This window comes from Heterodontus francisci, chromosome 1 (genome assembly GCF_036365525.1).
Source record: "Heterodontus francisci isolate sHetFra1 chromosome 1, sHetFra1.hap1, whole genome shotgun sequence".
Lineage (NCBI taxonomy): Eukaryota > Metazoa > Chordata > Chondrichthyes > Heterodontiformes > Heterodontidae > Heterodontus > Heterodontus francisci.
In genome coordinates, this window is record NC_090371.1 from 26,443,997 (window position 1) to 26,588,175 (window position 144,179).

Consider the following 144,179-nt stretch of genomic DNA (forward strand, 5'->3'; position numbering starts at 1 on the left):
TATTATATTAGAGTATGAGGGGTCTCGGATTATTATATTAGATTACGAGGGGTCTGAGTGTTATATTAGAGTATGAGGGGTCTCGTATTATTATATTAGATTACGAGGGGTCTGGGTATTATATTAGAGTATGAGGGGTCTCGGATTATTATATTAGATTACGAGGGGTCTGGGTATTATATTAGAGTATGAGGGGTCTCGGATTATTATATTAGATTACGAGGGGTCTGGGTATTATATTAGAGTATGAGGGGTCTCGTATTATTATATTAGATTACGAGGGGTCTGGGTATTATATTAGAGTATGAGGGGTCTCGTATTATTATATTAGATTACGAGGGGTCTGGGTATTATATTAGATTACGAGGAGTCTCGTATTATTATATTAGATTACGAGGGGTCTGGGTATTATATTAGAGTATGAGGGGTCTCGTATTATTATATTAGATTACGAGGGGTCTGGGTGTTATATTAGAGTATGAGGGGTCTCGTATTATTATATTAGATTACGAGGGGTCTGGGTGTTATATTAGAGTATGAGGGGTCTCGTATTATTATATTAGATTACGAGGAGTCTCGTATTATTATATTAGATTACGAGGGGTCTGGGTATTATATTAGAGTATGAGGGGTCTCGTATTATTATATTAGATTACGAGGAGTCTCGTATTATTATATTAGATTACGAGGGGTCCGGGTATTATATTAGAGTATGAGGAGTCTCGTATTATTATATTAGATTACGAGGGGTCTGGGTATTATATTAGAGTATGAGGGGTCTCGTATTATTATATTAGATTACGAGGGGTCTGGGTGTTATATTAGAGTATGAGGGGTCTCGTATTATTATATTAGATTACGAGGGGTCTGGGTGTTATATTAGAGTATGAGGGGTCTCGTATTATTATATTAGATTACGAGGAGTCTCGTATTATTATATTAGATTACGAGGGGTCTGGGTATTATATTAGAGTATGAGGGGTCTGGGTATTATATTAGAGTATGAGGGGTCTCGGATTATTATATTAGATTACGAGGGGTCTGGGTGTTATATTAGAGTATGAGGGGTCTCGGATTATTATATTAGAGTATGAGGGGTCTGGGTATTATATTAGAGTATGAGGGGTCTCGTATTATTATATTAGATTACGAGGGGTCTGGGTATTATATTAGAGTATGAGGGGTCTGGGTATTATATTAGAGTATGAGGGGTCTCGTATTATTATATTAGATTACGAGGGGTCTGGGTATTATATTAGAGTATGAGGGGTCTCGTATTATTATATTAGATTACGAGGAGTCTTGTATTATTATATTAGATTACGAGGAGTCTCGTATTATTATATTAGATTACGAGGGGTCTGGGTGTTATATTAGAGTATGAGGGGTCTCGTATTATTATATTAGATTATGAGGGGTCTGGGTATTATATTAGAGTATGAGGGGTCTCGGATTATTATATTAGATTACGAGGGGTCTGGGTATTATATTAGAGTATGAGGGGTCTCGTATTATTATATTAGATTATGAGGGGTCTGGGTATTATATTAGAGTATGAGGGGTCTCGTATTATTATATTAGATTACGAGGGGTCTGGATGTTATATTAGATTACGAGGGGTCTCGTATTATTATAATAGATTACGAGGGGTCTCGTATTATTATATCAGAGTATGAGGGGTCTCGTATTATTATATTCGATTACGAGGGGTCTGGGTATTATATTAGAGTATGAGGGGTCTCGTATTATTATATTAGATTACGAGGGGTCTGGATGTTATATTAGAGTATGAGGGGTCTGGGTATTATAATAGAGTATGAGGGGTCTCGTATTATTATATTAGAGTATAAGGGGTCTGGGTATTATATTAGAGTATGAGGGGTCTCGGATTATTATATTAGATTATGAGGGGTCTGGGTATTATATTAGAGTATGAGGGTTCTGGGTATTATATTAGAGTATGAGGGGTCTCGTATTATTATATTAGAGTATAAGGGGTCTGGGTATTATATTAGAGTATGAGGGGTCTCGGATTATTATATTAGAGTATGAGGGGTCTGGGTATTGTATTAGAGTATGAGGGGTCTCGGATTATTATATTAGAGTATGAGGGGTCTGGGTATTATATTAGAGTATGAGGGGTCTCGGATTATTATATTAGATTATGAGGGGTCTGGGTATTATATTAGAGTATGAGGGGTCTCGTATTATTATATTAGATTATGAGGGGTCTGGGTATTATATTAGAGTATGAGGGGTCTGGATATTATATTAGAGTATGAGGGGTCTCGTATTATTATATTAGATTACGAGGAGTCTCGTATTATTATATTAGATTACGAGGGGTCTGGGTATTATATTAGATTACGAGGAGTCTCGTATTATTATATTAGATTACGAGGAGTCTCGTATTATTATATTAGATTACGAGGGGTCTGGGTATTATATTAGAGTATGAGGGGTCTCGGATTATTATATTAGATTACGAGGGGTCTGGGTATTATATTAGATTACGAGGAGTCTCGTATTATTATATTAGATTACGAGGAGTCTCGTATTATTATATTAGATTACGAGGGGTCTGGGTGTTATATTAGAGTATGAGGGGTCTCGTATTATTATATTAGATTACGAGGGGTCTGGGTATTATATTAGAGTATGAGGGGTCTCGGATTATTATATTAGATTACGAGGGGTCTGGGTATTATATTAGAGTATGAGGGGTCTCGGATTATTATATTAGATTACGAGGGGTCTGGGTATTATATTAGAGTATGAGGGGTCTCGTATTATTATATTAGATTACGAGGGGTCTGGGTATTATATTAGAGTATGAGGGGTCTCGTATTATTATATTAGAATACGAGGGGTCTGGGTGTTATATTAGAGTATGAGGGGTCTCGTATTATTATATTAGATTACGAGGAGTCTCGTATTATTATATTAGATTACGAGGGGTCTGGGTATTATATTAGAGTATGAGGGGTCTGGGTATTATATTAGAGTATGAGGGGTCTCGGATTATTATATTAGATTACGAGGGGTCTGGGTGTTATATTAGAGTATGAGGGGTCTCGGATTATTATATTAGAGTATGAGGGGTCTGGGTATTATATTAGAGTATGAGGGGTCTCGTATTATTATATTAGATTACGAGGGGTCTGGGTATTATATTCGAGTATGAGGGGTCTGGGTATTATATTAGAGTATGAGGGGTCTCGTATTATTATATTAGATTACGAGGGGTCTTGGTATTATATTAGAGTATGAGGGGTCTCGTATTATTATATTAGATTACGAGGAGTCTCGTATTATTATATTAGATTACGAGGAGTCTCGTATTATTATATTAGAGTATGAGGGGTCTGGGTATTATATTAGAGTATGAGGGGTCTCGGATTATTATATTAGAGTATGAGGGGTCTGGGTATTATATTAGAGTATGAGGGGTCTCGGATTATTATATTAGATTACGAGGGGTCTGGGTATTATATTAGAGTATGAGGGGTCTCGTATTATTATATTAGATTATGAGGGGTCTGGGTATTATATTAGAGTATGAGGGGTCTCGTATTATTATATTAGATTATGAGGGGTCTGGGTATTATATTAGAGTATGAGGGGTCTCGTATTATTATATTAGATTACGAGGGGTCTGGATGTTATATTAGATTACGAGGGGTCTCGTATTATTATAATAGATTACGAGGGGTCTCGTATTATTATATCAGAGTATGAGGGGTCTCGTATTATTATATTAGAGTATGAGGCGTCTGGGTATTATATTAGAGTATGAGGGGTCTCGTATTATTATATTAGATTACGAGGGGTCTGGGTATTATAATAGAGTATGAGGGGTCTCGTATTATTATATTAGAGTATAAGGGGTCTGGGTATTATATTAGATTATGAGGGGTCTGGGTATTATATTAGAGTATGAGGGGTCTCGGATTATTATATTAGATTATGAGGGGTCTGGGTATTATATTAGAGTATGAGGGGTCTGGGTATTATATTAGAGTATGAGGGGTCTCGTATTATTATATTATAGTATAAGGGGTCTGGGTATTATATTAGAGTATGAGGGGTCTCGTATTATTATATTAGAGTATGAGGGGTCTGGGTATTATATTAGAGTATGAGGGGTCTCGGATTATTATATTAGAGTATGAGGGGTCTGGGTATTATATTAGAGTATGAGGGGTCTCGGATTATTATATTAGATTATGAGGGGTCTGGGTATTATATTAGAGTATGAGGGGTCTCGTATTATTATATTAGATTATGAGGGGTCTGGGTATTATATTAGAGTATGAGGGGTCTGGATATTATATTAGAGTATGAGGGGTCTCGTAATATTATATTAGATTATGAGGGGTCTGGGTATTATATTAGAGTATGAGGGGTCTGGATATTATATTAGAGTATGAGGGGTCTCGTATTATTATATTAGATTACGAGGAGTCTCGTATTATTATATTAGATTATGAGGGGTCTGGGTATTATATTAGATTACGAGGAGTCTCGTATTATTATATTAGATTACGAGGAGTCTCGTATTATTATATTAGATTACGAGGGGTCTGGGTATTATATTAGAGTATGAGGGGTCTCGGATTATTATATTAGATTACGAGGGGTCTGGGTATTATATTAGATTACGAGGAGTCTCGTATTATTATATTAGATTACGAGGAGTCTCGTATTATTATATTAGATTACGAGGGGTCTGGGTATTATATTAGAGTATGAGGGGTCTCGGATTATTATATTAGATTACGAGGGGTCTGGGTATTATATTAGATTACGAGGAGTCTCGTATTATTATATTAGATTACGAGGAGTCTCGTATTATTATATTAGATTACGAGGGGTCTGGGTATTATATTAGAGTATGAGGGGTCTCGTATTATTATATTAGATTACGAGGGGTCTGGGTATTATATTAGAGTATGAGGGGTCTCGGATTATTATATTAGATTACGAGGGGTCTGGGTATTATATTAGAGTATGAGGGGTCTCGGATTATTATATTAGATTACGAGGGGTCTGGGTATTATATTAGAGTATGAGGGGTCTCGTATTATTATATTAGATTACGAGGGGTCTGGGTATTACATTAGATTACGAGGAGTCTCGTATTATTATATTAGATTACGAGGGGTCTGGGTATTATATTAGAGTATGAGGGGTCTCGTATTATTATATTAGAGTATGAGGGGTCTGGGTATTATATTAGAGTATGAGGGGTCTCGGATTATTATATTAGATTACGAGGGGTCTGGGTATTATATTAGAGTATGAGGGGTCTCGTATTATTATATTAGATTACGAGGGGTCTGGGTATTATATTAGAGTATGAGGGGTCTCGTATTATTATATTAGATTACGAGGGGTCTGGGTATTACATTAGATTACGAGGAGTCTCGTATTATTATATTAGATTACGAGGGGTCTGGGTATTATATTAGAGTATGAGGGGTCTCGTATTATTATATTAGATTACGAGGGGGCTGGGTGTTATATTAGAGTATGAGGGGTCTCGTATTATTATATTAGATTACGAGGGGTCTGGGTGTTACATTAGAGTATGAGGGGTCTCGTATTATTATATTAGATTACGAGGGGTCTGGGTGTTATATTAGAGTATGAGGGGTCTCGTATTATTATATTAGATTACGAGGAGTCTCGTATTATTATATTAGATTACGAGGGGTCTGGGTATTATATTAGAGTATGAGGGGTCTGGGTATTATATTAGAGTATGAGGGGTCTCGGATTATTATATTAGATTACGAGGGGTCTGGGTGTTATATTAGAGTATGAGGGGTCTCGGATTATTATATTAGAGTATGAGGGGTCTGGGTATTATATTAGAGTATGAGGGGTCTCGTATTATTATATTAGATTACGAGGGGTCTGGGTATTATATTAGAGTATGAGGGGTCTGGGTATTATATTAGAGTATGAGGGGTCTCGGATTATTATATTAGATTACGAGGGGTCTGGGTGTTATATTAGAGTATGAGGGGTCTCGGATTATTATATTAGAGTATGAGGGGTCTGGGTATTATATTAGAGTATGAGGGGTCTCGTATTATTATATTAGATAACGAGGGGTCTGGGTATTATATTAGAGTATGAGGGGTCTCGTATTATTATATTAGATTACGAGGGGTCTGGGTATTATATTAGAGTATGAGGGGTCTCGTATTATTATATTAGATTACGAGGAGTCTCGTATTATTATATTAGATTACGAGGGGTCTGGGTATTATATTAGAGTACGAGGGGTCTCGTATTATTATATTAGATTACGAGGAGTCTCGTATTATTATATTAGATTACGAGGAGTCTCGTATTATTATATTAGAGTATGAGGGATCTGGGTATTATATTAGAGTATGAGGGGTCTCGGATTATTATATTAGAGTATGAGGGGTCTGGGTATTATATTAGAGTATGAGGGGTCTCGTATTATTATATTAGATTACGAGGGGTCTGGGTATTATATTAGAGTATGAGGGGTCTCGGATTATTATATTAGATTACGAGGGGTCTGGGTGTTATATTAGAGTATGAGGGGTCTCGTATTATTATATTAGATTACGAGTGGTCTGGGTATTATATTAGATTATGAGGTGTCTCGTATTATTATATTAGATTACAAGGGGTCTGGGTATTATATTAGATTATGAGGAGTCTCGTATTATTATATTAGAGTAAGAGGGGTCTCGTATTATTATATTAGATTACGAGGGGTCTGGGTATTATATTAGATTATGAGGGGTCTCGGATTATTATATTAGATTACGAGGGGTCTGGGTATTATATTAGAGTATGAGGGGTCTCGGATTATTATATTAGATTACGAGGGGTCTGGGTGTTATATTAGATTACGAGGGGTCTGGGTATTATATTAGAGTATGAGGGGTCTCGGATTATTGTATTAGATTACGAGGGGTCTCGGATTATTATATTAGATTACGAGGGGTCTGGGTGTTATATTAGAGTATGAGGGGTCTCGTATTATTATATTAGATTACGAGGGGTCTGGGTATTATATTAGAGTATGAGGGGTCTCGGATTATTATATTAGATTACGAGGGGTCTGGGTGTTATATTAGAGTATGAGGGGTCTCGTATTATTATATTAGATTACGAGGGGTCTGGGTATTATATTAGAGTGTGAGGGGTCTCGGATTATTATATTAGAGTATGAGGGGTCTGGGTATTATATTAGAGTATGAGGGGTCTCGGATTATTATATTAGAGTATGAGGGGTCTGGGTATTATATTAGAGTATGAGGGGTCTCGGATTATTATATTAGATTATGAGGGGTCTGGGTATTATATTAGAGTATGAGGGGTCTCGTATTATTATATTAGATTATGAGGGGTCTGGGTATTATATTAGAGTATGAGTGGTCTGGATATTATATTAGAGTATGAGGGGTCTCGTATTATTATATTAGATTATGAGGGGTCTGGGTATTATATTAGAGTATGAGGGGTCTCGTATTATTATATTAGAGTATGAGGGGTCTGGGTATTATATTAGAGTATGAGGGGTCTCGTGTTATTATATTAGATTGCGAGGGGTCTGGGTGTTATATTAGAGTATGAGGGGTCTGGGTATTATATTAGAGTATGAGGGGTCTCGTATTATTATATTAGATTATGAGGGGTCTGGGTATTATATTAGATTACGAGGGGTCTGGGTATTATATTAGATTACGAGGGGTCTCGTATTATTATATTAGAGTATGAGGGGTCTCGTATTATTATATTAGATTACGAGGGGTCTGGATGTTATATTAGATTACGAGGGGTCTCGTATTATTATATTAGATTACGAGGGGTCTGGGTATTATATTAGAGTATGAGGGGTCTCGTATTATTATATTAGATTACGAGGGGTCTGGATGTTATATTAGATTACGAGGGGTCTCGTATTATTATAGTAGATTACGAGGGGTCTGGGTATTATATTAGAGTATGAGGGGTCTCGTATTATTATATTAGATTATGTGGGGTCTGGGTATTATATTAGAGTATGAGGGGTCTCGGATTATTACATTAGATTACGAGGGGTCTGGGTATTATATTAGAGTATGAGGGGTCTCGTATTATTATATTAGATTACGAGGGGTCTGGGTATTATATTAGAGTATGAGGGGTCTCGGATTATTATATTAGATTACGAGGGGTCTACGTATTATATTAGAGTATGAGGGGTCTCGTATTATTATATTAGATTACGAGGTGTCTGGGTATTATATTAGAGTATGAGGGGTCTCGGATTATTATATTAGATTACGAGGGGTCTGGGTATTATATTAGAGTATGAGGGGTCTCGGATTATTATATTAGATTACGAGGGGTCTGGGTATTATATTAGAGTATGAGGGGTCTCGTATTATTATATTAGATTACGAGGGGTCTGGGTATTATATTAGAGAATGAAGGGTCTCGGATTATTATATTAGATTACGAGGGGTCTGGGTATTATATTAGAGTATGAGGGGTCTCGGATTATTATATTAGATTACGAGGGGTCTGGGTATTATATGAGAGTATGAGGGGTCTCGGATTATTATATTAGATTACGAGGGGTCTGGGTATTATATTAGAGTATGAGGGGTCTCGTATTATTATATTAGATTACGAGGGGTCTGGGTATTATATTAGAGAATGAAGGGTCTCGGATTATTATATTAGATTACGAGGGGTCTGGGTATTATATTAGAGTATGAGGGGTCTCGTATTATTATATTAGATTACGAGGGGTCTGGGTATTATATTAGAGTATGAGGGGTCTCGTATTATTATATTAGATTATGAGGGGTCTGGGTATTATATTAGAGTATGAGGGGTCTGGATATTATATTAGAGTATGAGGGGTCTCGGATTCTTATATTAGATTACGAGGGGTCTGGATATTATATTAGAGTATGAGGGGTCTGGGTATTATATTAGAGTATGAGTGGTCTCGTATTATTATATTAGATTGCGAGGGGTCTGGGTGTTATATTAGAGTATGAGGGGTCTGGGTATTATATTAGAGTATGAGGGGTCTCGTATTATTATATTAGATTATGAGGGGTCTGGATGTTATATTAGATTACGAGGGGTCTCGTATTATTATATTAGATTACGAGGGGTCTGGGTATTATATTAGAGTATGAGGGGTCTCGTATTATTATATTAGATTACGAGGGTTCTGGATGTTATATTAGATTACGAGGGGTCTCGTATTATTATAGTAGATTACGAGGGGTCTGGGTATTATATTAGAGTATGAGGGGTCTCGGATTATTATATTAGATTACGAGGGGTCTGGGTATGATATTAGAGTATGAGGGGTCTCGTATTATTATATTAGATTACGAGGGGTCTGGGTATTATATTAGAGTATGAGGGGTCTCGGATTATTATATTAGATTACGAGGGGTCTGGGTATTATATTAGAGTATGAGGGGTCTCGTATTATTATATTAGATTATGAGGGGTCTGGGTATTATATTAGAGTATGAGGGGTCTCGGATTATTATATTAGAGTATGAGGGGTCTGGGTATTATATTAGAGTATGAGGGGTCTCGGATTATTATATTAGAGTATGAGGGGTCTGGGTATTATATTAGAGTATGAGGGGTCTCGGATTATTATATTAGAGTATGAGGGGTCTGGGTATTATATTAGAGTATGAGGGGTCTCGGATTATTATATTAGATTACGAGGGGTCTGGGTATTATATTAGAGTATGAGGGGTCTCGTATTATTATATTAGATTATGAGGGGTCTGGGTATTATATTAGAGTATGAGGGGTCTCGTATTATTATATTAGATTATGAGGGGTCTGGGTATTATATTAGAGTATGAGGGGTCTCGTATTATTATATTAGATTACGAGGGGTCTGGATGTTATATTAGATTACGAGGGGTCTCGTATTATTATAATAGATTACGAGGGGTCTCGTATTATTATATCAGAGTATGAGGGGTCTCGTATTATTATATTAGAGTATGAGGCGTCTGGGTATTATATTAGAGTATGAGGGGTCTCGTAATATTATATTAGATTACGAGGGGTCTGGGTATTATAATAGAGTATGAGGGGTCTCGTATTATTATATTAGAGTATAAGGGGTCTGGGTATTATATTAGAGTATGAGGGGTCTCGGATTATTATATTAGATTATGAGGGGTCTGGGTATTATATTAGAGTATGAGGGGTCTGGGTATTATATTAGAGTATGAGGGGTCTCGTATTATTATATTATAGTATAAGGGGTCTGGGTATTATATTAGAGTATGAGGGGTCTCGGATTATTATATTAGAGTATGAGGGGTCTGGGTATTATATTAGAGTATGAGGGGTCTCGGATTATTATATTAGAGTATGAGGGGTCTGGGTATTATATTAGAGTATGAGGGGTCTCGGATTATTATATTAGATTATGAGGGGTCTGGGTATTATATTAGAGTATGAGGGGTCTCGTATTATTATATTAGATTATGAGGGGTCTGGGTATTATATTAGAGTATGAGGGGTCTGGATATTATATTAGAGTATGAGGGGTCTCGTATTATTATATTAGATTATGAGGGGTCTGGGTATTATATTAGAGTATGAGGGGTCTGGATATTATATTAGATTACGAGGAGTCTCGTATTATTATATTAGATTATGAGGGGTCTGGGTATTATATTAGATTACGAGGAGTCTCGTATTATTATATTAGATTACGAGGAGTCTCGTATTATTATATTAGATTACGAGGGGTCTGGGTATTATATTAGAGTATGAGGGGTCTCGGATTATTATATTAGATTACGAGGGGTCTGGGTATTATATTAGATTACGAGGAGTCTCGTATTATTATATTAGATTACGAGGAGTCTCGTATTATTATATTAGATTACGAGGGGTCTGGGTATTATATTAGAGTATGAGGGGTCTCGGATTATTATATTAGATTACGAGGGGTCTGGGTATTATATTAGATTACGAGGAGTCTCGTATTATTATATTAGATTACGAGGAGTCTCGTATTATTATATTAGATTACGAGGGGTCTGGGTATTATATTAGAGTATGAGGGGTCTCGTATTATTATATTAGATTACGAGGGGTCTGGGTATTATATTAGAGTATGAGGGGTCTCGGATTATTATATTAGATTACGAGGGGTCTGGGTATTATATTAGAGTATGAGGGGTCTCGGATTATTATATTAGATTACGAGGGGTCTGGGTATTATATTAGAGTATGAGGGGTCTCGTATTATTATATTAGATTACGAGGGGTCTGGGTATTACATTAGATTACGAGGAGTCTCGTATTATTATATTAGATTACGAGGGGTCTGGGTATTATATTAGAGTATGAGGGGTCTCGTATTATTATATTAGAGTATGAGGGGTCTGGGTATTATATTAGAGTATGAGGGGTCTCGGATTATTATATTAGATTACGAGGGGTCTGGGTATTATATTAGAGTATGAGGGGTCTCGTATTATTATATTAGATTACGAGGGGTCTGGGTATTATATTAGAGTATGAGGGGTCTCGTATTATTATATTAGATTACGAGGGGTCTGGGTATTACATTAGATTACGAGGAGTCTCGTATTATTATATTAGATTACGAGGGGTCTGGGTATTATATTAGAGTATGAGGGGTCTCGTATTATTATATTAGATTACGAGGGGGCTGGGTGTTATATTAGAGTATGAGGGGTCTCGTATTATTATATTAGATTACGAGGGGTCTGGGTGTTACATTAGAGTATGAGGGGTCTCGTATTATTATATTAGATTACGAGGGGTCTGGGTGTTATATTAGAGTATGAGGGGTCTCGTATTATTATATTAGATTACGAGGAGTCTCGTATTATTATATTAGATTACGAGGGGTCTGGGTATTATATTAGAGTATGAGGGGTCTGGGTATTATATTAGAGTATGAGGGGTCTCGGATTATTATATTAGATTACGAGGGGTCTGGGTGTTATATTAGAGTATGAGGGGTCTCGGATTATTATATTAGAGTATGAGGGGTCTGGGTATTATATTAGAGTATGAGGGGTCTCGTATTATTATATTAGATTAAGAGGGGTCTGGGTGTTATATTAGAGTATGAGGGGTCTCGTATTATTATATTAGATAACGAGGGGTCTGGGTATTATATTAGAGTATGAGGGGTCTCGTATTATTATATTAGATTACGAGGGGTCTGGGTATTATATTAGAGTATGAGGGGTCTCGTATTATTATATTAGATTACGAGGAGTCTCGTATTATTATATTAGATTACGAGGGGTCTGGGTATTATATTAGAGTACGAGGGGTCTCGTATTATTATATTAGATTACGAGGAGTCTCGTATTATTATATTAGATTACGAGGAGTCTCGTATTATTATATTAGAGTATGAGGGGTCTGGGTATTATATTAGAGTATGAGGGGTCTCGGATTATTATATTAGAGTATGAGGGGTCTGGGTATTATATTAGAGTATGAGGGGTCTCGTATTATTATATTAGATTACGAGGGGTCTGGGTATTATATTAGAGTATGAGGGGTCTCGGATTATTATATTAGATTACGAGGGGTCTGGGTGTTATATTAGAGTATGAGGGGTCTCGTATTATTATATTAGATTACGAGTGGTCTGGGTATTATATTAGATTATGAGGTGTCTCGTATTATTATATTAGATTACAAGGGGTCTGGGTATTATATTAGATTATGAGGAGTCTCGTATTATTATATTAGAGTAAGAGGGGTCTCGTATTATTATATTAGATTACGAGGGGTCTGGGTATTATATTAGATTATGAGGGGTCTCGGATTATTATATTAGATTACGAGGGGTCTGGGTATTATATTAGAGTATGAGGGGTCTCGGATTATTATATTAGATTACGAGGGGTCTGGGTGTTATATTAGATTACGAGGGGTCTGGGTATTATATTAGAGTATGAGGGGTCTCGGATTATTGTATTAGATTACGAGGGGTCTCGGATTATTATATTAGATTACGAGGGGTCTGGGTGTTATATTAGAGTATGAGGGGTCTCGTATTATTATATTAGATTACGAGGGGTCTGGGTATTATATTAGAGTATGAGGGGTCTCGGATTATTATATTAGATTACGAGGGGTCTTTGCGTTATATTAGAGTATGAGGGGTCTGGGTATTATATTAGATTATGAGGGGTCTCGTATTATTATATTAGATTACGAGGGGTCTGGGTATTATATTAGAGTATGAGGGGTCTCGGATTATTATATTAGATTACGAGGGCTCTGGGTATTATATTAGAGTATGAGGGGTCTCGTATTATTATATTAGATTGCGAGGGGTCTGGGTGTTATATTAGAGTATGAGGGGTCTGGGTATTATATTAGAGTATGAGAGGTCTCGTATTATTCTATTAGATTATGAGGGGTCTGGGTATTATATTAGAGTATGAGGGGTCTCGTATTATTATATTAGATTACGAGGGGTCTGCATGTTATATTAGATTACGAGGGGTCTCGTATTATTATAATAGATTACGAGGGGTCTCGTATTATTATATTAGATTACGAGGGGTCTGGGTATTATATTAGAGTATGAGGGATCTCGTATTATTATATTAGATTACGAGGGGTCTGGGTATTATATTAGAGTATGACGGGTCTCGTATTATTATATTAGATTACGAGGGGTCTGGGTGTTATATTAGATTACGAGGGGTCTGGGTATTATATTAGATTACGAGGGGTCTCGTATTATTATAATAGATTACGAGGGGTCTCGTATTATTATATTAGAGTATGAGGGGTCTCGTATTATTATATTAGATTACGAGGGGTCTGGGTATTATATTAGAGTATGAGGGGTCTCGTATTATTATATTAGATTACGAGGGGTCTGGATGTATATTAGAGTATGAGGGGTCTGGGTATTATATTAGAGTATGAGGGGTCTCGTATTATTATATTAGAGTATAAGGGGTCTGGGTATTATATTAGAGTATGAGGGGTCTCGGATTATTATATTAGAATATGAGGGGTCTGGGTATTATATTAGAGTATGAGGGGTCTGGGTATTATATTAGAGTATGAGGGGTCTCGTATTATTATATTCGAGTATAAGGGGTCTGGGTATTATATTAGAGTATGAGGGGTCTCGGATTATTATATTAGATTATGACGGGTCTGGGTATTATATTAGAGTGTGAGGGGTCTCGGATTATTATATTAGAGTATGAGGGGTCTGGGTATTATATTAGAGTATGAGGGGTCTCGGATTATTATATTAGAGTATGAGGGGTCTCGGATTATTATATTAGATTATGAGGGGTCTGGGTATTATATTAGAGTATGAGGGGTCTCGTATTATTATATTAGATTATGAGGGGTCTGGGTATTATATTAGAGTATGAGTGGTCTGGATATTATATTAGAGTATGAGGGGTCTCGTATTATTATATTAGATTATGAGGGGTCTGGGTATTATATTAGATTACGAGGGGTCTGGGTATTATATTAGAGTATGAGGGGTCTCGTATTATTATATTAGATTACGAGGGGTCTGGGTATTATATTAGAGTATGAGGGGTCTCGTATTATTATATTAGAGTATGAGGGGTCTGGGTATTATATTAGAGTATGAGGGGTCTCGTGTTATTATATTAGATTGCGAGGGGTCTGGGTGTTATATTAGAGTATGAGGGGTCTGGGTATTATATTAGAGTATGAGGGGTCTCGTATTATTATATTAGATTATGAGGGGTCTGGGTATTATATTAGATTACGAGGGGTCTGGGTATTATATTAGAGTATGAGGGGTCTCGTATTATTATATTAGATTACGAGGGGTCTCGTATTATTATATTAGAGTATGAGGGGTCTCGTATTATTATATTAGATTACGAGGGGTCTGGATGTTATATTAGATTACGAGGGGTCTCGTATTATTATATTAGATTACGAGGGGTCTGGGTATTATATTAGAGTATGAGGGGTCTCGTATTATTATATTAGATTACGAGGGGTCTGGATGTTATATTAGATTACGAGGGGTCTCGTATTATTATAGTAGATTACGAGGGGTCTGGGTATTATATTAGAGTATGAGGGGTCTCGTATTATTATATTAGATTATGTGGGGTCTGGGTATTATATTAGAGTATGAGGGGTCTCGGATTATTACATTAGATTACGAGGGGTCTGGGTATTATATTAGAGTATGAGGGGTCTCGTATTATTATATTAGATTACGAGGGGTCTGGGTATTATATTAGAGAATGAAGGGTCTCGGATTATTATATTAGATTACGAGGGGTCTGGGTATTATATTAGAGTATGAGGGGTCTCGTATTATTATATTAGATTACGAGGGGTCTGGGTATTATATTAGAGTATGAGGGGTCTCGTATTATTATATTAGATTATGAGGGGTCTGGGTATTATATTAGAGTATGAGGGGTCTGGATATTATATTAGAGTATGAGGGGTCTCGGATTCTTATATTAGATTACGAGGGGTCTGGATATTATATTAGAGTATGAGGGGTCTGGGTATTATATTAGAGTATGAGTGGTCTGGATATTATATGAGAGTATGAGGGGTCTCGTATTATTATATTAGAGTATGAGGGGTCTCGTATTATTATATTAGATTGCGAGGGGTCTGGGTGTTATATTAGAGTATGAGGGGTCTGGGTATTATATTAGAGTATGAGGGGTCTCGTATTATTATATTAGATTATGAGGGGTCTGGATGTTATATTAGATTACGAGGGGTCTCGTATTATTATATTAGATTACGAGGGGTCTGGGTATTATATTAGAGTATGAGGGGTCTCGTATTATTATATTAGATTACGAGGGTTCTGGATGTTATATTAGATTACGAGGGGTCTCGTATTATTATAGTAGATTACGAGGGGCCTGGGTATTATATTAGAGTATGAGGGGTCTCGGATTATTATATTAGATTACGAGGGGTCTGGGTATGATATTAGAGTATGAGGGGTCTCGTATTATTATATTAGATTACGAGGGGTCTGGGTATTATATTAGAGTATGAGGGGTCTCGGATTATTATATTAGATTACGAGGGGTCTGGGTATTATATTAGAGTATGAGGGGTCTCGTATTATTATATTAGATTACGAGGGGTCTGGGTATTATATTAGAGTATGAGGGGTCTCGGATTATTATATTAGATTACGAGGGGTCTGGGTATTATATTAGATTATGAGGGGTCTCGTATTATTATATTAGATTACGAGGGGTCTGGGTATTATATTAGAGTATGAGGGGTCTCGGATTATTATATTAGATTACGAGGGGTCTGGGTATTATATTAGAGTATGAGGGGTCTCGTATTATTATATTAGATTACGAGGGGTCTGGGTATTATATTAGAGTATGAGGGGTCTCGTATTATTATATTAGATTACGAGGGGTCTGGGTATTATATTAGAGTATGAGGGGTCTCGTATTATTATATTAGATTACGAGGGGTCTGGGTATTATATTAGAGTATGAGGGGTCTCGGATTATTATATTAGATTACGAGGGGTCTGGGTATTATATTAGAGTATGAGGGGTCTCGTATTATTATATTAGATTACGAGGGGTCTGGGTATTATATTTGAGTATGAGGGGTCTCGGATTATTATATTAGATTACGAGGGGTCTGGGTATTATATTAGAGTATGAGGGGTCTCGTATTATTATATTAGATTGCGAGGGGTCTGGGTGTTATATTAGAGTATGAGGGGTCTGGGTATTATATTAGAGTATGAGGGGTCTCGTATTATTATATTAGATTATGAGTGGTCTGGGTATTATATTAGAGTATGAGAGGTCTCGTATTATTATATTAGATTATGAGGGGTCTGGGTATTATATTAGAGTATGAGGGGTCTCGTATTATTATATTAGATTACGAGGGGTCTGCATGTTATATTAGATTACGAGGGGTCTCGTATTATTATAATAGATTACGAGGGGTCTCGTATTATTACATTAGATTACGAGGGGTCTGGGTATTATATTAGAGTATGAGGGGTCTCGTATTATTATATTAGATTACGAGGGGTCTGGGTATTATATTAGAGTATGAGGGGTCTCGTATTATTATATTAGATTACGAGGGGTCTGGGTGTTATATTAGATTACGAGGGGTCTGGGTATTATATTAGATTACGAGGGGTCTCGTATTATTATAATAGATTACGAGGGGTCTCGTATTATTATATTAGAGTATGAGGGGTCTCGTATTATTATATTAGATTACGAGGGGTCTGGGTATTATATTAGAGTATGAGGGGTCTCGTATTATTATATTAGATTACGAGGGGTCTGGATGTTATATTAGAGTATGAGGGGTCTGGGTATTATATTAGAGTATGAGGGGTCTCGTATTATTATATTAGAGTATAAGGGGTCTGGGTATTATATTAGAGTATGAGGGGTCTCGGATTATTATATTAGATTATGAGGGGTCTGGGTATTATATTAGAGTATGAGGGGTCTGGGTATTATATTAGAGTATGAGGGGTCTCGTATTATTATATTAGAGTATAAGGGGTCTGGGTTTTATATTAGAGTATGAGGGGTCTCGGATTATTATCTTAGATTATGAGGGGTCTGGGTATTATATTAGAGTATGAGGGGTCTGGGTATTATATTAGAGTATGAGGGGTCTCGGATTATTATATTAGAGTATGAGGGGTCTGGGTATTATATTAGAGTATGAGGGGTCTCGGATTATTATATTAGAGTATGAGGGGTCTGGGTATTATATTAGAGTATGAGGGGTCTCGGATTATTATATTAGATTATGAGGGGTCTGGGTATTATATTAGAGTGTGAGGGGTCTCGGATTATTATATTAGATTATGAGGGGTCTGGGTATTATATTAGAGTATGAGGGGTCTCGGATTATTATATTAGATTATGAGGGGTCTGGGTATTATATTAGAGTATGAGGGGTCTGGATATTATATTAGAGTATGAGGGGTCTCTTATTATTATATTAGAGTATGAGGGGTCTGGGTATTATATTAGAGTATGAGGGGTCTCGTATTATTATATTAGAGTATGAGGGGTCTGGGTATTATATTAGAGTATGAGGGGTCTCGTATTATTATATTAGATTGCGAGGGGTCTGTGTGTTATATTAGAGTATGAGGGGTCTGGGTATTATATTAGAGTATGAGGGGTCTCGTATTATTATATTAGATTATGAGGGGTCTGGGTATTATATTAGATTACGAGGGGTCTGGGTATTATATTAGAGTATGAGGGGTCTCGTATTATTATATTAGATTACGAGGGGTCTCGTATTATTATATTAGAGTATGAGGGGTCTCGTATTATTATATTAGATTACGAGGGGTCTGGATGTTATATTAGATTACGAGGGGTCTCGTATTATTATAGTAGATTACGAGGGGTCTGGGTATTATATTAGAGCATGAGGGGTCTCGTATTATTATATTAGATTATGTGGGGTCTGGGTATTATATTAGAGTATGAGGGGTCTCGTATTATTATATTAGATTATGAGGGGTCTGGGTATTATATTAGATTACGAGGGGTCTGGGTATTATATTAGAGTATGAGGGGTCTCGTATTATTATATTAGATTACGAGGGGTCTCGTATTATTATATTAGAGTATGAGGGGTCTCGTATTATTATATTAGATTACGAGGGGTCTGGATGTTATATTAGATTACGAGGGGTCTCGTATTATTATAGTAGATTACGAGGGGTCTGGGTATTATATTAGAGTATGAGGGGTCTGGATGTTATATTAGATTACGAGCGGTCTCGTATTATTATAGTAGATTACGAGGGGTCTGGGTATTATATTAGAGCATGAGGGGTCTCGTATTATTATATTAGATTATGTGGGGTCTGGGTATTATATTAGAGTATGAGGGGTCTCGGATTATTATATTAGATTACGAGGGGTCTGGGTATTATATTAGAGTATGAGGGGTCTCGTATTATTATATTAGATTACGAGGGGTCTGGGTATTATATTAGAGTATGAGGGGTCTCGGATTATTATATTAGATTACGAGGGGTCTGGGTATTATATTAGAGTATGAGGCGTCTCGGATTATTATATTAGATTACGAGGGGTCTGGGTATTATATTAGAGTATGAGGGGTCTCGGATTATTATATTAGATTACGAGGGGTCTGGGTATTATATTAGAGTATGAGGGGTCTCGTATTATTATATTAGATTACGAGGGGTCTGGGTATTATATTAGAGTATGAGGGGTCTCGGATTATTATATTAGAGTATGAGGGGTCTGGGTATTATATTAGAGTATGAGGGGTCTCGTATTATTATATTAGAGTATGAGGGGTCTGGGTATTATATTAGAGTATGAGGTGTCTCGTATTATTATATTAGAGTATGAGGGGTCTGGGTATTATATTAGAGTATGAGGGGTCTCGTATTATTATATTAGATTACGAGGGGTCTGGGTGTTATATTAGAGTATGAGGGGTCTGGGTATTATATTGGATTATGAGGGGTCTGGGTATTATATTAGAGTATGAGGGGTCTTGGATTATTATATTAGATTATGAGGGGTCTGGGTATTATATTAGAGTATGAGGGGTCTCGGATTATGATATTAGAGTATGAGGGGTCTCGGATTATTATATTAGATTATGAGGGGTCTGGGTATTATATTAGAGTATGAGGGGTCTCGGATTATTATATTAGATTATGAGGGGTCTGGGTGTTATATTGGAGTATGAGGGGTCTCGGATTATTATATTAGATTATGAGGGGTCTGGGTATTATATTAGAGTATGAGGGGTCTCGGATTATTATATTAGATTATGAGGGGTCTGGGTGTTATATTGGAGTATGAGGGGTCTCGGATTATTATATTAGATTATGAGGGGTCTGGGTATTATATTAGAGTATGAGGGGTCTCGGATTATTATATTAGAGTATGAGGGGTCTGGGTATTATATTAGAGTATGAGGGGTCTCGGATTATTATATTAGATTATGAGGGGTCTGGGTATTATATTAGAGTATGAGGGGTCTCGGATTATTATATTAGAGTATGAGGGGTCTGGGTATTATATTAGAGTATGAGGGGTCTCGGATTATTATATTAGAGTATGAGGGGTCTCGGATTATTATATTAGAGTATGAGGGGTCCGGGTATTATATTAGAGTATGAGGGGTCTCGGATTATTATATTAGATTATGAGGGGTCTGGGTATTATATTAGAGTATGAGGGGTCTCGGATTATTATATTAGAGTATGAGGGGTCTGGGTATTATATTAGAGTATGAGGGGTCTCGGATTATTATGTTAGATTATGAGGGGTCTGGGTATTATATTAGAGTATGAGGGGTCTCGGATTATTATATTAGAGTATGAGGGGTCTGGGTATTATATTAGAGTATGAGGGGTCTGGGTATTATATTAGAGTATGAGGCGTCTCGGATTATTATATTAGATTACGAGGGGTCTGGGTATTATATTAGAGTATGAGGGGTCTCGGATTATTATATTAGATTACGAGGGGTCTGGGTATTATATTAGAGTATGAGGGGTCTCGTATTATTATATTAGATTACGAGGGGTCTGGGTATTATATTAGAGTATGAGGGGTCTCGGATTATTATATTAGAGTATGAGGGGTCTGGGTATTATATTAGAGTATGAGGGGTCTCGTATTATTATATTAGATTATGAGGGGTCTGGGTATTATATTAGAGTATGAGGGGTCTCGGATTATTATATTAGATTATGAGGGGTCTGGGTGTTATATTGGAGTATGAGGGGTCTCGGATTATTATATTAGATTATGAGGGGTCTGGGTATTATATTAGAGTATGAGGGGTCTCGGATTATTATATTAGAGTATGAGGGGTCTGGGTATTATATTAGAGTATGAGGGGTCTCGGATTATTATATTAGATTATGAGGGGTCTGGGTATTATATTAGAGTATGAGGGGTCTCGGATTATTATATTAGAGTATGAGGGGTCTGGGTATTATATTAGAGTATGAGGGGTCTCGGATTATTATATTAGAGTATGAGGGGTCTCGGATTATTATATTAGAGTATGAGGGGTCCGGGTATTATATTAGAGTATGAGGGGTCTCGGATTATTATATTAGATTATGAGGGGTCTGGGTATTATATTAGAGTATGAGGGGTCTCGGATTATTATATTAGAGTATGAGGGGTCTGGGTATTATATTAGAGTATGAGGGGTCTCGGATTATTATGTTAGATTATGAGGGGTCTGGGTATTATATTAGAGTATGAGGGGTCTCGGATTATTATATTAGAGTATGAGGGGTCTGGGTATTATATTAGAGTATGAGGGGTCTGGGTATTATATTAGAGTATGAGGCGTCTCGGATTATTATATTAGATTACGAGGGGTCTGGGTATTATATTAGAGTATGAGGGGTCTCGGATTATTATATTAGATTACGAGGGGTCTGGGTATTATATTAGAGTATGAGGGGTCTCGTATTATTATATTAGATTACGAGGGGTCTGGGTATTATATTAGAGTATGAGGGGTCTCGGATTATTATATTAGAGTATGAGGGGTCTGGGTATTATATTAGAGTATGAGGGGTCTCGTATTATTATATTAGAGTATGAGGGGTCTGGGTATTATATTAGAGTATGAGGTGTCTCGTATTATTATATTAGAGTATGAGGGGTCTGGGTATTATATTAGAGTATGAGGGGTCTCGGATTATTATATTAGATTACGAGGGGTCTGGGTATTATATTAGAGTATGAGGCGTCTCGGATTATTATATTAGATTACGAGGGGTCTGGGTATTATATTAGAGTATGAGGGGTCTCGGATTATTATATTAGATTACGAGGGGTCTGGGTATTATATTAGAGTATGAGGGGTCTCGTATTATTATATTAGATTACGAGGGGTCTGGGTATTATATTAGAGTATGAGGGGTCTCGGATTATTATATTAGAGTATGAGGGGTCTGGGTATTATATTAGAGTATGAGGGGTCTCGTATTATTATATTAGAGTATGAGGGGTCTGGGTATTATATTAGAGTATGAGGTGTCTCGTATTATTATATTAGAGTATGAGGGGTCTGGGTATTATATTAGAGTATGAGGGGTCTCGTATTATTATATTAGATTACGAGGGGTCTGGGTGTTATATTAGAGTATGAGGGGTCTGGGTATTATATTGGATTATGAGGGGTCTGGGTATTATATTAGAGTATGAGGGGTCTCGGATTATTATATTAGATTACGAGGGGTCTGGGTATTATATTAGAGTATGAGGGGTCTCGTATTATTATATTAGATTACGAGGGGTCTGGGTATTATATTAGAGTATGAGGGGTCTCGGATTATTATATTAGAGTATGAGGGGTCTGGGTATTATATTAGAGTATGAGGGGTCTCGTATTATTATATTAGAGTATGAGGGGTCTGGGTATTATATTAGAGTATGAGGTGTCTCGTATTATTATATTAGAGTATGAGGGGTCTGGGTATTATATTAGAGTATGAGGGGTCTCGGATTATTATATTAGATTACGAGGGGTCTGGGTATTATATTAGAGTATGAGGCGTCTCGGATTATTATATTAGATTACGAGGGGTCTGGGTATTATATTAGAGTATGAGGGGTCTCGGATTATTATATTAGATTACGAGGGGTCTGGGTATTATATTAGAGTATGAGGGGTCTCGTATTATTATATTAGATTACGAGGGGTCTGGGTATTATATTAGAGTATGAGGGGTCTCGGATTATTATATTAGAGTATGAGGGGTCTGGGTATTATATTAGAGTATGAGGGGTCTCGTATTATTATATTAGAGTATGAGGGGTCTGGGTATTATATTAGAGTATGAGGTGTCTCGTATTATTATATTAGAGTATGAGGGGTCTGGGTATTATATTAGAGTATGAGGGGTCTCGTATTATTATATTAGATTACGAGGGGTCTGGGTGTTATATTAGAGTATGAGGGGTCTGGGTATTATATTGGATTATGAGGGGTCTGGGTATTATATTAGAGTATGAGGGGTCTTGGATTATTATATTAGATTATGAGGGGTCTGGGTATTATATTAGAGTATGAGGGGTCTCGGATTATGATATTAGAGTATGAGGGGTCTCGGATTATTATATTAGATTATGAGGGGTCTGGGTATTATATTAGAGTATGAGGGGTCTCGGATTATTATATTAGATTATGAGGGGTCTGGGTGTTATATTGGAGTATGAGGGGTCTCGGATTATTATATTAGATTATGAGGGGTCTGGGTATTATATTAGAGTATGAGGGGTCTCGGATTATTATATTAGATTATGAGGGGTCTGGGTGTTATATTGGAGTATGAGGGGTCTCGGATTATTATATTAGATTATGAGGGGTCTGGGTATTATATTAGAGTATGAGGGGTCTCGGATTATTATATTAGAGTATGAGGGGTCTGGGTATTATATTAGAGTATGAGGGGTCTCGGATTATTATATTAGATTATGAGGGGTCTGGGTATTATATTAGAGTATGAGGGGTCTCGGATTATTATATTAGAGTATGAGGGGTCTGGGTATTATATTAGAGTATGAGGGGTCTCGGATTATTATATTAGAGTATGAGGGGTCTCGGATTATTATATTAGAGTATGAGGGGTCCGGGTATTATATTAGAGTATGAGGGGTCTCGGATTATTATATTAGATTATGAGGGGTCTGGGTATTATATTAGAGTATGAGGGGTCTCGGATTATTATATTAGAGTATGAGGGGTCTGGGTATTATATTAGAGTATGAGGGGTCTCGGATTATTATGTTAGATTATGAGGGGTCTGGGTATTATATTAGAGTATGAGGGGTCTCGGATTATTATATTAGAGTATGAGGGGTCTGGGTATTATATTAGAGTATGAGGGGTCTCGTATTATTATATTCGAGTATGAGGGGTCTGGGTATTATATTAGAGTATGAGGGGTCTCGTATTATTATATTAGAGTATGAGGGGTCTGGGTATTATATTAGAGTATGAGGGGTCTCGGATTATTATATTAGATTACGAGGTGTCTGGGTATTATATTAGAGTATGAGGGGTCTCGGATTATTATATTAGATTACGAGGTGTCTGGGTGTTATATTAGAGTATAAGGGGTCTGGGTATTATATTAGAGTATGAGGGGTCTTGGATTATTATATTAGATTATGAGGGGTCTGGGTATTATATTAGAGTATGAGGGGTCTCGGATTATTATATTAGAGTATGAGGGGTCTCGGATTATTATATTAGATTATGAGGGGTCTGGGTATTATATTAGAGTATGAGGGGTCTCGGATTATTATATTAGAGTATGAGGGGTCTCGTATTATTATATTAGATTACGAGGTGTCTGGGTGTTATATTAGAGTATGAGGGGTCTGGGTATTATATTAGAGTATGAGGGGTCTCGGATTATTATATTAGAGTATGAGGGGTCTCGTATTATTATATTAGATTACGAGGTGTCTGGGTGTTATATTAGAGTATGAGGGGTCTGGGTATTATATTGGATTATGAGGGGTCTGGGTATTATATTAGAGTATGAGGGGTCTTGGATTATTATATTAGATTATGAGGGGTCTGGGTATTATATTAGAGTATGAGGGGTCTCGGATTATTATATTAGAGTATGAGGGGTCTCGGATTATTATATTAGATTACGAGGTGTCTGGGTGTTATATTAGAGTATGAGGGGTCTGGGTATTATATTGGATTATGAGGGGTCTGGGTATTATATTAAAGTATGAGGGGTCTCGGATTATTATATTAGATTATGAGGGGTCTGGGTATTATATTAGATTATGAGGGGTCTGGGTGTTATATTGGAGTATGAGGGGTCTCGGATTATTACAGAAGTGGAGAAGGGCTCTGGAATTATTTTTTTAGATCAGGTGGGAACTGGAATTATTATATTAGAGTAGGTGGGGCCTGCGATTATTATATTAGAGTTCATAGGAACTGGGATTATTAAATTTGAGTATGTGTGCCCTGGATTATTATATTGTATCAAGTATGCTCGCTTGCAATATATCACTGCACCAAAAGTGAATGAAACAAATGGTTTTCTCCTCCTCTTCAAAGCTGTTGGAAAGAAACACTTTCATTGATATCTTGGTCCACTCAGTACACCAGAGTGTTACAAAATGGGTGAGTTCACATTGTCAGAATGAGGTATGGGGTCCGTCAGTCACATAATACCAGCCTGTATTAATTTCAGTAATAACTTGTCATGGAGTGAGAAATAGATTCCCCAAGTAATGACAAAGGCAGAAAACTGTACCTTTGGGGAAGGGAATAGTGCGGAATAAATGGTCAGCAATCGCGGATGTTTCCCCACAGATAAATGGTATGAAAAATATCATCCATTATATCTTTGTGTCCAGAGGCATTTCAAAATAAATTTAACAACCTGAAGATGATGACAAAAAATAAGGGAAAGCTTGAGGGCAATAGAAAGCAAACAGTTTGGCAGATACAAATGTGACATTCAGTGGGATTTGACAGATGAAGAATGCAGGCTTTTTATTCTTATTTAGGATCTTTTATTTCTCTCTTTCTCTCATTCAATTCCCTTCTTGCTCTGATGACTGCCCGTTGGCACTGTAAGTGAAACTAGCTTCTGTATTCCAACTGACCCAAGAAAATATGGGTCTGTGGTTCAGTTCTTGGAATAAGGGAGCTGTTCTTTTTAGACCTGAAAACACAAGACGGTCCAGTCCCACATGTTAACTGTCTGAGGACTCCATATGAAAGTGAAATCCAAGGTGTCCACAGAACCCAACTTCCTATTTTCAATCAAATCGAGGCTGTAAAATGAGGAAGGTATTTGATAGGGTAGGTCCAGGGAAATGATATCCTCTGTTGGGGGAAAGCTAAAACGAGAACAAGAGATCTTAAAATCACAGCCAGGTCATTCAGCAGGAAAATCAGGAAGCTCTTCTTCCCAAAAAGGAATTGGAAATCTGGAACTCTTGCCCCCTCAAAAGGGAGTGGATTCTGGGGTCAATTCAAGACAGAGATTGATAGATTGATTGGTAAGGCTATTGAAGGATATGGAGCAAAGTTGGGTAAATAGAGTTGAGCTGCAGATCAGGCATGATCTAGTTGAATGACGGAGCAGGCTCGAGGGGCTGAATAGACTGTTCCTGTTCCGATGAATGTACAGAGCATTCATACATCTACAACTGTGCCTGTGTGTTTATATCAATGTGATTTTCAAGTAATGCCCAAAAGGGGCAGGAAGTGGGTGGAGCAGCTGCTTTGCCTGTCCATGCAGGCGGTTGGGCCTGAGGTGCGACCCATTTTGAGTTCCAAACTTTGATGGGATACTGCCTGTGCATTGAGGGCACCCATAGGAGGCCCACACTGCCGACTGGTTCTGGGAGAGCCAGGAATTAGTCAACTCCCACAGTGAGCTAGCCAGAAAGTCGGCTCTGGGAGATGTGCGTGGTGGGGAAGGGGTGAAAGCGATACCGGCTGGAGTGGGGTGGATAGATTGAACTATAGGCTGGCAGAAGGCCAGCATTTTATTTAGTTCCCAGGAAGGAGAACTCTGGCTCCTCATGGGCCCACCAGGACATATTTTGAGCAGTCATTATCTTCACTGTGCAGCAAATCCTAGAAAAATGCAGGAGCAACGCCAACCCCTCTACATGGCCTTTGTGGTCTCATAAAAGCCTTTGACTCTGCCAACTGCGAAGGCTTATGGAGCATTCTGCTCAAATTTAGCTGTTGTCAGAAGTTCATCACCATCTTCTGTCTACTCCACGATGACATGTAAGCCATGATCCTCACCAACGGAACCACCACAGACAAAGGCTCCTTAGACAGCACCTTCCAAACCCGCGACCTCTACCACCTCGAAGGAGAAGAGCAGCAGATGCATGGGATCACCACCACCTGCAAGTTCACGTCCAAGTCACACACCATCCTGACTTGGAACTATATCACCGTTCCTTCACTGTCGCTGGGTCAAAATCCTGGAACTCCCTTCCTAACAGCACTGTGGGTGTGCCTACCTCACATGGACTGCAGTGGTTCAAGAAGGCAGCTCACCACCACCTTCTCAAGGGCAATTAGGGATGGGCAATAAATGCTGGAATAGCCAGTGACACCCACATCCCATGAATGAATTAAAAAAAAAGACCCTACCTCAATCAAGACCGGGGTCAAGTAAGGCTGTGTCATTGCACCAACCCTCTTCTCCATTTTCCTCGCTCAATGCTACACCTCACCTCCAACAAACTACCCACAAATGTGGAGATAATCTACAGAAACACGGAAGCTGTTCAACCAACGCCTCCTTCAATGCAAAACCAAAATCACTCCAAGCTTCAGCTTCAGTGTGCAGATGACTCTTGCATCTGCACTCACTCTGAAACTGATCTCCAGATCATTGTCAACTCCTTCTCTGAAGCATATGAGTAAATAGATCTTTCACTAAACACTCAGAAAACAAAGATCTTCTACCAAGCAGCTCTTACAGCACAACATCTCCCCCTTCTATCAAGATCAATGGCGTGATCCTGAAAAATGTGAACCATTTTCCATATCTTGGGAGCCTCCTCTCGGCAAAACCAGACACAGACAACAAGGTTCATCATCACCTCCAATGTGCCAACTCAGCCTTCAGCTGACTGAGGAAGTGAGTATTTGAGGATCAGGATCTCATACTCAAGCCTAAGATCATGGTTTACTGGACAACAGTTATTCCTGCGCTGCTATGTGCTTCAGAGACTGGGATAACCTATAGTAGGCACCTCAAAGCACTGGAGATGTACCACCAGAGTTCCCTCCTCAAGATCCTCCAAATCCAGTGGCAATAAAGGTGGTCCAACAGCAGTGTCCTCTCTCAAGCCAACCTGCCAGGCATCGGGGTGCTAATCATCCAAAACAGCTCCACTGGGTGGGACGTGTCATTCGCATGCCTGACACCAGACTCCCGAAGCAGCTGTTCTACTCAGAACTTGGTGGCGATAGGAGACTCCCAGGAGAACGGTGGAAACTGTGCAAAGACCTGAAGAGATCCATGTCGACTCGTGGGTGTCCCTGGCTCGTGACCGTCCTAGGTGGAGAAAGCTCATTCGGGAAGGCATCATACATCTCGAGGAACGTAGTTGGGAACATGTGGATGCAAAGTCAAAGCATCGGAGGGAGTGCACAAACCTCCAAGCTACCCATCTACCTGCCCCGTCAAGCAACAGCTGCCCCTCATGTGACAAAGTCTGAAGATCGCGCATTGGACTTATCAACCATCTCAAAACCCAAGGAACCAGAGCAGAAGCAAGTCATCCCGGATTCCGAGAGACTGCCTAAGAAGATTTTGAGCAGTCCCTGGAAGGCAGCTGGTTGGGCTGCTCAATGGCTGGTATGAATGGGTGAATAGTGTACATTTGATCATTTGTACCTGGCAATTGCAGTTGGGTGTAGGACCCCAATTCATATATTTAAGTAGCCTCCCTTCTCACCCACCCCCATCCCCACCCCCTTTTTCAGGCGGGCAGCTTTCATGTCCATTTTTAGGCCTGATTGAAAATTCTATTCTATCAAATATGCTTTAGGTGGTAACGATGCAGTAAAGGTGCCCAACCCCCATTTTCTGCCGCTGGTCACTCATTTTTCAGGTGAGAAACAGGGAAGTGGGCATCTGGCAGTTGAAAGCACCCCTGCCCTGCCTCACCCTGCCCTTCTTCCCCCGAATCTTCTCCTCTCCATGAGAATTGATTTATATTCCTCCGTCGCTAGTGCTTGTGCTGTCATTCTGAAGATATTCAGATATGCTTCATTGCTTTTGGTCTGGGTTACAATGAGTGACACTCGAGACAAAAAACAATGTTTATCACTGTCATGAATCTGCAACTCGATCTCACTGTTGCTGTTCTTTAATTCTCCTTTAAATTTTCCTTCATGCTCCCACAGTGAAACAATCTAAATGCCGGAACCCCCGCTGTATGAAATTATTGTTCTATCTACAGGAGAGCAGATTATTTCTCTCACATAGAAAGCTACATTACCAATCCCGCCAGTTTCACCCCAAAATAATATACAAGTAAATTAAAAGGATACTACAATTTAAATTCAGCACTGAAGAAGAAATAACAATTGAAAACAGAAAATGAACCAAACGTTATTAGTAATGACTCCTATCTAATGTGGAATCAGCATCTGAAAGATCAGCATCAGTTGAGACCCTACAGAATCATCAGGCTTTCTTGTCTGACTGAGCAAAGATAGAAAGACTTGCATTTCACAACCTCAGGTCCCAAAGCACTTTACAACCAATGAAGAACTTTTGAAGTATAATCACTGTTGTAATATAGGAAATACAGCAGCTAATTTGCACCAAGCAAGGTCCCACAAACAGAAATCTGAAAAATAATCACAGCACAGAAAGGCCACAGAGGTGGCCCCTTTGTAAGGGGATTAGCAGGGAATGGGTGCAGTTGGGGGAGGTAGTGATAATTAATATTTTTTTTTAAATGCCTTCAAACTTCCAGATGTGACTCAAATCTGCCATTTGGCTGGCTGATTTTTCTGAGGGAGTTTCACAATCACGTAGAAACACAAAGAAGTAAGAGCAAAGAACAGGCCATACAGCCCAACCAGTCAGTCTTGCTGTTTGTCCTTCATGTGAGCAAAGAGTTCCAGTCACATTGACCCCTCCTGCTCCCCGTATTAAGCAATTAGGGATGGACAACAAATGCTGGCCTTGCTATGTCCACATTCCTTGAAAGAAAAACATCCCTTCCATCACTCTTTCCTCCATCCAGCTATACGATCTAATCTTGAATGTTGATATAGTTTCTGGCCCAACAACTAACCCTGCAAATTGTTGATGATGGAAGTCTGTATCTATAGCGTGTTTCATGGTTTTATAGTTTTCTGATTATACATTTGAAAAATGCCTTGGGATGTTTTATCTGCAAACTACATTGTTGTACTGCATTTGCTATGAAGTGCTTTGAGACATCCTCGGATCGTGAAAGACGCTATATAAATCCAAGTTTTTCTTTTATGATGACAATGAAGAATGTTTTATGATGATGAAGAAAATGAAAGTGCCACATAAAAAACTAATACAGAAGCAAAATACTGTGGATATTGAAATCGGAAATAAAAACAGAAAATGCTGAAAATAATCAGCAGGTCAGGCAGTGTCTTTTATTAAAATTCGTTCATGGGATGTGAGCGTCACTGGCTGGGCTAGCATTTATTGCCCATTGTAACTGCCTTTGAGAAGGTGTTGTGAGCCATCTACTTGAACTGTTGCAGTCCATGTGGTGTAGGTACACTCATAGTGCTGTTCAGAATGGCTGCTCTACTTGGTTAAAGAACTATCACATCTCTAATTTTTTGCAGTTCTGATGAAAGGTCACAGACCTGAAAGGTTAACACTGTATCTCTCTCCACAGATTCTGTCGGACCTGCTGAGTGTTTCTAGAATCATCGAACAGTACAGCATAGAAGAAAGCCATTCAGCCTATTGAGTCTGTGCCAGCTCTTTGAAGATCATTCCAATTAGTCCCATTCCCACCCTCTTTCCCCATATCCCTGCAATTCTTTCTCCTTCAAGTATTTATTCAATTCTCTTTTGAAGGCTACTATTGAATCTGTTTCACCACCCTATCAGGCAGTGTATTCCAAATGCTAACCACTCATTGTGTAAAGAAGATTTTCCCCATGTCACTTCTTGTTCTTTTGAGCGGGGAGTTCTCCCCAGTGAACTAACCAATATTTATCCCTCAACCAACATCATAAAAAACAGGTTATCTGGTCATTATCACATTGTTGTTTGTGGGAGCTTGCTGTGCGCAATTGGCTCTTGCATTTCCTACATTACAACAGTGACTACACTTCAAAAAAGCATTTCATTAGCTGTAAAGCACTTTGAGACATCTGGGGATCGTGACAGGCACTATATAAATGCAAGTCTTTCTTTTCTTAAATCTGTGTCCTTTGACCCTTCAGCCATTGGAAAAGTTTCTTTTTAATTACTCTATCTAAACCATTCAAGGATTTAAACACCTCTATCAAATCTCTTCCCTGCTCGATCAACATCACCAAAACAGATTATCTAGTCAATATCCCATTTCTCTTTGTGGGAGCTTGCTGTGCTTAAATTGGCTGCCATGTTTCCTACATTACAACAGTGAGTACACAAGTACTTCATTGGCTGTAAAGCACATTGTTATGTCCTGAGTTCATGAAAGTACTCTTCTGTGACGGTTCCATACCCTCTCCAAAGCCATCACATCCTTCCTAAAGTGTGGTGCCCAGAATTGAACACAATACTCCAGCTGGGGCCCAACTAATGTTTTATGTACGTTTCGCAGAGATTCCTGGCTTTTGTACTCTATGCCTCTATTTGTAAAGTTGAGGATCCCACATACTTCATGAACTGCTTTATTAACCTGTCCTCCACCTTCAAAGATTTTTGCACAAACACCCCCAGTTCTTGCAACCCCTTTAAAATTGTGAAGATCCGACATTTTCTGTTTTAATTTTATGTAAATAATAAGGTAATTTAGTTGAATCCTGTGTGATTTGAACGGATGAGGAATTGGTTGCATTCTCATAGATAGAGGGTAATTACTAAGTAGAGGTTTTGTGTGGGGGCCAGTCCCTAACAGAGTCCCATAGAAATTTTTGTTAGGGCCAGTGTTTTTCACATCCTTATTAACAATCCAGATGATGTTTGTGGGTGTCACGAGGTAATGTGCGGATGTAAAGATCTTAGATGATCAAACAGATTGCAGGTAGACTTAATTGCAATTGGGGAATGAGCTTGTTCCAGCAGATTTTTTTTTTCAATGCAAGCAAATGTGACATATCAGGCTGAATTTTGTTCTTTTGTCAGAGGCGGGTTCGGTGGCAGGGGGGGAGGGGGTGGGAGAATCTCCGCGGAGCTGTTCACCATGAAATCCGGTGCCATAACGTAGTGTGCCAATGATGTCAGAGGCGGGGAAGTACTGTGATAGTTTTGACACCCAACGTGACAGCATCATCATTTAAATGTGAGGTAAGGTGAGAGTGACTGCCTTTGACATCAAGGTAGCATTTGATGGAGTATGGCATCAAGGAGCCCTAGCAAAACTGGTGTCAATGGAAATCAGGGGGAAAGCTCTCTACTGGTTGGAGTCATACCTAGCGCAAAGGAAGATGATTGCAGTTGTTGGAGGTCAATCAGCTCAGCTCCAGGACATCACTGCAGGAGTTCCTCAGGATAGTGTCCTAGGCCCAACCATCTTCAGCTACTTCCTTCCTTCAAACATAAGGTCAGAAGTGGGGATGTTCGCTGATGATTGCACAATGTTCAGCACCATTTGCGACTCCTCAGAAACTGAAGCAGTCTTTGTAGAAATGCAGCAAGACCTGGACAATATCCAGGCTTGGGCTGATAAGTGGCAAGTTACATTCACGCCACACAAGTGCCAGGCAATGACCATCTCCAACAAGAGAGAATTGAACCATCTCCCCTTGACATTCAACGGCATTACCATCGCTAAACCCCCACTATCAACATCCTGGGGGTCACCATTGACCAGGAACTGAACTGGAGTAGCCATATAAATACTGTGGCTACAAGAGCAGGTCAGAGGCTAGGAATCCTGTGGCGAGTAACTCACCTCCTGACTCCCCAAAGCCTGTCCACCATCTACAAGGCAAAAGTCAGGAGTGTGATGGAATACTCTCTACTTGCCTGGATGGGTGCAGCTCAAACAACACTCAAGATGTTCGATACCATCCAGGACAAAGCAGCCTGTTTGATTGGTACCCCATCCACAAACATACACTCCCTCCACCACCGATGCACAATGACAGCAGTGTGTACCATCTACAAGATGTATTGCTGCAACGCACCAAGGCGCCTTAGACAGCACCTTCCAAATCCACGACCTCTACCACCTAGAAGAACAAGGGCAGCAAATGCATGGGAACACCCTTCATCTGCAAGTTCTCCTCCAAGCCACACACCATCCTGAATTAGGACTATATCGCCGTTCCTTCACTGTCGCTGGGTCAAAATCCTGGAACTCCCTTTCTAACAGCACTTTGGGTGTACCTACTCCACATGGACTGCAGGGGTTCAAGAAGGCAGCTCACCACCACCTTCTCAAGGGCAATTAGGGATGGGCAATAATTAGTTTAGTTTAGAGATACAGCACTGAAACAGGCCCTTCGGCCCACCGAGTCTGTGCCAACCATCAACCACCCATTTATACTCATCCTACACTAATCCCATATTCTTACCACATCCCCCTCTGTCCCTATATTTCCCTACCACCTACCTTTCCTAGGGGCAATTTATAATGGCCAATTTACCTACCAACCTGCAAGTCTTTTGGCTTGTGGGAGGAAACCGGAGCACCCGGAGAAAACCCACGCAGACACAGGGAGAACTTGCAAACTCCACACAGGCAGTACCCAGAATTGAACCCGGGTCGCTGGAGCTGTGAGGCTGCGGTGCTAACCACTGCGCCACTGTGCCACCCACTGGCTTAGCCTGCGATGCCCACATCCCCATGAATGAATGAATTAAAAAAATGTTGTAAATACTGCTTTAAATATATTTGAATATAACTCACTACGATTCAACGAAGATTCCTCAATTTTGTGGTTTACATGCAAGCACTCACGTACCTTCGCAACTTGACTGGCACCACCGTGACAAGAGTCCTCAGTGCCATGAGGAAGAATCGGTCGCCTAGCAGTAATGTCACTGAATTAATAATCCATAGGCACAGGATAATGGTCTGAGGACATGGGTTCAAATCCCGCCAAGGCAGCTGGTGGGATTTAAATTCAATTAATTAAAAAACCTGGAATTGAAAGCTAGTCTCAGTAATGGTGCCATAAAAATTATCATTGATTGTCATAAAAATCCATCTGGTTCACTATTTTCCTTTAGGGAAGGAAATCTGTCGTCCTTACCTGGTCTGGCCTACATGTGACTCCAGACCCACAACAATGTAACTGCCCTCTGAAATGGCTTAGCAAGCCACTCAGTTGTCAAAGGCAATTAGGGATGGGCAACAAATGCTGGCCTTTCCAGCAATGTAAAAGAATAATAAAAAAGGGAAGCTAACCTAATCAGAGTAGCACAAGGGAAATAGGGTTTACACCCTATTCTGAGTGTCCAAGGGGTTTGTGTGTGAATAGGAGAAGCTCTGCAAGTGGCTTGTGTGTAAACGGGGGGATCTCTGCAAGGGTCTTGTGTGTGAATGGGGGGAACTCTGAAAACGTATAGGTTGTGTGGGTCGGGATGCATTAACAGGTATCCTAAATGATGTTGTTATGAGTGTGAAGTCTCACACTTCTGGATCAGATGTTAGACCAACAGTAACTGTTACTCTATTGCCATATCATACATTCGGACAAGCAAAAATTGACAAACATATTTGGCGAGACAGATTCATTATTGCATCAGAAGGAAGCCAAAGGGCCCAGGGAAATTGGCATGGGTCTAATTCACCCTGTTTTTATAGATTCCCTTGGCATGTTGCAGCACCTACGGCAGACATTGGCCAAAGAGGAAGCTGCGGTTCATCCAGAAGCTCCAAAACGCAAACATCAGCAGCTGGCAAGGCCAAGAGGAACCTAAGTACACCAGAGAGTCTACAGAACTTGCATAATGTACCTGCAGATGTCCAAGTGACACTGTCAGCGAAGGCTGAGGCTCTCCAGAGAGTCCAGTACAGACCTATGCGGCCTTCTGCACAATGGAATTTGGTGGTCACTCTATGCCTGTGTCCTCACGATTTCTGTGGCGCTCAACATTTATGCATTAGGATCATTCCAGGGATCCACGGGGGACAGACAAACATACGAACTTGGATCAGGAGTAGGCTAGTCGGCCCCTCAAGCCTGCTCTGCCATTCTATAAGATCATGGCTAATCTGTATGTGGACACAACTCCACTTTCCTGCTTACCACCGATACCCTTTGGCTCGCTTGTTTGTCAAGAATCTACCTACCTCTGCCTTAAAAACATTCAATGACCCTACTTCAAACGCTGTCCGAGGAAGAGAGTTCCATAGACTTATGACCCTCTGAGGGAAAACATTTCTCCTCATCTGTGTCTTAAATGGGATATCCCTTATTTTTAAACTGTGCCCCCTAGTTTTAGTCTCTCCCGCAAGGAGAAATATCCTTTCAACATCCACCCTGTCAAGTCCCCTCCGGATCTTATTTGTTTCAATAAGATCACCTCTCATCCTTCTAAACTCCAATGAATACAGACCGAACCTGTCCAACCCCTCCTCATAAGATAACCCTCTAATCCCAGGTGTGATGTCTCTCAGGCCACACCGCACCACTGCATCAAGGAGGTGACCAATGCCCTGTTCAAGAGGGCTGGCGACTATGTGCGCTGCCGGACCAACCCTGACAGTCAGGTAAAGAGGGCCATCAGATTTGGAGCAATAGCTGGATTCTCACAAGTGCAAGATTGTAAACATGTGGTCATCAAGACTTCTACGGACCAACCAGCTTCATCAACAGGAAGCGCTTCCATTCAATCGACGTTCAACTGGTCTGCAACAGCCAAAAGCATTTCCTGCAGGTGTGTGCCTGCTGCCCAGGAAGCTGCCACGATGCCTACATACTTCGCCAGTCCCAGGTGCCACAGCTTTTCACTCCCCCTTCAGGGGTGGATTCTCGAGGACAAGGACTACCCCTTGAAGACATGGCTTCTGATGCCAGTGAGGAACCCTCGCAATGATGCAGAGGAGAGGTACAACACTTGCCACGGTTCCACTCGAGCGACCATCAAGCAGGTCATTGGTCTTCTGAAGGTAAGGTTCAGATGCCTTGATAGATCTGGTGGAGCCCTGCAGTATATGCATCATGGTGGTCTGCTGTGCTCTACATAATACTGCACTTCAGAGGGGGTAGGCCTTACATGAAGAAGACATGCACGAGCGACAACATCCTTTGATGATAAAGCCACAGAGGAGAGACATGACCAAGCAGCTATGGACGAGCACAACATGGCGATGGAGGCCAGACATTGCGAGGAACACATAAGGGAGGCAAGGGACAACCTTACACTGACCAGTTTTCAACAACCCTGACATCTACTCAATAAGAATGTCGAATATTCTGGCATCATGCATGTCGAGTTCCACCTCTGTATCATCTGTCTCACCTGAATGAAGGCCAGCAACAATGTGCACTAGTGCGCATGGAACAGCTTATTTCTTCACTCACATTGCCCTGCACTCCAAGGTCTCTCTCAATACCCGTCTCAATATCCTCCCGTTTATTGTCTATTCCCTTGCTTTGTTTGCCCTCCCAAAATGCATGACCTCACACTTCTCCAGATTGAATTCCATTTGCCACTTTTCCGCCCACTCAGCCAAACCATTGATATCATTCTGGAGTCTACAGCTCTCCACTTCACTATCACTACATGACCAATTTTTGCGCCATCAGCAAAGTTCCTAATCATACCTCCCATATTTAAATCCAAATCATTAATAAATACCACAAACAGCAAAGGACCCAACGCTGAGTCCTGTGGAATGCCACTGGAAACTGCTTTCCATTTGCAAAAACATCCGTCGGCCGTTACCCTTTGTTTCCTGTCACTGAGCCAATTTTGGATCCAAATCACTGCATTCCTCTGTATCCCTTGGGCTTTCATTTTACTGACCAGTCTGCCAATGCCTTACTAAAATCCATGTAGACAACATCCACTGCACTACCTTTTTGTTACTTCCTCAAAATATTCAATTAAGTTGGTAAGACACAACCTTCCCTTAACAAATCAATGCTGGTAAGCCCTGATTAATCTGTGCCTTTCTAAGTGACAGCTTATGCTATCTCTCAGAATTGATTCTAATAATTTGCCCACCGCCGAGGTCAGACTGACCAGCCTAGAATTATTTGGCTCCTCTTACACACCCTTTTTAAAATATGGTACAATGTTCGCAGACCTCCAATCCTCTGGTACCTCGCCTGTATCTAGTGAGGATTTGAAAATGATTCTCAGAGCATCTGCTATTTCCTCCCTGACTTGCTTTAACAACCTGGGATACAATCCATTGGCTCTGGCGATTTATCCACTTTCAAGGACATCAGACCCTCTAGTACTTCTTCTCTCATTATGCTAATTGTATCTAATATTTCACACTCCTCTTTAACTACAATGTCTGCATCATCCCTCTCCTTTGTGAAGACAGAGACAAAGTACTCATTAAGAATACTGCCCACATCTTCTGCATCCACCCATAAATTCCCTTGTACATCGCTGATATGCCCTACCCTTTCCTTAGTTATCCTCTTGCTCTTAATGTACTGATAAAACATCTTTGGGTTTTCCTTGATTTTACCTGCCAATAATTTTTCATGTCCTCTCTTGGTTTTTCTAATTTCCTTTCTTGACTTCATGCCTGCACTTTCTATACTCCTCTAGGCTTTCTAAAGTATTAAGTATTTTGTGACTGTCTTAAGCTTTCTTTTTCTGCTTTATCTTACCCTGTATGCTTCTAGATAACCAGGAAGCTCTAGATTTGGCAGTACCACCCTTTTTCTTTGTGGGGACATGCCCCTAGAATCTCGCTTTTGAATGTCTCTCACTGGTTTGCCACTGATTTTCTTTCAAGTAGCTGTATCCAGTCCACTTTCGCCAGATCATCTTTCAGGTTCGTAAAATTTGCCTTCCCCCAATTTAGAACGTTTACTCCTGTTCTGATTAGATTTTTTAGATTAGAGATACAGCACTGAAACAGGCCCTTCGGCCCACCGAGTCTGTGCCGAACATCAACCACCCATTTATACTTCTTTTTTTCTTTCTTCTTTCTTTCTTTTGGGCCTCCTTATCTCGAGAGACAATGGATACGCGCCTGGAGGTGGTCAGTGGTTTGTGAAGCAGCGCCTGGAGTGGCTATAAAGGCCAATTCTGGAGTGACAGGCTCTTCCACAGGTGCTGCAGAGAAATTTGTTTGTTGGGGCTGTTGCACAGTTGGCTCTCCCCTTGCGCCTCTGTCTTTTTTCCTGCCAACTACTAAGTCTCTTCGACTCGCCACAATTTAGCCCTGTCTTTATGGCTGCCCGCCAGCTCTGGCGAATGCTGGCAACTGACTCCCACGACTTGTGATCAATGTCACACGATTTCATGTCGCGTTTGCAGACGTCTTTATAACGGAGACATGGACGGCCGGTGGGTCTGATACCAGTGGCGAGCTCGCTGTACAATGTGTCTTTGGGGATCCTGCCATCTTCCATGCGGCTCACATGGCCAAGCCATCTCAAGCGCCGCTGACTCAGTAGTGTGTATAAGCTGGGGGTGTTGGCCGCTTCAAGGACTTCTGTGTTGGAGATATAGTCCTGCCACCTGATGCCAAGTATTCTCCGAAGGCAGCGAAGATGGAATGAATTGAGACGTCGCTCTTGGCTGGCATACGTTGTCCAGGCCTCGCTGCCGTAGAGCAAGGTACTGAGGACACAGGCCTGATACACTCGGACTTTTGTGTTCCGTGTCAGTGCGCCATTTTCCCACACTCTCTTGGCCAGTCTGGACATAGCAGTGGAAGCCTTACCCATGCGCTTGTTGATTTCTGCATCTAGAGACAGGTTACTGGTGATAGTTGAGCCTAGGTAGGTGAACTCTTGAACCACTTCCAGAGCGTGGTCGCCAATATTGATGGATGGAGCATTTCTGACATCCTGCCCCATGATGTTCGTTTTCTTGAGGCTGATGGTTAGGCCAAATTCATTGCAGGCAGACGCAAACCTGTCGATGAGACTCTGCAGGCATTCTTCAGTGTGAGATGTTAAAGCAGCATCGTCAGCAAAGAGGAGTTCTCTGATGAGGACTTTCCGTACTTTGGACTTCGCTCTTAGACGGGCAAGGTTGAACAACCTGCCCCCTGATCTTGTGTGGAGGAAAATTCCTTCTTCAGAGGATTTGAACGCATGTGAAAGCAGCAGGGAGAAGAAAATCCCAAAAAGTGTGGGTGCGAGAACACAGCCCTGTTTCACACCACTCAGGATAGGAAAGGGCTCTGATGAGGAGCCACCATGTTGAATTGTGCCTTTCATATTGTCATGGAATGAGGTGATGATACTTAGTAGCTTTGGTGGACATCCGATCTTTTCTAGTAGTCTGAAGAGACCACGTCTGCTGACGAGGTCAAAGGCTTTGGTGAGATCAATGAAAGCAATGTAGAGGGGCATCTGTTGTTCACGGCATTTCTCCTGTATCTGACGAAGGGAGAACAGCATGTCAATAGTCGATCTCTCTGCACGAAAGCCACACTGTGCCTCAGGGTAGACGCGCTCGGCCAGCTTCTGGAGCCTGTTCAGAGCGACTCGAGCAAAGACTTTCCCCACTATGCTGAGCAGGGAGATTCCACGGTAGTTGTTGCAGTCACCGCGGTCACCTTTGTTTTTATAGAGGGTGATGATGTTGGCATCGCGCATGTCCTGGGGTACTGCTCCCTCGTCCCAGCACAGGCATAGCAGTTCATGTAGTGCTGAGAGTATAGCAGGCTTGGCACTCTTGATTATTTCAGGGGTAATGCTGTCCTTCCCAGGGGCTTTTCCGCTGGCTAGGGAATCAATGGCATCACTGAGTTCCGATTTGGTTGGCTGTATGTCCAGCTCATCCATGACTGGTAGAGGCTGGGCTGCATTGAGGGCAGTCTCAGTGACAGCATTCTCCCTGGAGTACAGTTCTAGGTAGTGCTCAACCCAGCGGTCCATCTGTTTGCGTTGGTCAGTGATTATGTCCCCCGATTTAGATTTGAGGGGGGTGATCTTCTTGATGGTTGGCCCAAGAGCTCTCTTCATGCCATCATACATTCCTCTGATGTTTCCGGTGTCTGAGGCCAGCTGAATATGACTGCATAGGTGTTGCCAGTAGTCGTTTGCGCAACGCCTAGCTGTTCTTTGTGCAGTACTTCTGGCTGCTTTAAGTGCTGCGGATGTTAAATTGCTGGGGGCTTTCTTGTAGTTCAAAAGTGCAATGCGCTTAGCGGCTATGACAGGTTCCAGCTCTTCATTATGAGATTGAAACCAGTCTGCATTTCTCTTCGCACTTTTGCCGTAGGTGGTCAAAGCTGACTCATAGATGGCGTCTCTGATGTGGGCCCACTTGGTCTCAGCATCCCCTGTGGGAGTGTTTTGAAGGGCTGTTACAAGTGAATTTAGAAATTTTTGTAACAGCTGTGGGTGAGAAATTCTGCTCGTGTTGATGCGCGGGTGGCCCTTCTGCTTGGAATGATGCAACTTCTTTGGTCTGAGTCTACATCAACCACCCATTTATACTAATCCTACACTAATCCCTTATTCCTACCAAACATCCCCACCTGTCCCTATATTTCCCTACCACCTACCTATACTAGTGACAATTTACAATGGCCAATTTACCTATCAACCTGCAAGTCTTTTGGCTTGTGGGAGGAAACCGGAGCACCCGGAGAAAACCCACGCAGACACAGGGAGAACTTGCAAACTCCACACAGGCAGTACCCAGAATCGAACCCTGGTCCCTGGAGCTGTGAGGCTGCGGTGCTAACCACTGCGCCACTGTGCCGCCCTGTCCTTTTCCATAATAATGCTTAATATAACTGTAATTTGGTCACTATTTCTAAAATGGTCACCCACTGCGTCATCTACTTGCCCAGCTTCATTTCCTAAGACGAAATCAAGAATTGCGCCTTTCTCATTGGGCTTGTTATGTGCTAGCTAAAAAGGTTCTCTTGAAGGCAGTTCAAGAATTCTGTGTCCTCTGTGACCTTCACACTGTATCCCAGTTGATATTAGTGTAGTTGAAATCCCCAACTATTATGTGACGGAAACCACACCTGCCAAATGAAAACATATTAATTTTGTCAGATGGAATACAACTTGAACCATTTTGCTGACATTGCACAGAACTGGTTTTAAAAAGTCTGCAGAGTTGGACAACTGAAACATAGAACCATAGAAAAATTACAGCACAGTAGGAGGTCATTCAGCCCATCGTGCCTGCGCCAGCTGAAAAAACTGCCGCCCATTCTAATTCAACCTTCCAGCACCTGATCCTTAGCCTTGCAGGTTACAGAACCTCAGGTGCATGTCAAGGTACCTTTTAAATGAGTTGAGGGTTTCTGCCTCCACCATCATTCCTGCCAGTGAATTCCAGATACCCACCACCCTCTGGGTGTGAAAGTTTTTCGTCATGTCCCCTCTAATCCTTCTACCAATCACCTTAAGTCTGTGCCCTCCGGTAATCGACCTCTCCACTAGGGGAAAGAGGTCCTTCCTGTCTACCTAGGCCCCTCATAATTTTGTATACCTCAATTAAGTCACCCCTCAGCCCTCTCTGTTCTAAGGACAACAACCCTAGCCTATCCAATCTTTCCTCATAGCTGCAACTTTCAAGCCCTGGCAACATTTTTGCAAATCTCCTCTGTACTCTCTCCAGAGCAATTATGTCCTTCCTGTAATGTGGTGACCAGAACTGTATGCAATACTCCAGCTGTGGCCTAACCAGCATTTTATACAGTTGTAGCATTACATCCCTGCTTTTGAATTCTATACCTCTGCCAATAAAGGAAAGCATTCCATATGCCCCCTTCACCATTCTATCTACCTGTCCTGCCACCTTCAGGGACCTGTGGACGTGCTCCAAGGTCTCTCTCTTCTTCTACCCCTCTCAATATTCGCACATTTATTGTGTATTTCCTTGCGTTGTTTGCCCTCCTCAAATGCATTATGGAATCATAGAACGTTTTAAGGCACAGAAAGAGGCCACTTGGCCCATCGTGTCTGTGCCAGGCAAAAAACGATCCACCTATTCTAATCCCACCTTCCAGCATTTGGTCCATAGCCCTGTGGATTACAGCATTTGACGTACATATCCAGACTCCTTTTGAATGAGTTAAGGGTCTCTGCCTCAACTACCCTTTCAGGCAGTGAGTTCCAGAGCCCCACCACCCTCTGGGTGAAAAAACCTTTACTGACTTCTCCTCTAATCTTTCTACCAATCCCTTTAAATCTATGCCCCCCTAGTCATTGACATCTCTGCTAAGATGAATAGACCCTTCACCTCCACTCTATCCAGGCCCCCCAAAATTTTGTACATCTCAATCAAATCTCCCCACAGCCTTCTCTGTTCGAAGAACAACAACCCCAGCCTATCCAATCTTTCCTCACAGCTGCATTTTTCCAGTCCTGGCAACATAAATCTCCTCTGTATCCTCTCTAGTGTAATTATATCCTTTCTGTAATGAGGTGAGCAGAACCGCATACAGTACTCAAGTTGTGGTCTAACCAATGAGTTATACAGTTCCATCATAACCTCCTTTCTCTTATATTCTATACCTCGGCTAATAAAGGAAAGGATTCATTATGCCTTCTTAACCACCTTATCGACCTGTCCTGTTACCTTCAGGGATCTATGGACATTCACTCCAAAGTTCCTCACTTCTTCAACACTTCTCAGTATTTTCCCATTTATCATGTATTCCTTTGCCTTGTTTGACCTCCCCAAATGCATTACCTCACACTTTTCTGGATTGAATTCCATTTGCCACTTTTCCGCCCACTCAACCAAACCATCGATATCATTCTGAGGTCTGCAGCTACCCTCTTCACTATCAACTCCAGGAACAATTTTTGTGTCATCAGCAAACTTCCCAAACATGCCTCCCACATTTAAGTCGAAATCATTAATATATACCACAAACAGCAAGGGACCCAACCTGCCAAGTTCCCCTGTATCCCAGGGGCTTTCATTTTTCTGACCAGTCTGCCATGTGGGACCTTCTAGATGCCTTAGTAAAATCCATGTAGACCACATCCACTGCACTACCCTCATTACTCCTCCTTGATACTTCCTCAAAAAACTCAATCAGGTTAGTAAGACATGACCTTCCCTAAACAAATCCATGCTGACTATCCCTGATTAATCCGTGCCTTTCTAAGTGGCAGTTTATCCTGTCCCTCAGAATTGATTCCAATAATTTACCCACCACCCAGTCAGACTGACCGGCCTATAATTATTTGGCCTGTCCCTCGCACCCTTTTTAAACAGTGGTATAATGGTCATAGACCTCCAATCATCTGGTACCTCGCCTGTATTCAGTGAGGATTTGAAGATGATCCTCAGTGTATCCACTATTCCCCCTCCCCGGCTTCCCTTAACAACCTGGGTTGCAATTCATCCAGCCTGGCGATTTATCCACTTTCAAGGATGTCAGACCCTCTAGTACTTCCTCTCTCATTATGCTAATTGTATCTAATATTTCACACTCCTCCTCTTTTACTGCAATGTCGGCATCATCCGTTTCTTTTGTGAAGGCAGAGACAAAAAGCTCATTAAGAATCCTGCCCACATCTTCTGCATCCACGCTTAAGTTCCCTTCTACATCTTTGATAAGTCCTACCCTTTCCTTGGTTACCCTCTTGCTCTTAATGTACTGATAAAAAAATTTCATGTTTTCCTTGATTTTACCTGCCAATAATTTTTTGTGTCTTCTTGTTGCTTTCCTAATTTCCTTTTTTACTTCACCCCTGCACTTTCTATACTCCTCTAGACTTTCTAAAGTATTACGTTCTTTTTGATCTTTTTCTGCTTTAACTTACCATGTAAGCTTCTAGATAACCAGGGGGCTCTAGATTTGGCAGTACCACCCTTTTTCTTTGTGGGGACATGCCTACATTGTGCCCCTCGAATCTCGCTTTTGAATGCCTCCCACTGGTTTGCCACTGATTTTTCTTCAAGTAGCTGTATCCAGTCCATTTTCGCCAGATCACCTCAGTTTCATCAAATATGCCCTCCCCCAATTTCAAACTTTTACTCCTGTTTAATCTTTATCCTTTTCCATGATTATGCTAAAACTAACTGTATTATGGTCACTATCTCCAAAATGGTCACCCACTGCTACTTCATCCACTTGCCCAGATTCATTACCAAAGACTAAAGCTAAAATTCTTCCCCCCTCTCTTTGGGCTTGTTCCGTGCAGGCTAAAAAAGTTCTCTTGAATGCAGTTTAAGAATTCTGTGTCCTCTGTGCCCTTCACACTGTTTGTGTCCCACTTGATGTTAGGGTAGTTGAAATCCCCAACTATTATTGCCCTATTGTTTTTACGCCCAGAAATGTGCCTACATATTTGTTCTTCTATCTCCCTCTCACTATTTGGGGGTCTATAATACACTCCTAGTAGTGTGGTTGCCTCTTATTTATTTCTGAACTCAACCCATATGGCCTCATTTGATGATTCATTTAGCAGATCACCCCTCCTCACAGCTGTAATTGATTTCTTAACCAATAATGCTGCACCCACTCCTCTTTTATCCCCCTCGCTATCCGGCCTGAAAACTCTACATTCAGAGATGTTGAGCTGCCATTCTTGCCCCTCTTTAAGCCAAGTTTCCATTATAGCAATGAAATCGTGTTGCCATGTGTCTATTTGTGCCCTCAGCTCATTGGCTTTATTTGTTATACTCCTTGCATTTAAATAAATACCCTTTAACACTGCCAACTTCCTGTGCTGCACACTTTTTAACCTTTGCTTCTTCTGTCTTTCAGAGTCACTCGTTGATTTTCTGCCTCTTGTTCCCTGCCCTGAAATTGTCCTGTCTGAAACTGCCCTCAGTTTCCCATCCCCCTGCCAAACTAGTTTAAACCATCCCCAACAGCACTAGCAAACCTTCCTGCAAGGATATTTGTCCCAGTCCTCTTCAGGTATAGACCATCCGGCTTGTGCAGATCCCACCTTCTCCAGAACCGTTCCCAATGCCCCAGAAATCTGAAGCCCTCCCTCCTGCACCATCTCTCCAGCCACGCATTCATCTGGTGTATTCTCCTATTTCTATACTCACTAACATGTGGCCTTGGGAATAATCCGGAGATTGCTACCTTTAAGGTCCTTCTTGCTAATCTCATTCCTAACTCCCTAAACTCAGCCTGCAGGACCTCATTCCTCTTTATTCCTATATCGTTTGTACCAATGTGGACCATGACCTCTGGCTGTGCACCCTCGCCCTCCAGAATGCTCTGTAGCCGCTCAGTGATATCCATGACCCTTGCACCAGGGAGGCAACGTACCATACTGGAATCACGTCCGCGACCACAGAAATGCCTATCTGTTCCCCTCACTATAGAATCCCCTACCACTATTGCTCTCTTGTCTTTTCTCCTCCCTCCCTGCACAGCTGAGCTGCCCATGGTATTCTGGTCATGACTCTCGTTGCACTCTGCAGAGGAACCCTCTCTCCCATCGGTACACAGAACTAAATAGCGGTTAGAAATTGGGATGTCCGCTGGGGACTCCTACACTACCTGCCTTGACCTTCTTGTCTGTCTGGCAGCCACCCAGTCCCTCTCTGCCTATCCTCTCTTAAGCTCCGGGGTGACTACCTCCTGAAATGTGCTATCCACGTAGTTCTCTGCCTCGCGGATGCGCAACCGTGACTCCAGCCACCACTCAAGTTCCGAAATCTGGAGCTCAAGCTTCTGCAGCTGGTGACACTTCCTGCAGATGTGTTTGTCTAGGACACGTGGTGCATCCACGACTTCCCACATACCATAGGAGACACATTCCACTTGGCTGAGCTGCCCTGCCATACCTTAGCTTTAAAAACTAATTATTGCTAGTGTAATGAGTAGAAAAACCTACTGCTTACTTGCCAGTCAGCTTCTTCCCCTGTACTGTGGAGGCAAAAAAGGCAGAAAAGAAAGAGACCAAAGAGCACCTCCTTCCCCTCGTCAGTGAAATCCCTCACACACAACTCACAGCTTTACTCTCTGTCCAAACAGCACTATTCTAATTCGTAATTATTAATAAATTATACTAATTAAAAACCTTATTAGTACTAACCTTATCACTTACAAGGTAGCTCTTAAGCTATTTTTTAAGCTATTTACAGACAATAACAGCTGTTACTTACCAACCAATCAGCTTAAGGATTTCCCATGATGTCACTATTAGTTTTTTCCCCATTTTTCAATCCCAGTGAATGGGGACACAGCCACAGACTGCTGCTCTGGTCTCTCAGGTAAGTGAGGGCCTCAAGCCCTGCATTTTATTTCTTGCTCCCACTTCGGTCACGGTTCTTCCTAGATCCGTCAACTGCTGCTCCGGTCTCTCAGGTAAGTGAGGACCTCGAGCCCCTCTCTTCATTTATAGCTCCTGCTGCAGTTTTGGTTCCTCCTAGGGCCACCAACTGCCGCTCCAGTCTCTCAGGTAACACGGCTGCACATTTGCATTCTGAGAGACAGTTGAATAGCGAGACAATGGGAGTGCTCACTGCTTCAATTAACAAGATTAGTCTGGGCAATCATAATAATCAACTTTCTTTGTGTAAGAGCCAGAGCTCAACTCCCCACCGAGTGTGGCTGGAGAACTTTGAGAATCAACAACCCTCACATACGATGCTGTGTCAAACAAAGAGCTGGTCACATGACTTATCTGCTGGTCAGACTGGGAACTGTTTGAATTGGGCCTCACAGAAAGGTTTGGATCAAACTGCAATTTGAAGACGAAAGAGAAGGAAAGTCTCTCCCTGTCTCTCTCTCAAGCAAAGTCCCAGGGACCCACAGAAGCAGCTTAAGCCTCAAGACAGAGGATCTCTTCAGCCTTCTGGTACCAGAGAAGCAAGTTTAAAAGTGTGCACTGGGCCTGCAAGAACTCAACTCCAACCAAGGACTTTACATCCAAACCAAAAGACAATAACTGAATTCTATTTATTGCCAACCCTACTTAAACATCCCCTTTTAATTCTTTCTTCCCCTGTATCTATTTGTGTGTGGGTTTATCTCATATGCATGCTAGCATGGTTGCATTGCATAGGTTAGTAATTTTAACCAAGTTAGAGTGATAAGGTTAATAAACTTACATCTTTCTTGTTTAAACCTAAGAAAACCTGTCTGCTTGGTTCATTTACAATCACAATTAAAGTGCAGTGAGCAAGGACTCACTGAGATGGTAAGCTAAAAACACTGTGTTTTAAAAGATAAACCCTGTTACGGCCAAACCAGGAAAGGGGCAAGAGGGGAGCCCGAGACCCCTTCCTCACCCATTCGTAACAATTATTGCCTATTGTTTTTGCGCTCAGAAATTTGCCTACATATTTGTTCTTCTATTTCCCTCTCAGTATTTAGGGTCTATAGTACACTCCTATTTGTGTATCTCCCCCTTTTTTATTTCTGAGCTCAACCCATATGGTCCCATTTGATGATTCATTTAGCATATCATTCCTCCTCAATGCTGTTATTGATTCTTTAACCAATAATGCTAAACCCCCTCCTTTTTTATCCCCCTCTCTATCCTGCCTGAAAACATTATATGCAGGGATGTTGAGCTGCTATTTTTGCCCCTCTTTAAGCCACGTTTCCATTATAGCAATGATATTATGCTGCCATGTGTCTATCTGTGCCCTCAGTGGCGGTGCGGCTGCTCACATCACTAGTGGGATTGCCCCCATTTTAAGTACCCGCCGCCTTCCAGTGGCAGCATCATAAAATTCAGCTCATCTCGATGTGTTCAGGTTGGGGCAACTCCAAGCATGTGCACACCATACAGGCTTATGTGCTCCAGGTTACTGAGAGAGACAGAGATGGTTATAGTGCATGATTTATTGAAGGTCCGTGATCAGTGTCGCAAGGTCATTGCAAATAGATTGTTAGGATGCATTGCTGGAACAATAAATATAAAACAAGAAACATTATGCTTTTTTTTTACAAGGTTTAGAGTACTGTGTCCAATTTTGCTCCTCTCACATGGTAGGAAACGGAGAAGCCTTGGAAAATGTTCAGAAGAGGACCACTAGACTGATAGCTAGTTTAAAGGTCTGAGTTATCGTGACAGGTTTGAAGAACTGCAGCTAGTTACTTTGGAAAAGTGTGGACTTTGAGGAGATATTCCAGCCTCTAAAATAATGAAAGTAATAGGCCCAGACCCAGTCCAAGTGCATAGGGCATTTGAGCTAGACAGCTTAGGGAGAACCAGGGATCATACATACAAGTTACAGTAGCTTAGAGCAAGGTTAGACGGTGGGAGGTACTTCTTTTGGCAGAGAGTTGTTGACGTCTGGAACGAGTTGCCAGTACATACAACGAGTGTGGCTTTGCTGCAACAACAACAAATTGCATTTATATAGCACCTTTAACGTGGTGAAGTGTCCTGAGATGCTTCGCATGAGCATTATAAATTTGACACTGAGCCACATAATGATATATGAGGAAAGGTGACCAAAAGCTTGATCAAGAAGGTAGGTTCTAAGGAGCATCTTTAAAGAGGAGAGAGGTAAGATAGGCTGAGAGGTTTAGGGATGGAATTCCAAACCTAATGCTAGGAAGCTAAAGGCACATGCCCCAAGGGTGGAGCGATTAAAATAGGGGATGTGCAAGAGACTGGATTTGGAGGAGCACAGATATCTCGGAGGGATGGAGGACTGGCATAGATTACAGAGGTAGGGAGAGGCGAGGCCTTGGAGGGTTTTGAAAACAAGGATGAGAATTTTAAAATCAAAATGTCATCAGACTGGGAGCATTGTAGGTCAGCAAGCATTCAAAAGAGCTTCTAGGACACACATCTCTAAATAGAGAAAGTAGGTTGCTTCATCAATTGCCTTTGGGGATCAGCTCACCACCACCTTCTCAAGGGCAATTAGGGATGGGCAATAAATGCTGGCCAAGCCAGCGATGCCCACATCCCATGAATGAATTTTAAAAAAAGAATTTTGCAGACTTTGTTTCTAAATTGGTCTCAGGATTATTTTCTGACTTTGTGCTTCTTCCAGGAGACTTCCTTACTGAGGGTGGCAGGATGTAGTTGGGTGGGGGGGGGGGTGCAGTGATAGTGTGTTGAGTGCAGAAGTTACGCTAAAGTAGACATTAAACTGATGTCCTGTCTCCCTGTTAAAGGTGGATCTTGAAGATGGTGGGGCTGGACTTGTGGAAAGATGAGCTTATTTTATCTGAAACTACGCGGAGACGTTCCAGTAATGATATATTTCTAGAGTTAAAAAGAATGAAATATGAAAAGATAAAACCACATGCACACACAATATAAATCACCATCACACACGTGTCATTCTCTCATGCACCTGCAATCATTCATGTAGTCAGTTACAAAATTTCTCATTCAGATCTGTCACGCACATACATATAATCCATTACACTTTCAATGATACAGCTAATTCCCTGAGCAAGGCAACAGGCAGGCAAAATACATATTTCTATAACATTTTCAGCTGAAATTCTGCAGCATATGCTAGAGGAATTGACTTGTGATTGGTTAAGTGATTGGTTGGTGAACATTTTCTCTTGTCTAAACTAAGAAATTTTAATTGGGGTTAGTATAACATTAACTGGAATAGTAACCTTAACAATCTTCTGAGACTCGGGAAAATATGTTGTGAAGAGGACATAATGAGGTTGCAAACCAATATAGATAGGTTGAGCGAGTGGGCAAAAATCTGGCAGATGGAGTAAAATGTGGGAAAATATGAAGTTGTTCACTTTGGCAGGAAGAATAAAAAAGCAGAGTATTACTTAAATGGAGAATGACTGCAGAATTCTAGGGTGCAGTGGGATCTAGGTGTACTCGTGCATGAGTCACAAAAAGTTAGTGTGCAGGTATAGCAAGTAATAAAGAAGGCTAATGGAATGTTATCCTTTATTATGAGAGGAATTGAAAATAAAAGTAAGGATGTTGTGCTTCAGCTATACAGGGCATTGATGAGACCACATCTCAAATACTGTGTGCTGTTTTGTCTCCTTATTTAAGGAAGGATGTAAATGTGTTGGACGTGGTTCAGAGGAGGTTTACTAGATTGATACCTGAAATGAGCGGGTTGGCTTATGAGGAAAGGTTGGACAGACTGGGCTTGTTTTCACTGGAATTTAGAAGAGTGAGGGGAGACTTGATTGAAGTATATAAGATCCTGAACGGTCTTGACAAGGTGGATGTGGAAAGAATGTTTCCTCTTGTGGGTGAGTCCAGAACTAGGGGGCACTGTTTTAAAATTAGGGGTTACCCTGTTAGGACAGAAATGAGGAGAAACTTTTTCTCAGTGGGTTGTGTGACTTTGGAACTCTGCCTCAGAAAGTGGTGGAGGCGGGGACACTGAATATTTTTAAGGTGGAGGTAGATAGATTCTTGTTAGGCAAGGCTTATTGGGAGTAGATTGGAGTGTGGAAATCGAAACACAAACAGATCAGCCATGATCTTGAATGGAAGAGCAGACTCGAGGGGCTGAATGGCCTATTTCTGCTCCTAATTTGTATGTTCGTATGTAAGTTTGTATTTATTAGTAAGGTTTCCAGCAATAATAAAGCTTACTAGAAGTGGGTTTATTAATTATGAATTAATTAAGAAAAATAAAATTTTTAACACATTATAAAGATGGCAGGAGAGGTGACGTGTTGTGGCTGCAGTATGTATGAGCCGGTGGACACCAGAGTGATCCACAGTAAACATGTCTGCAGTAAGTGTCTGTGGCTTGTGGAGCTTTGGCTCAGACTCAGTGAGCTGGAGGCTGAGCTGCAGACACTGCAATGCATCAGGTAGGGAGAAAGTGACCCGGATACTTTGTTCCAGAAGGCAGTCACACCCCTTAGGATAGGGCCATCTGATTTGGTCAGTGATCAGATACAGGAGGGTGTGACTGTGAGTCAGGCAGGTAAGGGGATCAAAAAAGTGGGAGTGGAGGAGCCTTAGCTCTTGCAATTGAGCAACAAGTTCAAGGTCCTTGCAGTTTGCACGGACAAGAATGAGGGCTGTAGTGTGAATGAGGAGACTGACTATGGCACTATGGTACAGGAAGCCATTCAAGTAGGGGGAGTTAAAAGGAATATAGTGGTAGTAGGCGACAGTATAGTCAGGGGGATAGACACAGTTCTCTGCAGCAAAGAGTGAGAATCCAGAAAAATGTTGCCTGCCCAAAGCCAGGGTTTGGGATATCTGCTTAGGGCTGGAGAGGAGCTTGCAGTAAGAGGTAGAGGATCTAGTTGTTGTCGTCCATGTAGGTACCAACATAGATAGGACTAGGAAAGAGGTTCTGCATAGGGACGATGAGGAGCTAGGCTCTAAATTAAAACGAAGACCCTCAAAGGTAATAATCTCTGGATTATTACTTGAGCCACGAGCAAACTGGCTTAGGGTAAATAAAATGAAAGAGATGAATGCGTGGCTCAAAGACTGGTGTGAGAGAAGTGGATTCCAATTCGTGGGGCACTGACACCAGTACTGGGGAAAGTGGGGGCTGTACCATTGGGCCGGACTTCACCTGAACCGTGCTGGGACCAGTTTTCTAGCGAGTCATAAACTGGGGAAGTAGAGGGGACTTTAAATTAAATAGACGGGGGAAGGGATCAGAGGAAGATTGAGTAAATTAAAGGGAAATGTCAAGGCAATAGATCAAGGTAGCAATAAAGGTAATAATAGATTATGGCAGAGAGGGACAATGATTGCAAACCTACGAGTGTGCCAGCAGAAAGGGCCAGAGTTTACAAAAACATTTTTTTTTTTTAAACTGAATTGAGGGCTCTGTATCTGAATGCCCACAACATTCGCAATAAAACAGATGAATTTTCAGCTCAAACAGTAATTCATCTGTATGATCTGTTGCCATTACAGAGACGTGGCTGTAAGGAAACCAAATATCCAAGAATATGTGAAATTCTGAAAGCTGGGAAAAGTTGGTGGGGTAGCTTTGTTAATTGAAGAGGGAATTAGTATTGTAGTGAGATGACTTTAGTTCTAAAGATCAAGATGTGGAATCAGTGTGGGTGAAACTAAGAAACAGCAAGGGACAGAAAACATTGATGGGAGTTGTTTATAGGCCACCAAACAACAGTCTAAATCAGGCAATTAGAAGTGTGTGTAACAAGGGTAGTACAGTAATCATGGGGGTTTTCAATGTACATATAGACTGGGTAAGCCTAATTAGTACTAATGTTGCGGAGGATGAATTCTTGGAATGTATGCAAAATGGTTTTCTAGAGCAGTATGGCGAGGAACCAATGAGGGAATGGGCTATATTAGATCTAGTATTGTGTAATGAAAAAGGGCTAATTAATAATTTTGTTGTAAAGGAGCCTTTAAGAATGAGTTACCATAATATGATAATATTTTACATTAAATATGAAGTAGTTCAATCAGAAATCAGGGTCTTAAATCTTAGAAAAGGAAACTATGAAGGTTTGAGGGGCAAATTGACTATGGTGGATTGGGAAACTACATTAAAAGGTAAGTCGGTAGACAGGCAATGGTTAACATTGAAAGAACTAATGCATTGTTTACAACAAAAATACATTCCTTTAATGCACAAAAGCCCAGCAAGGAACGTGTTCCAACCGTGGCTAATGAAATAAATCAAGGATTGTATTTGATCAAAGAAAGCGGTGTATAAAGTTGCCAAAGAAAGCTAAGCCTGAGGATTGGGAGCATTTTAGAATTCTGCAAAGGAGGATGAAGAATAAGATTAAGAAAGAGAAAACAAAAGATGAGAGTAAACTAGGGAGAAACATAAAATTGGACTGTAAAAGCTTCTATAGGTATGTGAAAAGGAAAAGATTAGCAAAGACAAATGTGAGTCAATTACTAGCAGAGTCCAGAGAATTTATAATGAGGAATAAGGAAATGGTAAAGAGACTAGACAAATAGTTTGTGTCTGTTTTCACAGAGGAAAATACTAAAAAACCTCTCAGAAATAATGGAGAATCAAGGGATCACTGTAAAGGAGGAACTGCAGACATTAATATTATTTTAAAAAAGAAGTACTAGGAAAATTAATGGGACTTAAAGTAGATAAATCCCCTGGACTTAATCTACATCCCAGAGTGTTGAAAGAGGTGGCCATAGAGATAGTAGATGCATTGGTAGTTCAAAATTCTACAGACGCCGGGATGGTTCCTGCAGATTGGAAGGTGGCAATTGTAACCCCACTATTTAAGAAAGGAGGGATAGAGAAAATGGGGAACTACAGACCTGTTGGTCTAACATTAGTCGTAGGGAAAATGCTAGAATCTACGAACATACGAATTAGGAGCAAGAGTAGGCCACTCGACCCATCAAGCCTGCTCCGCCATTCAATAAGTTCATGGCTGAACTGATTACTCCACATTTCCACCTACACCCGATAACAAAGCGCAGAAGAGCAATAGTTATAGGGGACTCTATAGTCAGGGGCACAGATAGGCGCTTCTGTGGACATGAAAGAGACTCCAGGATTGTATGTTGCCTCCCTGGTGCCAAGGTCAAGGATGGCTCTGAACGGACAGGGGGCATTCTGAAGGGGGAGGGTGAACAGCCAGACATTGTGATACACATCAGTACCAATACCATAGGCAGGAAGAGTGATGAGGTCCTGCAGGGGGAGTGTAGGGAGTTAGGTAGTAAGTTAAAAGACAGGACCTCTAGGGTTGTAATCTCGGGATTACTCCCTGTGCCACGTGCCAGTGAGGCTAGAAATAGGAAGCTAGTGCAGCTAAACACGTGGCTGAACAGCTGGTGTAGAAGGGAGGGTTTCAGATATCTGGACCATTGGGATCTCTTCAGGGACAGATGGGACCTGTACAAGAAGGACGGGTTGCATCTAAACTGGAGAGGCACAAATATCCTGGCTGCGAGGTTTGCTAGCGTCACTCGGGAGGGTTTAAACCAGTGTGGCAGGGGGGTGGGAACCAGAGCAGTGGGACAGCAAGTGAAATAAATGAGGGGGAACTAGTAAATAAGGCCAGTAAAATTAAGAGGAAGAGCAAGCAGGGAGATGTTGCTGAGCACAGCGGGACTGGTAGTTTGAAGTGCAGTTGTTTCAATGCGAGAAGTATAACAGGTAAGGCAGATGAACTTAGAGCTTGGATTAGTACTTGGAACTATGATGTTGTTGCTATTACAGAGACTTGGTTGAGGGAAGGACAGGATTGGCAGCTAAATGTTCCAGGATTTAGAAGCTTCAGACAGGATAGAGGGGGATGTAAAAGAGGTGGGGGAGTTGCATTACTGGTTAAGGAGAATATCACAGCTGTACTGCGGGAGCACACCTCAGAGGGGTCGTGCAGCAAGGCAATATGGGTGGAGCTCAGGAATAGGAAGGGTGCAGTCACGATGTTGGGGGTTTTCTACAGGCCTCCCAACAGCCAGCGGGAGGTAGAGGAGCAGATATGTTGTCAGAGTTTGGAAAGATTTAGTGGTGGGTGATTTTAACTTCCCCTATATTGACTGGGACTCACTTAGTGCTAGGAGCTTAGATGGGGCAGAATTTGTAAGGAGCATCCAGGAGGGCTTCTTGAACCAATATGTAGATAGTCCAACTAGGGATGGGGCCGTACTGGACCTGGTATTAGGGAATGAGCCCGGCCAGGTGGTCGAAGTTTCAGTAGGGGAGCATTTCGGGAACAGTGACCATAATTCCATAAGTTTTAAGGTACTTGTGGATAAGGATAAGAGTAGGCCTCGGGTGAAGGTGCTAAATTGGGGGAAGGCTAATTATGGCAATCTTAGGCAGGAACTGAAGAATTTAGATTGGGGGCGGCTGTTTGAGGGTAAATCAACATCTGACATGTGGGAGTCTTTCAAACGTCAGTTGATTGGAATCCAGGACCAGCATGTTCCTGTGAGGAAGAAATACAAGTTTGGCAAGTTTCGGGAACCTTGGATAATGCGGGATATTGTGAGCCTAGTCAAAAAGAAAAAGGAAGCATTCGTAAGGGCTGGAAGGCTAGGAACAGACGAATCCCTTGAGGAATATAAAGACAGTAGGAAGGAACTTAAGCAAGGAGTCAGGAGGGCTAAAAGGGGTCATGAAAAGTCATTGGCAAACAGGATTAAGGAAAATCCCAAGGCTTTTTATACATATATAAAGAGCAAGAGGGTAACTAGGGAAGGCTTTGCCCGCTCAAGAACAGAGACAATCTATGTGTGGAGCCAGAGGAAATGGGCGAGGTACTAAATGAGTACTTTGTATCAGTATTCACCAAAGAGAAGAACTTGATGGATGATGAGCCTAGTGAAGGGAGTGTAGATAGTCTCAGTCATCTCATTAAAAAAAAGGAGGAGGTGTTGGGTGTCTTGCAAAGCATTAAGGTAGATAAGTCCCCAGGGCCTGATGGGATCTACCCCAGAATACTAAGGGAGGCAAGGGAAGAAATTGCTGGGACCTTGACAGAAATCTTTGTATCCTCATTGGCTACAGGTGAGGTCCCAGAGGACTGGAGAATAACCAATGTTGTTCCTTTGTTTAAGAAGGGTGGCAAGCATAATCTAGGAAATTATAGGCCGGTGAGCCTTACATCAGTGGTAGGGAAATTATTAGTGAGGATTCTTCGGGACAGGATTTACTCCCATTTGGAAACAAACAAACTTATTAGCGAGAGGCAGCATGGTTTTGTGAAGGGGAGGTCGTGTCTCACTAATTTGATTGAGTTTTTTGAGGAAGTGACGAAGATGATTGATGAAAGAAGGGCAGTGGATGTTATCTATATGGACTTCAGTAAAGCCTCTGACAAGGTCCCGCATGGCAGACTGGTACAAAAGGTGAAGTCACACGGGATCAGAGGGGAGCTGGCAAGATGGATACAGAACTGGCTCAGTCATAGAAGTCAGAGGGTAGCAGTGGAAGGGTGCTTTTCTAAATGGAGGGATGTGACTAGTGGTGTTCCGCAGGGATCAGTGCTGGGACCTTTGCTGTTTGTAGTATATATAAATGATTTGGAGGAAAATGTAGCTGGTCTGATTAGTAAGTTTGCGGACGACACAAAGGTTGGTGGAGTTGCGGATAGTGATGAGGATTTTCAGAGGATACAGCAGGATATAGATCGGTTGGAGACTTGGGCAGAGAAATGGCAGATGGAGTTTAATCCGGACAAATGTGAGGTAATGCATTTTGGAAGGTCTGATGCAGGTGGGAAGTATACAGTAAATGGCAGAACCCTTAGGAGTATTGACGGGCAGAGAGATCTGGGCGTACAGGTCCACAGGTCACTGAAAGTGGCAACGCAGCTGGATAAGGTAGTCAAGAAGGCATACGACATGCTTGCCGTCATCGGTCGGGGCATAGAGTATAAAAATTGGCAAGTCGTGCTGCAGCTGTACAGAACTTTAGTTAGGTCACACTTAGAATATTGCGTGAAATTCTGGTCGCCACACTACCAGAAGGACGTGGAGGCTTTGGAGAGGGTACAGAAGAGGTTTACCAGGATGTTGCCTGGTCTGGAGGGCATTAGCTATGAGGAGAGGTTGGATAAACTCGGATTGTTTTCACTGGAATGACGGAGGTGGCGGGGCGACATGATAGAGGTTTACAAAGTTATAAGTGGCATGGAGAGAGTGGATAGTCAGAAGCTTTTTCCCAGGGTGGAAGAGTCACTTACTAGAGGACATAGGTTTAAACTGAGAGGGGCAAAGTTTAGAGGGGATGTGCGAGGCAAGTTCTTTACACAGAGGGTGGTGAGTGCCTGGAACTTGATGCCGGGGGAGGTGGTGGAAGCAGGTACGATAATGACGTTTAAGAGGCATCTTGACAAATACATGAATAGGATGGGAATAGAGGGATACGGTCCCCGGAAGTGCAGAAGGTGTTAGTTTAGGCAGGCATCAAGATCGGCGCAGGCTTGGAGGGCCGAATGGCCTGTTCCTGTGCTGTACTGTTCTTTGTTCTTTATTCTTTGTATAACCTTCCACCCCCTTTGCTTATCAAGAATCTATCTACCTCTGCCTTAAAAATATTCAAAAACTCTGCTTCCACTGCCTTTTGAGGAAGAGAATTCCAAAGACTCACAACCCTGTGAGAGAAAAGATTTCTCCTCATCTCTGTCTTAAATGGGAGACCCCTTATTTTTAAACAGTGACCCCTAGCTCGAGATTCTCCCACAAGGGGAAACATCCTTTCCACATCCCTTCAGGATCTATAATAAAGGATGTGATAACAGGACACTTTGAAAATAACGGTAGGATTAGGCAGAGTCATCATGTATTTACGAAAAGAAATCATGTTTAACAAACCTGTTGGAATTTTTTGAGGATGTAACTGGCAGAGTAGACAAGGGGTAACGGTGGATGTGGTATATTTAGATTTTCAGAAAGCTTTTGATGAGGTCCTGCACACGAGGTTAGTAAACAAATTTAGAGCGCTTGGGATTGGGAGGAATATACTGGCATGGATTGAGCACTGGTTAATGGACAGAAAACAGAGTAGGAATAATTGGAATAAAAACAAGAATTGCTGGAAATACTCAGCAGGTCTGGCAGCATCTGTGGAGAGAGAAACAGAGTTAATGTTTCAGTTCAGTGACCCTTCATCAGAATAAATGGGTCATTTTCAGGTTGGCAGGCTGTGACTAGTGGGGTACCGTAAGGATCAATGCTTGGGCTGCAGTTATTCGCTATTTAATCCCATAGGCTTTAATTCCGCTAACACGTTTGCAGCATGTCTACATCTGCTTATGCCTGCCTTCCTGCACCCACTGCTTGACCCTGAACAGAAGTAACAACCTTTGAAGACCTCACCAGATTGGGGCGTTGACCTTCTGTCCCACTACTGATTAACACCTCATGATGGTGCTCAAAAGAACTGGGGTAAGTAATAAAACACCATTAAATGAATCAAGTGAGATAACAGTGGTATAGAAACAAAATAGAGAAGTTGACTGTCTCCTTTTAAGATTATGAACTGGAGCAGTTACTGCAGGTGGATGATTAGATGTGACACACATCTCATTTGACTATCATTATAAACCAATTTTTTTAAGTGACAATGACGACCATAAAAGCTTCTCATTAAAATGGGAGATTAAATCAGTAGCCATGATATTCTTCCAATTTACCATGTTCTCTTTAAGTAGGTAATGCCATATTAGGCATGTAATCTATGGACTGGCTTCACAGTAATCAGCCATACAAGATTTCATTTCATCCTAGTCAGTCTCCCATGCCATTGCACACAGAGGGTTGGATTTTGTTGGATGGCGATGGTCGGAAAGCTGGGGGCAACCCCACCTCGGCCATTTGGGGGAGCCCCAACCGCATTCTATTTCTGTCTAGCTGCTGTCAGAACTCTCATCCCTTTAAGGGACGAGAGCCCGCCTCCAAGAGTATCGGCCAATCAGAGGGCTGGAAACTCTTCAGTCCCAGCAACGCCAGTGAATCATTGGCCACTGCTCGAACTGCACCCAGCCAAGAGACGCAATGATGGAGACCTTCTAGCAGCAAGGTAAATGGGGTCGGAGGTCGCCAAGATAAGTCAAGCAGGCCCTGGGGAGCGGGTGTGGGGTGGTTGGTGAGGGTGGTGTTGCCACTGGGTGCCCCTCTGTGGGACAGAGTGCCCAATTTAGAAGGCTCCCCTCTGAACTCGCAGAGAGGCTGCCAGGGTTCACCAGGTGGTCTCCCCATATGGTGGAGGCCTTACCCGCTGCTGGTAAAATACCAGTGGCGGCAGGAAGTGGCCACTTAAGTGGTACAATTGGCTTCTGGGTGGGAAGGCCACCCTTCATTTTTCCTGTTGCTGGAAATATCCCTCCCAATTTCCACCCCCCACACATATCCTGCTCCTGCTCCTGCAGGCCCCATAAAATTCAGCCCAGGGAGTCAAGGCCTAGTGCAGTCTTCAGATGATGTGGATGGGGAAAGGATAATTATGCTGTGGTGCGTAGATATAATTCAGTCCTCATATCAAAGTCATACGGGGTTGGATTTTAGTCAGAAAGCGCAGATCCTGAAGTTGAGAAGTGGGTGTAGTTTCTGTCAGGGCCATGAGTGATCGGCTGCACGCAATCAAGTGGCAGCTGGCCAATTTAGCTGAATGCGGTAGGGGACCTTCCAATGAAGTGGATAGTGGTAGGGCCGGAAGCGGAGACGTCGGCATCAGCTGTCACTGTGTCAGGTGCCGGCACCATATTTAAAGGACTTCCAGCCCTGCATTCAATGTATTATCTGCAACTGCAAAGATTTCTTCAGGGGAGAGAGTCTGCACAACGATGGTAGAAGGAAGATCCCAGGTAACCCCACGCTTTAGTGATGCCTCTCTTCAGGTTCTCCTACAAGCTGCCAGGGAAAGGCGGGAGGTCCTCTTCCCCAGGGATTGGAAGAGGATAGCAGTGCACTTGACCAAGCAAGCCTGGCTGCAGATAGTGAAGGAGGTCAGCACCCCTGGGGTCTCCCCAAGGACTTGGATCCAGTTCCACAGGCAGCTCAATGGCTTCAGCCAGGCAGCAAAAGTGAGTACCTCATAAATCCTTGACATTTTGAGCCTTGTATTTGTCAGAGGAGATGGGTGCGTTTGGTGGAGAGGGGTGTGGGCAAAAAGCCAGGGCGCAGAGACAAGCTGATGGCTTCCTAAAAGAAGGAAGGTAACAACAGGGCTGCATAAAGTTTAAGTTTTTATTGGTCATCTTACAACTGGCAGTAAGGATCAAAGGAAAGATGAATGTATAAGGGCATCATGAGCCTCCCTTTCCGGTATATCATGGCCACGCCTGTTGACCATGGGGTCCTTCATCTAACAATGCATGGCCAGCTACCTCCTCTACATCCTCATCTTCCAAGGAGGTATCATGATCCTCCATATGCTCAATGCCTCCTCACTTTGTAGCGACAGGTTGTACAGTGCACAGCAGACCACCACGATACGTGAGACCCTCGCCAGGGTATACTGGAGGATTCCACTAGACCAATCTTAGCACATGAGTCGCATCTCGAGGAGACCAATGGCCTACTCTATGGTCGCTCGCATGCTCCTGTGGCAGATGTTGTACCTCTCCACCGCATCTGTGCGTGGGTTCCTCACAGGCATCAGAAGCCAAGTCCTCAGTGGGTAGCCTTTGTCACCAAGGATCCATCACTGAACCCACGACCTCTGCCACCTGGAAGGACAAACACAGCAAATGCATGGGAACACCACCACCTGCAAGTTCCCCTCCAAGTCACACACCATCCTGACTTGGAACTATATCGCTGTTCCTTCACTGTCACTGAGTTAAAATCCTGGAACTCCCTTCCTAACAGCACTGTGGGTGTACCTACTTCACATGGACTGCAGCGGTTCAAGAAGGCAGCTCATCACCACCTTCTCAAGGGCAAAGAGGGATGGCAATAAATGCTGGCCTCGCCAGTGACGCTCACACCCCATGAATGAATAAAACAAAGGTGGGAGGGAGGATGGAAAAGCTTTGGCACCTGCCCATGCCTCAAAATGTAGGCATCATGGCAACTTCCCGGGAAGCATGAACAGATCTGTGGTTGCAAACAACTTGTACATTGAGGGGGTGGAAGCCCTTCCTGTTGATGATGGCCACTGGTTGATATGCAGCATCCTTGATGGCCACATGTGTGCAGTCAATGACACCCTGCACCTGGGGGAGTGCAGCCTGGCCCTAACCCAACAGAACTCTCAGCTTGAGAGTTGGGATCTGTGCAGAAGCGCACTTAGTCTCCGGCCCTCCTGAAAAGGGCATTGGTGACCTCCTTGATGCAGCGATGATCCCACACATTCCCAGTGGATCCCTGGAGTAATCCAGCAGCATAGAAGTTCAGTGCCACGGTGATCTTCAGAACCACTGGCATTGGATCTCCACCAAGTCCCCTGGAACTCTGCTCATCCTGCATCGTAGCATATAAGTTAGTGATGGCCTACTAAGAGAGGCAGAGTCTTTGTTGGCACTGTCTCTCAGACATCAGTAGGTAGTTGAGCCTCGACCAGTAGGCCCTCTCCAGAAGTTAGTTTCTTCTGCGCAGATGAGACTGCTGATTTTCTCCTTTACCCACTTCTGCACCATCTGGGGGCCAATGTTGACCCTCCTGTGGCTCACAGGTCATTGTAGTGCCACTACCACTGCCTGGAACACTCTGCTGCACCTCCTTTTTCAAGGGGGTCCCCGAAGCCAAGATGAATGAGGCCCATGCTAGGTGACCTCCCCCTAAATTCAAGGCCATCAATGCCAATAGCTTCCCCTCCTTTCCCCACCCCCCCCCCCCCCACTTGTCACCTCTGACAAGGTGGCACTTGTCCATTGCCTGCCTTGGTGTGGCACCCTGCGGTGCTGGCACCTTTCTCCCTCTCTTCAAATGATACCCAATGCCCTCCTTTCTCCACCCTGCCTGGCAGTTGATGCTGCCTCTCCTGATGGCCTCCCTTTGCAGCCAGCAATGATGTCTTGCCTCCATATCACCTCCATTGACCCATGAAACCCGGTGACTCCGAGCGCCGTTAATAAAATTTAAAACTGAGAATAAAATCTGTCAATAGGCCTCTTAACTACCTTAATTACCTGCCCGCCAAGTCGATGTCTGCTCTCCACCCTTCATGTTTGCCGCCATCGATAAAATCGGGAAGGGACGTCACAACATCGAACTTCCATTCCAATGTCTCCTGTCCCAATTTTATGTTCCCCATCATTCCCCACCCCTGCTTCTGTTTCCATCGCCAAGGGCCACATAAACTTCAGCCCACAGTGTCAGCTTTGGCTCAGTGTGAACACTCTTGTCTCTGAGTTAGGAGATTGTGGGTTAATGTCCCATTTGTGTTTCTGCTCAAGCTTTGCATATTGATGAATGCAAAATCTACCAACGGGCAGTGCTATATAATGTAACTTTAAAAAATGGCTTTAAAAACATAGCTTGCTGTAGTCAGGAGTGGTAACTTGGTAAAGTTGGATTAATACAGCTGAAATTTGAGTTTATTACAAAAAGTAAGCATTTTTAATCAGCGTGTCGCCCAACACTTGTGTGTTAACCTGATTTTTAAATTGTTGAAAATGAGTTTTAAATGTACAGAACCATTTGCTAGTTATATTTGGGTACAGTGGTGAGTTTCTTAGTAAATTTTAAAACATGCCTATTAATGTCCTTGCACCCAAAAGATCCAGTTTAATTTTTAGCAGCTTCTTGAAGGCCTGCAAATGAGGGCAGTTAGCCAAAACTTGACATGGTATTTTTTTTTTTATTCATTCATGTGGGTTTTGCTGGCCACCCCTAATTGCCCTTGAGAAGGTGATGGTGAGCTGCCTTCTTGAACCAGTGCAGTCCATGTGGGGTAGGTATACCCACAGTGCTGTTAGGAAGGGAGTTCCAGGATATTAACCCAGCGACAGTGAAGGAATGGCAATTTGCTGTTGTTGTTTCCAGTGCCTAGCTCAGTGCTGGGTAGTCTGTTTGGTTTCATCCCTTATTGACTTGGTAGTGGTTAGATACAACTGAGTGACTTGCTAGCCCACTTCAGAGGGTATTTAAGAGTCAACCACATTGCTGTGGGTCCGGAGTCACATGTAGGCCAGACCAGGTAAAGACAGCAGATTTGCTTCCCTAAAGGACATGAGTGAACCAGATGGGTTTTTATAACAATTGACAGTCTAATGGTTATCATTAGACTAGCTTTTTTAATTCCAGATTTATTAATTTAAATTCCTTTTATAGGAGTGGAACTTGAACCCACGTCCCCAAAGTCTCTGGGCTATTAGCCCAGTGACAACACCACTACGCCACTGCCTCCCCCACATCCTGGGGGGGGGGTGCGGGGTGGTGCGGTTTAACCTGTTTTGTGGCCGGGCCCTGCGTTGAGTGCTTTTTTTTTTAATTCATGCAAAAGATAGCAGAAACTTGAGTTGTGCTGAAAGTAATCTGCGCTCGAAATTCCACAATCTTTTGTATGGATTATGCCAATATGGATGGCGAATTGCACTGAAGAAAACAGAGCAACAGAGCAGAAATTCCATGTCTGGTCCTTATTTTTATATCTATAATATATGAAAACAACTGCACTCACTTACCGTCAACTTATTATAAATTCCTTTGTCCACAAAAAGATAATGGACACTGGTTGCGCAAACTTGTCATACTTAAATGTGGCCTCCCACCAGTAGAGGTGCCATTAGCTACCAAGGTCCAAAACCAATTATCTGCAACAATTTGTTTTGATTTTTTTCATAGAATGTGGGCATCACTGGCAAGGCCAACATTTGTTGCCCACCCCTAATTGCCCTTGATAACTGAATGGCTTGTTAGGCCATTTCTAAGGGCAGTTACTGTCACATGTAGGTCAGACCAGGTAAGGACAGCAGACTTCCTCCCCTAAAGGACATTAGCAAACCAGATGAGTTTTTACAACAATTGATAATTTCATGGCACCATCACTGAGACTAGCTTTCAATTTGAGATTTTTTTTTTATTAATTAATTGAATTTAAATTCCACCAGCTGTTGTGGGATTTATTTATTATTATTTTATTTATTTAGAGATACAGCACTGAAACAGGCCCTTCGGCCCACCGAGTCTGTGCCGACCAAGAACCACCCATTTATACTAACCCTACAGTAATCCCATATTCCCTATCACCTACCTACACTAGGGGCAATTTACAATGGCCAATTTACCTATCACCTGCAAGTCTTTGGCGGTGGGAGGAAACCAGAGCACCCGGCGGAAACCCACGCGGTCACAGGGAGAACTTGCAAACTCCGCACAGGCAGTACCCGGAATTGAACCCGGGTCCCTGGAGCTGTGAGGCTGCAGTGCTAACCACTGCGCCACTGTGCTGCCCGAACCTGTCCCCCCAGGACATTAGCCTGGGCCTCAGGATTACTAGTCCAGCAACATTACCACTATGCAACTATCTCTCCACGGTCACATGCAGTCTTTAACATCTCATTCACAGCTCACAAACTTTTGCATTATCATGAGGAAAAAAAGCATAAAACAAATTAAAACAGAAAGTGTTGGAAATACTCAGGCAGCATCTGTGGAGAGAGAAGCAGAGTTCAAGGAAACACTGAATAACAGAATTGTTACAGTGCAGAAGGAGGCCATTAGGCCCATTGGGTCTGCACCAGCTCTCCGAAAGAGCAATTCACTTAGTGCCATTCCCCCATCTTCTTCCCGTAACCCTGCACATTCTTCCTTTTCATATAACAGTCTAATTCCCTTCTGAATGCTTCAATTGAACCTGCCTCCACCACACTCCAGACCTTAACCACTTGTTGCATGAAAAAGTTTTTCTTTGCTGATGATCGAGCGTAGACTGATAGGGCGGTGATTGGTCAGATTGGATTTGTTCTGCATTTTGTGGACAGGACATACCTGGGCAATATTCCACATTGATGGGTAGATGCCAGTGTTGTACCTGTACTGGAACAGCGTGGCTAGGGGTGCGGCTAGTTCTGGAACACATGTCTTTAGTAGTATTGCCGGGATGCTGTCAGGGCCCATAGCCTTTGCAGTATCCAGTGCCTTCAACCATTTCTTGATGTCACATGGCGTGAATCGCATTGGCTGAAGCCTGGCATCTGTGTTGCTGGGGTCATAGGAACATAGCAACAGGAGTAGGCCATTCGGCCTGTCAAACCTGTTCCACCACTCAATTAGATCATGGTTGATCATCCACCTCAACACCATGCCATCCCCATATCCCCAATGTCATTATCATCCAGAAATCTAGCGAATCTGTCCCAAACATGCTCAATAATTGAGCTTCTACAGCCCTCCGGGACAGAGAATCCCAAAGATTCACCATCCTCTGAGCGAAGAAATTCCTCCTCATCTCAGTCCCAAATGGCCTACCAAATTCTGTGACTATGTCTCCCTGTTCTAAACTCACCAGCCAGGGGAAACATCCCACCTACATCCACCCTGTCATGGCCTGTAAGAATTTTGTAAGTTTCAATGAGATTACCTTTCATTCCTCGAAATTCAAGAGAATATAGGCCCAGCCTCCCCAATCTCCCCCATAAAACAATTCCGCCATCCCAGGGATCAGTCTGATGAACCTCCGTCTCACTCCCACAATGGCAAGCACACCCCTCCCTAGGTAAGGAGACCAAAACTGTACACAATACTCCAGGCACGGTCCCACCAAGGCTCTACACAATTGCAGCAAGAGTTTTTCACTCCTGTACTCAAATCCCCCTGCAACGAAGTCCAACATATAATTTGCCCTCCCAATTGCCTGCTGCACCTGCATGCCAGCCCCCAGTGACTCACGAACAAGGACACCCAGGTCCCTCTGAACACCAACACTTCCCAACCTCTCACCATTTAAGAAATAGTCCACATTTCTGTTTTTTTTGTACCAAAGTGTATAACTTCACACCTATTCACACTCCATCTGCATGTTACTGCCCACCCACTCAGCCCATCCAAGCCCCCCCCCCTGCATCCTCCTCACAACTCACCTAATTTTGTGTCATCAGCAAACTTGAAAATATTACACCTGATTAACGTTTCAGGTCTGTGACCTTTCAGCAGAACTGTTTCGTCAGTTCTGATGAAAGGTCACTAACCTGAAACATTAACTCAGCTTCTCTCTCCACAGATGCTGCCTGACCTACTGAGTATTTCCAGCATTTTCTGTTTTTATTTCAGATTTCCAGCATCTGCAGTATTTTGCTTTTATACTAAGAAAATTAAGTCAAGAAAAGTCAGAGATGTGTTTTTATTGTGGGGATAAAAGGCTAATCATTATGCTGCACTTTACATTTGCAAATGATTATTTTAACGAAAAATATAATCATGCTCAAAATAAACCTGTTTGACTGGTATGGGGATATCATGGTTATAGATAATGCCTTTGATTTGAGGAACAGGTTCATGGTTGCAACAATTATTGTTTCTAATATATCTGAGACAATAAATTATTCTGAATGTGCTATTAGAAGCTATTTTTTATCACGAGAATCAATAGCTGAAAAAATTGTCTTAATTCTACACATCTTAAGTTAAAGTTTGTTTTAAAGATGACTTTACTGACAAAATAATAGTTTAAAAAATCCATTTATCACAAGATCGCTTATAAAAAGACAAAAAAGCATTCTTTCAGTTTTGTATGTAAATTTCTTATTACTTTTTTATTCAAAGTGGAAACGTGCTGTTTTTCCATTAAATTAATATGGTTCACCATTTTTACATTTTCTTTTCGAGCTTGCTTTATACATAATTCATGCAAATTGCATGAAGCCTGAACATGCATATACTGGAGAAATGAAGAAAAAAATGAAAAAAGAGAAACAAAAAAAATGTCAATGTGGTGATTCAGGGTTAGGTCTATTTTAATTTTGTTTTTTTCTGTTGATACATAAATTCAATACATGTATTTTATTTAATTATGTATGAAAATTATGCATTCTACCAGAGACACTTGGCAATTTACCATGTATTTGGTTTAGAGATGCTGAATTTTGGTCTTGCAGCCCCCAATAGTTCTTATTTTAGGCAATTTTTTTTTTAAGAATATTCAGGTAAAAAATGGTTGGCGACCTCTGCCCAAAACTCTGGGATTCCCTTCCTAAACACTCTGCCTCCCTTTTTTCCTTTAAGATGCTCCTTAAAAACCTACCTCTTTGGTCATCTGCCCTAATATCCCTTCGTGTGGCTCAGTGAATCACAGAACTGTTACAACACAGGAGGAGGCCATTCGGCCCATCATGTCTGCACTGACTCTCCAAAAGAGCAATTCACCTAGTGCCAATCCCCCGCCTTCTCCCCATAACCCTGCACGTTCTTCCTTTTCATATAACAGTCTAATTGCCCTTTGAATGCTTCAGTTGAACCTGCCTCCATCACACTCTCAGGCAGAGCACTCCAGACCTTAACCACTCGCTGCGTGAAAAGGTTTCTCCTCGTGTTGCTTTTGCTTCTTTTAACAATTACTTTAAATTTGTGCCCACTTGTTCTTGATCCTTCCATGAGTGTGAACAGTTTCTCTCTATCTACTCTGTCCAGACCCCTCATGATTTTGAATACCTCTATCAAATCACCTCTCAGCCTTCTCTTCTCCAAGGAAAACAGTCCTAACTTCTCCAATCTATCTTCATAACTGAAATTTCTCATCCCTGGAACCATTCTCATGAATCTTTACTGTACTCTCTCCAATGCCCTCATGTCTTTCCGTAAGTGCAGTGCCCAGAACTGGATGCAATACTCTAGCTGAGGCCGATCTAGTGTCATACAAACTCAACATAACCTCCTTGCTCTTGTACACTATGCCTCTATTAATAAAACCCAGGATCTCTCTCTCTCTCTCTTTGGCCTCCTTGTCTCGAGAGACAATGGGTAAGCGCCTGGAGGTGGTCAGTGGTTTGTGAAGCAGCGCCTGGAGTGGCTATAAAGGCCAATTCTAGAGTGACAGACTCTTCCACAGTTGCTGCAGATAAAATTGGTCGTCGGGGCTGTTACACCGTTGGCTCTCCCCTTGCGCTTCTGTCTTTTTTCCTGTCAACTGCTAAGTCTCTTCGACTTGCCACACTTTAGCCCCGCCTTTAGGGCTATCCGCCAGCTCTGGCGATCACCGGCAACTGACTCCCACGACTTGTGATCAGTGTCACAGGACTTCATGTTGCGTTTGCAGACGTCTTTAAAGCAGAGACATGGATGGCCGGTGGGTCTGATACCAGTGACAAGCTCGCTGTACAGTGTGTCCTTGGGGATCCTGCCATCTTCCATGCGGCTCACATGGCCAAGCCATGTCAAGCACCACTGGCTCAGTAGGGTGTATATGCTGGGGATGTTGGCCACCTCAAGGACTTCTGTGTTGGAGATACGGTCCTGCCACCTGATGCCAAGGATTCTCCAGAGGCAGCGAAGATGGACTGAATTGAGACGTCGCTCTTGGCTGACATACGTTGTCCAGGCCTCACTGCCAAAGAGCAAGGTACTGAGGACGCAGGCTTGATACACTTGGACTTTTGTGTTCCGTGTCAGTGCGCCATTTTCCCACACTCTCTTGGCCAGTCTGGACAGAGCAGTGGAAGCCTTTCCCATGCGCTTGTTGATTTCTGCATCGAGAGACAGGTTACTGGAGATAGTTGAGCCTAGGCAGGTGAACTCTTGAACCACTTCCAGAGCATGGTTGCCGATGTTGATGGATGGAGCATTTCTGACCTCCTGTCCCATGATGTTCGTTTTCTTGAGGCTGATGGTTAGGCCGAATACGTTGCAGGCAGCCGCAATCCTGTCGATGAGTCTCTGCAGACACTCTTCAGTGTGAGATGTTCATGCAGCATCGTCAGCAAAGAGGAGTTCCCTGATGAGGATCAAAGAACAAAGAACAGTACAGCACAGGAACAGGCCATTCGGCCCTCCAGAACCTGCGCCGATCTTGATGCCTGCCTAAACTAAAACCTTCTGCACTTCCGGGGACCGTATTCCTCTATTCCCATCCTATTCATGTATTTGTCAAGATGCCTCTTAAACGTCATTATCGTACCTGTTTCCACCACCTCCCCCGGCAGCAAGTTCCAGGCACTCACCACCCTCTGTGTAAAGAACTTGTCTCGCACATCCCCTCCAAACTTTGCCCCTTGCACCTTAAACCTATGTCCCCTAGTAACTGACTCTTCCACCCTGGGAAAAAGCTTCTGACTATCCACTCTGTCCATGCCGCTCATAACTGTGTAAACCTCTATCATGTCGCCCCTCCACCTCCGTCGTTCCAGTGAAAACAATCCGAGTTTATCCAACCTCTCCTCATAGCTAATGCCCTCCAGACCAGGCAACATCCTGGTAAATCTCTTCTGTACCCTCGCCAAAGCCTCCACGTCCTTCTGGTAGTGTGGCGACCAGAATTGCATGCAATATTCTAAGTGTGGCCTAACTAAAGTTCTGTACAGCTGCAGCATGACTTGTCAATTTTTATACTCTATGCCCCGACCGATGAAGGGAAGCATGCCGTATGCCTTCTTGACTACCTGATCCACCTGCGTTGCCACTTTCAGTGACCTGTGGACCTGTACGCCCAGATCTCTCTGCCTGTCAATACTCCTAAGGGTTCTGCCATTTACTGTATACTTCCCACCTGCATTAGACCTTCCAAAATGCATTACCTCACATTTGTCTGGATTAAACTCCATCTGCCATTTCTCTGCCCAAGTCTCCAACCGATCTATATCCTGCTGTATCCTCTGACAATCCTCATCACTATCCACAACTCCACCAACATTTGCGTCGTCCGCAAACTTACTAATCAGACCAGCTACATTTTTCTCCAAATCATTTATATATACTACAAAGAGCAAAGGTCCCAGCACTGATCCCTGCGGAACACCACAAGTCACAGCCCTCCATTCAGAAAAACACCCTTCCACTGCTACCCTTTGTCTTCTATGACTGAGCCAGTTCTGTATCCATCTTGCCAGCTCACCTCTGATCCTGTGTGACTTCACCTTTTGTACCAGTCTGCCATGAGGGACATTGTCAAAGGCTTTACTGAGGTCCATGTAGACAACATCCACTGCCCTTCCTTCATCAATCATCTTTGTCACTTCCTCAAAAAACTCAATCAAGTTAGTGAGACACGACCTCCCCTTCACAAAACCATGCTGCCTCTCACTAATAAATTCGTTTGTTTCCAAATGGGAGTAAATTCTGTCCAGAAGAATCCTCTCTAATAATTTCCCTACCACTGACTTAAGGCTCACCGGCCTATAATTTCCTGGATTATCCTTGCTACCCTTCTTAAACAAAGGAACAACATTGGCTATTCTCCAGTCCTCTGGGACCTCACCTGTAGCCAATGAGGATGCAAAGATTTCTGTCAAGGCCCCAGCAATTTCTTCCCTTGCCTCCCTCAGTATTCTGGGGTAGATCCCATCAGGCCCTGGGGACTTATCTACCTTAATGCTTTGCAAGACGCCCAACACCTCCTCCTTTTTGATAACAACATGACCCAGACTATCTACACTCCCTTCCTTCGATTCATCATCCAACAAGTCCTTTTCTTTGGTGAATACTGATGCAAAGTACTCATTTAGTACCTCGCCCATTTCCTCTGGCTCCACACATAGATTCCCTCCTCTGTCCTTGCGTGGGCCAACCCTTTCCCTGGTTACCCTCTTGCTCTTTATATACGTATAAAAAGCCTTGGAATTTTCCTTAATCCTGTTTGCCAATTATTTTTCATGGGCCCTTTTAGCCCTCCTGACTCCTTGCTTAAGTTCTTTCCTACTGTCTTTATATTCCTCAAGGGCTTCGTCTGTTCTCAGCCTTCCAGCCCTTACGAATGCTTCCTTTTTCTTTTTGACCAGGCTCACAATATCCCGCATTATCCAAGGTTCCCGAAACTTGCCAAACTTATCCTTCTTCCTCACAGGAACATGCTGGTCCTGGATTCTAATCAACTGACGTTTGAAAGACTCCCACATGTCAGCTGTTGATTTACCCTCAAACAGCCGCCCCCAATCTAAATTCTTCAATTCCTGCCTAATATTGTCATAATTAGCCTTCCCCCAATTGAGCACCTTCACCCGAGGCCTGCTCTTATCCTTATCCACAAGTACCTTAAAACTTATGGAATTATGGTCACTGTTCCCGAAATGCTCCCCTACTGAAACTTCGACCACCTAGCCGGGCTCATTCCCCAATACCAGGTCCAGTACGGCCCCATCCCTAGTTGGACTATCTATCTACATATTGTTTCAAGAAGCTCTTCTGGATGTTCCTTACAAATTCTGCCCCATCCAAGCCCCTTGCACTAAGTGAGTCCCAGTCAATATTGGGGAAGTTAAAATAACCCACCACTACAATCCTGTTACCTTTACATCTTTCCAAAATCTTTCTACATATCTGCTCCTCTACCTCCCGCTGGCTGTTGGAAGGCATTTGTAAACCCCCAACCTCGTGACTGCACCTTTCCTATTCCTGAGCTCCACCCATATTGCCTCGTTGCATGACCCCTCCGAGGTGTCCAGCTTCTAAATCCCGGAACATTTAGCTGCCAATCCTGTCCTTTCCTCAACCAAGTCTCTGTAATAGCAACAACATCATAGTTCCAAGTACTAATCCAAGCTCTAAGTTCATCTGCCTTACCTGTTATACTTCTCGCATTGAAACAAATGCACTTCAGACCACCAGTCCCGCTGTGCTCCGCAACATCTCTCTGCCTGCTCTTCCTCTTAGTCTTACTGGCCTTATTTACTAGTTGCCCCTCATTTATGTCACCTGCTGTCCTCCTGCTCTGGTTCCCACCCCCAAATGACTTTCCGTACTTTTGTCTTCGCTCTTAGACGGGCAAGGTTGAACAACCTGCCCCCTGATCTTGTGTGGAGGAAAATTCCTTCTTCCGAGGATTTGAACGCATGTGAAAGCAGCAGGGAGAAGAAAATCCCAAAAAGTGTGGGTGCGAGAACACAGCCCTGTTTCACACCACTCAGGATAGGAAAGGGCTCTGATGAGGAGCCACCATGTTGAATTGTGCCTTTCATATTGTCATGGAATGAGGTGATGATACTTAGTAGCTTTGGTGGACATCCGATCTTTTCTAGTAGTCTGAAGAGACCACGTCTGCTGACGAGGTCAAAGGCTTTGGTGAGATCAATGAAAGCAATGTAGAGGGGCATCTGTTGTTCACGGCATTTCTCCTGTATCTGACGAAGGGAGAACAGCATGTCAATGGTCGATCTCTCTGCACGAAAGCCACACTGTGCCTCAGGGTAGACGCGCTCGGCCAGCTTCTGGAGCCTGTCTCCTTTATTAACTGCTCTCTCAACCTGTCCTGCCACTTTCAATGATTTATGCACACATGCACTCAGGTCCCTCTGCTCCTGCAACCCCTTTAGAATTTTGTTTGATAATGCTTCTGTGAAGCACCTTGGGACATTTGATTTTGTTAAAGTTGCTTATATATAAATACAAGTTCTGCTTCTTCACCGTCAACACTGGATGGGAAGGTATAATTACAACACATGTAGTTTCTGTTGCCAGTTTCCATTATCAATATGGATGTAAGGAATTATAATGGCAAAAGTTGACATTAAGTACCTACAGACTAAATATTTTTAATATGAAAGGTATATCCAGATAGGCTCTTCTAGTATCTCCTTCATCAGAGGTGAAACAAGGAATAACTGGCATTCTGCTAAAAAAAAAAGCTAAATGGTGCACGTGATGGTGGCCCCTGGGTTGTCTCACAGCTGACCTTTTCCTATCCCAGTTCAAATAGGATCTAAAGAGCAATTGGGGTCAGGACCATACCATGAGATTCAACAAACCAGGATTGAGCATTCCTTATCATATTCCCTCTCCCTTTGACTACAAAAAATGCTGCTATGTTTCTTGAACGAACTGATGCTCCCTGCTCAACAGTTATTTCACAACTCAAGTACTCTTTGTATCAAAAGTTGCACCTGTCATCCCTTCTTACAATAAGAGGCAGCCTGGTTGGATTTGGGGTTGGTGCAAGGTAGATCAGTGGGAAATTTGGCGATTGGGGGAAAGACTCAGTGGACCAGGCTGGTTATGTGGAGCTTGGACTAGTACTCCTTCCCCTCCTGCTCCTCTTGGCCCTGTAAAAATAAGCTCTCACCAAAGGACTCCCTTTCAGCTTAAGTGCCAGCTGATACTGCATGGAGTTTTCATGGCATGCGCTCCAACTTCTTGCAATATCAAAATGGCATTGGGGCTCTGCAGAGGTCGTAAGGCCACAATTTAAATATGTAAATGAGCCCTGTGTCCTGTTTGGGTAAACGCCTGAGGCAACTATTTGCAAAATCCCAGCAAAATGGAGCCCTGTCACAGCAAAGGCAGGAACAGGGATATAGTACTTCTACACTATCATCAGGGTGCTACAACCTGGTTTCCTGCCGGATGGGAGTTCTCAAAATTTAGTCCATGCATCTGGATCAGCTCTGTCTGCCCTATGTTCTCAATCTTGAAAATCAGCCCAAAGAAAATAAGTCCATTTTCCTTAACCTTCTGTCATAAATTATTAAGCAAGAACTTGTCTTTATATAGCTATTTAACAACCTCAGGCCATCTAACAGCCAATTAAGAACTTTTTGAAGTGTATTCACTGTTGTGATATATAGGAAACGCAGCAGCCAATTTGTACACAGCAAGCTCCCACAAACAGCATTGTGATACCGACCGGATAATCTTCTTTTGAGATGTTGGTTGAGGGATAGATATTGACCAAGTCACCGGGGGGGGGGGGATAACTCACCTTCTCTTCTTCAAGAATCCTATGGAACATTTTATGTCCACCTGAGAGGGCAGATGGGGACTCGGTTTATCATCTCACCCAACACACAGCACCTCCGACAGTGTAGTACTCCCTCTGTACTGCACAGGAGTGTCAGCCTAGATTCTGTGGTCAAGTCTCTGGAATGGGACTTGATCCTATAATTTTCCTGAGTCAGGGGTAAGAGTGCTACCACTCAGAACCATTTGCACTGCTTGCCTTTGTATCCTCGCAGGAAAATAGAATAATGCATGGAATGATGCGGCCCAGAAGAGGCCATTTGGTCCATTGTGCATATCCCCTCCCACGATCAGGTGACCACACATGAATGCTGTCTGCAGCCGTATAAAACACAGGGAAACAGAGGAATAGAAGGAGGCCATTCAGCCCCTTTAAGCCCATTCTGCCATGCAATTAAATCATGGCTGATCTGTATCTTAACTCCATTTCCCCTCCTTGGTTCCGCAACCTTTAACACCGTTACCTAACAAAAATCTGTCACTGTTAGTTTTGACATTTTCAATTGATTCCCCTCTCACTCCTCCAGCCTTGACAGCTTTTTGTGGAGAGGTTGTTTATTAAGACATTGGAAGTAAGCCATCAATGAGCACAGCAGGATCTGAATCAAACCTGAATGGTCGTGCAAGTAATTAGCTTTATTTCAGCAGTTTTGACTCAAAATACAGCTGAGCAAAGCAACTACAATGAAGCAAATTACTTCTGTTTCATGACTTGTAACATCTTAACTCACTGACAGGTGTTTTACTTTGTTTTTACAGATGCTACATACTATCAAAGTTGACATCGAGACCGACCACATAACAGCAAGAGGGAGATGGGGAAGAGACCAGCTCACAAATGGAATCAAAGGAAGCGATTTTACAACTGATTATAGCAGCTACACTGTCCTGAGGGTTGGCAATTAAATACTGTCAGGTAAACTCTCACAAACATACTTACTCCCCACATTGCCCTGTCTCACAGTGAGGGTGGATGCAGGGAACATAGGGCGTGAGGGGGAGGTTGTTCAGGAATCGTCATCTGACAGCTATCATCCATCATGGTGTCAGCAACAGTGGTTGCCTAATTGGCTTATTGGTCTCTTGTGGGCTACAGGATTTCTGCTTCATGTGGTCATCCTGTCAATGCTTATCCTCTTCCCTTACATGTGTCCCCCCCCCCCCCTCATGGTGAAGTAGGCTATTGCAATTATAGTGGTCTCCTCAGGAAAGCTATTCACTTCCCTCACCCAGTGGCTATTTCTCTGCCACTTTAGAATAGTCTTTTTCTTTTTTTAATCCCTTTGCTATCAATTCCACTGAGTGAAATGGATGTAGGCACCACCTAGTACAGTAGATATAGAAAATTCTTAGCACTTTAGCAGGGTAGATGCTGAGAGGCTGTTTCCCCGGACTGAACAGTCTAGAACTAGGGAGATCACAGTCTCAGGATAAGGGGTTGGCCATTAGGGACTGAGTTGAGGAGACATTTCTTCACTCAGTGAATTGTGAATCTTAGGAATTCTTTATCCCAGAGAGCTATGGACACTACTTGGCTATATTCCAGATTGAGATCGATAGATTTTTGGACGCTGAGGGAATCAAGGGATACGGGGATAGGGCAGGAAAGTGTTGAGGTAGAAGATCAGTCATGATCTTATTGAATGGTGGAACAAGCTGGAGGGGCCTGGTGGCCCACTCCTGCTTCTATTTTTTATGTTCTTATTTCGAATCAATGCCTGGTTAAGTACGTATTGTGCTTTTGGCAAGTTATATAGCCACCAAGTGCATAGTTCTTTCTTAATATAACAACGAGCGCTAGAAATTGGATCAATTTCAGGGACCAACAAGTGTTCTAGCAATGCCTGGAAAATGGCCTGACCCAATTTCCGGGGCCTGCTGAATAGGCATTAGGTCCCTTCTGTAATCATAGAGTCATAGAGTCGTACAGCATAGAAACAGGCCCTTCGGCCCAAACGTCCATGCTGATAATGCCTATCTATACTAATCCCACCTGCCTGCATTAATTCCATATCCCTCTATGCCTTGCTCATTCAAGTACCTGTCCAGATGCCTCTTAAATGACGCTACTGTTCCTGCCTCCACCACCTCCTCTGGCAGCTCATTCCAGATACCCACTATTCTTTGTGTGAAAAATTTACCCCTTTGATCCCCTTTAAACCTCCTCCCTCTCACCTTAAATTTTTGCCCTCTGGTTTTAGTCACCCCTACCATGGGAAACAGACTCTGGCTATCGACCCTATCTATGCCCCTCATAATTTTATATACCTCTATCATGTCCCCTCTCAGCCTCCTTCGCTCCAGGGAAAACAGACACAGCCTATGAAATCTCTCTTTATAACTCAAGCCCTCCAAACCAGGCAACATCCTTGTGAATCTTTTCTGCACCCTCTCTAGCTTAATCACATCTTTCCTGTAGTGCGGCGACCAGAACTGCACACAGTACTCCAAATGCGGCCTAACCAACGTCATGTACAATTGTAACATGACGTCCCAACTCTTGTACTCAATGCCTTGGCCGATGAAGGCAAGCATGCCATACGCCTTCTTCACCACCCTGTCTACCTGTGTTGCCACTTTCAGGGAACTATGTACTTGAACCCCAAGGTGTCTCTGCTCAAGAACTCTCCCCAGGGCCCTGCCATTCACTGTATATGTCCTGCCCTGGTTTAACTTCCCAAAATGCATCACTTCACACTTGTCTGCGTTAAATTCCATTTGCCGCTCCCTTGCCCACTTTCCCAGTTGATCTATATCCTGTTGTAACCTTAGACAACCTTCTATAACCACTATAACCACCAATTTTGGTGTCATCTGCAAACTTACTAATCATACCCCCTACATTCACATCCAAGTCATTAATATATATGACAAACAACAGAGGGCCCAGCACCGATCCCTGCGGCACACCACTGGTCACCGGCCTCCAATCTGAAAAACAACCCTCCACTACCACCCTCTGCCTCCTATCACCAAGCCAATTTTGTATCCAATTTGCTAGCTCACCCTGGATCCCATGTGTTCGAACCTTCTGGAGCAGCCTACCATGCAGGACCTTGTCAAAGGCCTTGCTAAAGTCCATGTAGACAACGTCCATCGCCCTGCCCTCGTCAATCCTCTTCACCTCCTCGAAAAACTCAATCAAATTCGTGAGACATGATTTCCCACGCACAAAGCCATGTTGACTATCCCTAATCAGACCATGCCTTTCCAGATGCATATAAATCCTGTCTCTCAGAATCCCTTCCAATAACTTTCCCACCACTGAGGTAAGGCTCACCGGCCTGTAGTTCCCTGGTTTATCCCTGCTGCCCTTCTTAAATAAAGGCACAACATTAACTATCCTCCAGTCTTCCGGTACCTCACCTGTGGCTAACGATGATACAGAAATCTCTGCCAGGGCCCCAGCAATCTCCTCCCTTGCTTCCCATAGCATTCTAGGATACACCTGGTCAGGCCCTGGGGTTTTATCCACCTTGTAATGTACATGAGATGCCTAACACTGGTTTTAGGTTCCCTCACAGAAATTCGGTTGTAGTGAGTTGGGTTCGCCATTCTTCAGCAGTCAACCAACAAAGGTAAGTTGTTTTTAAAAAAAAAAACATTCTGTGCAGTTAGGAGAAGCATGAGTGCTTCTTTCCGACTCTACGAAATTCCTGACAGCTGCAGTCAACGACGATCAAACTGCACTCCATTTGAAGTGCCCTGCCCCCCATCCCCACTTCTGCCACAAAACAACCCCAATTACCACCCCCAGCACTTACCTGACTCCTGAGTTGTATAAGCAAGAACTTCCTCTCACTCAACTCTTAAAGATCCATATTCTATCCAACACCAACTGTCATCACTGTAACATTGTCCAATTCTGTCCTCAACTCACCCCCACCTCCATGGATACCCTCATCCACACTCATGACACCCAGTCTTGATTGGTCCAATGCTTTCCTCACCAGCTCCTCAAGTTCCACTCTACATAAACTCAAACTCATCCAAATCTCCACTGCCAGCCTTCCGTCATGTATTAATGTCCATTCCTCCATCACCCCATTCTTGTTGATCTGCATGAGTTCCCCACCCGCCAACAAGGTGAAATTGAAGTCTTCATCCTTGTCTACAAATCTTGCCATCACCTTATATTAAACATATCTCTGCAATCCGACCCAGCTTCTAATCCTCACCCATGCCCATGGACAATACTTGCTTCTTGTACAGTTCTCCTCACTGTGCCCCACCATCATCAGGTGAGCTTTCAGCCTACTCTCAGGAACTCTCTTCCCTAAATCCACTCCAATGCTCTACTTCCCTTCCACCTTCAAAACTCTTTTTAAAGCCTCCAAGTTGTTATCATAACACATACAACCAAAGGAAACCTTGTCCCATTATTACTTGATATAATTTTGTGAAACAACTGAGACATTATCATCTATTTTTGCCAATTTTCTGCCCATTGGTGCCAGCATTCCTCACCCAGTTGAATTTCTCTGACACTGATTATGTATGAGCTTCACCTCTTCAGGGAGAATATTAGCGTTAAAGGACTGTGCATGACACAGACACCTCTTCAGCACCCCTTCCCACCGCCCCCCGCTCCCCACCTTATGAGTCCGTGCATCCCATGGTGATGAGAGCCACAGTTGCAGGGTCCCTTTAAAGAACACAAGAAATAGGAACAGAAGTAGACCGTATGGCCCATTGAGCCTGCTCCACAATTCAATATGATCATGGCTGATCTTGGGCTTCAATTCGACCTTCCGGCCCGCTCCCCATTTATTGATCCCTTCTAATGGAGCATGGCTTACAGGGAAATTAGAGATAGCATTAGATCCAAGGAAGAGGCAAAACATTTGCCAGAAAAAACAACAGACCTGAGGATTGGGAGCAGTTTAGAATTCAGCAAAGGAGGACCAAGGGATTGATTAAGAAGGGGAAAATAGGGTACGAGAGCAAGCTTGCGGGGAACATAAAAACTGACTGTAAAAGTTTCTATAGGTATTTGAAGAGAAAAAGATTAGTGATGACAAATGTAGGTACCTTACAGTCAGAAACAGGGGAATTTATTATGGGGAGCAAAGAAATGGCTGACCAACTAAATGCATACTTTGGTTCTGTCTTCACAAAGGAGGACACAAATATCATACCAGAAATGTTGGAGAACACAGGGTTTAGCGAGAGAGAAGAACTGAAGGAAATCAGTATTAGTGGAGAATGGTGTTGGGGAAATTGATGGGATTGAAGGCCGATAAATCCCCAGGTCCTGATGGTATGCATCCCAGAGTACTTAAGGAGTGGTCCTAGAAATAGTGGATGTATTGGTGGTCATCTTCCAAGATTCTATAGACTCTGGAACAGTTCCTACAGATTGGAGGGTAGCTAATGTGACCCCACTATTTAAAAAGGGAGGTAGAGAGAAAACAGGGAATTATAGACCAGTCAGCCTGACCTCGGTAGTGGGGAAAATCCTAGAGTCCATTATCAAAGATTTTATGGCAGAGCACTGAGAGATCAGTGGTAGAATCAGACAGAGTCAGCATGGATTTACGAATGGGAAATCATGCTTGACCAGTCTACTAGAATTCTTGGAGGATGTAACTAGTAGAGTTGATGAGGGGGAGCCAGTGGATGTGGTTTATTTGGACTATCAGAAGGCTTTCGACAAAGTCCCACATAAGAGATTAGCGTGTAAAATTAAAGCGCATGGGATTGGCGGTAGTGTATTGCGATGGATAGACAATTGGTTGGCAGACAGGAAACAAAGAGTAGGGATAAATGGGTCCTTTTCCGAATGGCAGGCAGTGACTTGTGGGGTACCGCCAGGATCGGTACTAGGACCCCAGTTATTCACCATATATATTAATGATTTAGATGAGGGAACTAGATGTAACATCTCCAAATTTGCAGATGACACAAAACTGGGAGGGAGGGTGAGTTGTGAGGAGGATGCAGAGAGACTTCAGGGTGATTGGAATTGTTGAGTGAGTGGGCAAATGAAAGGCAGATGCAGTATAATATGGATAAATGTGAGGTTATCCACTTTGGTAGCAAAAACCAGAAGGCAGATTATTATCTGAACGGCTATAAACTGAGAGAGGGGAATATGCAACGAGACCTGGGTGTTCTCGTACACCAGTCATTGAAGGTAAGCATGCAGGTCAACAGGCGGTAAACAAAGCAAATGGTATGTTGGCCTTCATAGCGAGAGGATTCGAGTACAGGAGAAGGGATGTCTTGCTGCAATTATACAGGGCCTCGGTGAGGCCACACCTGGAATATTGTGTGCAGTTTTGGTCTCCTTATCTGAGGAAGGATGTTCTTGCTATAGAGGGAGTGCAGCAAAGGTATACCAGACTGCTTCCTGGGATGGCAGGACTGACGTATGAGGAGAGATTGAGTCGGTTAGGATTATATTCGCTGGAGTTCAGAAGAGTGAGGGGAGATCTCATAGAAACCGATAAAATTCTAACAGGACTTGACAGGGTAGATGCAGGAAGTATGTTCCCGATGGTGGGGGAGTCCAGAACCAGGGGTCATAGTCTAAGGATACGGCGTAAACCTTTCAGGACTGAGATGAGGAGAAATTTCTTCACCCAGAGAGTGGTGAACCTGTGAAACTCGCTACCACAGAATACAGTTGAGGCCAAAACATTGTATGTTTTCAAGAAGGAGTTAGATATAGCTCTTCGGTTTAAAGGGATCAGAGCATATGGGGCGAAAGCGGGAACAGGTTACTAGTTGGATGATCAGCCATGATCATAACGAATGGCGGAGCAGGCTCAAAGGGCCAAATGGCCTACTCCTGCTCCTGTTTGCTATGTTTCTATGTAACCCTCTGTGGCAAGCAGTGTGAGTTCACAAGGTGGACTTTAAGAATGTGTTTCACTGTTTTCACAGGCTCTTCTACACATATCACGCTCCCTGATTACCAAATGGGAATGTAGGAAACAGGAGCAGGAGTGGGCCATTCAACCCCTCGAGCCTGCTCTGCCATTCAGCTAGATCATGGCTGATCTTCTACCTCAACGCCATTTTCCCTCACCTATCCCCATATCCCTTGATATCTTTAATATCTAGAAATCTATTGACCTCTGACTTATATGTACTCAATGGCTGAGCCTCCACAGCCCTCTGGGGTAGAGAATTCCGCAGATCCACCACATTCTGAGCCAAAAAAGTCCTCTTCGCAGGAGGAGTAGACCATACGGCCCCTTGGGCCTGCTCCACTATTCAATACGATCATGGCTGATCTTCACAACCCTCTGAGTGAAGACGTTTCTCCTCATCTCAGTCCTAAATGATCAATCCCTTATCCTGAGACTGTGCCCCTGTGTTCTAGATTCCCCAGCCAGGGAAATCAACCCTCAGCATCTACACTATTCAGCACCTTCAGAATTTTGCATGTTTTAACGAGATCACCTCTCATTCTTCTAAACTTCAGAGAGTATAAACCCAATTTACTCATAAGTTAACCCTTTCATCCCAGGAACTAATCAAGTGAGCCTTCGCTGTACCGCCTCCAATGTAAGTATATCCTTCCTTAAATATGGAGACTAAAACTGCACACATTACTCCAGGTGTTTTCTCACCAAAGCCCTGTACAATTGTAGTAAGACATCTCCCTTTGACATTCAATGGCATTGCTATCGCTGAATCCCCCACAATCAACTTTCTGGGGGCTTACTATTGACCAGAAAGCTAACTGAACCAGCCACATAAATATTGTGACTAAAAGAGCAGATTGAGAATTCTGCACTGAGTATCTCACCTTCTAACTCCTCAAAGCCTGTCCACCATCTACAAGGCACAAGTAGGAGTGTGAGGAATATTCTTTACTTTCCTGGATGAGTACAGCTCCAACAACGCTCAAGAAGCTCGACACCATCCAGGACAAAGCAACCCGCTTGATTGGCACCCCATCCACCACTTCAAACATTCACTCCCTTCACCAATGACACACAGTGGCAGCAGGGTGTACCATCTACAAGAAGCACTGCAGCAACTCACCAAGGCTCCTTAAACAGCACCTTCCAAACCCGTAACCTCTACCCCTCGAAGGACAAGGGCAGCTGATGTATGGGAACACCACCACCTGCAAGGTCCCCTTTAAGTCACACACCATCCTGGCTTGGAATTATGTCCCCTATATCAGGGGGAGATGGCGGTATAATGGTAATGTCATGAACTAATAACCCCAAAGCCTATGCTAATGCCTTGGAGACATGTTCCCATCATGCCAGCTTGTGGAAGTTAAATTCAATTATTTAACAAGTAAAATCAATCAATTAATAACAAATCTGGAATTGAAACTAGTATTAGTAATGATGCTATGAAACTATCATTGATTGTCATTAAAAACCCATCTGGTTCACTATTACCCTGTAGGGAAGGAAATCTGCCATCCTTACCTGGTCTGGCCTACATGTGACTCCAGACCCACAGGAATGTGGTTGACTCTTTAACTGCCCTCTGAAATGGCATGGTTAGTCACTCTGTTGTCAAAGGCAATTAGCCATGGGCAACAAATGCTGGCCTTACTAGTGATGCCCACATCCCATGAAAGAAGAAAAAAAAAGTTCCTTCACTGTCATTGGACCAAAAACCTGGAAGTCCCTCCCTAACAGCTGGATGTACCTACACCAGATGGACTGCAGTGGTTCAAGAAGGCAGCTCACCACCACCTTCTCAAGGGCAATTAGGGATGGGCAACAAATGCTAGCATTGACAGTGATGTCCACATCCCATGAATGAATAAAAAAAACTCTTCATCTGTCCTAATAGCACCTTATATAATTCAGTGTCAAATTTTGCTTGATAATGCTCCTGTAAATCACCTTAGGGCATTTTGCCACATTCAACGCACTATGTAAATGGAAGTAGTTGTTGTTTTGGAGGTTGCATTCAAGGTTTTAACAACTTCCCCCGTCTGATCCACCCCTTCTTGTAAGCTCCCTGCTCTCAGTCTCAAGCAGTCAATCCCTTCTCACCCTTACTTCAGCTAGCAAAACATCAACAGATGAATGTCTGGGATCCTTCCTGCTACTGACCACCAATGCCCCACCCCCAGCAACCCCTCCCCCCCCCCCCCACCCCCCCACCCACCTCCAGCAAGGCTGCTGTTCTCCAAATAATCCGTACCCCTCTTTAACCTGCTGCAACACCACTTGAGTTCCCTCCCTTCCAGCCGCAGTAACATGAGGAGGAGCAGTGTTACTCCTGACCCACCTACTGAACAGGAGCCATGGAGGAGAAAGCAGATTAGTGGTGGAATCATTAGAATCATACACACTAACCATCACTAATCTGCCAAAGGAAGGCGAATTCTGCAAGCATTGAATTATACTGAATTTTGCAGCACAGAAACAGGCCATTCAGCCCAATTGGTTCAAACCAGTTTGTATGCACCACATAAGCCTCCTCCCACCCTTCTTTATCTCACCCCATCAACATATCATTCTATTTCTTTCTCCCTCATACTTATCTAGCTTACCCTTAAAGGCATCTGTGCTGTTTGTCTCATCTACTCCACATTCTAATCACTCTCTGGGAAAAGCAGTTTCTCCTGAATTCCTTATTGGATTTAATAATGACTAGCATATTTGCAGCCCTTAATTCTGGTCTCGTCTACAAGTGGAAACATCTCCTCTGCATCTACCCTATCAAACCCCTTCATAATCTTAAAACTTAAAGCCCTCATTCTTCACTTTTCTAGAGAAATGAGCCCCAGCCTGTTCAAGCCTTTCTGATAGGTGTAATCACTCAGTTCTGCTATCATCTTTGTGAATCTTTTTAGCAGTTTCTCCACTGCCTCTATACCTTTTTTGTAATATGGAGGCAGCAACCGTGCACAGTCCTCTAAGTGTGGTCTAACATAACTTCACTGTTTTTGAATTCAATTCCTCTAGAATAGAATAGCTTGTGGTTGCCTTCCCTGAGCAGTCATTAGAATCCTGTCCCACTTTACATGAAGCTGCTGCAGCCTCGAGAGGGTTAAACGCAGAGTACTGATCCGCTCTGCCTTTTGCATCACTTGACAGGGTCGCAGAATGTGTCGAAATGCATCATTAAACATACTTCCACTCAGCTGCTGTGGTTAATTTTTTTTTACATGGCTTGGCTGCTGTGAGGTACTCCTGGCCTTAACATCCGCCTCTCCTCGCTCTGCATCTGTTCTCCCCTCCCCCCACCCCCTCCTCAACTTCTTTGTCAATCCAGCACGTGGCTTGCATTTTTAATACAAAGCTGTCACATGTGTGTGTCTACTCCTTGGATCTCTCTCTCTCTGCTACAGCAGAGACTAGGCGCCATTTATCTCAAAAGCTGCGGTTTTGCCTAGGAATTGTTTTTTGCTCAGAATCCCATCCCTGAAGAAACCTTTCAGTCACCATATAAATGCTAGGTCCATGTGGACTTGGTGGAACTCACCCAGAATGGCCAAGGGGGCACTGTAGTTGGCCTCAGTGCCCGTGGGATAGAAAAGGGCTGTCACAGGACTTGCTGCAATAAGATGGCATGCAGGCAGTAAGCTGGAGAAAAACATCTGGGTGGCCATGGTGACCTCCTCTGGAGGAACAGCCTGTACATGGTCATTGTCAGTGGAGGATAAATTGACAAGAGTATGCAGTGGGATTAATTTTGGATTGTTTTAGGCAGTGGCCAGCACATATGATAGGTCAAATGGCTTCCTCCTGCACTGGTGCATAGTAGTCAGAGGAACCTTTAAGGGGCTTTGAAATATGGAAATAGGTCAAATTCCTGACACTCGAGGGGAATCATGCTTATTAAATGTTATAAATGATATATGGTGTTTCACAGGAAGGAAAGGGGATAATTAGTGAACTGGAGGAGGTGGGCAGATTTTATATCTTAGCACACCCAATCCTGACCTTCCCATGCCTGGTGTGTACATACATGGTTTAGGAGGGCAATTGGAAGTGTCGCAGTAGAATCATAGAATCATACAGCAGAAAAGGAGGCCACTTGGACCATCATGCCTGTGCCAGCCCTTTGAAAAAGTGATCCAATTAACCCAACTCTCCTCGCTCTTTCCTCGTATCCTGGAAAATGTTGACAGTCAGTGATTTGGATTCACAACCTGCTCAGTTTTCCAGACACCGAACCAAACAGACAGAAAATCAGGTGAACTGCCAAAATCATCTACCTCATTGTTTCCCTTGCGCAAAAATTCCACATTGCTTAAGTCTTATCTGTGCCTCAGTGGGTATCACTCTAACTTAGAAGGTTGTGAGTTCAAGGCTTACGCCACAGACTTGAGCACATAATCCTGGCTGGCACTCCAGAGCTGTACTCTTGTCTTTCAGATGAGATGTTAAAGTGAGGCCCCATCTACCCTCTCAAGTAGAAATAAAAGATCCCCTGGCAGTATTTGAAGAGCAGCATGAAAATTTTCACTGGTTTCCTAGTCAAAATCTACCCCACAATGACCATCACAAAAAAAATCTGGTCATTATCATATTTGAGGGAGCTTGCTGTGTGCAAATTAGCTGCTATATTCCCTACAGTACAACAGTGACTACAATTCAAACAAAACTGTAAAGTGCCTTTTGATATTCTGAAGTTGTGAAAGGCACTGTATAAAAGTGCACACAGTAGTCAGTCTGTTGCCACTGATGCTGTGACATTGCTTTACAATGTAAATCAGGTGTCTTCCTGAGTGCTAACAGTTTCAAGATATTATAGAAACGTTTCATATAAGTCAGCAAAGGCACGTCTGAGCCATTGGGAGAGTATCCATCTTCTTCACATGTTTCTCTTCTTTACAATAGTGAATACACATCAAAGTACTTCACTGGTTGTAAAGTGCTTTGAGACATCCTGAGGTTGTGAAAGATGATATATAAATGCATGTCCTTTCCTGGCGAGGAGGTTTGTTATGGTGACGTACAATTACTAGGTGGCTGCAAATTTTAAAAAAGCATCTAGAAAGGTAAGTATGTTCTAACTAGTCGGGCAAGCAGTGCATTGATGCGGTCTCTCCCAAGGGGCCTGTATCATTGTGCATTAAAGCCTTGAGCTGTCTAGTCTTAGGTTACTTTAGAAATAACCAGCCAGGTCCTCGGGGACAGTTTTTAATGCTGCTCCACTCCCACTCATCTAATTTCTGTAGATCAAAATGCTTCAGCAAGACTCATACATTGCTGTTTGTTGACAACATTGCCATTCAGAGCGCTTTGGGAGTCTTTGTGCACAAATCACAGAAAGTTAACATGCAGGTATGCAAGCAGTTAGGCAAGCAAATTGTATGTTAGCATTTATTGCAAGGGGTTGAAGTATAAGAGCAGGGAAGTCTTGCTGCAATTATATAGGGCTTGGTGAGACCTCACCTGAAGCACTGTGTACAGTTTTGGTCTCCTTACATCAGGAAGGATATACTTGCCTTAGAGGAAATGAAACAAAGGTTCACTGAATTGATTTCTGGTAAGAGAGCGTTGTCCTATGAAAAAAGATTGAGTAGAATGGGCCTACACTCTCTGCAGTTCAGATAAATGACAAGGGATCTTATTGGAATGTATAAAATTCTTAGAGGCCTTGGCAGGTTAGATGCTGAGAGGCTGTTTCCCCTGGTTGGAGAGTCTAGAACTAGGGGGCCACAGTCTCAGAATAACAGGTTGGCAATTTAGGACTTAAATGAGAAATTTCTTCACTCAGAGGGTTGTGCATCTTTGGAATTTACCCCAGAGAATTATGCATACTCAGTCGTTGAGTATGTTCAAGACAGAGATCAATAGATTTTTTAGCATTAAGGGTATCAATGGATATAAGAACTTTTTTTATTCGTTCATGGGATGTGGGCATCGCTGGCTAGGCCAACATTTATTGCCCACCCCTAATTGTCCTTGAGAAGGTGGTGGTGAGCTGCCTTCTTGAACCACTACAGTCCATGTGGGATAGGTACACCCACAGTGCTGTTCGGAAGGGGGTTCCAGGATTTTGACCCGGCGACAGTGAAGGAAAAGCGATATAGTTCCAAGTCAGGATAATGTGTGGCTTGGAGGGGAATTTGCAGGTGGTGGTGTTCCCATGCTTCTGCGGCCCTTGTCCTTCTAGGTGGTAGAGGTCATGGGTTTGGGAGCCTTGGTGCATTGCTTCAGTGCATCTTGTAGATGGCACACACTGCTGTCACTGTGCAGCAGTGGTGGAGGGAGTGAATGTTGTGGATGGAGTGCCAATCAAGTGGGCTGCTTTGTCCTGGATGGTGTTGAGCTTCTTGAGTGTTGTTGAAGCTGCACCCATCCAGACAAGTGGAGAGTATTCCATCACACTCCTGACTTGTGCCTTGTAGATGGTGGACAGGCTTTGGGGAGTCAGGGGGTGAGTTACACGCCACAGGACTCCTAGCCTCTGACCTGCTCTTGTAGCCACTGTATTTATATGGCTACTCATGTTCAGTTGCTGTCAATGGTAGCCCCCAGGATGTTGATAGTGGGGGATTCAGCGATTGTATTGCAATTGAATGTCAAGGGGAGATGGTTAGAGTCTCTCTTGTTGGAGATGGTCATTGCCTGGCACTTGTGTGGTGCAAATGTTACTTGCCACTTATCAGCCCAAGCCTGGATATTGTCCAGGTCTTGCTGCATTTCTATACGGAATGCTTCAGTATCTGAGGGGTCACGAATGGTGCTGAACATTGTGCAATCATCAGCGAACATCCCCACTTCTGACCTTATGATTGAAGGAAGGTCATTGATGAAGCAGCTGAAGATGGTTGGGCCTAGGACACTACCCTGAGGAACTCCTGCAGTGATGTTCTGGAGCTGAGCTGATTGACCTCCAACAACCACAACCATCTTTATTTGCATTAGCTATGACTCTAACCAGTGAAGATTTTTTCCCCGATTCCCATTGACTCCAGTTTTACTAGGGTTCCTTGATACCATAGGGTGGGAAAGCGGAGTTGAGGTAAAGTTCTACCATGATCTTATTGAATGCAAGGCAGGCTCGAAGGGCCATATGGCCTACTGCTGCTCCTATTTCTTATGTTCTTTTGACATAAATCATGGGAAAATATCCTCTTATCATGCCAGTAATGAGTATATTGGGACCTCGGTTTCCAGGTTTTATGACTCAACTCATAAATATTCAATTTAAAAGGTTCGATACTCCTCCTTCTGACTCACAATGTAAATACAGTAATTCTGTCTGACTGCTCTTTACATTTGTGATTCTGTTTTGACAAAGATTCAGGTAAGCTTCATGTCAGGGATTGTGCAGTGTGCTGGTTTAACCATTGTCCCTTTCACTCCTGGGACCTGGTTTAAGACTAATGGACTGAAAGCCTCTTCTTTCTGTGGGCAGTAAAGAGTGAATTTGGCACTCTCAGCCTTGTTCTTAGTGAGCACAAATCCAGAGGAGAAAAATGCCCCAAACTGGACTACGGACAAACTCAGGGAATTCAGGATGTCTAAGTTCCTATTTAATTTATGGCTAAAAGTATTGAGCCATACAGACTAGAGGTTCCAGTTTAACCTCTGACCTGTGCCATCAGTAAGACAGAGGTGGATGTGCTATAGTTCCTGGCTTATGGACAAATTGCAGCTAATAATAATGTCCCCTGGCACTCCTATCCTGGCTAAGATCAGTTAACTCATCACAAACCAAGGGTCAAACAGATCAAACATGACCCATTGAGTAAGCTTCTGTGAAGGTTTTTAATTGAGGAGGAACTTTGTGACAGCAGTATAAAGTTTGTCCATAAATCATTTGAATTCATGTTGCCTTGTCCTATTGTTTATTTTTGATATAATGTTCTACTTTGTGATACCATTGCCACGACCAGGTGAGGAAGGGGTCTCAGGCTCTCCTCTTGCCCCTTTCCTGATTTGGCCGTAACAGGGTTTATCTTTCAAAACACAGTGTTTTTAGCTTACCACCTCAGTCAGTCCTTGCTCACTGCTCTCCCTTTGTAATTGCAAATGAACAAATCAGACAGGTTTTTGTAGCTTTAAATAAGAAAGATGTAAATTTATTAGCCTTACCACTCTAACTCAGTTAAAGTTACTAAAATATGCGACACAACCATGCTAGCATGCATACAAGATAAACACACACACAAATAGATACAGAGGGGGAGAAAGAATTAAAGAGGGTGTTTAAGTAGGCTTGGAAATAAATAGAATTCAGTAACTGACTTTCAGTTTGGATGCAAAGTCCTTGGTTGCAGTTGAGGTCTTGCAGTTCTCACTAGGGCCCAGTGCACATTTTCAAACTTGCTTCTCTGGTATCAGAAGGCTGAAGAGGTCCTCTGTCTTGAGGCTTAAGCTGCTACCGTGGGTCCCTTGAGAGAGACAGACAGAGAGAGCAGCAACCTTCCTCCCTTGAGTTCAGCTGCAGTCTCCCAAAAAACCTTTCTGTGAGGCACAATTCAAACAGTCTCCAGTCTGGCCAGCAGGTAAGTCATGTGACCATCTCTTTGTTTGAAACAGCATCTTCTGCGAGGGTTGTTGATTCTCAAAGTTCTCTAGTCACACTCGGTGGGGTGTGGAATTCTGGCTCTTACACAGACAAAGAATGTTATCATGATTGCCAAGACCAATCTTGTTCATTGAATCAGTGAGCACTCCCATTGTCTCTCTATTCAACTGTGTCTCAGAATGCAAATGCGCAATCATATTTTCAGCTGTTCAACTCTGTGGTCTTTTTTAAACAAGTTATGTGCAATGTTCAGTAAAAAAGGTTCAAGTAGTGTTCCATATGACAAAATTAATATGTTTCCATTTGGCAGGTGTGGTTTCCATCACACCATTTCCAATCCGAATCACCTTTCTAAGATCACCTCTGAAACATCTACAATCAAGGCTGAGAGACATTTCTCCTACTGTCCTCATAACTTAGGCCTTTGACCTCGGGGATCAGACTCATGGTCCTTCTCTGTACCACCTCTAAATGAGAGGCTTGCATTTATATAGTGCCTTTCATAACATCAAGATGTCCCAAAGCACTTTACAACCAAGGAAATACTTTTCTGAAGCAGTGTTGCAATATCAGAAACCCAGAAATTAATTTGTGCACAGCAAGTTTCCACAAACAGCAATGAATAAATAACCAGATTGTCTGTTTCTTAGTTTTGTTGATTAAGGAATAAATATTGCCCAGGACACCAGGGAGAACTCCCCAGCTCTTCTTTGAAATAGTGCCATGGGATCTTTTGCATCCACCTGTGAGGGCAGATGGGGGTCTCAGTTTAATGTCTCATTCAAAAGTGGCTTCCTCTTGACCAGAACTGGACCCAATACTCAAGGTGTGGCCCCAATTTGAAAGCCTATAATCTAAATGGTAATAAAAATGCATTGTTATTTTTATAATGTGTTTACCTGTCACCCAGGGTAGGTTAAGATTTTCTCTGTATTCTCTGAAGCAATCTATAAAGTGATTTGTTAACTATGCAGCAAAAACCTTCGGGGTATGGAAGCCATCCAAAATTGCTTTCAATCTTTTCATAGCAGTTGAGTTGAGTAAAATATATTCAGTGTGTTGTACAGAATAATAATTTATTAAAAATTATCAGAATAATTAGGGATAGATGTTTGATTACTCTCGGTCAAGTCGGCATAAGGAGGGAGGAAGTGTTGGGTATTCTAAAAGGAATTAAGGTGGACAAGTCCCCAGGTCCGGATGGGATCTATCCCAGGTTACTGAGGGAAGCGAGAGAGGAAATAGCTGGGGCCTTAACAGATATCTTTGCAGCATCCTTAAACACGGGTGAGGTCCCGGAGGACTGGAGAATTGCTAATGTTGTCCCCTTGTTTAAGAAGGGTAGATGGGATAATCCAGGTAATTATAGACCGGTGAGCCTGACGTCAGTGGTAGGGAAGCTGCTGGAGAAGATACTGAGGGATAGGATCTATTCCCATCTGGAAGAAAATGGGCTTATCAGTGATAGGCAACATGGTTTTGTGCAGGGAAGGTCATGTCTTACCAACTTAATAGAATTCTTTGAGGAAGTGACAAAGTTGATTGATGAGGGAAGGGCTGTAGATGTCATATACATGGACTTCAGTAAGGCATTTGATAAGGTTCCCCATGGTAGGTTGATGGAGAAAGTGAAGTCGCATGGGGTCCAGGGTGTACTAGCTAGATGGATAAAGAACTGGCTGGGCAACAGGAGACAGAGAGTAGCAGTGGAAGGGAGTTTCTCAAAATGGAGACGTGTGACCAGTGGTGTTCCACAGGGATCCGTGCTGTGATATACATAAATGATTTGGAGGAAAGTATAGGTGGTCTGATTAGCAAGTTTGCAGACGACACTAAGATTGGTGGAGTAGCAGATAGTGAAGGGGACTGTCAGAGAATACAGCAGAATATAGATAGATTGGAGAGTTGGGCAGAGAAATGGCAGATGGAGTTCAATCCGGGCAAATGCGAGGTGATGCATTTTGGAAGATCCAATTCAAGAGTGAACTATACAATAAATGGAAAAGTCCTGGGGAAAATTGATGTACAGAGAGATTTGGGTGTTCAGGTCCATTGTTCCCTGAAGGTGGCAACGCAGGTCAATAGAGTGGTCAAGAAGGCATACGGCATGCTTTCCTTCATCGGACGGGGTATTGAGTACAAGAGTTGGCAGGTCATGTTACAGTTGTATAAGACTTTGGTTCGGCCACATTTGGAATACTGCGTGCAGTTCTGGTCGCCACATTACCAAAAGGATGTAGATGCTTTGGAGAGGGTGCAGAGGAGGTTCACCAGGATGTTGCCTGGTATGGAGGGCGCTAGCTATGAAGAGAGGTTGAGTAGATTAGGATTATTTTCATTAGAAAGACGGAGGTTGAGGGGGGACCTGATTGAGGTGTACAAAATCATGAGAGGTATAGACAGGGTGGATAGCAAGAACCTTTTTCCCAGAGCGGGGGATTCAATTACTAGGGGTCACGAGTTCAAAGTGAGAGGGGAAAGGTTTAGGGGGGATATGCGTGGAAAGTTCTTTACGCAGAGGGTGGTGGGTGCCTGGAATGCGTTGCCAGCGGAGGTGGTAGACGCGGGCACGACAGCGTCTTTTAAGATGTATCTAGACAGATACATGAATGGGCAGGAAGCAAAGAGATACAGACCCTTAGAAAATAGGCGACAGATTTAGATAGAGCATCTGGATCGGCGCAGGCTTGGAGGGCCGAAGGGCCTGTTCCTGTGCTGTAATTTTCTTTGTTCTTTGTTCTTTGTTGAAATCATGTCTCACGAATTTGATTGAGTTTTTCGAGGAGGTGAAGAGGATTGACGAGGGCAGGGCGATGGACGTTGTCTACATGGACTTTAGCAAGGCCTTTGACAAGGTCCTGCATGGTAGGCTGCTCCAGAAGGTTCGAACACATGGGATCCAGGGTGAGCTAGCAAATTGGATACAAAATTGGCTTGGTGATTGGAGGCAGAAGGTTGTTTTTCAAATTGGAGGCCGGTGACCAGTGGTGTGCCGCAGGGATTGGTGCTGGGCCCTTTGTTGTTTGTCATATATATTAATGACTTGGATGTGAATGTAGGGGGCGTGATTAGTAAGTTTGCAGATGACACCAAAATTGGTGGTATAGTGGACAGTGAAGAAGGTTGTCTAAGGTTACAACAGCGGGGTGGGGGAGGGGCAGGGAGGGGAGGAGTTAAGGAGTTAAGGACTTACTCCCTCCAATTCCCCCATGTCCTGATGTTAACCTCCCCTTTTGAGCAAGCAAACAGGACACCCTCAGGAAAGACACGGGGTCCTACTTTAGGTATGCAGATCAGGTTCAGTGATGGCTGTAGAAATCAAGGCCAACATGTCTATATTGGTAAAGTTATTATAGGAAAATTTCAAGGGTGGAACTGTGATTCCAATCGGAATGGAGGGGAAAATGTAGGAGAGAACCTGCCACGTGTTCCATGCTTCACAAGATACCCTGCCAATTTGGCTCAGTTTGCAAATTTACACTGGCAGTTTTCCTAAACTGGGTCTGTTGGAGACTAATTGATGGAGATTGTTCACTTTGATTAATCAACAGCTCCATTATTGCTGGATGATGCAACTACCAGGATGGTAGATGGCGAAGTAGCACCAAAGGAAATAGGACAGGTGACCAAAAGCTTGGTCAAAAAAGTCAGTTTTAAGCAGAGTCTTGTAGCAGAAGCGTGAGTTAGAGAGGCAGAGAGCTTTAGGGAGCGAAGTTCCGATCTTCGAACCTCAGCAGCTGAAGGTGCAGCTGGCAATGGCAAAGCGTTCTTTCTTTATTCATTACTAGGATGTGGGCATCGCTGGCTAGGCCAGAATTTATTGCCCATCCCTAATTGCCCTTGAGAAGGTGGTGGTGAGCTGCCTTCTTGAACCACCGCAGTTCTTGGGTTATAGGTACAACCACAATGCTGTTAGGAAGGGGGTTCCAGGATTTTGACCCAGTGCCAGTGAAGGAACGGCAATGTAGTTCCAAGTCAGGAGGGTGTGGCTTGGAGGGGAACTTGCAGGTGATGGTGTTCCAATGCATCTTCTACCCTTGTCCTAGGTGGTAAAGGTCACGGGTTTGGAAGACTGATAGGGCAGTAATTGTCCTGCTTTTTGTGCACAGGACATACCTGGGTTATTTCCCACATTGCCGGGTAGATGCCAGTGTTGTAGCTGTACTGGAACAGCTTCGCTAGGGGGCGCGGAAAGTTCTGGAGCACGCTTCTTCAGTACTATTGCCGGAATGTTGTCAGGGTCCATAGCCTTTGCAGTATACAATGCCTTCAGCTTTTTTTTGATATCACGTGGAGTGAATCGGATTGGCTGAAGACTGGCATCTGTGATGCTGGGGACCTCAGGAGGAGGCCAAGATGGATCATTCACTTGACACTCTGACTGAAGATGGATACAAATGCTTCAGCCTTGTCTTTTGCACTGATGTGCTGGGCTCCCTCATTGTTGAGGATGGGGATATTTGTGCAGCTTCCTGCTCAATTCAATTGTTTAATTATCCACCACCATTCACAAGTGGATATTGCAGGACTGCAGAGCTTAGATCTGATCCGTTGGTTGTTAGATCGCTTAGCCCTGTCTGTTTGGAATGTAAGTAGTCCTGTGTTGTAACTTCACCAGGCTGACACCTCATTTTTAGGTATGCCTGGTGCTGCTCCTGGCATGCCCTCCTGCACTCTTTATTGAACCAGAGTTGGTTCCCCTAGCTTTATGGTAATGGTAGAGTGGGGGATATGCCGGGCCATTGTGGTTGAATACAATTCTGTTGCTGCTGATGGCACACAGCTCCACTGGATTCCCAATTTTGAGTTGCTAGATCAGTTCAAAACCTATCTCATTTAGCACGGTGATAGTGCCACACAACATGATGAGGCTATCCTCAATGTGAAGATGGGACTTCATCTCCACAAGGACTGTGCGGGCATCACTCCCACCAATATTATCATGGACAGATGCATCTGCGACAGGTCAATTGGTAAGGATGAGTTCAAGTAGGTTTTTCCCTCTTGTTGGTTCCCCCACCTGCCGCACTGTAGCAGCTATGTCAGTTAGGACTCAGCCAGTAATGGTGCAACCAAGTCACTCTTGGTGATGGACATTGAAGTCCCCCACCCGGAGTACATTTTGTGCCCTTGCTACCCTCAGTCCTTCTTCCAATTGGTGTTCAACATGGAGAAGCACTGATTCATCAGCTGAGGGGGGGGAGGGGGAGGGGGGTAGGAGGTAATCAGCATGAGGTTTCCTTGCCCATGTTTGACCTGATGCCATGAGACTTCATGGGGTCCAGAGTCAATGTTGAAGACTCCCAGGGAAACTCCCTCCCGCCTGTATACCACTGTGCCATAGCTTCTGCTGGGTCTGCCCTGCCAGTGGGACAGGACATACCCGGGGATGGTGATGGCGGTGTCTGGGACATTGGCTGTCAGGTATGATTCCATGAGTGTGACTATGTCAGGCTGTTGCTTGACTAGTCTGTGGGACAGCTCTCCCAACTTTGGCACAAACCCCCAGATGTTAGTAAGGAGGACTTTGCAAGGTTGACAGGGTTGGGTTTGCCATGTCATTTCTGGTGGGTAGATCGATGCCGGGTGGTCCGTCCGATTTCATTCCTTTTCTGAGACTTTGTAGTGGTTTAATGCAACTGAGTGGCTTGCTAGGTTAGGAAATGGCATTTAAGAGTCAACCACATTGCTGTGGGTCTGGAGTCACATGTAGTCCAGACCAGGTAAGAACAACAGATTTCCTTTCCTAAAGGACATTAACAAACTAGATGGGTTTTTACAACAATCGACAATGGTTTCATGGTCACCACTAGTCTAGCTTTTAATTCCAGATTTATTAATTGAATTCAAATTCCATCATCTGCTGCGGTGAGATTCAAACCCATAAGCCTGGGGCTCTGGGTTACCAGTCTAGTGACATTCCCACTACGCCACCACCTCCCCGATATTGAAATCAGGGATACTCGAGGTGCGAATTAGAGGAGCATGGATATCCCGGAGTGTTGTAGGGCTGGAGAGATTACAAAAAGAGGGAGAAGTGAGGCCATGGAAGGATTTGGAAGCAAGGATGAGAATTTTAAACTCGAGGGATTTTCGGACAGGCATGAGGGATTATCACTTTTGTGAGGTAGCAGAGAGCTGCCAGAAACCAGTGAAACTGTGCCCCAGCAAGAGGCAGCATCTTCAGGGGAGGAGGGGAGAAAGTCCAGAGGCTGGGTGGGAAGACAAAAAAACTACGTTCCCTCTCATTTTAGAGACACATTTTGAAGGATATTAAAACACCCCCTCAGTTGCATTGACTTTATTCTGCATTTAAGGCCTGCTTTAAGAATGACCAGTAGAGTATGGAAAGCAGTGAATCAGAATTCAGATTGATGTTATTTGACTCCAGCCAATAACTGGATCGATTGATCTTCATGTCCATGGGGAAAAGATTGTACCACCCAGGTTAAAATTTATCACTGAATTAGCAAATCAGCCTTAATATTAAGCTGAACTGTTGATGCTTACACAGTGATGAGGGAGTGCGAAGATAAATAGGAGATATAAAGGTACATTGTGTGAGGCTCCACACAAATGAATATACTCAGCACATATCAGAAAATGAGAGCAATATGGCACCTTTTAAAATGTAGCCAATGTATCTCCCCTATCCCATTGTTCCTGCCTGTTTATAAATGAAGCATAATGTGCTTGCTTGGCAGAAATAAATTTCCGCCAGTCCTTTGAGGATTTAAAGTAATTAATAAAACAGATGGTGCATAAAGAATCAGAGTGGAAGCAAATCCACCTGCCTCAGTCTGTACCCAAACAAAAAATTATAATGTAATTTTTATAATTATTGTAATTATCCTGCGGTCGGCTTAGGCACAGGTTAAAACTCTTGCAGCGGAAATTAGTGTGCGTTTAGCAGCATTTTTCCACATGGTTTACACTTACAATGTAAGTCATCCGAATTTTAGGCTTTTACTTTTTCATCAACAGTCCCTCCGACATGTGTTGACACATCTTCCATGGGAGGCGGACATGCTCCATCACCTTATCCCAGTGGACATTTCTCTGTGTGAGAGCCAAGATGGTCAAGGGCTGCCGAGGCACTCCAACGTTTGCAGCCTTGCACCCGATCATGGTCTAATCCTCGCTCATCATCCACTTGTGACCAATTTCTGACAGAGTTTTACTGGACAACAGCAAGAATCCAACTCCAGCGCAAAATCTAGGACAACACTCCAGTGCAGTACTGAAGGGAGTGCCAGACTGTTGGAGGCGCCATCTTTCAGATAGAGATGTTAAACCGAGGCCTTGTTTGTCCTTTCAGGTGTAGGTGAATGATCCCATTGCGCTATTTGAAGAAAAGCAAGGCAACTCCCCGTACTGTCCCAATCAATAAATCTCAGCCAATGTCACTGAAAAACAGATTATCTGGCCATCATCAAATTGTCGTTTGTGGGAGCTTGCTGTGCGCAAACTGGTGGTTGTGTTTCCTGTATCACAACAGTGATTGGAAAGCACTTTGGGACATCCAGAGGTTGTGAAAGGCACTATATAAATGCGAATCTTTCTTTTCCTTGTGTGATTACTTTCCCCCTCTCCTTAGCCATTTGGACAATTGTAATGCCTCAATTCCTGTCCCACATGCGATGCAGTAAGGCAGTATAGAGTTGCGGGGGGGTGGGTTTGGGTTTGCTTAGTTCTGGAAGTCTGTTCTGTGTGAGGCAGTACCACACTGTGCAATTACACATGAATCAGTGGGGGTTCTAACACTCCAATTCCTTACTGACTGCCTAAATTTCACAAATGAAGTTCCAGCAGGTTATGGCATCGGGAGGTAGAAATTGCTCTGCATTGTGCTTGTTTTTCACAAACCTGGTCCCACTGCTAAATTCATGGACCAGTCTTTTAGGCTTCCGGGCAGGATGAGAGGGAAATCTCAGGATTCGTCAGTGCCACCCACCCCCACCCCCACCCTCCCCGCGACCACCATTTAAACGTAAGAAAAATAGAACTTTTTTGTTCCAATAACATGTTTTTTTCCTGTGGAGCCAGGAGGAGCAGAAGTGATTGATGCTTACCTGGCCATCTCCATGATATCCTGCTTCAACCCTCCTCCCACGACACAGAAATATGGGAACAGGAGTCGATTATTTGGCCCCTTGAGCCTGTTCTGCTATTTAATATGATCATGGCTGATCTGTGGCCTCACTCCATGTACCCGCATTTGTCCAATATCCTTTAATATGTATGTAGATGAGGACTGAGGGCCAATTTCTACTGATTCTCAGGCCTGTTGGTTTGGGCTCTGTGGTGCCAAACCTGAGTCTGAGTTTCTACAGCTTACAATCTGACTTCAACTCAAACTTTTTTCTTATTCATTCATAGGATGTGGGTGTTGCTAGCAAGGCCAGCATTTATTGCTCATCTCGAATTGTCCTCAGGAAGGTCGTGGTGAGTTGCCTTCTTGAACCATTGCAGCTCATCTGGTGTACGTACACCCATAGGAATATGAGGATAGTGTGGGAAAAAGACATTGAAGATGAACAGCCATAATGTTACTGAATGGAGGGGAGGCTCGATGGGCTGAATGGCCTACACCTGCTCCTATGTTCCCACAGTGCTGTTAGAGAGGGAGTTCCAAGATTTTGATGCAGCGACAGTGAAGGAGCTGAGATATAGTTTAAAGTCAGGATGGTGTGTGGCTTGGAGGGAAACTTGCAGGTGGTGGTGTTCCCATGTGCCTGCTGCCCTTGTTTGGTGGATTGTCCTGGATGGTGTTGAGCGTCTTGCATGTTGTTGGCGCTGCACTCATACAGGCAAGTGGAGTATTCCATCACACTCCAAACTTGTACCTTGTAGATGGTGGTAAGGCTTGGTGGAGTAAGGAGGTGAGTTACTTGACACAGAATTCCCAGCCTCTAACTGACTGTTGTAGCCATAGTATTTATATGGCTGGTCCAGTTAGTTTCTGGTCAATGGTATCTCCCAGGATGTTGATGGTGGGGGTTCAGCAATGGTAATACTATTAAATGTCAAGGGTAGATGGTTAGATTCTCTCTTGTTGAAGATAGTTATTGCTTGGGACTTGTGTGACATGAAACCTACTTGCCATTTATCAGCCCAAGCCTGAATGTTGCTGCATGCGGGCACTGACCGCTTCAGTATCTGACAAGTTATGAATGGAACTGAAAGCTGTGCATTCATCAACGAACATCCCCACTTTTGGCTTTATGATGGAGGGAAGGTCATTGATGAAGTAATTGAAGATGGTTGGGCCTAGGACCCTACCCTGAGAAACTCCTGCAGCAATGTCCTGGGGCTTAGATGATTGGTCTCTAACAACTACAACCATCTTCCTTTGTGCTAGGTATGACTCCAACCAGCGGAGAGTTTTCCCCGAATCCCAATTTTACTCAGACTCCTTGATGCCACACTTGGTCAAATGCTACCTTGATGTCAAGGGCAGTCACTCACATCTTACCTCTGGAATTCAGCTCTTTTGCCCATGTTTGGACCAAGGCCGGAATGAGGTCTGGAGTCAGGTGGCCCTAGCAGAACTCAAACTAAGCATCAGTGAGCAAGTTATTGCTGAGCAAGTGCCACTTGATATCGCTGTTGACGACACCTTTCATCACTTTGCTGATGATTGAGAGTCGATTGATGGGCAGTAATTGGCTGGATCAGATTTGTCCTGCTTTTTATGTACAGGATATACCTGGGCAATTTTCCACATTGTCGGGTAGATGCCAGTCTTGTAGCTGTACTGGAACAGCTTGGCTAGCGAGCACAGCTAGCTCTGGAACACAATTCTTTAGAACTACAGCCGGGATGTTGTCAAGGCCCATAGCCTTTGCAGTATCCAGTGCACTCAGCCTTTTTTTGACAATACATGGAGTGAATCAGATTGGCTGAAGACTGGCATCTGTGATGCTGGCAACCTCAGGAGGAGGCTGAGATGGATCATCCACTGGCACTTCTGACTGAAGATTGTTGCAAATGCTTCGGCCTTGTCTTTTGCACTCACAGGCTGGGCTCCCCCATCATTGAGGATGGCAATGTTTGTGTAGACTCCTCCTCCTCCAGTTAGTTGTTTAATTGTCCAACTTGGGCTTAAGCTGATAGCTGGCAAGTAACATTCACACCACATTGGTACCAGTCAATGGCAATCCCCAACAAGAGAGAATCTAACCATTTCCCTTTGACATTCAAAGGCATTACCATAGCTCAATTGACCAGTATCAACATCCAGGGGTTAGCATTGACCAGAAACTGAACAGGAGCAGCCACATAAATACTGTGGTACAAGAACAGGTCAGAGGCTGGGAATTCTGTGGTGAGTAACTCACCTCCTGACTCCCGAAAACTGGTCCACCATCTACAAGAGACAAGTGAGGAGTGTGATGGAATACTCTCCACTCGCCTGGATGAATGCAGCACCAACAAAAGTCAGGAAGCTCGACACCACCTAGGACAAAGCAGCCCGCTTGATTGGCACCCCATCCACCACCTTAAACATTCACTCCTTCCACTACTGGTGCACAGTGGCAGCAGTGTGTGCCATCTATAAGAGGCACTGCAGCAATACACCAAGTCTCCTTCAACAGCACCTTCCAAATGGGCGGCACAGTGGTGCAGTGGTTAGCACTGCAGCCTCACAGCTCCAGGGACTAGGGTTCGATTCCGGGTACTGCCTGTGTGGAGTTTGCAAGTTCTCCCTGTGTCTGCGTGGGTTTTTTCCGGGTGCTCCGGTTTCCTCCCACAAGCCAAAAGACTTGCAGGTTGATAGGTAAATTGGCCATTATAAATTGTCACTAGTATAGGTAGGTGGTAGGGAAATATAGGGACAGGTGGGGATGTTTGGTAGGAATATGGGATTAGTATGGATGGGTGGTTGATGTTCGGCACAGACTCGGTGGGCCGAAGGGCCTGTTTCAGTGCTGTATCTCTCTCTAATCTAATCAAACCTGCAGCCACATTTTTTAAAAATTCATTTGCGGGGATGTGGGCATCGCTGGCTCGGCCAGCATTTATTGCCCATACCTAATTGCCCTTGAGAAGGTGGTGGTGAGCTGCCTTCTTGAACCGCTGCAGTCCATGTGGGGTAGGTGCACCCACAGTGCTGTTCGGAAGGGAATTCCAGGATTATGACCCAGCGACAGTGAAGAAAAAGGCGATATAGTTCCATGTCAGGATGGTGTGTGGATTGGAGGGGAACTTGCAGGTGGTGTTATTCCTATGCATCTGCTGCCCTTGTATTTCTAGGTGGTAGAGGTCATGGGTTTGGAAGGTGCTGTCCAAGGAGCCTTGGTGCATTGCTGCAGAGAATCTTGTAGATGGTACACACTACTATCACTGTGCATCGGTGGTGGAGAGAGTGAATGTTGTGGATTGGGTGCCAATCAAGTGGGCTGCTTTGTCCTGGATTGTGTCGAGCTTCTTGAGTGTTGTTGGAGCTGCACCCATCCAGCAAGTGGAGAGTATTCCATCACACTCCTGACTTGTGCCTTGTAGATGGTGGACAGGGCTTGGGGAGTCAGGAGGTGAGTTACTTGCTGCAGGATTCCTAGCCTCTGACCTGCTCTTGTAGCCATGGTATTTAAATAGCTACTCCAGTTCAGTTTCTGATCAATGGTAATCCCAAGGATGTTGATAGTGGGGTATTCAGTGATGGTAATGCCATTGAATATCAAGGGGAGATGGTTAGATTCTCTCTTGTTGGAGATGATCATTGCCTGGCACTTGTGTGGCGCAAATGTTACTTGCCACTTATCAGCCCAAGCCTGGATATTGTCCAGGTCTTGCTGCATTTCTACACAGACTGCTTCAGTATTTGAGGAGTCGCGAATGGTGCTGAACATTGTGCAATCATCAGTGAACATCCCCACTTCTGACATTATGATTGATGAAAGGTCATTGATGAAGCAGCTGAAGATGGTTGGGCCTAGGACACTACCCTGAGGAACTCCTGCAATGATGTCCTGGAGCTCAGATCATTGACTTCCAACAACCACAGCCATCTTCCTTTGCGCTAGGTATGACTCCAACCAGCAGAGAGTTTTCCCCCTGATTCCCATTGACTCCAGTTTTGCTAGGCCTCCTTGATGCCATACTGGTTCAAATGCTGCCTTGATGTCAAGCGCAGTCATTCTCACCTCACCTCTTCAGTTCAGCTCTTTTGTCCATGTTTGAACCAAGCCTGTAATGAGGTCAGGAGCTAGCTGGCCCTGGCGGAACCCAAACGGAGTGTCATTGAGCAGGTTATTGCTAAGCAAGTGCTGCTTGATGCACTATTGATGACACCTTCCATCACTTTACTGATGATTGAGCATAGACTGATGGGGTGGTAATTGGCCGGGTTGGATTTGTCCTGCTTTTTGTATACAGGACATACCTGGGCAATTTTCCACATTGCAGGGTAGGTGCCAGTGTTGTAGCTGTACTGGAACAGCTTGGCTAGGGGCGCGGCAAGTTCTGGAGCACAGGTCTTCAGTACTATTGCCAGAATATTGTCAGGACCCATAGCCTTTGCAGTATCCAGTGCCTTCAGTCGTTTCTTGATATCACGTGGAGTGAATCGAATTGGCTGAAGTCTGGCAGCTGTAATGCTGGGGACTTCAGGAAGAGTCCGAGATAGATCATCAACTCGGCACTTGGTACAACTGAATGGTTTGCTAGGCCATTAAGAATCAACCACGTTGCTGTGGAACTGGCAACTAAAAGCTCAACACATTTCAGTGAGGTTCACAACCAATAGCAGGAGGTTAACTTTTCTGTGATAAGATTAGAGGCTGTGAAGAGTGGCTCTGGCTGTTCTAGGTGTGCCAAGAATGCCTTGATCTGCCTGTGTACCCAGTGGGCCATTAGGAGACCATTACTCCCTTTAATTTTCAGTTAGAGTTAAGTAAAATTCAAGGGAAATTCTGACCATCAGGGAAAAGAGGGAAACATGCAGTTGAGTCACTATCTTCCATCTTATTCAATCAAACAAAGTAGTGATCTCTCCCTAATAGGTGGCATCCTATTGTGTATCTGTCATGGCTCAGCTGGTAGCACTTGTACCTCTGTGTCAAAAGGTTGTGGGTTCAAGTTCCAGACAAGCACAGCAATCAAGACTAACACTCCAATGCAGTATTATGGAAGTGCTGCACGGTTGGAGTTGTTGACTTTTAGATGTGACCTCAACCGAGGCACCATCAAGTGGATGTCATGTTACAGCTATGCAGTTGTACATAACGTTGGTTAGGCCGCATTCGGAGTACTGTGTGCAGTTCTGGTCGCCGCACTACAGGAAAGATGTGATTAAGCTAGAGAGGGTGCAGAAAAGATTCACAAGGATGTTGCCTGGTTTGGAGGACTTGAGTTATAAAGGCTGGGTCTGTTTTCCCTGGAGCAAAGGAGGCTGAGAGGGGACATGATAGAGGTATATAAAATTATGAGAGGCATAGATAGGGTAGATAGCCCGAGTCTGTTTCCCATGGTAGGGGTGACTAAAACTAGAGGGCATAGATTTAAGGTGAGAGGGAGGAGGTTTAAAGGGGACCAAAGGGGTACATTTTTCACACAAAGGATAGTGGGTATCTGGAATGAGCTGCCTGAGGAGGTGGTGGAGGCAGGAACAGTAGCGACATTTAAGAGGCATCTGGACAGGTACTTGAATGAGCAAGGCATAGAGGGATATGGATATGGATAGCAAGAGGCTTTTTCCCAGAGTGGGGGTTTCAATTACTAGAGGACACGAGTTCAAAGTGAAAGGGGAAAAGTTTAGGGGGGATATGCGTGGAAAGTTCTTTACGCAGAGGGTGGTGGGCACCTGGAACGCATTGCCAGCGGAGGTGGTAGATGCGGGCACGATGGAGTCTTTTAAGATGTATCTAGACAGATATATGAATGGGCAGGAAGAAAAGAGATACAGAACCTTAGAAAATAGGCGACATGTTTAGAGAGAGGATCTGGATCGGCGCAGGCTTGGAGGGCCGAAGGGCCTGTTCCTGTGCTGTAATTATCTTTGTTCTTTGTTTTGTTCTTTGTTCTAATGCAGGCAGGTGGGATTAGTATAGATAGGCATTATGGTCGGCATGGACGCGGTGGGCCGAAGGGCCTGTTTCTATGCTGTACGACTCTATGCCTCTATAGATGTAAAAGATCCCATGGCACTATTTTAAAGAAGAGTAGCAGAGGTGTCCCCGGCGTCCTGGCCAATTTTTTCCCCTCCATCAACACAACAAAAACAGAATTATGTGTTCATTATCACGTTGCCGTTGTTGGGAGTTTGGTGTGTGCAAATTGCCTGTCACATTTCCTATATTACAACAGTGACTACACTTCAAAAGTACCTCATTGGTTGTAAAACACTTTGGGATGGCCTCTTGTTGTGAAAAGGTGCTGTAGAAATGCAAGTCTTCCTTTTTTTTTACTGGCATTTCTGCAATAACATCACAGCATTGCATATACCAGTGGATAGCTCTTTCTGAAGTTGAAGGATCAACATTAGTGCTGAATATTCAATGTTATTTGGTTAACCAGTCAGGAAATACTGGAATCGAATGAGGAAATTTGGCTGGCGGGAGTGTGGTTTGAGCATGTCATTCAGAGTAAATATTGTGCTGCAGGTACAGATGTAGATGATTAAACATGGCAGATGTAAAGTGACTACACTGGCTACTCCCTGAAAGGGTATCCATTACACTGGCAGTCTCGCGGTCTCCCACCACAGATTAAGTGCTCATTTCTCAGTCGGCGCTTTGCGCAGCTCTTGAACTCTGACTTCTCAAATGATAAAGAAGACTGTCCTGACTGTGTACTGCACACAATGCGAAAATAAAGGACGGACGAGGCAACGACTAGCTCCAGTGTGAAAGCTGTCTCATTAGTTCGCATCATAGGAACTTTTACCAAGAGAAAAGGCTTATCAGCTGAAAGCTGTTGCTTTTACAGGATTTGTCCTGCTATGGAGCAGTTAATGGGATCTTGCTGTGCACAGACAGCTTACCGCATTCCCTACATTATAACAGTGATTGCACTTCACAAAGTAATTAATTGGCTTTCTGGTGGTTGTGAGACCCAATGTTAAACCAAGGCCTCATCTGTCCTCTCAGGTGGACGTAAATGATTCCTGGGCTCTATTTCGAAGAAGAGCAGAGGAGTTCTCCCCAGTGTCCTGGTCAATATTTATCCCTCAATCAACATCACAAAATAGTTTATCTGGTCATTATCCCATTGCTGTTTGTGGGAGCTTGCTGTGTGCAAATTGGCTGCCAATATTCCTACATTATGATAGTGATTGCAATTCAAATGTACTTCATTGGCTGTGAAGTGCTTTGGGACATGCTGAGGTGGTGAAAGGAACATAGGAAATAGAAGCAGGAGTAGGCCATTTGGTGCCGCAAGCCTGGTCCACCATTCAACTAGATCATGGCTGATCTTCTATCTCAACACCGTTTTCCCGCACTATCCCCATCTCCCTTGATATCTTTAATATCTGGAAATCTTATCAACTTCTGTCTTGAACATACCCAATGACTGAGCCTCCACAGCCCTCTGGGGTAGAGAATTCCAAAGATTCACCACCATCTGAGTGAAGAAATTCTTCTTCATCTCAGTCCTCAATGACCTATGTCTTATTCTGATATTGTATCCCCTGGATCTAGATCCCCCAACCAGGGGAAACATCCTTACTGCATCCACCCTGTCGAGCCCTGTAAGAAATTTGTATGCCTCAATGAGATCACCTCTCATTCTTATAAACTCTAGAGAATACAGGCCCAGTCTCCTCAATCTCTCCTCATAAGACAATCCTGCCATCCCAGGGATCAGTCTGGTGAGCCTTCATTGCATTCCCTCTATGGCAAGCTCTATATCCTTCCTTAGGTAAGGAGACCAAAACTGTACACAATACTCCAGGTGCAGTCTCACTAAGGCACTGTCCAATTGCAGCAAGACTTCTTTATTCCTGCACTCAAATCCTCTTGCAATAAAGACCAACATACAATATGCCTTTTTAAATAAAAAATAAAATAAAAATAAAATAAATAAAATAAAATAATTTTTTTTTTAATGTTTTCTGCACCTGCACATTAGCTTTCAGTGACTTATGAACAAGGACATCCAGGTTCCTTTGGAGATTTTAATATATTCTTTCATGGGATGTGGGCGTCACTGGCAAGGCCAGCATTTGTTGCCCATCCCTAATTGCCGTTGGCAACTGAGTGGCTTGCTAGGCCATTTCAGAGGGTAGTCAAGAGTCAACCACATTGCTGTGCTTCACTAAAAGACATTAGTGAACCAAATGGGCGTTTATGACAATTGATGATAGTTTCATAGTTTCACGGTCACCATTACTGAGACTAGCTTTCAATTCCAAATTTTATTAATTAATTGAATTCAAATTCCACCAGCTGCCATAGTGGGATGTGAACCTGTGTCCCCAGGGTATTAGTCCAGTGACAATACCACTACGCCACCATCTCCCCACAACACTTCCCAATCTCTCACCATTTAACAAATACGCTGCATTTCTGTTTTTCCTACCGAGGTGGATAACTTCACATTTTTCCACATTATATTCCATCTGCCATATCCTTTCCCACTCACTCAGCCTGTCCAAATCCCCTTGAAGCCTCTTTGCACCTTCCTCCCAACTCACCTTTCCACCTGCTTTTGTGTCATGAGCAAACTTGTAAATATTACATTTGGTCCCCACATCCAAATCAGTGATATTGATTGTGAATATCTGCGCCCAAACACTGATCCTTGCAGTAAGCCACTAGTCACAGCCCGCCAACCCGAGAATGACCCGTTTACTCTTACTCTCTATTTCTGTCCGTTAACCAATTCTCAATCCATGACGCTATATAAATGCTAATTCTTTCTTTCTCCCTCGTTAATTATTTCACAGCTCTATTATCCACTCAGTGAAAGTTTTGTCTGGTTTCTCTTCTAGCTTTGGATCACTTTCGAAAAAATTTTTCTCCTGCCTTTATTCTCCCCTGCCCTGAACATACTGACTAAGTTCAATGGTCACCAGCCAGTATCTCATCCTAGTAACTATTGTTTATCGTCAGCCATCATGAAGCAATAATGGGCCTTAGTGTCTCAGGGTTAGGGGCAGGAATCACTCAGACTTCCTGCTCCGCATTGTGATGCGGGTTCCCCTGCTGGATAGCGAGCACGTGCGGATATCAGGTGAGAACAGGATTAAATGTGGTTGCGATGTCCTTCATGGCCAAACAGCCTGCTGGCCATTCACTGTGCAGGCTCACGCAGCTGAAGAATGAACCAGTTGGGGGAGGTGGTCAGCATCCATGGTGCTCCAGAAAAGAAAAACCAACATTCTCCCTATCTCCGTAACCTCCTCCAGCCCTACAACCCTCTGAAATCTCTGCACTCCCCCCCAATTCAGCTGCCTGAGCACTATGCACTGGAATTCACTCCCTAAATCACTCCACCTCTCTTTTCTACTTTAAGGAGCTCTCTAAAATTTGCCTTTTTCACAAAGCTTTTGATCACCTGCTAATATCTCCTTATGTGGCTCAGTTCAGACAGTGGAAATAAGTCACCTCAGCTTCACAGTTCTTTGGCGAGTCATGTAATCGGTTTCATGACTGGATCCTGGGTCTCCAGCACAACATTGTCTACAGCCCCTGAAATAGGGAGCAGCTCTGCCATCGTTTAAGATAACTGAACTCGATCTGGCTCCCTTCCTCCATTCTGTCAGACTACCTGCCAGTAACTCACTCAATTCCTACTGCACCAAAGCGCTGTTGTGACAGAACAAGTCTCTGTTACAACACATGCGTCGTTTCAAAAGATCCCAGTGAAAAAAGAAAGACTTCCATTTGTATTGCACCTTATCACTTAGTTCAGGGATATCTTAAAGCACTCCATACACAAATAATAACTATGGACTGAAATGTGGCAGCCATTTTTCACAAAAAGATCCCAGCAATGAGATGAATAACTAGCTAATCTATCTTTGATCATTTTGACTGAGGAACAAATGGTGGGCAGGGCACTGGGAGAATTCCCTGTTCTTCAAATCATGGGCGGCACAGTGGCGCAGTGGTTAGCACCGCAGCCTCACAGCTCCAGCGACCCGGGTTCAATTCTGGGTACTGTCTGTGCGGAGTTTGCAAGTTCTCCCTGTGTCTGCGTGGGTTTCCTCCGGGTGCTCCGGTTTCCTCCCACATGCCAAAGACTTGCAGGTTGATAGGTAAATTGGCCATTATAAATTGCCCCTAGTATAGGTAGGTGGTAGGGAAATATAGGGACAGTTGGGGATGTGGTAGGAATATGGAATTAGTGTAGGATTAGTATAAATGGGTGGTTGTTGGTCGGCACAGACTCGATGGGCCGAAGGACCTGTTTCAGTGCTGTATCTCTAAAAAAAAAATCGTTAAAAAAAACATGTAATCTTAAAGAATCCCAGAACAGGAACTTGGGACCATAATTTATTAGCTCACCTGAAGTACAACATCTCTGGCACACTAGCACTCCTTCAGTAATGTTCTGGAGTGTTCACTTACATTTGGGACTACGGTTTAAAATTATAAAGGGTTTAGATAGACTAAATAAAGAGAAACTGTTTCCAGTAGCTGAAGGGTCGATAACCAGAGGGCACAGGTTTCAGGCAATTGGCAAAAGAACCAGAGACAACACATGGAAGAGCTTTTTTATGCAATAAGTGGTTCGGACTTGCAATGCAGTGCCTGAGAGGCCTGATACAGATCCAAAAGGAAATTAGATAAATATTTTGCTGGAGAAAAAAATTGCAAGGGTATATGGATAGAGCAGGGGAGTGGGACTAACTTGAATAAAAGCAAAATACTGCAGATGCTGGAAATCTGAAATAGAAACAAGAAATGCTGGAAATACTCAACAAATACTGGCAGCATCTGTGGAGAGAGAAGCAGAGTTAACGTTTCAGGTCAGTGACCCTTCATTAGTGGGACTAACTTGGTTGCTCTTCGCAAGATGGGTCAAATGGCCTCCTTCTGTGCTGTACTATTCCACGATTCTACGATTTGCATGCACGGCAAGGGCCTAAACCCACAACCTTCTGACTCAGCAACTAGAGTGCAACCAACTGAGCCAAGCTGACATTTTCAAGAATGAGAGATTCTCCTGGAATCTGGCCCAACACTATCTTCACTACAGTAAGAGTAAACCTAAAAGATATACCAGTAGACAGTATAAGTATGCTGCCAATAAACAAACCTACAGGTGCCTTTAACACTCATTTTCCACATGATTTTTTTTTAAACAGGGAAATATTCATCTGTTCCATATCACCTAATTCATTTCTTTGTAGTCAGGCAATAATTTCTCCACCCTCCCTCCACACAGAGTGGGATGAGAAAGCTCCATTTCCCAGCTATTCATATTCAAATTCTTCAGTAGGGCACATACTCTATTGAAAATTGATATGTAAACATTTCCAATGGGGATTCCAATGTAAAGTGTCAACACTTTTCTGTTACGTACCTTTTGTGGTTCCTTGTAACATCAATAGACAATGCTGTAGCAGGATAGCCAATGTTAATCCAATCACTGTAATGCTATCAGAAGATGTCATAATATCTTAATATCTTTACCACATAAAACACTCAAAATACTTCCAAAAAGAAAGATTTTCAATTTATTCATCCCCTTTCATGACCAATGGATGTCCCAAAGCACTTTACAGCCAATGAAGTACTTTTGATGTATAGGCACTATTGTAATGTAGGAAACACAGCAGCCAATTAGTGCACAGCAAGCTCCCACATCAGTAATGAGATTAATGAGAAGAAAATCTGTTTTAGGTGCTGTTTGAGGGATAAATGTTGGCAAAGAAAGAACTTGCATTTATATACCACTTTTCACAACCTCAGGATATTCCAATGCATTCCACAACCAACTGGGCAAGTAGAGGAGAGAAAGAAAAAGAGAGACAGAAGGAGGGACAGAGTGAAAACAGAGATGAACCAAAATCTCCCAGTTACTGTGTGCAAAACCACAAGAAACTCACCAGCTCTGGCCAACATTTAAATCCTGTTGAATCTGGTGCCAGGCACTGAATTTTGTTTAATAGTTACTCTTGAACATCACTGTCAAGGCAAGCCCTAGTCACCCTGATATATCTGAGTGCTTTGCTGAGCCACTTCAGAGGGCAGGTACGGTCAAACATGTTGGTTGTGGGACTGGGATCCCATATAGACCAGACTGGGTAAGGGCTCCCCAGTTTCCTTCCTTAAAGAGCATTAGTAAACCAGTTGTGCCTTTAACATCAATTTTTGAATGACGTGTTCAGCAGAGTTGAAACTAAAAAAAGATATAAGTGGCCATCTTCCTTTCCCTTTGTATCTAAGTACAGAGAAGGTTGAAATGAGGCATTTTTGGAAGGAAAATGAGGAGAGGCAAATAAACTAAATGGTACAATTTTATAAAAGGAACAGACAGACCTGGGGATTAACAAATGAATCTTTGAAAGTGACAGGACAAGTTGAGAAAGCGGTTAAAAAGAAAATGGGATCCTTGGTTTTATTAACAGAGGCAGAGAGTACAAAAGCAAGGACGTTATGCTAAAATTTGGTTCGGCCTCAGCTGGTGTATTGTGTTCGATTCTGGACCCACACTTTAGGAAGGACATCAAGGCGTTGGAGTGTAGAAGAGATTTATTAGACTGGAACCAGTGATGAGGAACTTCAGTTATCTGGAGAGACTGGAGCAGCTGGTGTTGTTCTTCTTACAGAAGAGAAGGTTAAGGGGAGATTTGATTGAGGTGTGCAAAATCAAGAGAGCTTTTGATCGAATAGATAGGGAGAAACTGTTTCCACTTGCAGGAGAGTCGATAACCACAGGTCACAGATTCAAGATAATTGACAAAACATCCAGTGGGAAGATGAGGAGAAGCTTTTTTTTACAGAGAATTGTTATGATCTGGAATGTGCTGCTTGAGAGGATGGTGGAAGCAGATTCAATAGTAACTTTCAAAAGAGAAATTTACAGGGCTATGGGGAAAGAGCAGGGTAGTTGGACTAATTGGATAGCTTTCAAAGAGCTGGCAGAGGCATAATGGGTTGAAAGGCCTCCTACTGTTCTGCATGATTCTACCACTTGGTAAAAGATGTCACCTACCTTCCCTTTCCAGTTCTGACAGTTTTTGTATCTGGAAGATTAACCTGCCCTGTATTTATTGGTTGCCGAGGGGCTGTGTTCTCGTCAGGTCCCAGTCATTTTTTTTAAGCTTAGTTCAAATCTTATTTTGTTTGTTTGAAAAATCCTGAAGGAAGACTGCTGGAGCTTTGGCTGCTGACAAAAAGCCCATTGTAATAACAATAATGCAGCAGTTATGCATTGTGGGATTCAGTGGATTTTCAAGCTGCGCATGGCTTGATCTGCAAAATATAACTAGGATTGTAATAAGAGGCGATGGGGTATCAAACTGAATACTGCAATTATTTGGAAGCGGATGTTGTTAAGCGCACTTGACTAAAAGGACAGGTGCACAGTTATCTTTTGTTACGTTACTTATGCAGCATTTGACTGACTCACTCCTCCACAGCTGTCTTCCCGACCCCTTGTTTGACCTAACAATTGAGATTCCTCAAAGATGTATCAGATAGTTTTTTTTTTATGAGCTGAGGCAGTTCTTTTTTTCCCTCCCCGCTGCATGTGTGTTTATGTGTTTATGTTGTTTTCCTCTCTCTCTTGCTTCCCAGCGTGCCAATTACCTAAAGAGAGAGTTGTAGCTTTTGCAAGAACTGATGTTTTTGCTTGCACCTGTCAAAAAAATACCCTAATCCGTGAGAGCCTTGTGACTAGGTCGTATGGAGCAGAAAGATCCCAGACTTAATCGCAGCGAGAAAATTTGCAAGGAAATTATAGAGAGGTGCAAAAAGTAGTGATAACAGGGGACTTTACTTATCCGAATATAGACTGAGATAGTAATAGTGAGAGGGGGAAGACATTTTGAAGTGTGTTCAGGAAAATGTTTTGGATCAGCTTGTTTCTGGCCCAATGAGGAAGGAGGCACTCCTGAATTGGAGGAGGGCCACCTTCAATGGGGTGAGAACAGATGTTTCCCAAGTAAATTGGAATCAAAGATTGGTAGGCAAATCTGTAACGGAACAAGAGGCTGCCTTTAAAGAGGTGGTCCGGGTACATTCGAGATACATCCCGCGAGGGGGTAAAGTAGGGCAACCAAAGTCAGAACTCCCTAGATGAAGAGCTAGAGAGTGAGTTGAAGCAGAAAAAGATTGCGTATAACAGATATCAGGTTGATAATACAAGTGAGAATCAGGCTGAATCTAGCAAGTCCAGAGGGGAAGTGAAAAAGTAAATGAGGCAAAAAGAGAGTATGAGAGAGACTAGCAGCTAACATAAAAGAGAATCTAAAAGTCTTCTGTAAGCATATAGATAGTAAAAGATAATAAGAGGAGGGGTGAATCTGAGGGCATAACTGAGGTAGTAAGTGAGTACTTTGCATCTGTCTTTACCTAGGAAGAAGATGCTGCTGAAGTCATAGTGAAAGAGGAGGTAGTTGAGACACTTTGGATGGGCTAAAAATTGATAATAAGGAGGCATTAGAAAGACTAGCTGTACTTAAAGTTGATAAATCACCAGAACCGAACCGAATCTGACCTGGAGACCGGATAGGCGGCAGGTGGACCTGGGAGGAGGCTGATCCAGACTGGGACCTGAAAAAGAGAGTGTGGGGCTCGAGGCCCTCACTTACCTGGAGACTGGAGCGGCGGCAGGGGGACCTGGGAGGAGGCTGATCTGGAGCGGGACCTGAAAAAGAGAGTGTGGGGCTCGAGGCCCTCACTTACCAGGAGACTGGAGCGGTGGCTGGCGGATGTGGGAGGATGCTGATCTGGAGCAGCGACTGGCTCTGTCTGTCAGTGCTGGCGCGCGCTGAGATTCGAAAGAGGGGGAAAAAAACTTCGTGACATCACGGGAAATCTGCAAGCTGATTGTTTGGGTAGGTAACAGCTGTTAGTGCATTTAAATAGCTTAAAAAAATTAAGGGAAAAGTATTTTTGAAAAGTAACCTCAAAACCTACCATATAAGTGATAGTGTGTTTTTTTTTAAATTTGTGTCATTTATTAAGAACTTTAGATTGTAGTGGATAGTGTTTGGAGTAGAACAAGGCCCCTACTGTAATTAATATTTTTTATAGGGAGTAACTAATTAATCTAAAAGTAAGTCATGGCAGGAGAGCTAGCACCGGTGATATGCTCCTCCTGTGCTATGTGGGAAATCAGGGATGCTTCCAGTGTCCCTGACAACCACGTGTGCAGCAAGTGTATCTATCTGCAGCGACTAGCTACCCGCATTATGGAGTTGAAGCTGCGGCTGGATTCACTGTGGAGCATCTGCAATGCTGAGGACATCATGGATAGCACGTTTAGTGAGGTGGTCACACCGCAGGTAATGGCTGCACAGGTAGAAAAGGGATGGGTGATCACAGGCAGTGTAGTAAGCACAGGCAGGTAGTGCTGAAGTCCTCTGTGGCCATCCCCCTCTCAAACAGATATACCGCTTTGGATATTGTTGTGGAGAGGGGGTGGGAGGTGGTCTCCCAGGAGAAAGCAGCAACAGCCAAGTTTGTGGCACCACAGATGGCTCTGCTGCACAGCAGGGGAGGGAAAAAAGACTCGGAGAACCACAGCGATAGACAATTCAATTGTAAGGGGAAAGGACAGACATTTCTGCGGCCGCAAACGAGACTCCAGGATGGTATGTTGCCCCCCTGGTACTAGGGTCAAGGATGTCTCGGAGTGGCTGCAGGACATTCTGAAGGGGGAGGGTGAACAGCCAGTGGGCGTGGTACATGTCGGTACCAACGACATAGGTAGAAAAAGGGATGAGGTCCTGCAAGATGAATTTAAGAAGTTAGGAGCTAAATTAAAAAACAGGACCTCAAAAGGTAGTAATCTCAGGATTACTTCCTGTGCCATGTGTTAGTGAGTATAAGAACAGGAGAATAGACCAGATGAATGCGTGGCTGGAGAAATGGTGCAGGAGGGAGGGATTTAGATTCCTGGGACATCGGGACCAGTTCTGGGGAAGGTGGGACCTGTACAAGCGGACGGGTTACACCCAGGCAAGACCGGAACCGATGTCCTTTCAGGGGCATTTGCCAATTCTGTTGGGGAGGATTTAAACTAGAATGGCAGGGGGATGGGAACCTGAGCGGGGAGACTGAGGAGGAGGAAACAAGGATAGAAACAAAAGTAAGGAAACAAAAAGGTAAAAGTGGAAGGCATAGAAATCAAGGGCAAAAAACAAATAGGGCCATAGTGCGAAATAATACTAAGATGACTAAGAATGTTAAAAAGGCAAGCCTAAAGGCATTGTGTCTCAATGCGCGGAGTATTCGCAATAAAGTAGGTGAATTAACCGCGCAAATAGATGCAAATGGATACGATATAGTTGCGATCACAGAGACATGGCTGCAGGGTGACTAAGGATGGGAACTGAACATCCAAGAGTACTCAATATTTAGGAAGAACAAGCAAAAAGGGAAAGGAGTTGAAGTAGCATTGATAGTAAAAGAGGAAATCAATACAATAGTGAGGGAGGATATTAGCTCAGAGAATCCTGATGTGGAATCTGTATGGCTGGAGCTAAGAAACAACAAGGGACAGAAAACATTGGTGGAGGTTGTATATAGACCCCCAAACAGCAGTGGTGATGTACAGGATGGCATTGAACAGGAAATTAGAGATGCATGCAATAAAGGTGCTTTTAATCTACATATAGATTGGGCAAACCAAATTAGCAATAATACTGCAGAGGAGGAATTCCTGGAGTGCGTACGTGATGGTTTTTTGGACCAATACATTGAGGAAACAATGAGAGAACAGGCCATCCTAGACTGCGTATTGTGTAATGAGAAAGGATTAGTTAACAATCTTGTTGTGCAGGGTCCCTTGGGGAAGAGCGACCATAACAGGATAGAATTCTTCATTAAGATGGAGAGTGAGAGAGCTGATTCCGAAACTAGGGTCCTAATTCTAAATAAAGGAAACTATGAAAGTATGAGGTGTGAGTTGGCTGTGATAGATTGGAAAATGTTAAGTAAAGGATTGACAGTGGATAGGCAATGGCAAACATTCAAAGAGCGCATGGATGAATTACAACAATTGTTCATTCCTGTCTGGCGCATAAATAAAACAGGAAGGGTGGCTCAACTGTGGTTTACAAAAGAAATTAGGGATAGTATTAGATCCATGGAGGAGAAATATAAAATGGCCAGAACAAGCAGCAAACCTGAGGATTGGGAGCAGTTTAGAATTCAACAAAGGAGGACAAAGGGATTGATTAAGAAGGGGAAAATACAGTATGAGTAATCTTGCAGAGAACATAAGAATTGACTATAAAAGCTTCTATAGATAAGTGAAGAGAAAAAGATTAGTGAAGACAAATGTGAGTCCCTTACAGTCAGAAATGGGGGAATTTATAATGGGGAACAAAGAAATGGCAGACCAATTAAATACATACTTTGGTTCTGTCTTCACAAAGGAGGACACAAATTACCTCCCAGAAATGTTGGGAAACATAGGATCTGGTGAGAAGGAGGAACTGTATGAAATCAGTATTAGTAGGGAAATGGTGTTAGGGAAATTGAAGAGATTGAAGGCCAATAAATCCCCCGGGCCTGATAATCTACATCCCAGAGTACTTAAGGAAGTGGCCCTAGAAATAGTAGATGCATTGCCGGTCTTTTTCAAAATTCTATAGACTCTGGAACAGTTCCAACGGAGTGGAGGGTAGCTAATGTACCCCCACCATTTAAAAAAGGAGGCAGAGAGAAAACAGCTAATTATAGACCGGTTAGCCTGACATCAGTAGTGGGGAAAATGCTAGAGTCCATTATAAAAGATGTAATAGCAGAGCACATGGAAAACAATGACAGGATCGGACAAAGTCAACATGGATTTACAAAAGGGAAATCATGCTTGACAAATCTACTGGAATTTTTTGAGGATGTAACTGGGAGAATAGATAAGGAAGAGCCAGTGGATGTGGTGTATTTGGACTTTCAGAAGGCTTTTAATAAGGTCCCACATAAGAGATTAGCATGCAAAATTAAAGCACATGGGATTGGGGGTAAGGTACTGACATAGATAGAGAACTGTTGGCAGACAGGAAACAAAGAGTAGGAATAAGCGGGTCTTTTTCCGAGTGGCAGGCAGTGACTAGTGGAGTACCGCAGGGATCAGTGCTAGGACCCCAGTTATTCCCAATATATATATGGAGTCATAGAGAGATACAGCACTAAAACAGGCCCTTCAGCCCACACTGACCATCAACCACCCATTTATACTAATCCTACATTAATCCCATTTTTCCCTCTCACATCCCCACCTTCCCTCAATTCTCCTACCACCTACACTAGGGGCAATTTTTTTTTTTACAATGGCCAATTTACCTATTAATCCACAAGTCTTTGGTATGTGGGAGGAAACCAGAGCACCCAGAGGAAACCCACACGGTCACAGGGAGAACTTGCAAACTCCACACAGGCAGTACCCAGAACTGAACCCAGGTTGCTGGAGCTGTGAGGCTGCAGTGCTAGCCACTGCGCCACCCTCAATATTAATGATATAGATGAGGGAATTAAATGTAATATATCCAAGTTTGCAGATGATACAAAGCTGGGTGGGAGTGTGAGCTGTGAGGAGGATGCAGAGAAGCTCCAGTGTGATTTGGACAGGTTGAGTAAGTGGGGAAATACATGGCAGATGTAATATAATGTGGATAAATGTGAGGTTATCCACTTTGGTGGCAAAAACAGAAAGGCAGATTATTATCTGAACGGCGATAGATTGGGAAAGGGGAAGGTGCAGTGAGACCTGGGTGCCCTTGTGCACCAGTTGCTGAAAGTAAGCTTGCAGGTGCAGCAGGCAGTTAAGAAGGCGAATGGTATGTTGGCCTTCATAGCGAGAGGATTCGAGTACAGGAGCAAGGATGTCTTACTGCAATTATACAGGGCCTTGGTGAGATCACATCTGGAGTATTGTGTGCAGTTTTGGTCTCCTTATCTGAGGAAGGATGCTCTTGCTATGGAGGGAGTGCAGCGAAGGTTCACCAGACTGATTCCTAGGATGGCAGGATTGACGTATGAAGAGAGATTGGGTCGATTAGGTTTGTATTCGCTAGAGTTTAGAAGAATGAGAGGGGATCTCACAGAAATCTACAAAATTCTAACAGGACTGGACAGACTAGATGCAGGAAGGATTTTTCCGATGGCAGGGCAGTCCAGGACCAGGGGTCACAATTTAAGGATAAGAGGTAAGCCATTTAGGATTGACATGAGGAGGGACTTCTTCATGCAGAGAGTGGTGAACCTGTGGAATTCTTTACCACAGAAAGCAGTTGAGGCCAAATCATTAAATATATTCAAGAAAGAGTTTGATATTGTTCTTCGGGCTAAAGGAATCAAGGGATATGGGGAGAAAGTGGGAACATAATACTGAGTTTGGATGATCAGCCATGATCATATTGAATGGCGGTGCAGGCGCAAAGGGCCAAGTGGCCTACTCCTGCTCCTATTTTTCTATGTTCTATGTTCTCGATGCATCCAAGGATACTGAGGGAAGTATGGGAGAAAATTGTGAATGCACTAGTTATAATCTTCCAATCCTCCTTAGATACAGGGGTGATTCTAGAGGACTGGAGAATTGCAAATGTTACACCCTTGTTCAAAAAGTGTGCTAGGATAACCCAGCAACTACAGGCCAATCAGTTTAACTTGGTGGGGAAACTTAAAGAAATGATAATTCAGGACAAAATTAACATGCACTCAGACAAATGTGTGTTAATTATGGAAAGCCCAGCATGGATTTGTTAAAGGCGAATCGTGTTTAACTAACTTGATTGAGTTTTTGATACCATAACAGAGAAGGTTGATGAGGGAAATGCAGTTGATATGGACTTCCAAAAGGCATTTGATTAATTGCCACATAACAGACTTGCCAGTAAAGAATAAAAAGGACAGTGGCAGCATAGATACAAAGTTGGCTGAGTGACAAGAAACAGAGATGCGATAGGTTTTAAGCAAGTGAAGGTGGGGGCGGGTGTGGTGGGGAGGAGAACAAAGGGGAAGGTGTGTGATAGGGCAGAGGAGAGGTAAATGACAAACATGTCATGGGACAAAGGCGAAGGAAGTGCTAATGGTTGTGATGAAGGACAAAGCATTAGTCTAGAGAGAGTGTTAATGGCAGAATAATGAACAGCTCTGTCCAAAAGCACATGAAAAACCAAGTTTAAGGCAGGCACATGGTTACAAATTAGGCTGCGATTGCTGACAATGCAACCATTAGGTGGTGCTGTACTAGCACATGCGCAAATGCAGCCTGTTTCGCTGAAAAGTCACTGGTTGCAACATTCAGGCAGTGGCCAGGAGAAAGATGGTGCTGCTCAATTTATCACAGATAAACAACTTCAACCCATGGCAGCACACAATGGACATGTTTGATACACGGAGAACATTGTGCTGTTTAAAGTCTCGTCAGAAGGACAGCACCTCTGACAGTGCTGCACATCCTCCAAAATTCTATGAGGTTTTAGTGCCACCCCACTCTCCGGCCGCTCAGTCCTCGTTTCCCCCCATCCCCACCGATCGCGCTCTCCGACTTCCCACTCCCCGCTTCCCCGCCCCCTCCCAGCTTCCACATCCCCTCCCCACCCTCCCACCCCCGCTCTTGAGCTGCTCCCCAACCCCCACATCCCTCCAGACGCTAGCTCTCGGCCACTCACTCCTACATCGCCACGTCACCCCATGTGGCCCGCTTTGCTTCTTCAGGCGGAGTGAGTGGCTGAGAGGCAGGAAGCGGCCCACAGCCTAGAGCTAGTGTCTGGAGGAATTGGGGGGCGTGGGGGGCAGTGGGGAGCGAGTTGCCGGAGAGCGGGTGTGGGGGTGGGGGAGGGGAAGGGGGAGCGAGTGGCCTGGAGTGAGTGGCTGAGGGACGAGAGCATTTTCCTGCGCCTGCGACAGTTAGTCCTGGCAAGGCAAGGCAAGACGTAGGCTGCGCATGCGCAGCATCTCAATGCGCAGGAGACTGTTTGCACATGTGCGCAGGTTGGAGCACTCTGATGACATCAGCGGGCTGTTTCATTGTCAGGAGTCACTTTGTAATAATTAAACTAAAATAACATAATTTTAAAAATCCAGTCATGCTCTGAAATTGTTGAACTCAATGTTGTCCGGAAGGCTGTAGAGTGCCTAATCGAAAGATGAGGTGCTGTTCCTTGAGTTTGCATTTATGTTCACTGGAACACTGCAGCAGGCCAAGGACAGAAATGTGGGCATGAGAGCAGGATGGTTAGTTGAAATGGCCAGCAACCGGAAGCTCGGGGTTATGCTTGTGGACTGAGTGGAGCTGTTCCGCAAAGCGGTCACCTAATCTGCATTCGGTCTCCCAGTGTGCAGGTGACCGCATTGTGAGCAGCGAATACTGTGTACTAAATTGAAAGAAGTACAAGTAAATCGTTGCTTCACCTAAAAGGAGTGTTTGGGGCCTTGGATAGTGAGAAGAGCAGAGATAAAAGGGCAGGTATTACACCTCCTGCGATTGCATGGGAAGGTACCATGGGAAGGGGACGAGGTGTCGGGGGTAATGGAGGAGTGGACCAGGGTGTCGATGAGGGAATGATCTCTTTGGAATGCTGACAGGGGAGAGAGGGTAAGATGCGTTTGGTGGTGGCATCACGCTGGAGGTGGCGGAAATGGCGGAGGATGATCCTTTGGATGTGGAGGCTGGTGGCGTGGAAAGTGAGGCCAAGGGGAAGCCTGTTGCGGTCTGGGAGGGAGGTGTAGAGATGAGGATAGAAGTGCGGGATTAGGCACACTACAGCCTGCCAGTCTGAACATTGAGTTCAATAATTTCAGAGCATGACGGGCCCCCCATTTTACTTTTATTTTTAGTTATTTTTTTCTTTTTCCTTTTTTAATATTTTTTTTGTGTTTATTTTATTTTATTTCATCTTAGTTTGTTCAGTTTGCTTACCCACTGTTTTTTTCATGTTTGCACTTGCGGCTGTTCAATTTTCAGTCCATTAACACCCTTTCTGTACGAATGCTTTATCTTTCAACACACCATTAACATATCTTTGCTCCATGACCTTCTGGTCAGCTATTCTGTGGCCTTGTCCAATCTACACTTTCTCCTTTGTTATCTCTTGCCCCGCTCCCACTTGCTTATAACCTTTTACATTTCTAATATTTGCCAGTTCTGATGAAGGGTTACTGACCTGAAACGTTAACTCTTCTTCTCTCTCCACAGATGCTGACAGACCTGCTGAGTGTTTCCAGCATTTCCTTGTTTTTATTACAGAAGTGCGGGAAATGGGTCGGACGCAGTTGAGGGCCCTGTCAACCACAGTGGGGGTGAATCCTCAGTTGAGGAAAAACGAAGACATGTCAGAAGCGCTGTTATAGAAGGTTGCATCATCAGACCGGATGCGTTGGAAACGGAGAAACTGGCAGAATAGAATGGAGTCCTTACAGGAAGCAGGGTGTGAGGAATTGAATGAGATTTGGGAGAGTTGTTCAAAATTATGAGGGCCCGGCCAGAGGAGATAGAAAGAAATTATTCCCATTGGTGGAAGGATCCAGACCAGAGGACACCAATTTAAAGTGAATGGCAAAAGAAACAAAGGAAAAGCTTTTTTATGCAGCGAGTGGGTTAGGGTCTGGAATGCACTACCTGAGAGTGTGGTGGAGGCAGATTCAATCATGGCTTTCAATAGGGAATTGGATAAGCACCTGAAGAGAAAAACTTTGCAGGGCTAAGGGGGCAGGGTGGGGGAATGTGACAAGCTGAGTTGCTCTTGCAGAGAGTGGGCACGGACAAGTGGCCTTTTTCTGGGCTATGATTCGATGACTCACTCAGGCGACCAAAACCATATCATATGGGCAATGTGTATTATCTGTTAAAGATAACTTACCTTCTGTATGATGCCATCTCTGACCTTGTCAGAAACTGGTCCAGCTCACTCTTGAAGGTATACACCCACCAGCTGGCAAAGCAATCCAGATGCTCACTACTTTCAGGGAAAACGACGAGGACAGCTTCAGGCTTGGCTGTGATGAATCATCTGTTGTCAAATAGCCAACAGTCATTGTTATCGAGTACAGTAGGGTGTAGTGTGGTCATGTTACTGGACTAGTAATCCAGAGGCCTGGACTAATATTCCGGATAAAACATGAGTTGAAATCCTACCGTGGCAGTTTGAGCCGGCTGTAGGCACAGCAGTCAGTGGTGTGGTGGAAAGAAACAGGCCAGAGGTGGAGGAGCGCAGAGATCGGGGTGTTGTCAAGCTGGAGGAGGTTACAGAGGGGTGAGACTATGGAGATATTTGAACATGATGATGAGAATTTGAATTTAGAGATGTGGAGGGATGCTGAAAGCCAATGACTGGTGAATGGGACTTGATGGGGCATCAGTGTAAATCAGTGTGCTTGTCAGGAAACCCCTAGTTTTGTCAACGAACCTCTGCTATTGTCAAAGAAGGTCCAGTTTTTTGTCAAGGAACCTTTTTTTTTTAAGAGCGGCACAGTGGCGCAGTGGTTAGCACCGCAGCCTCACAGCTCCAGGGACCCGGGTTCGATTCCGGGTACTGCCTGTGTGGAGTTTGCAAGTTCTCCCTGTGTCTGCGTGGGTTTTCTCCGGGTGCTCCGGTTTCCTCCCACAAGCCAAAAGACTTGCAGGTTGATAGGTAAATTGGCCATTATAAATTGTCACTAGTATAGGTAGGTGGTAGGGAAATATAGGGACAGGTGGGGATGTTTGGTAGGAATATGGGATTAGTGTAGGATTAGTATAAATGGGTGGTTGATGTTCGGCACAGACTCGGTGGGCCGAAGGGCCTGTTTCAGTGCTGTATCTCTAATCTAAAAAAAAACTTCATTGCTGTGTTCAAGAAGAATTCAATGGCAGCATTGAGTAATGCATCATTTCTCCCAACGTTCTCAAAGGATCTGAAGGCATGATACACAAAATGAATAATCTTTAATCAAGACTTGAGAACAGAGCAGTGAATACACAGGATGAGTTCCCAATTAAACCACATAATGCAGCCCTGATTAACATATGTTTTAAAAAAAAAGAGCTGTGGGAATACTCACCCCTCATTATGTGCAGGGGGCACTGTAAATTAATTTAGAATTTGAGCAACAGGTTTCACACTGCTACTATGCAGCAGGGGCAGAAGTGGTATTTTCCACTAACAGGATGCTGCCATCAAGCTAAAAGACATTCTGCCTACCACACAAATGATTAATGTGGTATGTGAAATTCAGTACCGCTGTGATGCCAGGCACATTGGCCGTACGTCTCGACGACTGGCAGATTGTTCACAATAGGCAGAATACTGACTGTACTCAACCAGCCCATACTTGCAAAATTCAGAACACAATGTCTAACATTAGTTGCGATTGGACAGCACTTGCTGAACACTCCCAAGCGTGCTAAGAACATATCAACCATAAGGTCAGAAGTGGGGATGTTCGCTTATGATTGCACAGCGTTCAGCACCATTCGTGACTCCTCAGATACTGAAGCAGTCCGTGTAGAAATGCTGCAAGACCTGGACAATATCCAGGCTTGGGCTGATAAGTGGCAAGTAACATTCACGCCACACAAGTGCCAGGCAATGACCATCTCCAACAAGAGAGAATCTAACCCTCTCCCCTTGACATTCAACGGCATTACCATCACTGAATCCCCCACTATCAACATCCCAGGGGCTACCATTGACCAGAAACTGAACTGGAGTAGCCACATAAATACCGTGGCTACAAGAGCAGGTCAGAGGCTAGGAATCCTGAGGCGAGTAACTCACCTCCTGACTCCCCAAAGCCTGTCCACCATCTGCAAGGCAGGATTCAGGAGTGTGATGAAATACTCTCCACTTGCCTGGATGGGTGCAGCTCCAACAACACTCAAGAAGCTCAACACCATCCAGAACAAAGCAGCCTGCTTGATTGGCACCCCATCTACAAACATTCACTCCCTCCACCACCGATGCACAGTGGCAGCAGTGTGTACCATCTACAAGATGCACTGCAGCAATGCACCAAGGCTCCTTAGACAGCACCTTCCAAACCCGCGACCTTTACCAATTAGAAGGACAAGGGCAGCAAGTACATGGGAACACCATCACCTGCAAGTTCCCCTCCAAGTCACACACCATCCTGACTTGGAACTATATCGCCGTTCCTTCACTGTCACTGGGTCAAAATTCTGGAACTCCCTTCCTAACAGCACTGTGGGTATACCTACCCCAAATGGACTGCAGAGGTTCAAGAAGGCAGCTCACCACCACCTTCTCAAGGGCAATTAGGGATGGGCAATAAATGCTGGCCTGGCCAACATCGCCCACATCCCATGAATGAATTTTTTTAAAACCCCAAGAGAAAAGTCTCCTACAGCGAACAAGGTTTAAGACCCCAACGAAAAGCAAGATCTATCTACAATCAAGGACTCTACAGTGAGCTTGAAGAACCGTAACAACAACCATCTTCAGATATTGCCTCAAGCCTTTCCACTTTATTTTTCTTCTGCTCCGTCCTGTCTCTATTTGCATGTGTGTATCAAGTATGCATGCTTGGGTGCGTCGTATATGCGTAGGCGTTAACCGAATTAGAGTTTAAGTTCAAGTTTAATGAATTTCAACTTTTCTTCTTCAAACGTAAGAAAGCCGTTTGTGGTGTTTCTTTGCCTTATAAGTGGAAAGCGGTGAACAAGGATCGACCAAGGGGAGCTAAAAACACGGTGTGTTTAAAATTAAACCCTGTTACGGTAAGACCAGGTGAAGGCTAAGAGAGACTCCTAGACACCTTTCTCCCCTGGCCGTAACACTACATATATTCATACACAGGGACCTGTCCTCTGCAGGCAAAAGGAACATGTCCAGGCGTTGCGCCTTTTTTGAATTAAACTAAAGTGTGGGGACAGTAGTTTCCTGGTGCATTCTCCATGGTAACACCTTGACCAGAGTCGATGTGCCAACCAATCAGCACCCTGTACTCATGCAAGGGGATGCGGTGTCGTCGTGGTAATGTCACTGGACAAGTAATGCAGAACCCCAGGCTAATACTCTGGGGACATTGATTTAAATCCCACTATGGCATATGGTAGAATCAGAATTCAATTAATAAATCAGGAATTAAATTATGAAACCATTATCAATTGTTGTAAATAAAAAAATCTGGTTCACTTAGGGCAGTGTCCTCTGCCCAACCGCCTTCAGCTGCTTCATCAATGAGTTTCCCTCCATCATAAGGTCAGAAGTGGGGATGTTCGCTGATGATTGTATAATGTTCAGCACCATTCGCGGCCCTTCAGATACTGAAGCAGTTCGTGTAGAAATGCAGCAAGACCTGGACAATATCCAGGCTTGGGCTTATAAGTGGCAAGTAACATTCGCGCCATACAAGTGCCAGGCGGCACAGAGGCGCAGTGGTTAGCACTGCAGCCTCACAGCTTCAGGGACCCGGGTTCGATTCTGGGTACTGCCTGTGCGGAGTTTGCAAGTTCTCCCTGTGACCGCGTGGGTTTTCGCCGGGTGCTCTGGTTTCCTCCCACAGCCAAAGACTTGCAGGTTGATAGGTAAATTGGCCATTGTAAATTGCCCCTAGTGTAGGTAGGTGATAGGGAATATGGGAGTACTGCAGGGTTAGTATAAATGGGTGGTTGTTGGTCGGCACAGACTCAGTAGTCTCTAAATAAAAATAAAAAATTAAAATCTCCAACAAGAGAGAATCTAACCATCTCCCCTTGACATTTAATGGCATTACCATCACTGAATCCCCCACGATCAACATCCTCGGGGTCACCATTGACCAGAAACTGAACCGGAGTAGCCGTTTAAATACTGTGTCTACAAAACCAGGTCAGAGGCTGGGAACTCTGTGGCAAGTAACTCATCTCCTGTCTCCCTAATGCCTGTCCACCATCTACAAGGCACAAGTCAAGAGTGTGATGGAATATTTTCCACTTGCCTACATGGGTGCACCTCCATCAACACTCAAAAAGATCAACACCATCCCACTTTAATGGCACCCCATCCACCACCTTCAATATTTACTCACTCTACCACCAACGATGCACAGTGGCAGCAGTGTCTACCACGTACAATATGGCCTGCAGCAACTCACCAAGGCTTCTTTGACAGCACCTTCCAAACCCGCGACCTCTACCACCTAGAAGGACAAAGACAGCAAATGCACAGTACCACCACCTGCAAGTTCACCTCCAAGCCACACACCATCCTGACTTGGAACTATGTTGTCGTTCCTTCACTGTCGCTGGGTCAAAATCCTGGAACTCCCTTCCCAACAGCATTGTTGGTGTACCTACACCCCAAGGGCTGCAGCGGTTCAAGGTAGCTCACCACAACCTTCTCAAAGGCAATTTGGGATAGGCAATAAATGCTGGCCTAGCCAACGATGCCCACATCCCCTGAACAAATAAAAAAAATTGTTACTACCTTTGAAATTAGGCATTCTTACGTTTGTCCTGATGAGTGCAAGACAAAAAGCTTTGACAGTGGTCTCTTTTTTTCATCTATATCAAATTAATTCCAGAGGTATTTTTGAATGCATTTAAGTTTTGGCCAGAAATGACAGACAGGAATTATGCCTGAAGATAGTTCTGGTGATGCAGCCACAATGATTTCTAGAGATGAAAGTGCAGGTGAAAAGGGCCCCTTTAAACATTTAACATCAGGGAGAATGAATACACAAATCACAGAGGTACAGGTATTAATGGATATGGAACCAAGGCAGGTAAATGGAGTGAAAATACAGATCAGCTATGATCTCACTGAATGTTGGAATGCTCGAGGGGCTGATTGTCCTGCTTCTGTTCCAATATATCTGCATTCCACCCCTTGATTAGAAGGATAGCAGAGCTATGGAAATGATACAGTGAAGATTTACCAGATTCATGCCAGCGATGACAGGTTATAATTATGAAGAAAGACTCAAGAATTTGGGTGAAAAATGTAAAATGCTGGAAATACTCAGCAAGCCAGGAAGCATCTGTGGAGAGAGAAACAGAGTTAACGTTTCATCTTCCAGTTCTGATGAAGGCCATCAACCTGAAACATTGTGGCTACGTTTTACCCCCAGAAACAGGTGGGGTTTGCCCTGAAGGGAAGTTGAAATGTAAAAAATTTCAAACCTGGACTCAGCCCACCCCAATCCTACCCACCTCCAGTATTAACAGAGGCAAAACCAGGGGAAGGCAACCAACAGCTCTCACACACAATTTAAATATTTTAATGAAGCTAAGCTCCTAGAATTCCTTCTTTGTTCCAGCTTTAACCCTGGCTGGCTGACATTCCTGAGCCTCAGGAAAACCAGTAGCTGAAGGCAGATAAGGATTGCTGGACAGAACAGGTAAGTGCCCTTCCAGCACTGCTTGTGGGCCAGGAGAACGTGCTCCCCTCTGGGCTGACAACTTCCCAGCAATCAAACACCCCCAAACCCTCATTATCCGATGCCCTCCCACTATCCACCCCAGCCTGTGGTTTTCTCCCTGCACTATACCCTCACAAAACAGCCCCCCTGCCCCACCCCCTGCAAAGTTCTCCACATGTTTCCCACGATCTTCTGTCCTTCCCACCGATCTCTCCAGGCCCACTCGTGATCTTCTCCCCTCCTCCCCACCCCCCATCTATGCACCCCACCTCCCCGATCACTCCCTCCCCATTTGCCACCTAGTACTGAAGGCCTACCCACCCAATAGCCAGCCAGCCCCCTTCAGGCTGCCCACTGACTGCAGCTAGGAAATGGATGTCAAAAATGGTAACGGATTTAACGGCAGGGCCTGAGGAAAACCCAGATTTTCAGTATTACACTTTTGTATGAAGAATGTGTGTTTCTTTTTCTCCACTGGGTAAATCTAACAGAGCACTCAAAATCAATACAAGACTGTTTCTACTGATTGGAGAATCAATAATGAACAGGCATGGATTGAAGGTTATTACCACAAGAATGAAGAGGGAAGTTCAAAGGACTTTTCCCACAGCTAAGGTAAGTCAGGGAAGCAGGAGCAGCGGCAATTAGTTAAAAGCAAATTTAAAACAACGAAATGGGTATCAGCTGTGACTCAGTGGGCAGCACTTTTGCCTCTGAGCCACAAGGTTGTAGGTTTGATTTGAGCACAAAATCCAGGTTGACATTCCCAGTGCAGCACAGTTGGAATGTTGCACTGTCGGCGGTGCTCTTATATATTGAACCGTGTAACTAAAATCAATCCACTTTATTAGCAGGGTGAGGCTAACTGAACAGCTCCAGCAATGGGCTCTTTCTGTGCTGTACCATTCTATGATTCTAGAGAGTTAAATACTTGGAATAACATCCCAGAAAATGGGGATACATTCATTCAGCCGGGCATTATACATCTCTCCCTTAATTTCAATGGAAGTCTGAGCCCACCCGCGGTTTCCCCTGGCCTCCTGGTTCCCACTATAGCTGCTTGGAACTAAAATACACAACTACAGGGGAACTGACCTGCATAAAGGTAACATGCAGGCGTCATGTGGTCAACCCTCCAGGAATTTCTCCAATCAGAGTTGGAAATGCAGTGCCAGAGTGGCGCAGTGCAAAACCAGCAGAGATGACAGTTTTGATTCTGTGCCTATGCTGAGTTAACTGGGGTAACACTAGGAGTATGATAATTGAATCTAAAACCCATTTCACTAAAAAAAAAACGAGGAGGTCCAGCTCTCTGGTGGATTCAGACCAGAGGATTAGCACCATCCACCATGGCTGGGAGCCAAACGTATAATGGTTGATGCCAGCAGCTGAACATGTATGTTTTATTCATGTATATTTTTATTGTAAATATTTCAGGATCTTAATTAGCTCAGCTGTTTCCACCTCAATCTCACTGCCAGAATTTACAATCAAACATTCGCATCCAAGAAAACAGACTTTTTTCTTTTAGTTCCGCTAGATTTTTTTTTTTTAATTGCTCACTGCTAATTTGCAGATGGTGTTCAGAATCCCAGAGCTCAACTTTGAGGTGAAATTAAAACAAATTTCAAATGGCTCCATTTGTATTTTTCAAATTCCGATTGATCGGTAGGCACACACTGACCCCTGGAGCCAATTTCTATTACTACAGCTCAGCCAAACTTCATCAGCCTCCAACCAGGTATAAAATCAGCTAATTCTGAGGTGGGAGCCTATAGATAATTGATTACTTTACCAGCCTGCCACTGGTATAAGGTAAAATCTACATTTCGACACGTTTATTACTTTTTAATTAATCTAATGTTTTATTCTTTGGTAGAAAAATAATTTTAAGCTTTAAAGGCTCATAAAATATCTGCAGAGTTCAGTGTGTTTTTAAACCATTTGATCACAGGATGGCGTAAGACTACATTTATTGCCCGTCCCTAGTTGCCCAGAAACGCTACATGTCCTTGGAGCAGCAGTGCTACCACGGTGGTGTTATGTAAGGAATTCCATGATTTTGAAGCAGTGATGAGGGAACAGCAAATATATGTCGAAGCCAAGAAGGTTTGTGACCTGGAGGTGATGGTGTTTGTAAGTTGATCCCCTCTTACATCTGTAATAGTTTTTCAATCCTCCCACCACTGGTGGTGCTGTTGCACCTCTAAAACTGTCTTCCAATGCATCTTTGGGTAGGAATCGGATAATATAGGGCAGACTGGGCACAGAGAGCGATATAAATGGTTAGGCTGCATGTAGGCCTGGTTATCCTGAATGCAGCATGCCCAGAACTGGCTACATTCAGGTTAGACCAATTTCGGGAAGGAGTCCTTCAACAAGTGTTAGACCTCTCATTAACATATTCATGACACCTATGACCCGTTTTAGGCAACCATCTGGGACGCCGAAAAAGAATTCTAGCAATATGCCTGCCAACTCTGATCGGTTTTATTCTTAGAGTTTTCTTCACATGACCTCTAGCCGCCACCTTTTAACTGCCCTCTGAAATGGCATAGCAAGCCTCTCAGTTGTATCAAACTGCTATTGAAAAAAGCACTGTGGGTATAGCTACACCACATGGACTGCAACGGTTCAAGAAGGCAGCTCACCACCACCTTCTCAAGGGCAATTAGGGATGGACAATAATGCTGGCCTAGCCACCAATGCCCACATCCCAAAAACGAATAAAAAGAAAGCCCTGCCCCCACCCTCCCACCATTGGTGGCCCTGATGGATCTCGACTATCAACCAAAGAGTCCTTTTTCCCTAATTGCCAATATCTTTATCACAGATAAACAAAAGACTTTAAAGAGAATGAAAAAACAATTTTTAATTCCCCGACAACTTCTTTTCCCAGGTTATAATCAGAGCCACACCATTCAGAAAGGTAGGAAACACTTCTTCAAGCAAAGAAGTGGAAGGAACTCCCTCCCACAAGAAGCAGTAGATGCTAGCTCAACTAATAATTTTAAATCTATAGATTGATTTTTGCTGGACAGGGATATTAAGTGCTGGGGAATTAACGCAGGCAGGTCACGATACAGATCAGCTATGACCTCATTGAATGGCAGAATGAGCTGAAGGGGCTGAGTGGCCTCCTCCTGTTCCTAAATTACTCACAGCAGTGTCCTGGAAATTAATCCTGGAGACTCTAGGACAATCTTGGATGCTTGGCAACACCAGCCTGTGCTGATCGGACACTGCTAAATTGGTGTATGTTATGCCTCTTTTATAACTGAAAAACAGGTTTAGTGCTTACCAATTTCTACCCCATTATCTTTTAGCTGTTTTGAAAATTAATGGAGGTTTTGGGGCCAGTTACAAATTATTGAAATAAATACAATCTCCAGACATCAACAACACAAGCTGCGAGACAGCTGGTGCAGTAATTAAGTATATAAATGCATCCTGAAACACCCCCAAATGGCCTTCAGGACAACGAGACTGCCAGGAATTCACTGCAGAAATGTGGCTTCTATTCCAGGAATCCAGTGTCTGGAGCAGCAGAACAGCTGAGAATTTACTGAATCAATAGATGTGTTCTCAATTTATGAGAGCGGGCAACAGGGTAATCGGCAGGTAATTAAATAAATACGTCCTCAATTCGGGGAAATCCAGCTTCTGGGGTACAGCACCTTCCAAACCCGTGACATCTACCATCCGGAAGAACAAGGGCAGCATAGGACCAACAATAAAACAACTTGCCTTTATATAGCACCTTTAACATAGTAATATGTCCAATGATGCTTCACAGGAGCATCAAGGGCAACTAGCAGGCAATAAATGCCAGCCTTTCTAGAGATGACCATATCACAATAATCACCTCAACGTTCCCTGGGCACATATCCGTTCCTTCATGGCCACTGGGCGAAAATCCTAAAACTCACTACCTAACAGCATAGAAAGATGTGCTGACAGGGTTAGCAATAACAACAACCTGCATTTATATGGCATTTTTAATGTTGCAAAACATCACAAGGCATGTCGCAGGATTGTTATCAAGCAAAATTTGACAAAAGCCACAGATAGAGACTTGGATTTTACAGTCAGCAGCAAAGCAAGGACGCACAGCACTGACCTGGAAGAAAGCCTCACTAGGAGACTTATTGATGTGTATGGCGAGACTTTAACTCTCCCAATATGCAGTGGATTGTAGCATTGTTCCAGAGATCCCCAGCATAGAGCTGTAGAGATGTCATCAAATGTTCAAGCAGCTGATCACATTAAAGAATTCTCACAGACAGAAAATCAAAAGCACTAATAATCAAATCACTTCTTTAAATTTTACAGATAGTGTAATAACTATTGGGGTATACACGGCATGGACGCGATGGTCTCAATGTCCTCCTTCTATGCCATAAATGACTATGACACAGGGGGTTAAGGTAGAAGTTGAAATATCATGAATAAACTTTGAAAAAATTAATTAGTGTCAAAGTTACTAATTATTAGTTTAAATAACATCCAGTAATTAATCAATCACAATGGAGACATTTAACAACATTCCACAAATACAACATTATTTTTCAGGGCCAGATCGGTTGTTCAGATTATTCAGATCACTGTTAAAATCCTGGTTACACCTCATGAACAAGACTTAACTTTTTATGCAGTTTCTAACACTGGCATGAAATTGAAAAAGAGGAAGTTCTCGCCAGATAATTGATTTCACTGATTGCCAGCTCCGAGGGACATGAGGTAGGTGAGTGGGGAAGGTGTCCAAAGCACAGGCTGTGGCAGAGCAGTGAGTGACAGACCACAATTTAAGGATTTTTACATTAATTTGTGCTTGTGCTAAATCCTGCAGTTGTAGTCAGATTCAGAGAGGTAATGAACACTGAGATCCAGAGAACCCTCACGGAAATCGCAAACCAGACCTTTTCTCTCAATTTTCTCACCAATGACTCATGCTGGGACACAGTCTCACAGGTACGAGAAAGTGCAGCCAAGTGACTCCTATGCAAGGGACCATTTTTGTACCGTGTAGGTATAGACTGAAGAAAGTTAGCAAACGATGTGACCATGGAAGTAGGAACACAACCAGGTGAAATCGTGTCCTCAGCCCACAAGCACATGTGCACTGCAAGCAAGGATCCATGAAGAGTATAATGATTTGATTTATAAAACACCTTCAACTGAATAAAACATCCAAAGGTGGTTTGTGGGGAGGGGAGGGGTTGGTGGGAAAGCCATAGCAACTGGTAGTACACGTAACCTAAAGCTGCTGAGAAAAAAAAAAGGGCTTTTAAAGAATGAAGAGGAAAGTTTAAAAAAAAAGCAAAGCATGCTTGGGAGGAACAAATAACTCTCCATCACTTGGGGCTTTCCTCATGTCTGGTGCTGTTGTAGATTAGTTGATAGAGATTGATCGCTATGATTCATCAACAACTCCATTATCATTGTATCATGCAACCATCAGAAAGGTAGAAGGTAAACTGGATGGACCCTTAGTCTTTCTTTTGTCTAGCAATTAAGAAAAATCCCAAGGCTTTTTATATGTATATAAAGAGCAAGGGGGTAACTAGGGAAAGGGTTGGCCCACTCAAGGACAGAGATGGGAATCTATGTGTGGAGCCAGAGGAAATGGGCGAGGTACTAAATGAGTACTTTGCAACAGTATTCACCAAAGAGAAGGACTTGGTGGATGATGAGCCGAGGGAAGGGAGTGCAGATAGTCTCAGTCATCTCATTATCAAAAAGGAGGAGGTGTTGGGTGTCTTGCAAAGCATTAAGGTAGATAAGTCCCCAGGGCCTGATGGGATCTACCCCAGAATACTAAGGGAGGCAAGGGAAGAAATTGCTGGGGCCTTGACAGAAATCTTTACATCCTCATTGGCTACAGGTGAGGTCCCAGAGGACTGGAGAATTGCTAATGTTGTTCCTTTGTTTAAGAAGGGTGGCAAGGATAATCCAGGAAATTATAGGCCGGTAAGCCTTACGCCAGTGGTAGGGAAACTATTAGAGAGGATTATTCGGGACAGGATTTACTCCTATTTGGAAACAAACAAACTTATTAGCGAGAGACAGCATGGTTCTGTGAAGGGGAGGTCGTGTCTCACTAATTTGATTGAGTTTTTTGAGGAAGTGACGAAGATGATTGATGAAGGAAGGGCAGTGGATGTTGTCTATATGGTCTTTAGTAAAGCCTTTGACAAGGTCCCGCATGGCAGACTGGTGCAAAAGGTGAAGTCACACGGGATCAGAGGTGAGCTGGCAAGATGGATACAGAACTGGCTCAGTCATAGAAGACAGATGGTATCAGTGGATGGGTGCTTTTCTGAATGGAGAGATGTGACTAGTGGTGTTCCGCAGGGATCAGTGCTGGGACCTTTGCTGTTTGTAGTATATATAAATGATTTGGAGGAAAATGTAGCTGGTCTGATTAGTAAGTTTGCGGACGACACAAAGGTTGGTGGAGTTGCGGATAATGTTGAGGATTGTCAGAGGATACAGCAGGATATAGATCGGTTGGAGACTTGGGCGGAGAAATGGCAGATGGAGTTTAATCCGGACAAATGTGAGGTCATGCATTTTGGAAGGTCTATTGCAGGTGGGAGGTATACAGTAAATGGCAGAACCCTTAGGAGTATTGACAGACAGAGAGATCTGGGCGTACAGGTCCACAGGTCACTGAAAGTGGCAATGCAGGTGGATAAGGTAGTCAAGAAGGCATATGGCATGCTTGCCTTCATTGGTCGGGGCATAGAGTATAAAAATTGGCAAGTCATGTTGCAGCTGTACAGAACCTTAGATAGGCCACACTTAGAATATTGTGTGCCATTCTGGTCGCCACACTACCAGGAGGTTGTAGAGGCTTTGGAGAGGGTGCAGAGGAGGTTTACCAGGATGTTGCCTGGTCTGGAGGGCATTAGCTATGAGGAGAGGTTGGAAAAACTCTGATTGTTTTCACTGGAACGACGGAGGTAGAGGGGCGACATGATAGAGGTTTACAAAGTTATGAGCGGCATGGACAGAGTGGACAGTCAGAAGCTTTTTCCCAGGGTGGAAGAGTCAGTTACTAGAGGACATAGGTTTAAGGTGCGAGGGGCAAAGTTTAGAGGGGATGTGCGAGGCAAGTTTTTTACACGTTTTTTGGGCGGCACAGTGGCGCAGTGGTTAGCACCGCAGCCTCACAGCTCCAGCGACCCGGGTTCAATTCTGGGTACTGCCTGTGTGGAGTTTGCAAGTTCTCCCTGTGTCTGCGTGGGTTTCCTCCGGGTGCTCCGGTTTCCTCCCACATGCCAAAGACTTGCAGGTTGCTAGGTTAATTGGCCATTATAAATTGCCCCTAGTGTAGGTAGGTGGTAGGGAAATATAGGGACAGGTGGGGATGTGGTAGGAATATGGGATTAGTGTAGGATTAGTATAGATGGGTGGTTGATGGTCGGCACAGACTCGGTGGGCCGAAGGGCCTGTTTCAGTGCTGTATCTCTAAACTAAACTAAACAGAGGGTGGTGAGTGCCTGGAACTTGCTGCCAGGGGAGGTGGTGGAAGCAGATACGATAGCGACATTTAAGAGACATCTTGACAAATACATGAATAGGAAGGGAATAGAGGGATATGGGCCCCGGAAGTGCAGAAGGTTTTAGTTTAGGCAGGCATCAAGATCGGCACAGGCTTAGAGGGCCGAATGGCCTGTTCCTGTGCTGTACTGTTCTTTGTTCTTTGTTCAATTCCTATCTATGGAGCTCCAGAGATCACAGCTCAAGCAGCTAAGGCTCTGGCACACATGCTTGGGTAAGGGGAGAGTCGCAGAGATAGCCAAAGTCAGAGGATGAGAGGGGATAAGAGACTTGAGGAGGTTACACAAATAGGGTGAAACAAGGATCTGAAGGGATTTGAAGCTGTGGGTGTGAATGTAGCAGGTCCCTATCAACTATGTGATATTATCAGTTACACAGCAGAGACCCATCAGATCTAAAGTCTCATTGAGCCTACTGTTGTGAATCTGGTGTGGCTTTGGATGAAAAGAATAATACTGAGGCAACAGAGGATACAGTGCAGACTCACAATGACGCTGCCTGGGATGAGGAATTACAAATACTAAGAATTGCAGAACTGGGGGTAACTGCACTGAACAGGCAACAAAACGTTTGGTCTGAATGAGAGACAGTGTCCACACTCTAGCAAGTCTTCTAATACTACTGTGTTGCTAACCTATCACTGAGCTACCTGATGGTGCTCCTCTCCTGATCCTCTCCAGAGAATGCAATAATGATCAAGGAACTTCAGGATTGTGGTCAAAGCCCATCTGGTTCACCATGTGGTTCCTTAAGGGGAGGGAATCTGCCCTCCTTACCTGGCAGGACCTAAGCGTGACTCCAGACGCATAGCAATATGGTTGACTCTTAACTGCCCTCTGAAATGGCCTAGCAAGCCACTCAGTTGTATCAAGCCACTACAGAAAAGTCAAGTAAGAATAAAACTGGACAGACCACCATGCACTGATCTGGGCACTGGAAATAACAAAAGCACGCCCAGTCCTATCAACCCTGCAAAGTCCTCCTTGCTTACATCTGAGAACTTGTGCCAAGACTGGGAGAGCTGTCCCACAGACTAGTCAAGCAACAGCCTGACATAGTCATACTCACCGAATCATACTTTACAATGTCCCACACTCCATCACCATCCCTGGGTATGTCCTGTCCCACCAGCAGGACAGATCCACCAGATGTGGCAGCGGCACAGTGGTATACAGTCAGGAGCGAGTAGCCTTGGGAGTCCTCAACATTGACTCTGGGCCCTCGGTCATGGTATCACGTCAAACACCAGCAAGGAAACTTCCTGCTGATTTTCCCCGACTGCACACTCCCCCCTCCCTCAGCTGATGAATCAGTGCTTCTCCATGCTGACACCACTTAGAAGAAGCACTGAAGGTAGCAAGAGCACAGAATGCACTCTGAGTGGGCGAACTTCAAAGTCCATTACCAAGAATGGCTCAGTCGCACCACTACTGATCAAGCAGGCCGAGTCCTGAGGGACATATCTGCCAGACTCGGCCTGCAGCAGGTGGTGAACCAAGAAGAGAGAAAAAGCTACTTGACCTCATCCTCACCAATCTACCTGTCAGAGATCATCTGCCCATGACAATATTGGTAGGAGTGACCACCGCACAGCCCTTCTGGAGACGCAGTCCCGTCTTCACACTGAGGATAACCACCATCATGTTGTGTGGCACAACAGCTATGCTAAATGGGATAGACTCAGGACAGATCAAGCAGGGAGGCGGTAGCGTAGTGGTATTATCACTGGACTAGTAACCCAGAGACCCAGGGTATTTCTCTGGGGACATGGGTTTGAATCCCACCACAGCAGAAGGTGGAATTTGAATTTAATGAATAAAAAATCTGGAATTAAAAGCGAGTCTAATGATGGCCATGAAACCATTGTCGATTGTTGTAAAAAACCCATCTGGTTCACTAATGTCCTTTAGGGAAGGAAATCTGCTGTCCTGACTTGGTCTGGCCTACATATGACTCCAGACCCACAGCAATGTGGTTAACCCTTACATGCCCTCTGAAATGGCCTAGCAAGCCACTCAGTTGTACCTAACCGCTACGAAGTCAATAAAAAGGAATGAAACCGGACGGACCACCCAGCATCGACCTAGGCACCGGAAACGATAACGGCAAATCCAGATCGCCGTTCCTTCACTGTGGGTATACCTACCCCAAATGGACTACAGCGGTTCAAGAAGGCAGCTCACCACCACCTTCTCAAGGGCAATTAGGGATGGGCAATAAATGCTGGCCTGGCCAGTGTCACCCACATCCCATGAATGAATAAAAAAAAAATCTGGGCATCCATGAGGCGCTGTGGGCCATCAGCAGCAGCAGAATTGTATTCGAACACAACCTGTTATCTCATGGCCCGGCATATCCTCCACTCTACCATTACCATCAAGCTGGGGGACCAACCCTGGTTCATAGAGTCGTACAGCATAGAAACAGGCCCTTCGGCCCACCGCATCCATGCCAACCATAATGCCTATCTATACTAATCCCACCTATCTGCATTAATTCCATATCCCTCTATGCCTTGCTCATTCAATGAAGAGTGCAGGAGGGCATGCCAGGAGCAACACCAGGCATTCCTCAAAATGAGGTGTCAGCCTGGTGAAGCTACAACACTGGACTACTTGCATGCCAAACTGCCTAAGCAGCATGCAACAGGCAGGGCTAAGTGATCCCACAACCAACTGATAGATCTAAGCTCTGCAGTCCTGCCACTTCCAGTCGTGCATGATGGTGAACAATTAAACAACTTACAGGAGGAGGAGGCTCCACAAATATCCCCATCCTCAACAATGGAGGAGCCCAGCAAATCAGTACAAAAGACAAGGCAGAAGCATTTGCATGCATCTTCAGCCAGAAGTGCCGAGTGAATGATCTATCTCAGCCTCCTCCTGAGGTCCCAGCATCACAGATATCAGCTTTCAGACAATTTGATTCATTCCACTTGACTTCATGAAATGGCTGAAGGCACTGGATACTGCAAAGGCTATGGGTGCTGCCAACATCCGGCTGCAGTACTAAAGACTTGTGCTCCAAAACTAGCCATGCCCTTAGCCAAGCTGTTCCAATACAGTTACAACATTGGCATCTACCAGACAATGTGAAAAATTGCCCACTTGTGTCCTATCCACAAAAAATAGAGGTATTGAGTGCAAAAGCAGGGTAGTTATGCTGAAACTTTATTACATCCTGGTTAGGCCACAACTGAAGTACTGCGTCCAGTTTTAGTAACCATGCTTTAGGAAGGATGTCAGGGTCCTCGAGAGGGTGCAGAGGAGATTTACCAGAATGGTTCCAGGGATGAGGGATTTTAGCTACATGGTTAAGTTGGAGAAGTTGGGGTTGTTCTCCTTGGAGCAAAGATGAGACATTTGAGGTATACAAGATTATGACAGATTAAATAGGGTAGACAAAGAAAAGCTATTCCCATTAGCGGATGGTGCCAGGACTAGGGGACACAGATTTAAGGTTCTGGGTAAGAGACACGGGCGGTGGGGAGCAGGGGGGGGGTTGAGGGGGGCGGGGGGGGTGAATGGAGGGAGAACTTTTTTATGTAGCGAATGGTAGTGACCAGGGACACACTGCCGACAAAGGAAGCAGAGACAATGAATGATGATGAAGGAAATTGGATGGGCGTTTGAGGGAAATAAACTTGAAGGGCTACGGGGACAAAGCGAGTAAATGGGACTGACTGGATTGCTCCACGGAGAGGCAGCAAGGGCTTGATATGCTGAATGGCCTCCTTCTGGGCTATAAAAAGGAAGAAACTTAACTGGAGCAGCCATATAAATAGAAGATCAGAGGCTAGGTGTGCTGTGGTAATTAACTCACGTCCTAATTCTCCAGTGCCTGTCCACCATCTACAAAGCATAGGTTAGAAGTATGATGTAATACTCTCCACTTGCCTGGATGGGTGCAGCTCCAACAACACTCAAGAAGCTCAACAACATCCAGGACAAAGCAGCCCGCTTGATTGGCATCCCATCCAGCACCTTCAACGTTCACTCCCTCCACCTCCGATGCCCAGTGGCAGCAGTGTGTACCATATACAAGATGCACTGCAGCAATGCACCAAGGCTGCTTAGACAGCACGTTCCAAACCCGTGACCTCTGGCAGCAGACACATGGGAACACCACCACCTGCAGGTTCCCCTCCAAGTCACACATCATCCTGACTTGGAACTATCTCACCATTCCTTCACTGTTGCTGGGTCAAAATCCTAGAACTCCCTTCCTAACAGCACTGTGGGTGTATCTACACCACATAAACTGCAGGGGTTCAAGTAACTGGCTCACCACCACCATCCCAAGGGCAACTAGGAATGGGCAATAAATGCTAGCCTAGCCAGCGATGCCCACATCCTCCTAACGAATAAAAAAAGTGCTTTAAAGGCATTATAGAGTATTTCACTTTGGCTATTCCTGCTTGAACCCACCACTCCTCACTTTCTTGGCCTGTGACATTGCCGTACTGAGGAAGTGCTACACTGACAGAGGTGCCTCTTTCAGATGAGACATTAAACCAAGGCCCCATCTACCTGCTCAGGTGGATGAAAAAGATCTCATGGCACTACTTAGAAGAGCAGGGGAGTTCTCCCTGGTGTCCTGGCCAATATTTACACCTCAATAAATGTCACAAAACAGTTTATCTGGTCATTATCACATTGCTGTTTGTGGGAGTTTGCGGTGCGTGAGTTGGCTGCCATGTTCCTTACAGCAGTGGCTACACTTTATAATTACTTCAGTGGCTGTAAAGCGCCTTAAGACATCCGACCATCATGAAAAGTGCTATATAAATGCAAGTATTTCTTTGCTCTCCCTCCCTGCAATGTCACACCATCCTGACTTGGAACTATATCGCTGTTCCTTCACTGTCACTGGGTCAAAATCCTGGCACTCCTTTCCTAACAGCACTGTGGGGTGTACCTACACCCCAAGAACTGCAGCAGTTCAAGAAGGCAGCTCACGACCACCTTCTCAAGGGCAGTTAGGGATCCTAGCCAGCGACGCCCACACCCATGAATTAATTTTTAAAAAGACTGTCTCCAAAACCTTCCTCACATAGTGAGGTCTTAGGCTCACGTAATTTTTTTCGTCATGCTCGGGAGGTGAGTGTTGCTGGCAAGGCTGGCATTTATTGCCCATCCTAGATGCCCTTGAGAAGGTAGTGATGGGCCTTTTCCTTGAACTGCAACAGTTTGCGTGGTGATCTGTGCAGTTCTATTCTTGTTAGTCTCCATATTGGTTTGGTACAGCTGAGTGACTTGCTAGGCCATTCTAGAGGGAGCTCAGCTGTCACATATGGGTAAGGTCGGCAGGTTTCCTTTCCTAAGGGAGATCACTGAACCAGTTAGGTTTTCAAACAATCCATCAGTTTTGTGCTCACTTTTACTGATACCAGCTTTTTAATTTCCAAATTAAACGGAATTCAAATTCTCAAACTGCCACTGTGGAATTTAACTCACAATTATTAATCCAAGCCTCTGCCTTATTAATAAGTCATAGAGTCAGAACGGCAGAAAAAAAAAAAGAGGCCATTCGGCCCATTGAGTCTATGGCAGAGAATTCCATTCAGTCCCATTCCCCAGCTCGTCCCCGCAGCCCTGTAAGTTTATTTCCCTCAAGTGCCCATCAAATTTCCTTTTTAAAATCATTCATCATCTCCATTTCCACCACCCTCATAGGCAGTCAGTTCCAGGCCATTACCTTGTGTAAAAAAAGCTCCCCCTCACATCCCTCCTGCGTCTCTTACCCAAAACCTTAAATCTGTGTCCCCAAGTCCTTGTACCATCAGCTAATGGGAACAGCTTTTCTTCATCTACCCTATCTAAATCTGTCAGAATCTTAAACACATATCAAATCTCCCCTCAAACTCCTTTGCTCCGAGGAGAACAACTCCAGCTTCTCCAACCTAACCTGCTAGCTAAAATCCCTCATCCCTGGAACCATTCTGGTAAATCTCCTCTGCATCCTGTCAAGGACCCTCGCATCCTTCGTAAAATGTAGTGTCCAGAACTGGACGGACTACTCCAGCTGTGGCCTAACCAGAGATTTATAAGCATAACCTCTCTGCTTTTGTACTCAACACCTCTATTTATGAAGCCCAAAATCTCACTTGCTTCGCTAACCAATCTCTCAATATGTCCTGTCACCTTTAATGATCTATGCACATGAACCCCCAGGTCCCTCTGTCCCTGTACACTCTTCAGAACTGTACCATTAAAACTATATTTATGCCAAAATGCATCATCTCACACTTCTCTGTATTAAATTCTATCTGCCACTTGTCTGCCCATTCTGCCAGCCTATCTATGTCCTGTTGCAGTCCATTGGTATCATCCTGACTGTCTGCCACAACTCCTAGTTTGGTATCATCGTCAAATTTTGAAATTTTACTCTGTATTCCAATATCCAGGTCATTTATATGTATCATAAAAGCAGTGATCCTGAAACTAGGGGAACATCAATGTCTACATCCACAAGTCTGATAAATAACCATTTACTATGACTGGAAAATGGGATTGGAATAGATAAGTGCTTGATGGCCGGCACAGATACGATGGGCCGAAGGTCCTGTTTCTGTGCTGTATAACTCTATGACCCTATGACTGTCATTAAGCCAATTGTTTATCCAAGCTGTCAGTGACCCTTCTATTCCATGAGCATCAATTTTGCTAACCAACCTTTTATGTACTACTTTGTCAAAGACCTTCCTAAAATCCATACAGACAACATCCACTGCATTCCCTTCAGTCTTCTGTTACTTCATCAAATAAAGAAATGCCGCAACAACCACGACACTACCCCTCCCCACTCTGTTGGAATCGGCTCCCGCAGATCTGTTTGTCCGAGTAAACCTCTATGAAAACCTCTACGTCTTGCAGTAACCGTTCATTAAAGTGCCCTCCTGCGCTGTCATTCATACAAACATTAAATTGTAGATATTGACATTATCTACTTCAATTTCAATTAAACTATTCTGTTTCTCCCTCTATTTTGTTCCGAAATTACCATTCTAATCAAATTCTCATTATAGAAGCACAGTTCTCACCGTTCCCAACTCACTCCACTTGAACTGGTGCCCTCTCAATGTTTTTTTTAATTCATTCATAGGATGTGGATGTCGCTGGCAAGGCCAGCATTTATTGGCTATCCCGAATTACCCTTTGCAGGTGGTGGTGAGCTGCCTTTTTGAATGGTTGATGTCCATGTGGTGTAGGCACACCCACAGTGCTGTTAGGAAGGGAGTTCCAGGATTTTGACCCAGTGACAGTGAAGGAACGGCAATATAGTTCCAAGTCAGGATGGTGTATGGCTTGGAGGGGAACTTGCAAGTGATGGTATTCCCATGCATCTGCTGTCCTTGTCCTTCTAGTTGGTAGAGGTCACGGGTTTGGAAGGTGCTGTCTGAGGAGCCTTGGTGCATTGCTGCAGTGCATCTTGTAGATGGTACACACTGCTGCCACTGTGCGTCGGTGATGGAGGGAGTGAATGTTTGTGGATGTGGTGCCAATCAAGCAGGCAGCTTTGTCCTGGATGGCGTCGAGCTTCTTGAGTGTTGTTGGAGCTGCACCCATCCAGGCAAGTGGAGAGTATTCCATCACACTCCTGACTTGTGCCTTGTAGATGGTGGACAGGCTTAGGGGAGTCAGGAAGTGAGTTACTCGCCGCAGGATTGCCAGCCCCTGACCTGCTCTTGTAGCCGTGGTATTTATATGGATACTCCAGTTCAATTTCTGGTTAATGGTAACCCCTAGGATGTTGATAGTGGAGGATTCAGCAATGGTAATGCCACTGAATGTCAAGGGGAGATGGTTAGATTCTCTCTTGTTGGAGATGGTCTTGCTGCATTTCTACATGGACTGCTTCAGTATCTGTGGAGTCATCAATGGTGCTGAACCTTGTGCAATCATCAGCGAACATCCCCACTTCTAACCATATAATTGAAGGAAGGTCCTTGATGAAGCAGCTGAAGATGGTTGGGCCTGGGACACTACCCTGAGGAACTCCTGCAGTGATATCCTGGAGCGAAGATTATTGACCTCCAACAACCACAACCTTTGCGCTAGGTATGACTCCAACCAGTGGTGAGTTTTATCCGATTCCCATTGACTCCAGTTTTGCTAGGGCTTCTTGATGCCATACTCGGTCAAATGCTGCCTTGATGTCAAGGGCAGTCACTCTCACCTTGAGTTCAGCTCTTTGGTTCATGTTTGAACCAAGGCTGTAATGAGGTCTGGAGCTGAATGGCCTTGGTGGAACCCAAACTGAGCGTCAGTGAGTAGGTTGCTGCTAAGCAAGTATCGCTTGATAGCACTGTCGATGACAACTTCCATCACTTTACTGATGATCGAGAATAGACTGATGGGGCGGTAATTGGCCGGGTTGGACTTGTCCTGTTTTTTGTGTACACATTGCCAGGTAGATGCCAGTGTTGTAGCTGTAGTGGAACAGCTTGGCTAGGGTGTGGCAAGTTCTGGAGCACAGGTCTTCAGTACTATTGTCAGAATGTTGTCAGGGCTCATAACCCTTGCAGTATCCAGTGCCTTCAGTCAATTCCATTTATCACGCAGAGTGAATCGAATTGTCTGAAGACTGGCATCAGTGATGCTGGGCCTTCAGGAGGAGGCCGTAATGGATCATCAACTCGGCACTTCTGGCTGGAGATTGTTGCAAATGCTTCAGCCTTATCTTTTGCACTGATGTGCTGGGCTCCCCCATCATTGAGGATGGGGATATTTGTGGAGCCACCCCCTCCAATTAGTTGTTTAATTGTTCACGACGATTCATAACTGGATGTGGTAGGACTGCAAAGCTTAGATCCAATCCATTGGTTATGGGATCACTTAGCTCTGTCTATTGCATGCTGTGTACGCTATTTGGCATGCAAGTAGTCTTGGGTTGTAGCTTCACCAGGTTGGCACTTCACTTTGAGGTATGCCTGGTGCTGCTCCTGCTACTGCCTCTTTTTCATACTCTTACCAAATTAAGTCACAAACCAGAATCAGCTGCTTATTCAGCCCAACACAATAGACTAATAATCACCACATCAGTGATCTATTACTGTTAATTCCCTAAAATCGCACAAATATAAAGTTCAGTTTGAGAGGGAATAAAATTCATATTTTCCCTAACTACATACCCATCATTCACTCCTAAATTCCCACTCTTAAAAAAAAAAATTACTTGCATTTATATAGCACCTTTCACTGCCTCAGGACATCACAAATTGATTCACAGCCAATTAAATATTTTTGAAGTGCTGTCATTGTCATAATGTAGAAAATGCAGCAGCCAATATGCGCACAGCAAGCTCCCACAAACAGCAACATGATAAGGACCATGTCATCCGTGTTGGATGAGGGATAAGTATTGGCCAGAACACCAGGGAAAACTGCCCTGCTCTTCTGCGGAACAGCACCAAAGAGGGCCCACCGGTCTCAGTTCAACATCTCATCCACAAAACGAAACCTCTAACAGCATAGCACTCCCTCAGCACTGCACTGAAGTTTCTTGTCTCTTGAAATGGGACTAGTCAAATTCCCAATATGGAAGTACTGTGCTCACTGTTTCCACTTCACTCCCTGGGAGCTTTTCACTCCTACAGCTGTGCTTTTGTTATTTCCTCTTTTTTTAATGTTCAGTCTTTGCTTTTATCGTTTACTAGTTTGTCTGAAACACTCAGTGAAATATTGCAGTCTTCGTCCCAATTACCTCAATTCTTTTAAAAGCAAAATACTGCGGATGCTGGAAATCTGAAATAAAAACAAGAAATGCTGGAAACACTCAGCAGGTCTGGCAGCATCTGTGGAGAGAGAAGCAGAGTTAACGTTTCAGGTCAGTGACCCTCCTTCAGAACCCCGAGCTCTGAAGAAGGGTCACTGACCTGAAACGTTAACTCTGCTTCTCTCTCCACAGATGCTGCCAGACCTGCTGAGTGTTTTCAGCATTTCTTGTTTTTACCTCAATTCTTTTAGCAGTTTAGTTGCTGTACTGTACCTCTGCCAGCAGATGGCCATGTTGCACAGAACTACAGCAATACTCTGCCCCCTTAAAAAGCAACACAAAAAATTCAACTTTGCTTACTTAAAATATAATCTATGTTACTACGTAACTACATGGCATTGCATTAACCCTTCACTCCAAAAACCTGCAAAGAGACTGGCGTAGTAAGGCTAGATTTCTTTTATTCTTTCATGGGATGTGAGCTTCGCTGGCAAGGCCAGCATTTGTTGCCCATCCCTAGTTACCATTGATTAAAGGCCTGCTCAGGTATGCAATTGAAACCCGACCTCGGCCCGACCCGACCACGTCCAACCCGAACCCAACCCGGGCTTAAGTCCTTTGATTTTTTGCCCGCGCCCGCGCCCGACCTGACCGGAATGAAGTTAATTATATTAAAGAGGTTGTGCTGTATCTTGGATCCTCTATTCCAGCAGAATCGTGCAGATGGAGTTCGAAATCGGAGCTTGATCTCATCACCAACAGCAGATCTGCAGCACTGTTTGATTGAAGGCTTCTGGTTGATCAGCTTACTTCCCATTCCCCCACCCTGAGCAAAAGGCAGCACTGTGTCCGATCCGACTCGACCCGACCAGAGCCCAAATGCCAGACCTCAGGCTTACCTTTTTTGTTGGCAACTTTATACGCCCCTTCCTTTGATCTAATATAATCTTTGATTTCTTTTGTTAGCCATGGTTGGAACACTTTCCTTGCTGAGTTTTTGTGCATTCAAGGAATGTATATTTGTTGTAAACTATGTATTAGTTCTTTAAATGTTAGTCATTGCCTGTCTACCGTCATACCTTTTAACATAGTTTCCCAATCCACCATAACCAATTTGCCCTTCATACCTTCATAGTTTCCTTCGCTTAGATTTAAGACCCTAGTTTCTGATTGAACTACATCACTTTCAAACTTAATGTAAAATTCTATTATGGTCGCTCATTCCTAAAGGCTTCTTTACAAGATTATTAATTAGCCCTTTTTTATTGCACAATACTAGATCTGAAATAGCCTGTTCCCTAGTTGATTCCTCACTGTACTGCTCTAGAAAACCACCTTGCTTACATTCCAAGAACTCATCCTCTACAACATTAGTACTAACTAGGTTTACCCAGTTGAGATGTAGAGGGCGGCGCAGTGGTTAGCACCGCAGCCTTACAGCTCCAGCGACCTGGGTTCAATTCTGGGTAATGCCTGTGTGGAGTTTCCAAGTTCTCCCTGCGACCGCGTGGGTTTCCTCCGGGTGCTCCGGTTTCCTCCCACAGCCAAAGACTTGCAGGTTGATAAGTAAATTGGCCATTATAAATTGCCCCTAGTATAGGTAGGTGGTAGGGGAATTGAGGGGATGTGGTAGGGATATGGGATTAGTGTAGGATTAGTATAAATGGGTGGTTGATGGCCGGCACAGACTACAGTGGGCCGAAGGGCCTGTTTCAGTGCTGTATCTCTAAATAAAATAAAAATTGAAATCCTCCATGATTACTATACTACCTTTGTTACACACACTTCTGATTTCTACTGTGATTTACATTACCACTGCTGTTTGGTGGCCTATAAACAATTGCCTCCAATGTTTTCTGCCCCTTGCTGGTTCTTAGTTCCAGCCAAACTGATTCTGCATCTTGATCTTTAGAACTAAGGTCATCTCTCACTACAGCACTAACGCGCTCTTTAATGAACAGAGCTACCCCACCACCTTTTCCCAGCGTCCTGTCCTTCCTGAATGTCACGTACCCTTGGATATTCAGGTCCCAGCTTTGATTTCCTTGTAGCCACATTTCTGTAATGGTTATCAGGTCATAC